The 144,179-nt window shown below is 38.9% G+C and overlaps 2 protein-coding genes and 1 pseudogene across 3 annotated transcripts; 1 reads left to right on the top strand and 2 right to left on the bottom strand.

The window, feature by feature from the left end:
• Positions 1–38,036: 38,036 nt before the first annotated feature.
• On the top strand, positions 38,037–127,435 carry A2M (alpha-2-macroglobulin). 2 transcript variants are annotated; one of them, XM_007503621.3, is made up of 36 exons: positions 38,037–38,511; positions 42,462–42,654; positions 47,718–47,877; positions 48,048–48,100; positions 49,391–49,411; positions 49,925–50,090; positions 55,861–55,945; positions 59,782–59,902; positions 61,927–62,041; positions 62,176–62,285; positions 63,864–64,031; positions 65,067–65,294; positions 65,452–65,515; positions 70,526–70,668; positions 71,138–71,287; positions 80,709–80,876; positions 81,997–82,093; positions 87,861–88,008; positions 90,855–91,083; positions 93,973–94,099; positions 96,174–96,295; positions 104,067–104,118; positions 105,157–105,240; positions 106,094–106,270; positions 106,517–106,592; positions 109,255–109,411; positions 110,489–110,563; positions 111,597–111,777; positions 113,283–113,509; positions 115,757–115,975; positions 116,127–116,254; positions 116,668–116,758; positions 117,106–117,174; positions 119,130–119,232; positions 126,864–126,905; positions 127,299–127,435. In XM_007503621.3, the coding sequence occupies exons 1-36, from the start codon at positions 38,435–38,437 to the stop codon at positions 127,319–127,321; spliced, it is 4,449 nt and encodes a 1,482-aa protein (XP_007503683.2). In that variant the 5' UTR covers positions 38,037–38,434; the 3' UTR covers positions 127,322–127,435. The 2 variants fall into 2 exon arrangements, with proteins under 2 accessions (XP_007503683.2, XP_007503682.2); XM_007503620.3 differs by having other exon boundaries at positions 87,849–88,008.
• On the bottom strand, positions 51,610–53,214 carry LOC130454273 (retinitis pigmentosa 9 protein homolog; annotated as a pseudogene).
• Positions 127,436–139,778: 12,343 nt separating the features above from the next.
• Positions 139,779–141,353, bottom strand: LOC100013663 (eukaryotic translation initiation factor 4B). Its single transcript, XM_016425462.2, is given in 6 exon segments — positions 139,779–140,276; positions 140,279–140,343; positions 140,345–140,395; positions 140,397–141,121; positions 141,124–141,207; positions 141,209–141,353. Coding segments are annotated over 6 exon segments (1,404 nt in total). The 5' UTR covers positions 141,275–141,353; the 3' UTR covers positions 139,779–139,863.
• Positions 141,354–144,179: the final 2,826 nt, after the last annotated feature.

Below are 144,179 nucleotides of genomic sequence, written 5' to 3'. Positions count from 1 at the left end.
AGGACCTAGCATAATCTCTTATATATTGTAAGTGCTTAATACATGCCTGTTGAATTGAACTGAATTAAATATGCAGTCTGCCAAAGCTATATGCATTGATTAAATGAGCTCTCTAAATTACCCATCCAGATAAGGGAATCGAGAAGTAGGAGGACAGAGTTGGGGAATAAGGAAAGGATCTGGGGAAATATGGATAGAATAAGAAATAAAAAGTAAGGGATAAGGGAGGGACTTTTGGAAAGGTGGGTCAATTTGGAACTAGGAAAGCAAGGGGAGAGGAGAAGGGAGGATTTTTGAGAAGGGGGTGAATAGGAGAGGTATTAGTCAAAGGAAATTAGACATCTGAGGAGGGATATGCCAGAAAGAAAGGAAGGGGAGGACACACTGTGAGGAGGAATGGAGTAAATGGAAATACACAGCTAGTAACTATGACATTGAGTGCAAATACAGTTTCTGGTGGTTCAACAATGGCTTAGAGAGTATAAGTCAGTGATGGTGAACCTTTTGGAGATGGAGTGCCAGACCCCACCTCCATAGCTAGTGGTGGGTATGCCCCTCTCTTACTCCACAAAGGGGAGGGAGAAAGGGCTCCCATTGGGCTGCTGGGTAGAGGGGCAGGTGAACTGAGGAATGTTCTCAGCAAGTGTAGAGAGGGGAAGGGGAATGGTCCAAATGCTCTACTCCTTTCCAGTTCTGTTCCTGTGCTGTCCACCTTACTCCCCCATTCACTCCCATTGAGCTGCTGGGCAGAGGGACAGGATGTGAAAAAATGTCATCAGGCACAGTGGAGAGGGGGAGGGGAGCAGTTCTTTTGGAGTCCCTCTACCTTTCTAGTAACAAACTCTGGGTGGGTAGGTGGGTGGGGTCATGTGCCCACAGAAAGTGCTCTGTGAGCCATCTTTGGCACCCGTACCATAGGCTTGTCACCACTGGTTTAAGTATTCTATAAAAGTGTTACCTTAACAGTTGTCATACTATGGAGATAGTTCTCATCCCTGAAGGGTTGTGGAACTAGAACAAAAGTTCCACTGGGTATGACCAAGCTGGGAAAGACTTATTTGAGAAAGAGTATGTTTTTGACAACAGATTGTGTCTGCTGCCTAAGGACCAATCTAGCCAAATATGGTCCTGGTAATATATGTTAAATGAGAACCAGATGGGCTAAAGTAATAAACTTAAATGCTAATAGGAACATGGAAAAACAGGCCTAATATTACATTGCTAGAGCATCTGTGAATTTTTTTTAAGACTAGATGGAATTATACATTAAGAGCTATAAAGCTGTTCATGCTCATAGACCTTGAGATCTCAATAGTAGGGGTAAGCCCTAAGGATATTTATTAATGAGAGGATAAAAAGCTGTGTACACATGAAAATATTCCTGGAAGCTTTGCTTATTATGATAAAATAACTGGAAAAAACAACTACAATGAACAGGAGAAATGGCTGAATAGATTGTAATATTTGAATTTAATGGATCATATTATGTTAAAAGAAATGATAAATATTGGAAATAGAAAGAAAATAAGGGAAATATATGAAGAGATGGAAACTGAGGAAAAGAAAATAAGAATAATATATGTCATGATTACATTAAAAAATTTGCAGCCACAAAATAAAGAAAAAAGTATATAAGTAAACAAATCCAAAGGGAATTCAAAAACAGAGGATGTTATCTTAGCACACATATATAATTTACATACTTTTAAACAAGTTGTAAACAATGTGAGTCTGATCTTGTACATAATCCTTTTTATGAATTTGCTTCCCCAATTGCTTTTTGGTGGTGATTTTAGTTAATTAAAAAAAAAAAGAAAATAGATTACCTATCCAAAAGTCCTCCTTAATAAAAGTAGATTATTTTTACAAAAATTTTACTCTAATAGGAAATAAGCATATGGATTGATAGTTATTGAAATACTCTTAGTTGGTAATAGATCTAACATTTTTTAAACCTTTGTTATCCTCTTCTTTTGTATACCTTGAGAATCAATTCCTCAGTACCTTTAAAAATTGATTCCCACATGAGTAATGTCATTTCCTATGCATGAAAATAAAATCAATTTTATTTTACTTCTAAAAATTATGTTCACTAATTCCAATGACATTTAACTCTCTTCTTAAGAAAGTATTCATGACAGACATAGGACGTTTCTGCATAGGCTGCAAACACTTCTTTAGCAGAAAATAAATTTAAAGGCAGAAGTTCTTTTTCTATATTTGCATTTTTGCCATCCAGCACAATGTCTTGTACATAGTAGGTGCTTAAGAAATGTTTGCTGAATTAATGGCATTGAATTCTTTCATTTCTTCCTGATAAATCATTTTCTCCTACATAGCTTTCATGGTCTTTCCCTAAGCTTACCTTTGCTTTGAAATAAAATATCAAAACATAAATTGATTTAATTGGAATATCTTATGAATTTCTTATAAATTCTCTGAATCTCATCCTATGAACAAAAGTTGGCACAAAAGTTTTCAATGACTTGTTTTTGATACTTATTTTTGTAAATGCTCATCAGCAACATTGCAACTATGTTGAACACTATTACTAAATTTCCCACTAAATAATGTTTATGCTTAAACTAATTCTGCCTCCTCCTTTATATGCCTCTTCAAGCTTCTCATGTGGTCTTTGTATCTCTAGTTCCTCCCCTAGCCAAGCCAGCCATGGAAAGGGCAAATTAAACTTTGGAGATAATTATACTAATTTGATCACATTTCGAGTCTTAGAGATATCCACTACATCTCTATTACCTATAGAATAAATATCAAAGTCCAGTGGTTGGCATTCAAAGACATCTATATTTTGTTTTAAACGACAGTCATCCTTCTTCCCCATTATATTACATTTACCCTATATTCTAATCAAATTGGATAAATATGATTTCTTTACTCTGAGACTTTGCTCCCTATAGCTGGAGTGTAGAACCAATATCTTTCATGCCTAACTATGGATGAAAAGTACCAAATCAACTGCTACTTTCTCATGATGCCTCTTTGGTTTTCCTAGCTAGAAGTGACCTCTTAGGGGCAGATAGGTGGCACATTGGATAGAGTGCCAGGTCTGAAGTTGGGAGGACCTGGGTTCAAATCCAGTCTTAGATACTTTCTATCTGTATGACCCTGGCTAAGTCACAACTCCAATTGGCTATCCCTTGCTACTCTTCTGCCTTAGAGATGTTACTAAAACAGAAAGTAAAAGTTTTTTAAAAAAAGAAATAATCTCTCACTCTATTTTTTTTAAACCCTTACTTTCTGTCTTAGAATCAATGCTGGATATTGGTTCCAAAGCAGAAGAGTGGTAAGGACTAGGCAAAGGGGTTAAGTGACTTGCCCAGGGTCACACAGTTAGGAAGTGTCTGAGGTCACATTTGAACCTAGGACCTCCTGTTTCTAGATGTGGCTCTTAATCCACTGAGTCATTCAGCTAAACCCTGTAATTATTTTCATTTATTTTAAACCCTTCCTTTCTGACTTCTAATCAATAATAAGTATTGGTGACAAGGCAGAAGAGCAGCAAGAGTTGGGCAACTGGGGTTAAGTGACTTGCCCAGGAATCTCTCCCTCTTTTAAAAACACAATGTTCATCTTTTCCAAATACAATATTCTAGAATTAATATACTTATCTGATGAAGGAAGTTGAACACCCATAACCAGTGAGGAATAAACACTAGTTTCTTGTTATAAAATCTCTAGTTTTTTATTTGGAGTCTTGTTTACAATTATAATGGTGTTAGATTTGTAATAATAGTTGGTACTGGTTGGTGTTTTCTTTGGTTTACTCATCTCACCAGTTTTAGTTACTGAATTGGGGCTTTGTGCAAGGGCCAGACTCTGCCCTCTGCTCTGCTTCTGAGTATGGTGGTTGGCTCTGCCCGTCCTCATCCTGAGTTACCTGAGTTCTCGTGTCCTTCTCCACCTCACAGGATTAGGCTGTCCTGGATCTTTGAGATCCAGCATTGATCTTCAATGCCCTCTCTGGTATTTCAGGACAGCTTCAGGGGCTCTGGAGCACCCCTGGCCTAGTCTGTGTTGGTTTGAATGCTTTGACATTGTGCTGGTCAGCACTGCCCCGGTTGTTGCTGCCTTCTGCTATTCCATGAGATTACAGGCACACAACCCTTGGCCATTATGACCACGCTGGGGCTTTCTCAGCTAGGCAGTTGGGTAGCAGAGTGGCTAGAGGGTTGGATTTAGAATCAAAAAGACCTGAGTTCAAACTTTCAGGCTATGTGAGTCAGGGAAAATCATTCAACTTCTGTCAGTCTTAGTTTGGTACCCCCCTAAAAAAAACAAACAAAGCCTAGAACCCATCTCACAGGGCTGTTGTGAGATTCCCAAAATTTCATTGCTTCTGAATGATATACTGTTTTCATGCCCTTATATTATTATTGTATTGGAACCAGCCATCCATGTCATGGAAAGCTCAGAAAAGGAGGAATTAAAAAAACAAAAACACAAAGATTGTCCTATGTGATGGGAAAGTTGGGTTGTGAAAGGGATACTTTACTTAAAAACTTTTACTAATACAATGACCAACTGGGATTCTGGAAGACCAGTGATAGAAAGGGAGGAGTGAGAAAAAATACAAGGCCCAGGAGAGAGGAGGCCTCAAATGCAGAAAGAAACATTTTTGGACCTGGCCAATTGGGAATTTGTCTTACTTGACTATTCCTATTTGGGTTTAGTTTATGTTTCCCCAAAGATTTAGGTGTTGGGAGAGAAAAAAGTACTTATCAAGTGAAAAAAATGTTTTTTGTACTAGAAAATTATTTGATTAAGTAAGAGAAAACTTGCTTTTCTGTAGGTATAGGAAGGAGGTGAAGATCCAAATATGGATTGCTAAATTGCTTCTGTAGCACCAAGTGAACCACACCACTTATATAATAAATTATCAGTTAAGAAAACTAGTGATAAAAAAAGAAAACTAATGATAGATTTCATGCTGAAATGTAGGCTATAATCTTTTTTTAAAACCTTACTTTCCATTTTAGAATCAATACAAAATATCAGTTCTAAGGCAGAAGGGCAGTAAGGGCTAGGCAATGGGGGTTAAGTGACTTGCCCAGGGTCACACAGCTAGGAAGTGTCTGAGGCCAGATTTGGACCTAGAACCTACCATCTTCAGGAGTAGTTTTCTATTCCTTGAGCCATCTAGTTGCCCTTTAGGCTATAATCTTGACACATACAACACATCACCTGTGGGAAGAGTGGATATGCCTAAAGAACATACATGAAGGGGTGAGAATGGCACATGGCTGGGGCATGTACGTGGAGAGGTGGTGGTTCATGTCTCTTTGCAGTGTTTCTCTTGTGGGCTGTTTCTCACTGATCTTATGTGATGGGCCCTCTCTGCCAAGTACAGAGTTAGGCATGTGGGTGTCATGTGTAGTTACTGCTGTTCTGTGGTTGCTGCTAGGAGCTATTCTCATCATTCCTGCAAGGCACAGTTCTGCTGAGCTCATAGTAGTGTGATGTTTTTTATCTGCTTCCCCTTGGTGACTTTGGATACAGAGAGGGATTAGCCCACTGTCCTCCTCCATAAGATACTGTCTCTTCCCTAGTGGAAGAGTAGGCTCTACTATTTATTTTTTTTAACCCTTACCTTCCATCTTGGAGACAATACTATGTATTGGCTCCAAGGCAAAAGAGTGGTAAGGGCTTGGTAATGGGGGTTAAGTGACTTGCCCAGGGTCACACAGCTGGGAAGTGTCTGAGGCCAGATTTGAACCTAGGACCTCCTGTCTCTAGACCTGATTCTCAATCCATTAAGCCACCCCGCTGCCCCCTCTACTATTTCTTATAACTGCTGCTCCCTTGGGAGGTGTGTAATATTTAAAATAGTATATGGCTTAAACTGTAATAATTAAAATAGTTGTGGGTCATAAATTGTAAGTAGTTAAAAGAGTTAAGGGCATAAACTGTTATAATTAAAATGGTTGATGTTGTAAACTGTAGTGAGTTAAAATGATGGAAGATATAAATTGTGATAAGATATGAGAGAGGGTGAGTAAATTTGACCACAGAAAATATTTGTTTCACTACAGTGTCTTGGTTTTTAAATCAAATATAAGGTGGTCGCCAGGGAATATATTCCCAAATTATGAATATGCCCAAGTCAACTGGGTTTTTTAGAGAATTTAATTAATAATACAATAAGTAATTAAAGGAAAGAGAGAAAAAGGAAATAAGTATGAAGGGCCTTAAGCCAACATGGCCTAGACCTGAGTCTTAAGAGAGAGAGATCAGTCAGTCTTTTATCACTCACCACAAGGTCTGTCTAAGCAAGGATTCTAGTGACAGCAGGCCAGCTCCATCTCAGCTGACTTCACCAGAGAGAGTTCCAGCCAGTGTCCTCCTCAAAGAGCCTTCCAGCCAGAGACTGTTCCAAAGGGCCTCTCTCCAGAGCCTCCAGAGGGATAGAGTCCCCTCAGAGGAGCTCCAGCGAGACCTCCTTAGAGATTGTCCTCCAAGAACTTCCCTTCTCCAGAACCTCTCTCAAGAGATTCTTCCCAAGTGATCCTCATCAGAGATCCTCCAAAAGGATTTCTTCCCAAGAGATTCTGCTTTTTCTTATATAGGGGTTTTTCTCCTATGTCACCTCCCCTAAGTCCTTACATCTACCAATCACTGTAGACATTTTCCAAAGGACTGCCCATCTGAATTCCTGCTAAATTGACTAATCTCCTCAGTAAATCTGAACCAGAGAAAATGCTGCTGTGTCGATTAATCCCCTCAGTAGGTCTGAACCAGAGAAAACACAGCTGAGTCGACTAATCTCATTAAGAGAAAACCTGCCCGACCTTTATAGGTACCTAGCATCCCATTGTATCAATTCTAAAAATAGGCATGGCTCAAAGAACTCCTTGCCTCATCATAAGCATGGGTCCAAGTACTTTCATTGTTTAGCAAGAAGTTTTCCCCCCTAAAGCAGTCTTAACTACCGGTGGAGTAGAGGTCCTCCCATTTCTGATCCTGGCGAGATCTCACATCAAAATGGGGAATGTTTCCAGTAGGGAATTTGTTCCAATGGAGGATTCCTCAATGTGGAAATTTTTAACATTCACAAATCTGAGAAATTTCAAGATTTACAGGTGGCTCCATACTGAGGAACACTCAGTGATTGGTCCCTGCTGGGAGCCTCCATATCACCGCAAAGCCTAATTCAGGCTATACTCATCCTCTAGGTTGATCCATTGTCAGGTCAGTTGTTTACTTTCTTTCCCAATGCCTTTCTCCATTTCTTCCACTATCAACTATTTTTTAGAAAATGTTTGTTTTCTGTAAGTTCCTAGAGAATACTGTCTTGTTTTCTCATATTTGTATACTATTATGGTAGAAATTACAGAAATATAAATGAATTTATGTATAGTTAAAAGTTGGTTTGAAGAGGCTAGCATGACCATATGCTAGAGAGATTCTGGAATGTGGAAGGATGGATTTTGAAGGAGCAACTACCAACCCTGCTCTTCTTGTTGAAGCTGAGAGAGGAAGGAGCTTTTCTCTGCTGATCCTGTTTCTACCAGCCTGTGAGTGTGAGAAGGGAAACCTTAGGATTTCATTAAGAGAACCTTTCCTCACTGGAAGGAACCATTCTGAAGAAGATCCTACAGATTCTCTAACCCTAACCCTAACCCTAACCCTAACCCTAACCCTGACAAAGAATATCGTGATCCAGAGGCTGTTGTTGGTGGGAGGGCTGAGGGTCAACTTCAGACCTAGTCCAACTGGGTTGAACTCCAACATCCAGAGTTTATCCTTTTATCTTGAAACCTGTTACATCCTGATAAACTGACCAGAGAGGATTTATAGTGTTAGGAAGAATAGAGAGGGCTTTTTGGGGTATTAGCCAGAAGCAGGGAGATTTTATAGGGAGCCTCAAGAAACAGAAGCATCCACTTCACAGTGGACTTAGAGGAAGTGGGAAGTGAGAGAATTAGTGATTAGGGCATTTTCAATACTAAGTCCTCCCTCCCTCCCTCTTATTTATCAATAAACCTGTTAGTTTTTACAACAGACTGCTTTATTGCACTAAAAGGGGACTGAGGTATCATCCATATACCTCAGTGTTTCACTATTTCAATCTACTATTTCAGTACCCAGCATTTAGTATAGTGCCTGGTACAGAATAAGGACTTAGTAAGTGACCTATTGATTTATCCATCAATTAGTCTATGCACCTAGCTATCTCTGTATTTATCTGGCTGTCCATCCATCTATCTGTCTGCCTAGCTTTCTATGTATCTATTTGTCTATCCATCTGTTCATCCATCTTCTGTCCATTAGCCATCAGTCCATCTATCTATCTATCTATCTATCTATCTATCTATCTATCTATCTATCTATCTATCTATCCATCCTTCCTTCTGTCCATCTATCCATCAATCTATCTATCCATCCAATCCATCTACCTATCTATCCATCTATTTGTTCATCCATCAATCCATCCATCAGTTCATTTATCTATATTTATGCATCCACCCATCTGTCCATCCATTCATCTGTCTACCTATCCATCTATCTGTCTGTCCATCCATCCATTCATTTATTTATCTATCCATCTATCAATCTAAACTCTATCAATCCATCATTCTATTGATCATTTATCATCTAGCTATCTATCCATCATCTATCAATCATTCTATCTATCATCTATTTATCTATCTATCCATCTATCAATCAATCTGTTTGTCTGTATATCTTTCCATCTATCCAGGAACAATCTTCAATTCTTTCAGTGAGGTCAGTAGGACCTCCTCATACCTAGTATCAGACTAGAAAAAATAGTCAGCTACTTCTCTCTCTCTTTAAGAAAGTTTTCTAGCTCCAATTGCCAAACCTTTTTTGTAATATAGAACATTCAGGGTACAACTAGGGGCAGGTAGATGGCTCAGTGGATACAGAGCCAGGCCCAGAGATGGGAGGTTCTGGGTTCAAATTTGACCTTAGGTTCTTCCTAAGAGTGTGACCCACACCAAGTCACTTGACATCAGTTACCTAGAGCTTACTGCTCTTCTGCCTTGGAACTGATCCTTAGTTTTGGTTCCGAAACAGAAGTTAAGGGTTTAAAAAATTATAGAATAGACAGCAACCTAAGCAGAGCCCTCAAATATTTCAGGCTCCTACATTTTAACTCATCGAAACTGGCCTTATTGTTCCTCATCTAATTAGTGCTCATCAAAGCCTGCTGTCAGGACAATTGGTGATGACTTAGAATGCAGTGGTTGACAAAGTTGGTCTTTGATGTCTGACCAAGCTCTACGTACTCTGTAGTCAACTGCTTCGGCTGCCTTTTTAGTCACTGGAACAAATTATTCTTATCTGCCCAGTGTGGAGGGCAAAGTCTTCACATGCTTGGGAGAGACATTTCTCTCTAACTCACTGACAAATTCAAGGCCTTTGGGTTACCCTTAACCTGGTTTAGCCCACCTGCCCAGATGGTTTTGCTGTAATGTGTCCACTGTGCAGGCTATAGCTTCCTGGGACCACAGGCGAGAGCTGGGTGAAAGGTGGACCCCAAAGGTGGATGAGCAGCCCTGAAAAAGGCAAGACCTCACACCAGAGACACTAGTCCTTTTTGCAAAGAAGGAGTAACAATAACAATTACAGCTAACAACAGCATTGACTTCCCTAAGCAAATGAAAGAGAGAAGCCAAGAACTGGAATCAGTCCCTTAGTCATCACAATCTTTCCTTACACATTCCTGCTCTTGTTATGTATAATGTGGCTCAAAATAAGCTTCTAGGCTTCAAGACCCACATTAGACAGTTTTCTCATGTTTTCCTTGGTGGACACAATGAGTTGCTGTTCACCAAGTAAGTTTCTTGTCACTCGTTTGAAAAAAGTGACCTTTTGACAACACAAAAATTTGCTCCTCACACTTACGTGGTGATGTGTGAATAATGCAAGCAGACCTTGAACAGTTGCCCAGTAACCTTTCTCTCTTGAGCAACAGGCTTATGGGTGTTCAGCAAAATGGTATTTACTTTATAGAGAAATAATTCTTGTGTGACTAGTTTAAATAAAAAATTATTGACCCAAAATCACAGCAGTGATAAAAATTGTAATCCTACAACCACCATTTCCACTCCTAGGGCATGGGAAAGGGAGAAATTCCCTCTCTACTCTTCTTGCTTCATATGGTGATGAACTCTGGACTGGGGTTGCAAGTCAAAGAGAGATAATAACTTTTTGGGGGGATGATGGATTTTTTAAAAAGACTGATGACAGTCAAATCATTACCAGTTTATTCCAAAATATTAGAGGAAAACAGACCCATACATTCTCAAATTTATGTACAAAAAGGTACAGATAAAAACAACAAGAAGTTGAGAATATCTTCTGGGAATATTGTAGCTGAAAAGAAGCCAACAAATTTGAGGACTGAAAATAATTTAAAACAAAATTTAGAACATAGATTAGAAATTAATTATCTAAAAAGACACTTTCTACAGTAATAAATAGTACAAAGCATGAAGTATTTATTCATGTTATGATTAATGTGAGTACTCCATCTATTGATACATATCCCAAGAAATCTGTGATCATCACATGCATTACGGTGTCTATGTCCTCCAAAAATATGTCACAGAAGGTTTACCTCTAACACGAGATATCTTCTTTTTGATGTTTTATTATTTCATGTGTAACTCTTAGAACTCAGACTGCCTATGATCAGTCCACTTATCTGATTCTACTTTTCCTATATAATATCTTTGTTATCTCTGGCAAGAGACTATAGCCTCCTTGTGTCCACCAGACATTTATTTCTTCATTGGGTTGCTCTACAAAACTTTTAGTAATGCAATCATCAAATCATCAAACCAAGGTAAAAAATGCCTACATATCATCTCAGCCCAAAATGTCTCTGTTTCCTAGTCATCTATAAGGCTTGGCACCTAAGGGCAAAACTAGTTTAGGAAATAAACCATTTCCACAACTTTCTAGAGAAGGATAGTGGAAAATAATAAATGTCTCTTAAAGCAAAGAATAGTGGGGTAAAAGTGCTAGATTTATCATCAGGAAGACTTTAGTTCAAAAACTAAATCTTGTACATTTATAGTGTGACCCAGGGAAAGTCACTTAATCTTGTTCAAACTCAGTTATGTCATCTATAAAATGGGAATAATAATAGCAACTAACCCCACAGGGTGGTTGTAAGGATCAAATGAGATGACATATGTATTTGTTGTTATTCAGTTGTGTCCAACTCTTTATAATTCTATAGACTAGGCCACAGCAATGCTATCCATGGGATTTTCTTGGTAAAGATATACAATTGGTTTGCCATTTCTTTTTCCAGTGGATTAAAGCAGAATTTGAGTGATTTGTCCAGGGTTATACAGCTAGTAAGTTTTTGAGTTTGGGTTTGAATTTAAGTCTTCTGACTCCAGGCCTAGGATCTACCAAGCTACTTTAGCATATGTATAGCACTTTGTTAACTTTAAGAGTGCTAATCAGTTGATCCTCAAATGTTATATAGAATCCACTTGTAAATCTATCTGGTTCTGATGCTTCTTCTTTTTTTTTTTTAAACCCTTACCTTCTGTCTTGGAATCAATACTATGTATTGGTTCCAAGGCAGAAGAGTGGTAAGGGCTAGGCAATGGGGGTCAAGTGACTTGCCCAGGGTCACACAGCTGGGAAGGGTCTGAGGTCAGGTTTGAACCCAGGACCTCCTGTCTCTGGACCTGATTCTCAATTTACTGAGCCACTCAGCTTCCCCCTCTGATGCTTATTTCTTAGGAAGTTCATTTATAGCCTGTCCAATTTATTTTTCTAAAATAGCTTCATTTAGATAATCTATTTCTTGCTCTGATATTCTAGACATTTTATTTTTTGGTAAGTATTCTTCCATTTTTCTTCCATTGTTAAATTTGTTATCATATAATTGAGCAAACTAATTCCTAATAATTGCTTTAATTTCATCTTTATTGGTAATATATTCACCCTTCTTATCTTTAATGTTAGAGAATTGATTTTCTTTTCTCTTTTGAATTATATTAACCAATGATTTATTAATTTTGTTGTTTTTTTTCAGGAAATCAACTGCTATTGATGGTGGAGATGTGAATTGATTCAACCATTCTGGATGGCAATTTGGAACTATTCCCAAAGGGTGCTAAAAGACTGTCTGCCCTTTGATCCAGTCATACCATTACTGGGTTTATATCCCAAAGAGATAATAAAAGAGACTTGTACAAAAATATTTATAGACACACTCTTTGTGGTGGCAAAAAATTGGAAAATGAGGGGATGCCTGCCACGAGCTCAGGGTCTACCTTGCTCACAGCTTCAGGGATTCCCAGCCCTGGTGTGGTGATGATGGAAATGAGTGATGAAAGACAGCTATATTTGTGTCAGCCTGGGGCCAAACTTTGTATAGAACTTGTAAAAATTAAATTATATTCTCTTATAATAAAATATTATATTTCATGAGGTTTATTAAGGATCATTATTAATGAAGGAATAAAAAAGGATACAAAATAAAAATCATGTGCCCATGGCTGGTTAGCCATTTCAGCCATTCCCACCTTACCACCGACACTGCTGATGCTACATCATGCAAGAAGAGAGGACATGGTAAGCGTTACTGCCAGTTAAATACCAATAACGTGATCTTGCCAACATGGAGTCACATGAGAGATTATAGGGAATTCTGGGAAATACCAAGAACTTCTGGGGAATGAAGTCTAAGCTTCAAAATCTCCATTTATACATCCCCCCTGAGACCCATGGAAGACTGGCCTCTCTAGTGGGTCTTGTAAACATACCAACTATGAAATTACAATAATTTGAGGATAAGAGGAAAAGGGAACAAAACCAATAATTGCTAGGTGCATTGACAAAAAGCCAGTTAGGGGGCAGTTCCCTTTGGCATAAGAGTATACATACAAAACAAATGCATTCAACCCCACACAGTTCAAATCACCACATCCCAAAGTTCACTCTGTATCTTCTGGTGCAGCGTGTGGTCTGTGGAGGCATCTTCATGATGCCTTCTCCAAACAGTTCACTTTTTGGATTTGGAGAGGTAGCATGTTTCTTAACCTAAAATTACTCTCAAAAGGAATTGACACTTTGCAATTTAAAATAATAATAATTATACATACACCCCTGAAGAGGGTGATTGAAAAACACAGGGATCACTTAGGGATGCATGGCTGAGTTGTGGGGTATATGAATCAATTGGAAAGAGAAACAAAAAATATTTTAAAAAATCCAAATAAAAAAATGATTTCTGGATGAAATATAGACTATCAAAGTCTCATGTGTAAAAATTCTAAGTAAAGGAAAAATAAATCTATAACAGGTCCTTGAATCAGGGTCCAATTAAAATGATTTAAGCAATTATGCATTTACCCAATCAGTAGCCAGGACTACAGAAAGTTGCCACATTATGAAAGATAGAATAGGGACTAGATTTTTAGGAGCTAGGTAGGAACCAAATTTGAGATATTTGAATTTGGGACAAGGAAGACCTGCTTTTAACACATGTTAAATAGCAGCAACCTTGAACCCCAAACAAGTTCAAGTTCTGTTGTCATGGCTCAAAATTTTTATCAATCCCATTGGGATTGGTTGGTCTCTTTGACCTTGTGCTCGATTGGCACTATGCAGTTTAGCTTTGTGCTTCTTTGGCACTGTGCAATGGCTTTTTTGTATTCTCTTGTACTGGAATCAGACAGAATCATTAAGCAAAGTCCCATAATTTTTTAAAATAATCAATGTCATCATTTTTATAGTCTAAAGCTTTTTGGGTATGCATTGACATTATAGCAAATATATTTTAAACTTATATTACTGTAAAATCAAAAAAGTTAAAGAAAATTTTCTCAACACTAGTAACATGTGCTTCAAATACAAAAAGGAGAGAAAATATAAAAAAAACTGAAATAGTATATTGCACATGCAAGAAAAAATAGTAATAAGAGTTTTGAAAAACAAAAAATATATAGCTTATAATCAATGACATACTGTGTCAGCTAAGGAAATGTAGAATACAAAGGTTTCTCACCAAAAAATGAGATCCATTTCTTTTTCAAACCTGGCCATGATCCACTGTGAGTACAAGCAAATGATTTTCACAAAGTAATATTTTTTTATAAAGAACAATAGTACAACATGTAATGCACATTCAAAAAGTATCAAAATCCCCAAAGTTATAATAGTCCATTTAATGACAATAGCAAACAAACCCACTATCATATTTTACATGAGCCTGCTATATGACATTTAAAGAAAAAAAAACTTAGAAGCTAAAGGATACTTGTCACAAGTTTTCAGGTGTAGTAATGTTTCAACCTTTGCTGAGATATATATGTATTTTTTAAATCTATTACTGTCATCATTACAAAAATGTGGCAGAGGAGTCTAGAAAAAACCAAACCTCTGTATTGTTGATGTTGGGTCTAAAAATGTCACCAAGAATCTAGAGATCATTCTGGTGAAAGGGTAAAGTGAGCTGAGGAGTTATAAATGAGAGGTGCTCCTCTTTTGGGAGCCATCCAGGGGTACCATGCCCTGGGATCAACTTCCCAACTCCTTTGGTATGTAAGGGGTAAATTTAGGAGTTTTGACCAATATATTATCCTTATGGTCCCCAGGGATTAATTCAAATCCCAATAAAAATCTCAAGTCAGTTTGGGAATTTTTATGGTGATTTTATTAATATAGAGGGAAGGAATTAAGAAGAAGAGAGAGGGAAAGGGGTATAAGACTTCTCCAGCCTGGCCTGAGCCAAGGGGAGTTCAGAGACCTTCCAGCCACGAGGCCTCCTCTGAGATGAGGGGCCTCCTAGAAGGATGGTGTTTTTAAGAAAGAAAGGTAAAGGGAAAAAGGAATCAGCCTAAGCTCTGAGAGAGCTCAGGGAAGCCGCCTCACCTGTACCATGCTACTAAACTTCTTCCAGTACTGTATCAAGGACGCTCACCACCAAACCCAACAATAGCTGCAGCCATGCCAAGATGCCCCCACTGCCCAAAGAGAGCCAGAGCCACCTCTCCATGAAAAGAGATTGGAGAGAGGAAGTGATGTGAAATATATAGACTGTTTTTTACATCATTTCCTGCATCTCACCTGTACCAATGGTAGCTTAAACTTGATTTAAGACAGCCCAGGTGGTCTGTCAGTTGTTTCTGATTTGTCATTTGCTAGCACATGTCTGTCACAGGCCATCCTTCTCAACTCTTAATCCTTAAGTATGGGTGTAGACATTCCTGTTTGTTAGACTAAGCAGGGTGAAGTAAATCTAAAATTCACAGGTATGAGACTGTAATGTCCCATTGGGAGGTGGGGATTATAATTGTACTTCACTTCAGCTACTAAAATGGACTTTATCTCCTGTTAGAGGCAGGCAAAATGATCAGAGTTGTTGAAAAAAATCTAAAAATCATGTCTAAAGACCTCTCAAAATCAATTTGAGATATTTAGCTCATTAAATTTTCCAAAGGTTGTTATACAATTGTAACCAGTTTGATGAAATCCATCCATTCTCTATGTAACAAGTTACAATACAAAGCCAAAATAGAAAAAAAAATGTTTTTATATGGACTTATTCAATAATATTTGTTCAGTATAGTTATAGGGGGAAAGCAACAGAATGTAACAGTATTTAAAACCCAGTACATTAAAATGATTCAGTGTAACAGAATAGTATCGAATACATTAATATATGAACTTAAAACCACAAAATTAAATCTTAAACAAAACAATCAGGAAAATACTAAAAGAATGCAGAGGCTTTTATAAAACATTGTAGTCTGAAAAGTCTTAAAAATTTCACCTACACTTCCTTTTTTTATCTATTGAGATTCCTTTTGTCAGTACTGTGGTATTTCCCATAGCGAGGGAGAACATGGGTTTTAGGAATCCCAAACTGGGCAAGACCAAATGGCAAAGGGTTGTTGTAGGGAGATGAATTTCTTCCTTGAATCTCAGGCAAGATAAGTAAAATGATCAGTGCACTCATGAAAAAACATCCTAAAGCTGGAAGCTGTTTGAAATAGGCAATGCAGTGCTCTCTCATAGAATACACTATGCTTATAATCAACTTCCTGCTTAGAAAAGTCTCTTCCTTCTCCTTGTCTCCCCCCTTGGCCTCCCCCACCATGTGGAGGCTAATTTTTGGTTAAGGAAAGAACACCCCAGTTTTTACCAGTTGGTTTGTGATTCCAAAGAAGATACAGGAGCAGCTACCAGCAGCCTGGGTCCTGGGGATGGGCCTGGGGTTGGATGAGCAATCTGGATCAGAGGCTAGAGATCAGGAATAGAGTTGCTGGGGCCTGAAGCTGGGTTTGGGGCTGAGGCTGGGTGAGTGATCTGGGTCAAGAAGGTCAGGAGTGTATGGCTGGAGGCAGGAGCGGGCAGCAGCAAGCTGCTGGGATTTAGCAGCAGGAGTGGCCTGAATCAGGAGAAGCCACATTGTGAGGGTGGGCGAAAAGCCTTGGCAGGAGAAATGTGGCTTAAAAAAAAATTATCTAGGCTATCTTAAAAAAAATTGAGAACTTCTTGTACGACCAGTGGTTGCCAAAATTCTAAAATTTAAATTATATCTCTAATAATAAAAATATTATATTTTATGAGGTTTATTAAGGCTCATTAGAAATTAAGGAATAAAGAGGATACAAAATAAAAACCATGTGCTCATGGCTGGTTAGACATTTCAGCCATCCCCACCTTGCCACCGACACTGCTGATGCTACATCATGCAAGAAGAGAGGATGTGGTAGGTGCTACTGCCAGTTAAATACCAATAATGTGATCTTGCCAACATAGAGACACAGGAGAGATCATAGGGAATTCTGGGAAATACCAAGGACTTCTGGGGAATGAAGTTTAAGGTTCAAAATCTCCATTTATACAAACTGCTTCTACTAGGCCCAGGTTTGGTTTATTTTTATACCCTAATGAATACATATTCAACATACATGTTCAAATGCAGGTAATTGAGTGACACATTAACTTTTGACAAATTGTTTGATTAACATTCTGTGATAATTTTATACACTTATATTGTTACTATTGATTCTTAACAAGACACACAAAGGTTTGTGCAAATGAGTTCATCACAGGTGGCATAACTAGAGGTCAGTTTTTCATTAACTTGTGAGGTGCTTGTCTTATGGACAATCAAAGAAAATCATTTGTTACTTTTAATAAGAATAGATAATCAATTAGAAGTTCTAGAGATAATCGACAATCATAGTAGTCAAGTTGAGAGATCAAAGGGGTATTAGAAACACAATTCAGATTTAATATTAGACTAATCATTTTTCCAAGTTTCGTTGGGGAGTTTCCAAGATGGGTTTTGGTTGGTAAATCGAGTCACTGAGGCATGATGTACTAAGGCATAGTGTACAAGCCTCTCCCCATCATGATTTATGTACTGACTTAGAAGAATTTGTTTCTGTGCATAGGAATAGGGGATTTCTGGGCACAGCTTTTGTTAGGAGTTATATGCCTAAGCAAGAGTTAACCCATGATAGTCTTTTGAGTTTGGTTTTGTGAGTATGATCTTTTGGTGGTATTCTGGGGGAATAATGTGTAAGTATTTGCTTTTATATTATTTTTCCTGAAGCCAAGGAGAGAACAATAATTATAGCAATTCTAGAAATAAGGGATGTTAGTGAGAGAAGTCACAGAGAGGGGGGCTGAGTGGTGTTTCCATCCTGCCAAGCAGCCACTTCTTCCTAGCCTCCAAATGTGACCATGTCAAGACATCATGGCTTGATGGCCCCCAGCAGATGCCCTTTGATTGTACAAAGAAAGGAGACTAGTAAATCCTACAAGCAACACTACAATTCTCCAGATCACACTAACAATGTAACAGGGAAGACCACTGTTACAAGTAAATTGAATGCTGAATACACAGACCCCACCATTAAAATGCCCAAAGTACAGGACAGATGCAAGCTGTTACAATTAAGTATCAAGGAGAGGGAGTAAAACGCAATGAAAGGAAAGCTAGTTTAAACATAAAAGCAAAAGAATTTTACCCACAAGATCACATCAATAACTCTATACCACTCAAGGATAACAGACTTGGGGAAGGGGTTAGCACTTGTCAATGCCAAGTCACCAAAGACAGGCTATCCCCTGAACCAGAAGCTGAAACAAAATCTGAAGAGATGGGTAAAAGAGCAAGAGATAAGCTATACAGACAGGCAATCTTTCAACAGCTTTGAAACAGTACCCTGGAAAAATCTAAATGCAAAAACCCTCTCTGACCCCATGCAGACAACTTGTCAACAGCACAGAGCTGTCTAAGGTCCTGAAAGGCAATTACCTTACATTACAGTGGAGACGGGAAGAATCAATGGGGGATGGATGATAATTTAACACAAGAGAAACCAGAAGCATTGCAAGATTATACAAACTCACAACACATTAAGGGGCAAGAAGAAACAAAAGATATTGGGGAAACTGCATTTAAACAACACGATAACAGATCCACAGGAAGACATAAATATACAAAAACCAGATTCATCAACATGTAACACAGAGTCCCATCTGGGGTGCCACTTGTAATAGAGGAGCATTTTCCAGGTGGTAAAGAATCAGATAAAGAGAATAGAGTGCTCTCCCACCTCAATACAAGGCAAAGGAAGTATCTCTATTGTTAAGGTTGACCCAGAAGGAGGAGGGTGAATCTGTTTGTTTTCCCCTTCAACCTTCCCTAATTATGGCCCCTCATCTAGCCTCTATCACTTTGTTACTATTCAGCAAGCCCCTCTTCCTAGGGGAAAAGAGGTCACTTTACTCCCAACTCAGTTTAAGATGTCCCTTACTCAGTCTTCAGCCTGTTAATACAAGATCACAAGTTTATTCTAATGGGATAATAAAACAAGGTGGAATGAGGAAAGGGGGGTAAGTTGAGGCAAAGGAAAAAGGAAAGAGGGGTCCCTAACTGTCTAAATTCTCCTTCCCCCTAAAGTTATGGATAACTTGGGCTCAATGTCCTCAAGTCCCAGAAAGAGTTCAGATGCTTAAACCTTGATTTCAGCCCTGCCCATCAAGAACTTCAATTCAAGTGTGGAGAATATGGAGATTCTTTTTATGGCCTTTTCTTTTTCTGTCTTCATCCACTTGTGGGGGTTTTGAGAGGATGGAAATCAGGATTTCAGGAAAGGAAGGTTTTCTTGGGATCAGTTCAGCCAAGACTAGACTTCTCCTCAGCTGTCTCAGAGCCAGAGAGAGAGAGAGTGTCTCAGATTCAGAGTCCCAACTACTTACTGCCTGGATTCCTTTCTTCCTTCAAGATTCCAAATCTCTCCAGCCCATCCCCTGCTGCTGCTGGAACCTTTGCTCTTTTCATTTCCACAAAATCTCTGTGATCTTTTGTAAACCTCTCCTCTTCCACAGGGAATGGTTGAACAAATTGTGGTGTATGTTGGTGATGGAATACTATTGTGCTAAAAGGAATAATGGACTGGAGGAATTCCATGTGAACTGGAACTACCTCCAGGAATTGATGCAGAGTAAAAGGAGCAGAACCAGGAGAACCTTATACACAGAGACTGATACACTGTGGCACAATCAAATATTATGGACTTCTTTACTGGCAGCAATGAAATAATCCAGGACAATTCTAAGGGACTTGTGAGAAAGAATGTTATTCACATCCAGAGAAAGAACTGTGGGAGTAGAAACACAGAAGAAACACAACTGCTTGATCACATGGTTTGATGGGGATATGACAGGGGATGTAGACTCTAAGCCATCACCCTAATGCAAATATTAACAATATAGAAATAGGTCTTGATCAATAATACATGTAAAACCCAGTGGAACTACTCATTGGCTGAGGGGGGGTGAGGGAAGAGGGGAGAGAAAGAACATGAATCATGTATAACCATGGAAAAATATTCTAAATTAATTAATTAAATAAAAAATTTCAATAAAAAAATCAACTGCTAGATTTTTTCATTCAATAGTTTTCTTACATTTAATTTTACTGACCTCACCTTTAACTTTTTGGATTCCTAATTTGGTGTTTAGTTTAGGATTTAAAATTTGTTCTTTTCCTAGTTTTTTTTTTTTAGTTTTATTTCCAATTCAGTGATCTTTACTTTCTCCATTTTATTAATATAGACATTTAGAGATACAAAATTTCCTCTAAGTATTGCTTCTGCTGTATCCCATGGGTTTTGGTATATTGTCTCATTATTTTCATTCTCTTTAAGGAAATTATTGTTGCTAAATATTTTTTTTACCCACACATATTTTAAGATTAAGCTATTACTCTCCAAATAGATTTTACTTTTTGCTTCCCTGGTCCTTTATTGTATATAATCTTTACTGTATTATGGCCTGAAAAGGGTGCATTTAATATTTCTTCCTTTCTATACTTGACTATAATGTGTTTGTTACTAATATATGGCCAATTTTGTAAAAGTATAAAAATGCCCTGTACCATTGAGAAAAAGTCATATTCTTTTCTGTTTCCATTCAATTCTTTTCAGATATCTATCACATTTCTCCTATCTAAGAGTCTATTCAACACCTTGACTTTTTTCTTATTTAGTTTTTGGTTAGATTTATCTAGTTCTGAGAGGGAAAAATTAAGGTCCCCTCACTATTATTGTTTTGTTATATATTTCCTTCTGTAACTCATTTTAGTTTTTTCTTTTATAATTGGATGCTATAACATTTGGTACATATAGGTTTAATATTAAAAATGTTTCATTATCTATGATACCTTTTGACATAATATAGTTTCCCTGTTTATCTCTTTTGATTATATCTATGTTAGTTTTATCTTTGTCAGAGATCACGACACCCCTTCTTTCTTTGTATCAGCTGAGGCATAGTATATTCTGCCCCAATTCCTTCATTTTTACTCTATGTGTGTCTCTCATTTTTAAGTGGGTTTCTTGAAAACAACTTATTTTCAGGTTTTGGTTTTTGATCCATTCTGCTATCAATCTTCATTTTATGGGTGAGTTCATCCTATTCACATTCAAAGACATAATTACTAGGTGTATTTTTCTCTTCATTCTGTCTTTACTCATGGCTTGAGCTTCTTTTTCTTCTATATCCCTCCTTAGATGTCCAATTTCTTCTGTCCACCACCTCTTTGATTCAAACTTCCTTCTTAGAAACCTTCCCTTTTCCCTCCCCTGGTCCTTCTAGTTCCAAATTGGCTCACCTTTCTAAAGGTCCCTCCCTTGCCCCTTCCCCCTTACCTTTTAGTTTCTATTCTATCTACCTTTCCAAAATTTCCTTTGTTATCTCCCTCAACTGTACCCTTTTACTTTTTATGAGTTCAGTTCTAAAAATCCCTCCTTTATCTTGTCCTGTGTCCCTTCCATATCCCCTCACCTTACTCCTCTATTTCTTAATATACTCTTTCTAGGTACCCCTCCATTTTCTTATCCCCTTGCACTTCTTTCTCTTTATCCTTTATCTTAGTCTCTTAGTCACTTAAGGAGGAAATCCCCTTCCTCTCCTGTTTCTCTATGCATTAAGTCAAATCTGCTGTTCTCTCATTAACCCAGAACTGATGAGAGTAGGGTTCTAATACTACCAGCGCTCCATCCCTTTTTTCCCTTGTCTGTTGAAGTTCTTCCACTCATTCCTCTTTTATATGAAATAATTGTTTCATTTTACCTTTTCCTAGTCTATTTTATTATTATTTTATTTCGTTCCATTATACTCAACTCGACCTCAATCTCTCTGTCTCTCTATGTCTCTCTCTCTCTCTCTTTCTCTCTCTCTCTCTGTCTCTCTGTCTCTCTCTCGCTCTCTCTGTCTCTTACTCTTTTAAAGTATCAAAGTAATTCTTTTTTAAAAAACTCTTGGGGGCAGCTGGGTAGCTCAGTGGATTAAGAGTCAGCCCTAGAGACAGGAGGTCCTAGGTTCAAATCTGGCCTCAGCCACTTCCCAGCTGTGTGACCCTGGGCAAGTCACTTGACCCCCATTGCCTAGCCCTTACCACTCTTCTGCCTTGGATCCAATACACAGTATTGACTCCAAGACAGAAGGTAAGGGTTTAAAAAAAAACAAAAAAAAACAAACAAAACTCTTACCTTCCATCTTGGAATCAATACTGTGTATTGGTTCCAAAGCAAAAGAGTGGCAAGGGCTAGGCAATGAGGGTTAAGTGACTTGCCCAGGGTCACACAGCTGGGAAGTGTCTGAGGCCAGATTTGAATCTAGGACCTTCCATCTTTAGGCCTGACTCTCAATCTACAGAGCTACCCAGTTGCCCCAGAATTTATTTTATTTTATTTAAAATTTTAAAAATATTTCCCCCTCTTTTTTTATTTAAAATATTTTCCCATGGTTACATGATTCATGATCCTTCCCCCATCCCACCAAAGCCAACAAGTAGTTCTACTGGCTTATACATGTATCATTGTTCAAAACCTATTTCCATGTTATTCCTATTTGCAATAGAGTGATCTTTTTAACATCAAAACCCTAACCACATCCCTATTGCACTTCATGATCAATCCGATGTTTTACTTCTGCACTTCTGTTCCCACAGCTCTTTCTCTGGATGTGGATAGTATCTTTCTCATAAGTCCCTCAGAATTGTCCTGGATCATTGCATTGCTGCTAGTAGAGAAGTCCATTACATTTGATTGTACCACGGTGTATTAATTTCTGTGTATAAGATTCCTCTGGTTCTGCTCCTTTCACTCTGCATCAATTCCTGGAGGTTTTTCCAATTCACATGGAATCCCTCCAGTTCACTATTCCTTTCAGCACAATAACTGGAATTTATTTTTCTTAATAAAATTTTAAAGTTCTGTTTTTAGTTCCAAATTCTCTTCCTCCCTCCCCACTTTTGCCACCTATTGAGAAGGCCAGAAAAGAATGACCATTACACCTGTAACATGGGACATCTGGGTGACTCAGTAGATTGAGAGCCTGGCCTAGAGATGAGAGGTCCTGAGTTCAAATTTGACCTCAGACACTTCCTATCTGTGCAAGTCATTGAACTCTAATTTTCTAGCCTTTACTTCTCTTTTTGCCTTCGAACCAATATTGATTCTAAGACAAAGGTAAGGGTTAAAAAAACAAAATAAAATATATTTCCATGTTGACCATATTCTGGGGGGGGGGACAAGAAAAAGAAAGAAGAAAAAAGATATGATTCATCCTCCAGAGAGCTATAAAACTGTATATACCCTTAGACCCAGCAATACCATTGCTGGTTCTATTTTCCAAGAAGATCAGGGAAAAAGGAAAAGGATCTACGTGTTCCAAAATATTTATGACAGCTCTCTTTGTGGTGACAAAGAACTGAAAATTAAGAAAATGTCTATCAATTGGGGATGGCTAAACAAATTGTGCATATGACTATGATAGAATACTACTATGCCATAAGAAATAATAAAATATTATGTGTGATATGATGAGGAGTGAGACAATGTGGGCCCATTCCAGGATGGTGGCAGGGGAAGAGGAGAGAAGGGAGTGAATGCAAGAGATGCAAAGGTGAAATTTGTAGGCCTTGGTAACTAATTGGATATGGGGGAATGAGAGCAAGTCTGGGTTACAAACGTGGGGGACTGGGAGGCTGCTGGTGCCCTCAATAGTAATAGGGAAGTTAGGGAACAGGGCAAGTTTCCAGGAAAAGGTAATAAGTTCATTTGTGGACATGTTGAGTTTAAGATATATCATAATATCTACTTCAGGTTGTGCAACAGGTAATGGGAGATGTGAGATTAGAAATCAGGAAAGAGGTTAGGATTAGACAAATAGATTTCAGAATCATCTGCTTAGAGATGATAGCTGAATTTTTGCGAGCTCATGTGATCACCAAGAAAATAGCATAGAAAGAGAGGAGAAGAGAACCCAAGACATTGTCTTGGGAACATCCACCATTTTTAGTAGGCATGACCTACAGATCCAGCAAAGGAGATTGAAGAGATGTGAGACAAGTAGAGGAAGAACCAGAAGAGGGCAGCATCATAAACACTTAGAGAGAAGAGTATCCAGGAGAAGACAGTGATCAACACTGTCAAAAGCTGCAGAGAATGTGTATGGAATGGAAGGGTTAGTCTACTGGAGGAGATGGGATGTGTATGTAAAGGCATTTGTCTTTTCAAGAAGGTCTATCTTTTTATTGAGACAGGAGTGAAGAAGGAGATGGTAGCATGAGAGCATCTGAATTTTATGAGATGAGGATGAATATAGAAGAGGGAACTCATATTGGATAGCTTAAATTTTTCCAATGAAATATAGGCATAGTTTTATTACAGTGGAGTAGATACTGAGTAGTGTATGGGGCAGAAATGTAAGGGGTTGCAGTGGAATTGTGCATCGGCTACAGGAGGGGGTAAGGAGAGGGGAGGGAAAGAACATGATTCTTGTAACCAAGGAAAAATATTCTAAATTGACTAAAAAAAAAAGCAACACCTTAAATATCTAAAAAAAAAAAGAAATAAATGTAAGGGGTTAGACTAGATTATTTAAGATTATGGTCACCAGGAATTTAATCAGTTCCAAATGATATTTTAGCAATTTATTGATAAAATATAGAAAGAGTAAAAGTAAGAAAATCAGAGAGAGTTTAGGGTAAGATATCTATCTGGCTCAACCCATGCAGGGCTAATTAGTCCTTAGCTGGAAGGGTCTCTACCTTGAGCCTGAGGGTCCAGGGAGGAATAAAGCAAGAGCTTGAGTCACAAGGCCTCTCTCAAGAGGGAGGCCTCTCCTGAGGCTAATCCCTTCAGAAAATCCAGGAAAGGAGTCAGCCTTTTTCACTCATCTACATGGTAGTTCATAGGGAGAGATTTAAGAACAGTTTTACCAAGTCCAAGGTCCCAGGTCCAGTAATCAGATTCTTCACCAGCCTCCAACTTGAACTGAGAACTCTGAAGAATGAAGAACTGCCTCACAAGAAGTTGTAATGAGGGAGGCTGGAAAATGGCCAAACTTGAGAAAACAGGAAGGCCTAACAAGTTGACCTGTCAGAACCGTAAATATACCAAATCCTAGCAGGAAGGCCTAATGAGCTGGTCAGCCTTGAGAAACTTGTCAGAACCATAAATATGCCAAACCGCCAGCTGCAGTAGGTACCAGATAAAGGCCAGGAGGACCCCAATAAATATATCAAGCAACAGGCCAGGAAGACCCCAATAATATAGAATTGTCAAAGTTCCAAGAATAGTAGGAAGCCGATAAGAGCCATACATGCAGGCAAAATTCCAAGGATGGTATATAGTAGATAAGGTGCCTACAGAAAAGTATAAAAAGCCCAGCCTGTCAGAAGCAACTCGGAACTCTGAGGATAGAGGTTCCCACTGATGTGCGTATCAGTTCAATAAATGGCTCCTCTCTGCCAGTTTGCATTGTTCATGGACTTCCATGGTGGTGGGTGAAATCCCGGACCTTAACAGTAACTCCTTTTAAAGATGCTTCTTTGTGTCACTTCATGTGCCTCCTCTACTTTTTACATGGACAAATTAAGTCTATAGTTCTGCTTAGGACTGCCCAGAGTATAGTCAGTGGTTTTTGATTCATCATCCACTTTCACACACATGGGTCACAGACCTCCCCCACTCAAGTGTGAATGGGGTGTATATGCTTCTGGTGATTAAATCTAAAAATGGGCAGGGAGGGGGCAGCTGGGTAGCTCAGTAGATTGAGAGTCAGGCCTAGATACGGGAGGTCCTAGGTTCAAATCTGACCTCAGACACTTCCCAGCTGTGTGACCCTGGGCAAGTCACTTAACCCCCATTGCCTAGCCCTTGCCACTCTTCTGCCTTGGAGCTAATACACAGTATTGACTCCAACATGGAAGGTAAGGGTTTAAAAAAAAATAAAAATAAAAATGGGCAGGGGAAGAGTTAATCCCATCTTCACAATAGTTACATCTAGACAATGATTTATTTAGCAATAGACACCATTGTGGAAACAAATTGGATCTAAAGGTCTTGGAAGTCAAGGACACAGAACCTTGGTTTCTACACAGTTAATATATAATTTTGAGAGATTGTAAAATGGAAAATAGTATTATAGAAATTGAGACAACTGATTTTTTATTGGTGGAGAGAATCAGGAGACACTGGGATGAGAGAGAGAGAGTTGGTTTGTGACATTCCATAAATTGGGTGGCCTTTGGGAGGAGAAGTAATCATGTGACTTCTCCAAAGTCAGAGTTAGAGCACTCAGAAGCAGCCGAAACTTCACTTCACATAATGGTAGATAAATGCAAAATAGAGTCACTAATGCTATTTTAATATAACAGTTTCCTATTTTCTTAATCAATTAAATAAAATTTTTAAAAAATTAAAAAAAGAAAAATAAAGATTCTCCTACTAGAGGTACATACAATATTGTACTTTCTAAAAAGAAATTACAATAATGTGGGGATAAGAGAGAAATAAAAGAGAAAGAGAGCAAAAACAATGATTGGTTGGTGCATTGACAAAAAACCAATTAGGGGGCAGTCTCCTTTGGCATAAGAGTTTACATTCCAAGTAAATGTGTTCAACCCCCTTCAGTTCAATTTTGTTATAAGGGATATTGACCCTTATTAATTACTGGTATTGGTATTACCAATAGTTGATACTGATATGGACCGGCTCTTGAGTTGATCTTAGGTTTTGCAGTTGAGAAAAAAATGTCTGCTTAAGCAGTTGAAGAAAAACTCCTGCTCAAGCCAGTTACATAAAGCCCTATTTATTATAGCTAATAAAAGTTGGTATAAAAGGGAAAGTAAAAGGAAAAATAGATATTGATAAGAAAATATTCCCTACAACTAATAAATTCTAAATAAGTCCCAAACCAAATCTTTCCCATGAAGGAAGTCTTCATGATCATTAAGAGTGATTCTACTTACTCTACACTATTTAACTAAACTCCCCAAATATCTGCCTTTCTATCCTAAATCTAAATTATAATTTTTATAAACAAAAATAGAATAAACCAGATTTCTTCTCTCAGCTCAGATTGTAACACAGACAGGCTGTCAAATTCTTTCACAGACACCTTCACTCAGCTTCGACAGTATCCTGCCACCTATTGGTGAGCAAACGGGAACTGTAGCTCTACTCTTGTCTGCTATGATGGTTTCAAGAAATAATATCACCAGATCTTCTCTCAACTCACAGAGCAGGCTCCCTGAACTACCTTCCTTATTCAGGACTGTTCAAAGAATGAGTTTGTTGGTCCAACTGTCCTTCCCAAGAACCTCTGGGGAATTCTTTTTTCCCATTATCCTCTTTGAAAATTCCACTCTGACTTAAAGGAATCCAGCTCACTCAGTCATCTATATTTATCTGCCTCTACCATAATCTATCCAAAATCTCTTATTGCTTACTTAATTACTAAATATTCCTTATAATTCACTACATCCCAAAGTTCATTCTGGATCTTCTGATGTAGTGTGTAGTTTCTGTAGACTTCTTTATGGTGCCTTCTCCAAACAGTTCACTTCTTGGTTCAGGGAGTTAGTGAATTTATTTTCCTGAAATTTCTCTCAAAAAAAAATTTAAATCCTGAATTTTATGAAAATAATATAATACCCCCATGAGAAGGGTGTTGACCAACACCTGGATCAACTCAGGATACATGATTGAGTTATGGGGTATATGAATCATTCTCAAAAGAAAAACCAAAAACAGAAAAAAAAACAAATAGAAGAAAAATTTTAAAAATTAAATTTTGGGAATAAAACTCAAACTCTATGTATATAAAAATTCTAAGAAAGCAAGAATAAGCCCATAACATGGCCTTGAATCAGGGCCCAATTAAAGTGATTTATGTCCCATAAGCCTGTAGGACAATTGTAACAATATAGCACTTACCCATTGATAGCCAGGACTACTGAAAATTGCCATACTATAAAGGGAGAAAAGGGACTAGATATTGAAGTAAAAGGGAAGTATGATTCCCTGGTCTGATTTTACCTTCCATCTCAGGGATAGGGGAGCCAAAATGACAGTCAAACTAAGGTACTTGTTGGAAATCTGGCACAGGAAAATCCTTCATCTGATGTTGTCAAACAGCCATTTCCTTGAACCTCAAAACAAGTCCTCTGTCTTGGTACAGATTCTCATCAATCCCATAGGTATTAGTTGGTCTCTTTGACCTTGTGCTTCTCAGCACTGTACAGTGTCTCTTTTGTGATCCCTTCTTTCTGAAATTAGATGCAATTATTATTAGTAACAGCCCCATGATATTTAACAATGGCAGGTTTCCATAGTTTAAAGCTTTTGGTTATGCATAGATATTAGGGTTAATGGATATTTTAAACTTATCATATTGCAAATAAAAAGAAAAACAATAATAAAATAAAAAAATAATAAAAATTCATAGTTCACATTCCCAGTTAGTGAGTGTCTGAGTGAAGATTTAAACTCAGGTCTTCCTGGCTCCAGGCTTGGAACTCTATCCACTGAGCTGCACATTTCATAAAATTTCAGTTGTAGATTGTAATTTCTAACACAAAGTAGGAAGTCTGCCTTAGTTCCTTTTTGGTGAGGTATAGGAGAGTATGACTCATGGGGAGGCATAAATAGTTTTCTCTGGGATATTATCTACCTCTTTCTAAGAGAGACTTTGCTTCCTGCTTGGAGTGGAGCTGGAGAAAGGATTATGAGATTGACCACTTTACTCCCCTTTAAAAGGAGATATTGGATTAGAATTATATCTATCAGCTTCTCTAAATATATTAAACCAGGGGAAATTATTTTGAGGAACAAACCTTAAAGAAGGGAGTGTAGCTTATGTCAAAAGGCTTGGTACTACACAAAAGATCTTCACAAATAATGAATAAACTCATTCATCCATGCAGATTAAAAACAGAAATCAGAGAAGCAAATGAGCTCTTTTATTGTGAGCAAGATATTTTAGCTCAATGGAGAATAGTCCCAATCTCAACTAAGATCAAATTCTCCTAAGTCTCTAGAGAGAAAAGTTGGAAATGAGGGGACACATGGAGGGACTATACACATCTGACTGGAGGGAGCATTGGTGGAATTGCTCCAGCTATTTCATGTGCTTCTGGTACAGTGTCCATGTTTCACAACCATACAGGAGCAAGCTGAAGACCACTGCGTTGTACACTTTGAGCTTCGTCGCAGTGCTTACACCGCTGTGTTGGAGGACTTTGGAGCGCAGCCGCCCGAGTGCCTGGCTGGCCTTTTGGATCCTGGCATTGATCTCATGGTCTAGGGACCCATCGTTGGTGATGGTGCTGCCCAGGTACTTGGAAGTGTTGACGTTAGAAAGCTGCGTGCCATCGATTGTAATGCACGGCTGGTTCGTTGGCCTCCCTGGTGCAGGTTGGAATAGCACCTCTGTTTTGCTGAGACTGATAGTCAGGCCAAACAGTTTTGTTGCAGTGGAGAACCTGTCCACAATGGTTTGGAGATGATTTTCTTGGTGGGCCATGAGAGCACAGTCATCTGCAAAGAGAGCTTCCAGGATGAGTCTCTCTGTTGTCTTTGTTTTTGCAGTCAGGCGGCAAAGGTCGAATAGTAAGCCATCGAGTCGGTATTTGATGTAGACACACAGGTCTAGATCCATCACAGCATGTCATAATACTTGGGTGAAGTTGTAAACCTTAAAATTTCTTAGACTTATGAATGGATGAATCAGTAGGAAAAAATTTCCTACTGATAGTAAGAACTCTATTGGAATGTGAAACCCCCGGGCATGGGAGGATCCTTCTCCTCCCTACCTAAGACTACTTTAGGACATAAACCTTTTGCTAAACAATGGAAAGGGCTTTGACCTATGCTTAAGCATAGAACAGGAAGTTCTTTGAGTCATGATTGATTTTAGAATTGATACAATAGAGATACTTGGAATGACAGAACCAGGTCTTGAAACTACAATCTCTACCCTACTCAGTCTAACAGGATTTAGGAAGGGCTGCGGCAAGGATCAAGATTTAATTATTTGAGAATATGACCTTCAACAGACATGTGCAAAGGGGCAGACCTCTGGGCGGTCCTGGGTTAAGCTAGAGCCACCATTGGCACAGGGAAGACATGGACAGTGATTGGTAGATGTGAGAACTGAGGGGAGGGAACTTAGATGGTTTCCTTAAAGATAGAGGGGGTCTGAGGACTAGGGGGGGTTCAAGAGGTTTTGCTCTGAGAGGTTGTGCTCTGAGAAGCTTGCTCTGAAGGAGGCTGAAGGTGGAGGCCCCTGAGACTGTTTCTCCATTTTGGTCACATGAGTGATAGGGACTGATCTCTTTTCTTTGCCTCAGCTATCTAAGGGCTTGGGCCTTTTGGCCCAGCCTAAACAGAGGGGGGTATTTAAGCCCTATTCCCTTCTCTCTCTCTCTCTCTCTCTCTCTCTCTCTCTCTCTCTCTCTCTCTCTCTCTCTCTCTCTCATACCTTTCTTCCTCCTGTTTGTAATTAAAAACTCCATAAAAGGTTGACTGCTGACTTGAGTTTTCATTTAGGAATTACATAGCTGAATTCCTTGGCGACCTTAAAATTAATATATATCAGTCTTTTAAAGTGATTTCCTTGTCCACAAAGTATAGGTTGAATAGTACCTGAGCAAGGACACAGCCTTGTTTCACGCCATTGGAGATGTTGAAGCGATCGGAAGTCTCTCCACCACATAGGACTTCCCCTGTCATGTCGACATGAAAGAGCTGGATCAGTTTGACGAATTTTGCTGGGCAACCGAGCTTGCTGAGGATCACCCACAATGTGTCCCTGTTCACTGTGTCGAACGCCTTTGTCAGGTCTATGAAGACAATGTAGAGACTCAGGTTCTGCTCAAGGCATTTTTCCTGCATTTGCCTCACCGTGAAGACCATGTCGATGGTGCTGCGATCTGGTCGGAAGCCACATTGTGATTCAGGCAGGTTCTGCTCTGAAACAGATGACAGGAGTCTGTTGAGTATAACACGGGCGAGGATCTTTCCAGCAGTGGAGAGTAGTGAGATGCCTCTGTAGTTGTCACAGGCTGCTCGTGAGCCTTTGTTCTTGTATAGGGCTACGATGGAGGCATCTCTGAGTTCTGGTGGCATGTCTTCCTCCATGGATACTCTCCAGCTTATCAGTGAATAATATTTTTCTGTGTTTTCCCAGTGCCCATAAATATTATGTTCTTCCTTTCTCCTTTGTTAAGAGTTTTTTTGTTTGTTTGTTTTTAGTTCATTAAAGTTTGGTAATTTTTGCATGGCTGTTTTTTTTAACCTTCCTGGCTATTAGAATTCTGGCAGGACAATAGTTTCCCTCTCCCTTTTTTCATTGTCTAAGTACTTATCACTTTGCCCTTCTTAGTTGTTTCAGTTCCTTTACTTTTCTAATGTTTCTTTTTTCTGCTGGGTGTGTCTTTGGAAGATTCTGTCCTGCTCTGGTTTTCTCAGGCACAATGTCTGAAAGTAATTGATTCTGCTAAAAGTTACTTTTTAAACCCTCTTTAAAGTGATGTTCAGTCTTTTAGGATAATTCATTCTTGGGTACAAAGCCTGTATCCTTTCCTTCCAATATATGGATATAATAATGTTTTAAAATTTGCTATTTTTGAAACATAATCCAGTGTTTAATTAATGTTCCTTTGTATGTGATTTCTCACTTTTGACTGTTTGAAAAATATATTTTTTTGACCTGGGATTTTTGGTATTTAGAGTATGTTTTTACCTGAGATTTCTCTTTGATGTGGACCTTCATGTTCTACCTATCTGTCCTGTGGTTCAGGTTTTTCTGGACAATTTTTTTGATAATTTCTTGAAATATTTGGTACTCAGGTTTTTTGTTTGTTTGTTTGTTTCATTGTATTAATTTTGGGTAATTTTCTGGGAGACTGATAATTCTTATATTATCTCTTCATGTTTTGTTTTCCAAGACAGTTGGTTTTTGTTGTAGATATCTCATATATTCTCTGTTTTTCCTGTCTCATATCTTTGTTCTGTTCTTTATTGGTGTTTTTGATTAAAGGGTCTATTTGTTTTTTAAGGCTTCCCAACTACTGTCCTAAATTATTTCATGCATTCCTTATATTTTTTCCAGATTTTTTAAGGCTTGCCAACCACTCAAATGGAAGCTTGCAGCCACTTCATATTCTTTTCTGGAAGTCGAAGGGCAACTAGTAGAACAGACTATGCATATAGTCTGCCTTCTCTCAAGAATTGTAGACTTTGAAAGCTATTATAAATTTAGAGATTATCTAGTCAATCCCTCTTTATGTTAATAATGAAAAATGAGCGCCAGAATGATTAAGTGAAATATCCAAGGTGATAAAATTAGTGGCAGGGGAGGTGCTACAACCTGTATCTTCTTCTGACTCCTCATCCAGTGCCCTTTCTAGTACACCAACCATTTTACTCCCACTTAAAATTGCTCAACACTTTGCAAACAATCCTCTTCTTAGAATCAGGTGTTATCATTTTTATGCTGGAAACATGTTATGAAAATTTTACTTTTATTAGGATTTTTGGAACATTTGTTTTAATTATTCAAATGCCTATTTTTACTCAAACACTCAGAAAATATACCTCCTAATAAAGTTGGATTGGGAGAGAACTTTAGGTCTTTTGGCAGATTTTGAAGGCCCTGATCACAAAAAGGTAAATACAATTGATTTTCATCTGTAACAGTGAAGATATTTCCGTACAATGCAATAGTTTGTTTAATTTACTGTGTTTGTTTTTACAAATCAAAACAAACGAAAGATCATAGTTTAGTTACACACCTCTCCGGATTTCAAGAGTCAAGAGATTTTTCACTTAAGGACTTTTGTTACTGACTGACATCCTCATAAATGATATATCTCTGTTAGATGTTTTTCCTGTTCTTAAAGAGAAACTGAACTGCTCTTATTCTTTATCAGATAAGAAACAGGAGGTGAACCTATACTGTTTTAAAATTAGAAGGGATTATTGGAGGCATTTAATCCAGTGCTGCCAAATTCAACCAGAAAAAGGATCATTAAACAATAACAATGATCTTGGCAGGCTGCATGTTGACTTAGAAAACCACATATTAATATTATTCATCTTTTATTGTATTTCCATTTATTTAATTAAATATTAACAATTACCTTTTAATATGGTATGGTTTGCACCCAGTGGCATGCAGCCTTCTAACCTTGATCTAGACCCATTTCTTCATTTTATAGATAAGATGAAGAGGCAGGGAAATACAGTGAATGGAAAGCCAGATTTGAAGTCAAGAAGACTTGTATTCAAGTCCTGCTTCTGGTGTGTATTGGCTGTGTGACCATAGATAAATCATTTAAACTCTTTGCCCTATATAAATCTTCAGCACTGTAATTTGAGGAAATTACTTAACAGTCTGATTAGATAGAGGGAGTTTCCTCACTGGGAGAAGGACAGAAAAAAGAAAGAGAAGAGAAGGAAGGAAAAGAGAAGGAAAGGAAAAATGAAAGAAAGGAAAGATAAGGAAGGAGAAGAAAGAGAAGGGAAGAAGGGTTTTGATGAGTCAGAAACTTTGGGGTCAAATACTTACTACCTATTTGAGAACTTGGACAAGTTGCTTAACCTTAGCAGACCTCAATTGTTTTCCAATCTATAAAATGAGAGGATTGGATTAGAAGTACTACCCCCCCCCCCTAATTTTTTTTTCTGTTTTCTAGAATAATGAATGGGTCATTAAACAAGGTTATCTTGGTTGCTACATCCTTCAAGAAATTTTTATAATTTGAACATATACATGGGAGACACCTTGTTGGAAGAAAGCCTTTAAAATGTTATGTCACTCTACTGAATTAAATGACATTTTTTTCACTTTAAACATTATTTTATTTGGTCATTTCCAAACATTATTCATTGGAAACAAAGATCATTTTCTTTTCCTCCCCCCCCTCCCCCCCCCCCCCCCCCCCCCGCCCTTCCCACCACCTCTCCCAAAGCCGACGCACAATTCCACTGAGTATCACATGTGTCCTTGATCCCAACCCATTTCCATGTTGTTGGTATCTGCATTAGAGTGTTCATTTACAGTCTCTCCTCAGTCATATCCCCTCCACCCCTGTAGTCAAGCAGTTGCTTTTCCTCGGTGTTTTTACTCCCACAGTTTATCCTCTGCTTGTGGATAGTGTTTTTTAGATCCCTGCAGAAAATGCCTTTTTTTTTAAGGGTAGCATTGTGTAAGGCCACTTTCCTAATTCTCCTTTTGTCAATCATATGATGATAAAGATGTGCTCTATTGTGAGCTATTATTTATGAAAACTGCCCTTTCTCTCCTTATATCTTCACCAAGAATGCCCTAGATGTATGTATAGATTATTCATTAGAATTTTATTTTATTTCATTTATTTATTTTTAAAACCCTTACCTTCCATCTTGGAGTCAATACTGTGTATTGGCTCCAAGGCAGAAGAGTGGTAAGGGCTAAGCAATAGGAGGTCAAGTGACTTGCCCAGGGTCACACAGCTGGGAAGTGTCTGAGGCCAGATTTGAACCTAGGACCTCATCTCTAGGCCTGGCTCTCAATCCACTGAGCTACCCAGCTGCCCCCTCATTAGAATTTTAAATAGATGGGAATGTAGAAAAATAAGATAGACATTTAAAAAAAGAAAGAAAAGTAAATATATGGGTTGATAATATTGAAGTTTTCTTTCTTTTTTTTTTTAATTAAAATTTGAAACTTCTCTCCATGCCTTAGAATTTTCCTCTCCTTTGGTTACCTTGAGAACTTCCAATATAAACCTCTATATCTACTTGGTTTTATCTAGTCTTTTTTTCCCCAACCTTCAGTGCCATTTTGACTTTAATTTGGTACAATAGAAAGAAGTATAACTTAGTCAAAGGAACTGAGTTCAGATATCAACTCTACTACTTACTCTGTGTGAGTAACTTGACCTTTCTCAACCTGTTCTTTCTTTTTCTTTTTTGTTTTTAATTTAACTTAATTTTTTTTCATTTTCAAACATTATTCATTGGAAACAAAGATCATTTTCTTTTCTTCCCCCCCACCTCCCACCACCCCTCCCATAGCCAACCCACGATTCCACTCAACCTGTTTTTTCATCTGGAAAATGAGAAGATTGGAATAGATGTCTTCTACTGTCCCTTCCAGTTCTCAATCTATGATCCTGAGATCCTGTATGCCAGATGTTGACAATACAAAGAAAAAAATAAAACAAAAGACAACCAGAATTGTGATGGGTGAATCTGAGTGTTCCATGGTTCTTGACAGTGAAAAAGAATATGCGTTACAAATGTTAACAGGTCTTTTCCTTTTTTTTAATCTGCTTTTTGTCTTCCTTTTGGCTTCCTCCTTCAATGCTTTGAGGGTACCTTGTTTGAGGCCCCTGTGATTATTAATACCAAGCAAAGAATAAAACAGGGAAATACCCAATCTTCAAAGCTGCTGGATTCTGTTATGGAGGAAATCAAGTATAGAATTCAAGTTGAAGAAGAAACTCCAGAGGTGGTAAAGTCTTCGTGACCTCCCCTTGGCTGGTTGACATTATGTCAATCACCTTTAAGAAATAGCAAAATTCCTTTAATGACCTCAAGAGTCCCCCTCAAACAAAGGTCTATCTCTTTTAAACAATGCCCTTCCTTAGGTTTTGTATGGGCAGCTGTGTCATAAGGCTTCCAAAGAATCAAAACTGAGAGTGACAGAAAGGCAATGGAAGCATCTGTTCCATGGGTGTGAGCAAGCTGCCACACATACCAAACAACAATTTATCCAGCAAGAACAGAGTAAAGAAAGAAAAAGAGAAGAAGGGCTGATCCCATAGCAAGAACTCCAACGATATCCTCAGAATGTCAAGAGAATGCAAAGAAGATGCCCAGCACGTTTGGGGGATGCTCTGTTGTAGATTAAAGGAAGAACATGTGAGTTCCCAGTGATAGGAAGGCACGGATAGGCACATTGGAGGGGATGTCTTTATCAGAAGAAGGGGAACTTTACTGAAGAATTCTATTTAAAATATGTTTGTGTTTGACTCTGGACAAGTTGCTTAGTCCTGTTTGCTTCGGCTTCTTCATCTATAAAATGAGCTGGAAGAGGAAATGGCAAGCCATTCTAGTATTATTGACAAAAAAACCCCAAATGAAGTCATGAAGAGTTGAACAGGACTGAAAATTACTGAACAACAAGAAGTGGGTGCCTGGATTTAGATGGCAATTGCTCAGTAATCTTTTTTTATATATACTTTTACATCAGGCCACTTTCTAATTAAAAATTAGGAATGAATATTCTTAATCAAAGAAGCAAGTATTTATGAATTCTCTTCTATGGACAGACCAGCTATTGTACCAGGTATTCTGGGAGTTGACAGAGAAGATCACTCTGAGATCATAAGAATTTATATAGATTTATGTCCTGTGAAATTTGGCTAATGGGAGGCAGGCTATGACTAGTTGAAATAACAGAACTGCTCACAGGATAGATTTGGTCACATCCAGTAACTGTGCTGGAGGATGATTAATATGTAACTAGCAGAAATGTTCTCCATAATCTATGCTCACAGAACACGTAGCCTTAAAGTCCTGTTATTTTGGGAAGAAAAGTGGTGAAATGAAGAATTCAGCTATTTCTTTAGACAGAATTTTTTAAAATGTAAAGGTTTATGGAGAAGGGAGAATTACTTTCAGTGCTTGCCAAACTGCATTTGTTCTTAGTCATATTGGATTCTTTGGGACCCCTATTTGGGATTTTCTTGGCACAGATCCTAGAGTGGTTTGTCATTTCTTTCTCTAGCTCATTTTCCAGATGAGGAAACTGAGGCAAAAAGTGATTTGCCCAGGGTAATCTAGCTAGTAAGTGTCTAAGGCTGGATTTAAACTTAAGAGGATGAGTCTTCCTGGCTTTACACCAGAACTCCATCCACTTCATTACCTAGCTGCAAAAAGAAAGTGGATATTTCCTCTAGAAAATTCATTTATAGTTGACTCACTGAATAATTCTTAACTGATTTGAAATGTAAAATATTTGCTTCATGCTTCTTGCCATATCTTTCCCGGGTTCTTGTCCTCCTTTTTCTTGCATTACTTCTTTTATGATTTGTCTCTTTCTGCTTTGGAATACTAAATAATCTCAAAGTTAGATAGACCCATTGTGACCCAGATTGTAGTGGACAAAGAATTGGATCAGAAGTCTGAAAGATCTGAGTTCAAATCCTGCCTCACACACCAACTAGTTTCTGACTCTGAGCACGTTACTTACCCTCTGTCTGCCTGAAGTTCCTCTTTATGTAAAATAAGGATAATAATTGCATCTACCACCCAGGGTTGCTGTGAGATATGCATAAAGTGCTTGGCAACTCTTCTATCTAACCTATAGAAAGGCTTGATAGTATAATAATCATATATTTAATAAACAATTATGCAATATTATTTAAAATGAATAATTATAAATTGTATAATAATTATTATAATGTCCTATAATACTATTCTATATAATAATATCATATCAATTACTCAACTGTGCTGAAACTTAAAGAAGACTTTCTGTTGTTCCTTAATTTGACCATTACAAATAATAATAATGTGTCTTCCATAGTTTAAAATCCCTCTACATACTCTATATCACTGATCTTGACCAGACCGTAAGCAGGGCTCTCATTTTATATTATATGCTTCCTAATTCACAGCTTCTTTTCCTGTTTTGTCTTTTCTTACTCCAAAGGAGAGACACTTGGTGAAAGGATATGGCTAGGTGTGTATGGGGGTGGGCATGGACAGAATTGAATTACAATCCACAGATTATTCAATGATCCTTAGGATCATAGGATTAGGACTTAAAAGACTTGGTGCAGATGGGAAAAGGAGGCTTTCTTTGATGTGGAAGGTGATAGGGGCAATTAGTTCCAGCTCTGGACAAAATTATAAAGTAATCCAATTTGTATTTGATACCCTCCTTCCTTCCTCTACCATAAATCACAACCCACATCCACCCCTGACCAATCTCCTCCCTAAACCTTGATCTCCACCAATTCACAAATAATCTTTATTGGGGATTAGATGAGAGATAACTACTATTCCTTTTGGGGTAGCCAGGTGGCACTGTGGAGAGAGTGCAGGATGTGGAGTCAGGACCACTCATCTTCCATACGGGTTGGGTGATCCTGGGCAAGTCTCAGTTCCTCATCTCTAAAATGAGCTGGAGAAGGAAAAGCAAACCAGTCGAGTCTCTGCCAAGAAACGTTTCTGACCCTGTGCTGGATAGAAAGGAAGATGTTTGAAGCAATGGCAGTGATCCCTCAAATCAAGCTCTGCCCAGTCGCTCTGTTAGGCATCAAGGAAGGGGGTTTAAAGTTTTCTAGTTAAACTGGGAAGCTGGCTTGATTTCAAATGGAGATGTTATCTCAGCAGCAGGCTCCCGAATTTACCAAAAATTAGCCTTGGCTGCAATGAGGCAATCCCAGAGAGCAATGACCTTTTGTAAGAGTCTAGGTTGTGTGGGCAGGGCTTCTTGTTTGCAGAATGCGGAGCATAAAACCCAGAGGATTTAGGAACAGTTCACAGTGCAAGGACCAGGAAACCAGTTAGTGTGACCTCCCAGTCTGCCTTTCTTCTCCAGCACAATGGGGAAAGATTGGCTGCTTCATGCAGGTCTTGTCCTGTGGCTCCTCACCTTGGTCACTGGGATCAATGGAGAACCGTAAGTTTTCCGAGAAAACTGGATATTAAAAAAAAAAAAAAAGGAGCTAGTTTGGAAGGGGAGCAGCAAGCCAGACCTTGCCCCTTGTCCCACCTTAAGCTTTTGCTTTCTTCCTAATGACCCATCCTTTTTGCTTTCTCGTTTTTTAAAGTTTTGTTTACTTATCTGGCCCCTCTCTACCTCTTTTCTTCTGTTTTGATCATCTGTTCTTCTCACAGTTTTGGAAATCATTTCCTTTAGCCAGGGCCAAACTTAGATGCAGGAAAAAATCTGGGGAGAGGCTTGGGGTGATTTACAAGCCAGGAAAGTTCACTGTCCCCCAATTCCTTCTTTAGTTACCTGTTATTCTGCTTTTAGAAATTCATTCCTTTGGATTTAAGAGATTGATTGCCCTTCCAAATGCATGTGTGTGGGTGTTTTTAAGCAAAAATTCCCTGCCCAAAAGATGATCACTTCTTAACACCTAATAGGACATGGTTTGGTTTGGTTTTGGTTTTTTAGCAGATTGCTTTTTTGGCACAATTGCTAAGATTGAAAAAGGCAGGAGATGGGAGTTTTGATGAGGGTAGATTGGGAAAGAGAGTTGGGGAAGCACTGCCTACTTTCTGGGGAATGGAAGGCTTGGGTGGAATGAGGTGGCTGGCAACATAAAGGATCAGATTGCTAGGAAGCGGAAGGTGGAAGGGCACTTTATTTGCTTATTTCACAGTTGGGTCAGTTTCACTGGACCTCCCGCCACTGTTGATTCCTGTTATTTCTCAGTCTCTGCCCTTTCAATTCTGCTTCTTCCTTTGTCCAGGCCCCAGGGTTTAGCCATAATCCTTTCTCCCAGTTGCTGCCACAACCCAGAATCTACTTTTTTTTTTCCTCTACAGTCAGGACAAACAAATTAAAATGCTGCCTCCCACTAATCCCCTAATCTTTTGCCTCTGTTGCTGCCAAAGGAGTTGCCACAGAAGTTGGAAAACAGCCAGTGTGGGGAAAATGGGAAAATTATGTGACATCTTAAAAGTATTACAATTTGAAATAATCCTGGATGTAGCTGCTTGTTACAATGTTAACATAATATGTCTGTCTTGTTTTGAAAGGTCTGGCTCTTCAGCTCCCCTCTCAGCTGTCCTTTCCAGAGAGTCTCCTCCACACTCCCAACTTCTGGGAAATAATGATGACTATTTTTAGGTGTCCCAAGAATTCTGCCTTTGGCCCTCACTATAACCAGGGAGAATGAGCAGAATCCCACATTCAGGCCACTGCAATTCCACATGGGCTTAAGGTGCCTGGGAAGACAAGGAGAAGATTTAGATTCTTTTTTTTTTTAATCTTTACCTTCCATCTTGGAGTCAATACTGTGTATTGGCTCCAAGGCAGAAGAGTGGTAAGGGCTAGGCAATGGAGGTTGTGACTTGCCCAGGATCACACAGCTGGGATGTGTCTGAGGTCAGATTTGAACCCAGGACCTCCAATCTCTAGGCCTGACTCAATACACTGAGCCACCCAGCTGCCCCTCATTTAGATTCTTTTAAAGAAATGAATAGCTAATATATAAGGCTTTAAGATTTGTAATGCTATTTATATGTATTATTTATATATTATACTTTTAATATGTATAAGAATATATTCCATCATATAACACACATAATTATTACATGCAACAACATGTACAATATACAAATAGTACACTAATGATACATATGATAATGTATCATGTAGTACATATACTATGTACAATATATGTATAATATACATTATACTTATAATATGAGATACATAGAATAATACATGTGATAATATAGAATATAATAATACATATAATAATATGCATTCTATAATATAATATGTATATCAATTATACTTATGAGATATAGAATATGCATAATACATATAATATGAATAATATTATAATAATGCATATGTGTATAACAGAATACACCTGATAATATATATAATAAAACAGGCATAAAATAATAATGCGTGTAATAATATATATACTTTAATGTGTATAATATAATAATACATGTAATAACATGTAATATAATAATATGTAATGTAATAATAATACATATCATATTATATTATATTAGAGACAAGATTCTGAACTCTGGAATTCCTAACTCGAAGACAGTTTAGATATAGTACTTTTAATTTATTTTTTCTTTTTTAAAATTTATTTATTTATTTGCCAATTACATGTAATAAATTTTCCAAAGTCATATGATCCAAATTATTGTCCTGCCTTCATTTCCTCCTCCTTCCAAGAGCTGGCAAGCAATTTGATCTGGATTTCATGTATTATCATGCAAAGCATATTTCCTAAATATGGTACTTTTAATTCATTGTCTAGTTAGTAGGCTATTCTATTTTTGACTTTGTTCAAAGTAATAATCTAATTAAAAAAAATGTAAAACCCTTACCTTCTGTTTTAGAATTGATACTAAACATCATTTCCAAGCCAGAAGAGTGGTAAGGGTTAGGCAATTGGAATTCAGTGACTTCTCTAGGGTCACAAAGCTAGAAAGTGTTTGACCCCAGATTTGAGCCCAGGACTCCCATGTCCAGGGAATAATATTGTTTGCTTTGCTTATCTTGCCACAGCATAACCCTCTTGAAAGCCTTGCTCTTAACCTTTGAAAACAGCTATTCCTCTTGCCAATGAAAAAGGATCAACAATCACTGCTTTTATATAACCTAAGGGAACTTGACAGAAATAGAAAATGTGTTCATGTTTTTTCTCTTCTCCTTCAATAATTTGAAGGGCATTTCTTCATAATACTCTAGTCCCAGCTTTGTCTTGGGGCAGCTATGTAAGCTGAGCCTAACTCTTCTAATCTGGAAAATGGGATCACACACAAATTTCCTCACATAATTGTGAGGAAGGCACTTTATAAACCTCAAAGTACTGCATGAATGCAAGTTGCTGTTATTACCCTATGATCTCATATGTACTATGACCCTGGGGCAAGTGCCCAAAATTATATAAAGAATTTTGGTATCATAAAAGGTTCAAATGCTTACATTCCCGAAAGTATCAGTAACACTGGGGCTACACGTAGCTTGTTTATACAATAGATATATTCCTGGGGAAGTTGTGTATGTTTTAAATTTTCAAATGTAAAATGTTATATGCATCATTTAACAACTGGCATCAGAACAATACTTCAACTGTTGTTGCATTCCACTCTTGTAGTATTGCTGTAAGATAAGAGGTTCAGATATAATCAAACCCATTTTGTTGATGAGGAAATTGGCAATGAGAGAGATTGTGACCTTTCTAGTGTCACACGATGAGTATAGAGTTGGACTGAACTAGATTTCTCTGACTCCTCGTCCAGAACAGGGAAGCTAGATAGCACAGTAGATAAGAACCCTGAGCCTGAAGACTCTTCTTCTTGAGTTCAAATCTAGCATCCAACACTTATTCGCTGTGTGACCCTGGGCAAATCATTTAACTCTGTTTGCCTCAGTTTCTTCATCTGTAAAATGAACTGAAGAAGGAAATGGCAAACCACTCCAGTATCTTTGCCAAGAAAACCCCAAATGGGGTCATGAAGCATCAGACACAACTAAAAAGTCAAGCACGTCAAGTATGCTCTTGTATTAAATAACTGCTTTCCTGGTTGCTAAGCTTCGTAAAGTAAAAAAAGAATAACAACTTAATTGACTTTTGTGTTCATATGAATATGATGGCTAATTCAGATGTCTCCTTAAGTGAAGTCTGTCTGTGAAACAGCAACACCCCTGAGGGCTCCTTCCCATGCATGATTATTCTCCTGACTTGGGGGAGAGAGAAGGAAAGCAACTCCTTCCAGGATGTCACAGCAGTAGACCCACTTCCTAGCTGTCGGTGGTAGCTGGGATGGTGCCGGAAACACAGTCATGGTGGCAACCCAGAGCAAAAGCACCCAGTAGATGCTCATTGAGTGACTGTCTGGTTGGGTTTCTTCTCTTTCTAGTCACTACATGGTGCTGGTCCCCTCCCTGCTTCAGACTGGGATCACTCAAAAAGCCTGTCTGTTTATGAACCACCTGAACGAGTCAGTGACTGCCAGTGCTACCTTGGAGTTCATCAGACCTGCTGCTAATGGCAGCACCATATTTACTCATCAGGTGAACACAAAAGATGCATTCCTCTGCCTTCCCTTCAAGGTGAGTACCGCTCATCTGAGCCTGTCTGATTGACTACAGCGCTCCTCACATTGACTTCTAAGATGGGCACCCATCCTTCTGGAGGGGCTGGATGCTCTCGTTTTCTTTAAACAGGGGGTACTTGAAGATAGCTGGGTAACTCAGTGGATGGAGAGCCAAGCCCAGAGATGGGAGGTCCTGGGTTCAAATATGGCCTCAGACACTTCCCAGCTGTGGGACCCTGGATGAGTCACTTGACCCCCATTGCCTAGCCCTTACCATTCTTCTGCCTTTGTAACCAATTTTATTGATTCTAAGATGGAAGGTAAGGGTCTTAAAAAAATAAAAAATAAATAAACAGGGGATACTTTAGAATCTGGGTCCCCCACAGTCCAGGCCTGGCTCTCTGTCCTCTATACCACCCTGCTCCCTCAAGGACCCATAGATTTTGATGTACAATATGCAATTGTGGCAGGTTTATATTGTGCATGAAACAAAAATTTAAAAAAATAGGCAAAATAACTCTTGCACTAAAACAGAGACAGTCACAACTGATTATACCACCCTACAAATGCCTCTTTCTTTATCTCTCTCTGACCCTCAGAAGAAAAAAGTTCCTGAGCTTTAAACCCTTACCTTCCATCTTGGAATCAATAGTGTATATAGGTTCCAAGGCAGAAGAGTGGTAAGAGCTAGGCAATGGAGGTTAAACAACTTGCTCAGGGTCACACAGCTGGGAGGTGTCTGAGGCCAGATTTGAACCTAGGACCTCCCCCGTCTCTAGGCCTGGCTCTCAATCCACTGAGCCACCCAGCTGCCCCCTAAACCCAAGTCTTATACAAAGAAATAGAAAGGAATGGTTTTCACTCCATCTCAGTCTCAGGAATAAAGAAATGCAGGAAGGGACACAGTTTCCCATTTTGTCTCTTCAAGTTCTAGGGAGGAATTTATTAGTCATTTGTAGTTCTTATAAACTCTTGGGTGATAACTGCTATATATCTACTCTTCCATGTTCCTGGTATTGCTTGCCTGATAGCAATCTGAATCTTGAATGGAAAGAAGTTGTCCTAAACCCAGATGATGTCTCTAATTCTGCCACATGCCTCTGACTCCAGTTCATCTTCTGTTGTAAAGTGATCTATCATTTAAACTCTGAGTCAGCAGACCCAGTGGGGGAAATCTCCTCCAGAATTTGCTCTGTCAAGGCTCCCCTCCCCATTTTGTGCTCAGTTCTCTGGCCTAGAGGGGTCTTTAATAGAGGCAGGCAAGCAGGCAGATGCTCAGACTACAGTGGGCATAGGAATCTTGAAATCCTTCTATGTGTCTGTGAGGAAGGGAGAAAAAGAGAGAGAAAAAGAAAGAGAGAGACAGAAGGGGAGAGGGGGAGAGAGAGAGAAGGGGGAGAAGGAGAGAAAGGGAGAGGGGGGAGAAGCGGAAGAGGGGGAGAGAGAGAGAGAGGACATGATAATAACATAGTATATATACTATATCAGAGAGCTTGCTGAATTTGGAGTCAGAAGACTTGGGCTTGGACTCCTCGTTATGATTTCTATGACCTTGGGAATTTCATTTAAACTTCCTGGGTTTGTTCCTTCACCTGAAAACAAAAGGACAATAATACATGACCGACAGGGTCCTTTGTGGCTTTAATCCATGCTTTTATGTTGAAATGCATACATACACAAACAGGCACCTCTCCACAAAGTCCTAGTCCAACAATTCTTCATGATAGGGAAGTGACTTTAAATTCTTGAAGGATGTTTCAGCAGAGCAAAACTTCTGAAAGGTTCCACTGTGCTGCCAAGACTTTGTTTCAGAAATAGAAAATATGTTTTCCAAAGATTAGTCTAAGTACAAAGATCGTCATTATGAGTTAACTTGTTCTATTGTGGGGTGGCTTATTTGGCTACTGCATTCTAGTCAGCAAGCATTTTTTTTAAAACCCATACTTTCCCTCTTAGAATCAATACTGTGTATTGGCTCCAAGGCAGAAGAGCGGTAAGGGCTAGGCAATGGGGGTCAAGTGACTTGTACAGGGTCCCACAGCTGGGAAGTGTCTGAGGGCAGATTTGAACCTCGGACCTCCCATCTCTAGGCCAGGCTCTCCATTTATTGAGCCACCTAGCTACCTTTTCACCAAACATTTATTAAGTGCCTGCTATATGGCAGGCATTGTGCTAAGCACCAGGGAATACAACTGAAAAAATGTTTTCATTCTCAAGGATCTCAGAGTCTCAAAGGAGGGAGAATTCAAACAATTATGCACAAATAACAATATTAATGATAACTACCATCTATATAAAGTTTGTTACGTGCCAGACACTGCAATAAGCACTTTACAAATATCTCATTTTATCTTCAAAGCTGCATGTAGGATAAACTGTAGATAATTGCAAAGAAAAGGCACCAGCATTAAAGGTGATCAAAACAGACTTCTTTTGGAAGGGGGGATTTTAGATAAGACTTGAAGGAAGTTAGGAGGCGGAGATGAGGATGGAGAGAATTCCAGGCATGGGGGGATACAGAGTGAAAATAATAGGAGCCAGGAAATGGAATGTCTGGTTCAAGGAACAAAAAAGGGGACCAGTGTTACCAGATCACCGTGTGTGTGTAAGTAGACTGAAAAGTAAGAGGGGATCCAATTTTGAAAGACTTTAAAAGCCAAAAAGGATTTTCTATTTAATCCTGGAGGTAATAGGAAGCCATTGGAGTTTATGGAATGGTGTGTGTGTGTGTGACATGGTCACACCTGTCCTTTAGAAAGATGAGTAGGAAAGCAGAGTGGAGAATGGGTTTGAGAGAGGAGAAAGTTGAGGCAGGGGGAACAATCAACAGACTATTGTAGCATTCCAAGCTCAAGGGGAGGAGGGTCTGTGTCATGATGGTGACAGCAGAAGAGGAAAGAACCCTGGAAATTAAGAAAACTACAAAATGGTCTGCAGGTGCAGTTTCCTTCCCTTCCTTTAGTGGAAAATGATGAAAAGTTAAAGAGTACTAAGAATTTTAGTTTTTAGGATATTTATTAATACTTATTTAACTATTGCTTCTGATTCAGTGAGATCCTTGCCCAGTGACCAATAAATCCAAAGACTGAAGAACTGAAATCAAAAGTAAATTAAAAGAACTGAACCATATTTATTTTCATATTTTTGTAATAATAAAAATAGAAGATAAAATAAATTTAGAGAAAAAGAAGGATAGCTCACAGGTTCTCTTTGAAGGAACAAAGAAAGGAGCCAAGTTAGTTGTACTCTGTCATTTCATGGAACATTTACTCATCTCCCTTTGAGGTGCTCATAATAACCATAAGAAGAAAGTTCAAGTGGAAAGAACAAAACATTCCAAACTAAACACTGGAATTACAGTGACAAAGCTTGGTCCCAAAGAAGAACTGTAAGCTGATCCAATCACTCTGGAAAGTATTTTTAAATTATGCCTAAAAAATGACTAAAATATTAATGTTGACCCAGAGATCTCATTGGTAGATATATACCCCAAGGAATTAAAAGATAGAAAGTAAGGTTTCAAATATACCAAAATATTCATAGCAGCACTTTTTTGAGTAATCAAGAAACTGGGTACAAAATAGGTAAGTAAATGCCTTATAGTTTGAGGAATCACTAAACACATAGTGGTATATGAATGTAATAGAATATTCTGCACTATAAAAAATGATGAGTATAAAGAATGTGGAGAAATATGGGAACAAAGTCTAGTCTAACATGAATATGAGTATAATATATATGTGTATAACATATATCCTCAATACATACACATATGTGTGTATGCATGTTTATACATGACAGTGATGGTGAACCTTTTAGAGATCGAGTGCCCAAACTGCAACCCTCATGCTACATGTAAGTCCCCTGCCTTACCTTAGACAAGGGAAGGAGGAAGCACTTCCATTGGGTTGCTGGGCAGAGGGGCAGGTGATGGGAGGAAAGTCCTCAGGCTCATGGAGAGAGGGAAGGGAGTAGCCCCATCCACATGTGTGCCATAGGTTCGCCAATAAGGATATATGATGTAGTTTGTGGATTGCAGGGATAGATATGATTTGGAATTCACATTTCAACTTTGCAAAAAAGTAGAAGGGCCATCCTTATACTAGCAGCAGTCTAGCTGGGGGTGAGAAGACAGGTAGGACCTAAAAACTTCGAGACAGGGCAATTTCTTCTATCTCTAAGATTAGAATTACATTTTTCTTCAGTCCTTCAAATATCTCTAGTCTGGCAGGTATGATAGGTTCAGAATGAAAGCCATTTCCCTGATTCCTCTCAAAAAGAAAGGTACCCTTTAATTTATATTGGCCAACTTGCTTCCTTTCTATCAAATGCTGGTCACACAAAAGATCATCATGAATAGCAAATATCAGTTAAACACATTTATCCAAGCAAAACCACAAACAGAAATTGGAGAAGTTCTACAGATTAGACTAGAACAAGGAATATATAACAGAAGGGGAATTCTTGGACTGGAAGGTGACTCACCTTAGTTAAACTAAGGAGAGAGGGAATGATCTCACTGAGGGGGTAAGTATGAGGGATATCATCTCATAAGTCTTCATAAAACAGGTTCTAAAAACCAACAGCCCTAATGGGTGCCAACTTCTTCACCTGTGTAAACAAATGCTGAATGGTAGGAAAACACTAGGTATTTGGGGAAGACTAATAGTCCAGTTTCTTGAATATAGCCAGGGTAGGGACTATAATGAGAGATGGATGTTGAAAAAGTCAGTCCATCAGTCAATCAACATTTATTAAGAGTAACAGAAAGCTGATGTGTCATAAAGGTAAGCACCATGTTTTGAAGTACTGGCCAAGAATGTTGGACTTTAATAGACAATAGAGAAATAGATAAGAGAAGTAAAAGTAGCAAGACAGACACATGCAGAAGGAAGGCATATGATAAATTAAGTCTTTTTACTCTCATCTCAATTTGTAAAAAAAAGAAGGAAAAAATATTCCATGCACCTTACCAATTTTCTTTAGTAAGACTGAAAGAGGAAGGAAGTTTATGTTGAGGGATGAGATCTCCAAAGTGAATAAGCAGCATAAATTATGAAAAATATTTGTATTTCCCAGATCCCAAGGTTATCTTCATCCTCAGAGGTGGCATTCTTCACTGTTCAAGTGATGGGTCCAACACAAACGTTCAATAAACGGAAGACAGTGCTGGTGAAGAACCCAAGGAGTTTGGTTTTTATGCAAACAGACAAACCCATCTACAAGCCAAAACAGCAAGGTATGGAGGCTGTGAGGGTCAGGGGCAACTTCAAAAAAGGGTGAGCCTCATCCCCATTATTTTCCTTCTGAAAAATTGCAGTTTTCTTTTCCCCATGGTCTTCTAGATCACTGTCCTGAGTGACTAGAATAGGGATTTGGAGTCTCATGGGTGATACTTCTTTGTTTCAGTTCGCTTTCGTATTGTTGCTGTGGATGAAAATTTTCACCCCCAGAATGAGACGGTAAGTCACCTTAACAGCCATGTCAAAACTGTCGTGGGATCCTAACAGTGAGGGGCATGTCTCTGGGGAGCTGAGAACAGTAGCACCGGCTTCCAGTCCCATCTCAGGATAAGATTTCCAATATGAAGCATTATAAGAGGGAAAAGAAGAAAAGGATATTCTTTTCCTTATTAAGCATCTACTATATAGATAACCCTTCATGGGAAACCTTCATGGGAAACAAAAGGGAAGTGGAGGCATAGAGGGGTAACAGTGTTGGATGTGGAATCAAAAGATGAGAGATTAGGACCATTAGCTCCATCACTCACTACCTGATTGATTTGAAACCAGTCATTTCATCTCCAAATGCCTCAGTTTCCTCATCCATAAAATGAGAGTCAAACTATATAAATACCAAAGACCTCTCTGGCTCTAAATCTATGATCCTGATTTATGGTTTTAGACCTCCTTGACATGCTTAGAATTAATTTTCTACAATGATTCACTTTTCTTTTGTTCATATTTTCCTGTTAATCTTCTATGGAACCAGATTGAGCAATTGGTTTGGCTAACCAAGTTTCCTTCTTTCAAGAGTAACATCTGATATTTTGGGTAGGCTGCAAGATAAATAAATCCTCTTGATGGGAGGCTGAGCATTGGATGAGGCCAGAAGGGGTATTTTTTGTCCACCTCCCTCATGAGTGGAGGTTGTGAGTCATTCTTTAGATTCAGTGATGAATGACTCTACTAGAGCCTGTCTCCAAGTTTGTAAAAGGACATCACATTGTGATGATTTTGATGAGGATTATAATCATTAACAATGTCAGAGAATCTCAATTTCTAAGTGAATGAAAATGTGTATTTTTGTGTAAATACATTATCATCATCACCACAGCTAACATTGTTATGGCACCTACCATGGGCATTTCGTACACTGTGTGAAATGCTTTACAAGTATTATTTCAATTGACCCTCAAAACAACCCTGAAGAGTTATATGCTAGTATTATCTACATTTTACAGATGAAGAAACTGAGGCAAACAGGGTTAAATGACTTGTCCAAGGCTACAGAGCTTGTAAATGGCTGAGGCTGAATTTTAACTCAGGTTGTCCTGACACCAGGTCCAGCGCTGCCTAGTAGCCCTATAAGCATCTGTATGTATACATACACCTAATAATAGTTCTGAGAAGCTTCTGTCCAGAATACGTTTTACTGCAAATATAACCATGTTCAGCTCTGTAGATTTGTCTGAATTTTCTGACTTAAGAAGCAATTTTAGACTCATATGTTTTTCCATTTTTTTCTTCCAGTTTCCACTGGTGTATGTCGAGGTGAGTAGAAAGAAGTGTTTCAAATCTTGGGGAATCAGTAAATACAGGGAACATGTTCATATGTAGGACCCTTCCTTGTCACTTCAGAGATAGGAGCTAGCAAGAGAAGCCTTCATCCCAAGGTTCTCGTAGATGCTAAACAATTACTCTACAGCAAATATCAATAATTTGGAAATAGGTCTTGATCAATGACACAAGTAAAACCCAGAGGAATTGTGCATCAGCTACAGGAAGGGGGGGAGGAGAGGAAAGAATTTGAGTCTTATAACCATGGAAAACTATTCTAAATTAATTAATTTAAATAAATTCATTTAATTAAAAAAAAAGAAAAAAAAGAGAAGCCTTCATCCCAAAGTTCTTCCTATTCCCAGAGCCTCAGTCTGTTGTAGCTCATTGCTTCCTTTTCCATCTTGGAAGAGAGCAATGCTAAAGACCCTTCAGACTACTTTGAGTCATCCAGGGGTCCTCACATTTCTCCTCTTTGTCCTATAGCTTTCTTGTTCCTTTTTATAGGACCCCCAAAGGAATCGTATCATGCAATGGCAGAATCTCAATTTAGAGAGAGGTCTCAAGCAGCAGTCCTTCACCCTCTCATCGGAACCCATCTATGGCTCCTACAAAGTGGTGGTAGAGAAGTCAGGAAGAAAGATATCACGCTTCTTTACTGTGGATGAATTTGGTATGGACCTCCAACTGGAAGGAAGGGCATTGGGAACTTGGGCTTTGATCTTAAGTCATTTAGATTCTCTCCATTTTTCATAGATTAGGGTGGGCTAGGAGGCAAACTTACTACATTTCATTCCAGCCAGAATCATCACTAGAGTGAGTTGTGTGAAAACGGTGATATTCCAGAGCAAAACATTCATTCAAGACCTATTTATTAAGCACTAGCTAGGAGAAGTACATAAATAATTAATTTATGGTCCCTATTTTTTTTTTATCCTCACCTTCCATCTTAGAATCACTACCATGTATTGGTTTCAAGGTAGAAGGATGGTAAGGGCTAGGCAATAGGGGTCAAATGACTTGCCCAGGGTCACACAGCTAGGAAGTGTCTGAGGCCCCATTTGAGTCCAGGACCTCCCATTTCTGGGCCTGGTTCTCAGTCCACTGAGCCACCCAGCTGCCTCCTCATAGTCCCTATTTTGAAGGAGCTTACAAACCCATCTATGAATTATCCTTAGCCTTCATCGACCTTTTCTGCTTCTGGTTTCTTTCCTTCAGTTGAAAGCCATTAGAGAAAATTGCACAACTGTCCTGTCTGGGTCTATGACAAATTTATGTCACCCAGTGTCAACTGAGCCTTCACTTCTGCCCTCCAATCTTTTTTATTATTCTTTACTCTGCTCTCTATCATATTCCCCCAGCAGCTGTTTTCAGCCTGCTCTTCTTTCCTCAAATCTCCTTCCCTTCCTTCTCATAGAGGACCTCACATCACCCTGAAAAATTTGGAGCCATTCAGTCCAAGCTTCCCTTCTGCCTCAATTTCACATTTCAAACCAACTCAATACAATAACTCCATGCATTCTCTTCTTTTGCTCCAGTCTTAGAGGATGAACTGATGCTTCTTTATTTTTTTTATCAGTTCACATTTTTATGGGGTTTTCTTTTGCTGTTGTTCTGAATTGGGGAGTAGATTGTACTGGGAAGGAAAGGAAGGATTTTCTGCTGACAAAAAATTTTTTTTCCTAAAAATCTTAGTGGATCAGTTACTTTGTGGAGCGCCAGATTCTACAACAAAATGATTACAATGGAGATAAGATATTTCATATAGCTGCCTCCTTTTCCATTTTTCCACCATTAGATTTTGCAAGTATACAGCAAGGATATTCACTTTTAAGTCAGAAATGATGGAGTTTTATTATTCATCACTCACTAGAATGCACTTGTAACTGCTGAGGATCTCAACTTCTCAAGTCATCCTTCTACCCCACTAACCCTCTGATCTTCTAGGGGAATCTCTCTTGGAAACACCTAGAACATTTTTGTATCTTAGGCTTGATTTTTTTTTTCAAAACTAATCACAAACGACAGTACACAGGAAGGAGGAGGATGAGAATCCAGCAGTGAGGCTGATAAGAAACTCACCATCATAGTGAATTCATCACTGTTGGCAGTGAGGGCAAAATGCCATGGGGGGATGCTAACTATGCAAGTTTTTTGGTTCCTTTTTCTCTGACAACGGACGCCCTTTTGTGGCTACTTCTTCTTTACCTCTGACATTCAGCTATGATTCTGGAGTGACAAGGTGGATTCAAAGGAAATGACTTTTTAGTCAGAGTCTGAACTCTCATTTGATTTCAATTTGCGCTTTTTTTCTTTTTCTTTCTCTTTTTCTTCTTTTTCCTTTTCTTATGTTTCTCTTTCTTTTTCTTTCTCTTTTTCTTCTTTTTCCTTTTCTTATGTTTCTCTTTCTCTTTCTTTCTCTTTTTCTTCTTTTTCCTTTTCTTATGTTTCTCTTTCTTTTTCTCTCTCTTATGCTTCTCCTTACATTCTGAAGAGCTGGAACTAGTGCCATCTTCATCTGAGGTAGAATCTTCTAGTAGCTGCTTTAACTGCTGTATCCTCCCATCCTTTCCATGCCGCTTATTCTCTCTTATGATGTCATACGTGGGATCTTCGTGTGCCACTCTGAATTGTTCTAATTTCTGATTGCCTTTGATAAAGAATGGGCATTCTTGTCACCTGTTCTGGGTCCATGCTGTTTACAGCGCCAGCATTGCATAACCGTGATTTCCTTCCCCAGGGGCATCCAGAGTCCTTTAGTCGGAGCATGAGCCAGAAATTCTCTGGCATGTTCATTGCCTGGTACATCTGGGATACAGCCTTCTGGCTTAGTCTCATCTTCCTTAATATGTGCAGGAGGAGGTTTTTCATAAAAGGACTTGAGGTGCTACAGCTGCTGCTGCTATTGCACGCTCCTGGCGCTGTTGCTGCTCTAGCTATGCAGCCTCTCAGGCCCGCTTGGGGCTGCGAAGGGAGGAGGAGCCTGATGCTTCTTTTAAAAATTATTTATTTTAATCCTTACTTTCCATCTTAGAATCAATACTGTATATTGGTTCCAAAGCAGAAGGGTGGTCAAGAATGAGGCATTTGGGGTTAAGTGACAGCTCTATGTATTCTCTTCTTTTGTTCCAGTATTGGAGGATAAGATACTTCTTTAAAAATTAGTTATTTATTTAAACCCTTATTTTCTTTTTTAGAATCAATACTGTATATTGGTTCTGAGGCAGAAGATGCTAAGGGCTAGGCTATGGGGGTTAAGTGACTTGCCCAGGGTCACACAGCTGAGAAGTGTCTGATGCCAGATTTTGAACCTAGGACCTTGCTGTCAATCCACTGAACCACCTAGCTACCCCTGAGATAATACATTTTAACAACTCCTCTACTTGTGCCCTCAATTGCCATCTTCTCTTATCTTCTCCATGAACTTGACCCTTTGATTGCTATCTTTCTTTTCGTCATTTTCAGTTTCTGTTGACTCTTTCCTTCTACGGCCTTAAAAATGCTTCCGGGGGCAGCTGGGTAGCTCAGTGGATTGAGAGCCAGGCCTAGAGATGGGAGGTCCTAGGTTCAAATTTGGCCTCAGACACTTCCCAGCTGTGTGACCCTGGGCAAGTCACTTGACTCCCATTGCCTAGCCCTTACCACTCTTCTGCCTTGGAGCCAATACACAGTATTGACTCCAAGATGGAAGGTAAGGGTTTAAAAAAAATGCTTCCACTTCATCCTTAAAAAAACTTTCACCTTACAGATCCTGTTAAGTTTTCCTCCTGTTCTATTTTCCTTTTTAGCTCTTCCATGGCTAGAGTCCTAGAAGAAGCTTCCTTCACACATTCCCCCACCCCATTCCCCCATTCTCATCTTTTGATTTTTACTTCTCAATTCCTTGCTTCTATCCCCACCTCCCAATTGTATTTTTTTAATGGTCAATGATATTCTCTTAAACACAATGATCTTTTCTTGATACTCCTCTTTCTTGGCTTTTGTGCTACATTTGACTAGGTTAACCACTTCTCCATGAATTTTCATAAAACTATGGTTTTTCCCATTTTTTGGTTTATTTTCTACCTTTCTGACCACTCCTTCTTAGACTCCATGGATGGATTGTAATCCATGTTTCACCCTCTGACTATGGTTATGCCTTAAGACTCTTACCTAGATTCTCTTCTTATCCTTCTCTGAACATTTTCTTTTAGTTGCCATTGCTTCTGCCATCATCTCTATGCAGATGACTCTCAGATCCATCTATCTAGCCCTATTCTGGTCCCTGAGTTCTAGACATACACAGCCATTGCCAACCGAGTACTTCCAAACAGACTTCCCCTCTCAAAGTGAACATACCCAAAAGAGAACTTGTTATCTCTCCTTTCCTGCCACAAGTCTACCTTTCTTCCTCAGTTCCTCATTTTGGTTAAGAGTGTCATTGCTCTTTCAGCCATCCAGGTTCACAACCTAGAAATGATACCCAACTTTTCATTCTCATTTGTATCTCCCATCCAATCAGTTGTTGTCTTACCAGTTCTACTTCTTCAACACGAATCTTTCCTTTGTTCTCTACTAAAACCACAAGCACGCCAATCTAAGCCCTTATCACTTCTTGTCTACGCTATTGTAATACTCTATAACTGTTCTCTTTGATCCAGTCTGCTCTATACACAGCTGCCAGATGGGTATTTTCAAAGCACAGTTATGATCATGTTACTTCCTTGCCCAAGAATCTCAAATGAATCCACATTGCTCTTGGGACAAAAAACAAATTGCTCTGCTTGGAATTTGAAGGCCTTTATAATCTGGTTCTAGCCTATTTTTTCTGACCTATTACATAATTCACTCTTTGTTCACTTTATAGTTCAGCCAAATTGGCTAATTTACCATTCTCTACATATGACATCACATCTCTCATCTTAACACCTTTGCACATGTCTCCCATGCCTGGAATGAATGTTCTGCCTCTTCATCTTTGCATTTGGAACCTTTAACTCTCTTCAAGGTTCAGCTTAAATGTCAACTCCCTCAAGAGGTATGTTCTGATTCCCTTGGTTATAAGTGCCCCCCATCTAAAATCACGTTCCACTTATTTATTTATAAAAAGTAATATCTATCCATAGAAGCGAAACTTCTTGAGGGTAGACTATGTCATTTTTGGTATTTGTATCCTTGAAGCTTAGCATGATATAGGGCACACAGTAGGTGCTTTAAAAAATGCTTTTTTCATAAACTCATTGATAGAAACACATTAAAAAGAAAATTTCCACTAGTTGGGGGGATTACTTTCTTACTTTCTAGCTGTATGACCGTGGGCAAGTCACTTTACTCTGTTGCCTCAGTTTGCTCATCTGGAAAATGAATTGGAAAAGGAAATGGCAAACTGCTCTATTATCTCTGTCAAGAAAACCCCAAATGGGGTCATGAAGAGTTGGACTCTATAGAAATGACTGAACAACATGCCATCACAATCACATACCACAGCTTGTTCAGCCATTTCCCAACTGATGAACATCAGTAAATGTCTTCATGAAAGAAGAGTCATTTGAGCTAGTCTTTGAAGGATGAGTTGGATTTCAACAGGTAGGGAATGGGACAAAGAGGAAGATTGTAATCCAGGTGTTAAAGTCATTCAGAAAGATGGGAAAGTTATTTGGAGGTCTGTTGAAGGCTGGAGCAAGGATGAATCACATCATCTCCAAGGAGGCTGAGGAGTGTGGGCTTCATTTAGAAGGCAATAAGGGATGGTCATCTAGATGGTACAGTGGATAGGGAGGTAGGCTTAGAGTCAGGAGGATCTGGGTTCAAATGTGGCTTCATACACTTTCAGCTGTGTGACGCTGGGCAAATCACTTATCCCTGTTTGCCTACCTCTTGCCATTCTTTCTAGAATTGTTACTAAAGTAGAAAGTAAGGGTTTTAGCAGGGGGGAAATGGCAATAGGGAGACTAAACAGTTTGGAGGAAGGACATGATCAGAACTGTGGAGCAGTTTGAAAAATGGATTAGGAAGGGCAGACCCTGGAAAATAAAGCGAAAATTAGGAGGGTTGGTTATGCATGGTTACTAAGAGTCATACACACCTGTTCTAGGGTGGGGAGAATGGAAATGCAAAGAAGGAGGCAGTTAATAAATAGGATTGATTAACTGGAAGAAGAATCAAAGAGAATGAAGTGGGGGCTCTAGGTACAAGTGACTCTGTGAACATACAAATTCTCCTGTCAGTAAAATTGTTTCATTTCCTGTTAGAGCTATGAAGATCTGGCCAGGCCATTTCATTAGTTAGATTTCTGATAGCTCAAGTTGACATCTGTGAATTAATTAGATACTTGAGGACATCGAATTGCCCTTTGAAAATGACTAAGATGTTATTGAAGGCACTTCTGCAGAGTTCAAACAAAGATGACAACTGGTTTGTAAAGAGTGTGTTAGATTGTCACGTTTTCCCCATTTTCTCAACAGTATTGCCCAAATTTGAGGTGCAGGTCAAGATGCCAAAAAAAATCATCATCACAGATGAAGACCTTACCGTATCAGTCTGTGGAAAGTGAGTAGATTATTTTTTCTTCTCCAGTTTGAACCTTAGTAAAAGGAAACTCTAATAGAATGGAAGTTATTTCATGGTTTCTCTAATACTAAGACATTGCTAAATGGATCCAAGCCTTTTCCTCTCCTGTAGATCATTTTTTGTACCATTTTTTCCATCTTCGTGCCATACTAGAAGTTGAATACCTTCTACTACAAAGCTGAGAGGTGATCTTAAAAAAATTTTTTTCCAATTACATGTAAAGCATTTTAAAGAAATTTGAGTTCCAAATTTTCTCCCTTCCTCCTTCTACTTCCTTCTCATTGAGAAGGCAACAATTTGATATAGGTAATACATGTGTATACAAAACATATGTCTATATGAGTCATGTGGTAGAAGAAAACAGATCTCCCCAACCCAAATAAATAAAAGTGTAGACTTCAATCTGCATTCAGACACCATCATCTCTCCCTCTGGAAGTGGGTAGAAATTTTCATCATCATCACCCTTCAGAATTGTCTTGGATCTCTGTATTGCTGAGAATAACTAAGTCATTGACAGTTGAGCATTGTACAATATTGCTGTTACTGTGAACTGTGAACACTGTGTACAGTGTTCTCCTGGTTCTTCTCATTTCACTTTGCATCAGTCCATATAAGTATTTCCAGGTTTTTCTTTATTTTTTCTATTTAGTTTTTTTACTTATTCAAAGATATTTTGTTTTCCCAATTAAATGTTATAATGATTTTCAACATGTTTTCTGGAATTATAAGATCCCTCTCTTCTGTCCCCCCCTTGGAGATGATAATCAATTTAATTTGAGTTATACATATATTAACATGCAAAGCATACTTCTGTATTGGTCATTGTTGTAAGAGAATACTCGTATAAAACCCAAACTCCAAAACTAAACTGTAAATAAACTTGATAAGATCTGGTTCTCTCTGGAGACCAGTCCAGGGGAGAAGGGAGAAGAGAGAGAAATCCTGCATGGATGAGAAATTGAGAGGGTCAAGGGGGTCGTGAATGGGGTCATAGATTCCATTTTATTGAGCATATATTTATACAGTTTGTACACTCTATGATCAAAGGGAAATGATATATTAAGGGCATACATCCTGGCTGCCAATTAGAATACACAGGCATCACCTGCATTGAGGAGTACATACACTTCATCAATAGCAATCTTCAAAGTCCTCTTTGGTCTGTCATCGCTAGAGAAATAAGGATTTCTTTAGAAGTACAAAAGCACTTGTCCCAGAGACAGAGCTCAAGGTTTGTGATAATAAGTTAACTGGTCAGGATGTTCTGAGCCCATTAAGGTGTTCTTTAGATAGTGATTTGTAGACCTGCAAGGTCAGACTGGTCCTTGACAGAGTCTTGAGGTAGATCTGCAAATGTGTCTTTTCTGGCTGCTTTTGCTTCAATGGGTCCAAAATGTCCTTATGCATTTGTCATAAACTAATGTGAAAGATAGTGTGCTTTGATCTGCATCTGACTCCAACAGTTCTTTCTCCGGAGGTGGAGAGCCTTCTTTGTCAAAAGTCCTTCAGAATTGTCCTGGATCATCGTATTGCTGCTAAAAGCTGAACCTATCACATTTGTCCATTCTACAATATTGCTGTTACTGTGTACACTGTTCTCCCAGATCTACTTAGTTTTCTCAGTATCAGTTCCTGCAGATCTTCCCAGCTTTTTCTGAAATCATCTCGCTTATCATTTCTTACAGCCCAGTAGCATTCCATCACCAACACATACTATAATTTTTTTCAGCCATTCCTCAATTTATGGACATCCCCTCAATTTTTAGTTTTTCGTCACCACAAAAAAGAGCTGCTACAAATATTATTGTATAAGTAGAGCATTTCCCCTTTTTTATGATCTTTTGTATACAGACCCAGTAGTTTTCCATGTTTTTCTGAAAGCATTCTGTTTGTCATTTCTTATAGCACAATAGTATTCTATCAAAAGGCAGCTAGATGTCTCAGTGGATAGAACGTTTGACTCTGAGTTAGGAAGTCTCATCTTCTTGAATTCAAATCTAACCTTAGATACTTGCAGGCTGTGTAACCCTAGACAAGTCACTTAATCCTGTTTGCCTCAGTTTCCTCAACTGTAAAAAGAATTGAAGAAGGAAATGGCAAGCTACTCCAGGAGCACTACCAGGAAAATCCCAAATGGGGTCACAAAGTGTTGGATACATCTGAAGCACAACATTCCATCACAATTATATATCACAACTTGTTCAGCAATTTCCCAATTAATGGGCATCCTTGAGGGGGGTCATCTTTTTTTTTTCCTTTTAAACATGATTTTATTTGGTCATTTTCAAACATTATTCATTGGAAAAAAAGGATCATTTTCTTTTCCTCCTCCCCCCCCAAGCCAACACGCGATTCCACTGTGCCCTTGATCCAAACCCATTTCATGTTGTTGGTATTTGCATTAGAGTGTTCATTTAGAGTCTCTCCTCAGTCATGTCCCTTGAGGGGGTAATCTTGATAGTGATAGCCACAAGAAATTGTTTCTTTTGAAGTACCAGGTAGGTCTCAACAAGTACCCTTTTAGTTCTGTCTTGATAATGGTCAGGGCATTCTCTGACCAGTTTAACTGACGACTTGCTATAGACATGATGGTCTTTGAAGAGAGAAGCCAGAGAGGAATCAATATGATGGAATTATGATTCTATGGTTAGGTATTGGGGAGACATCAATTGAAATAGGCTTGTGGAGAGTTAATGGACCAAAAATAGAATGCCTATCACTAAAAGCAAACCAAAGAAAAAATAGAGAAGAATCCAAAGAAAGCAAAGATGGAAGGACAGCAAAAAGGCTGGATTTCAGAGGGTCCAGTGGAATATATTTCTTTACTTAAAAAAAAAGAAGTAATTCATTAAAAATTTAACTTCTGACAAGAGCAAAACAAATGAGTATTTAGTACTAATTAAAATATTTAAAATAATCTTCAATAGGGGGCAGCTGGGTGGCTCAGTGGATTGAGAGTCAGGCCTAGAGATGGGAGGTCCTAGGTTCAAATCTGACCTCAGATACTTCCCAGCTATGTGACCCTGGGCAAGTCATTTAACCCCCATTGCTTAGCCCTTACCACTCTTCTGCCTTGGAGCCAATAAATAGTATTGATTCCAAGACAGAAGGTGAGGGATTTAAAAAAAATAAAATAATTTTCAATATTGTTATTAGAAAACAACTTACTAACTATATCCTCTTCCATCGTCTTTGTCCATTTACCTCTATATTTGTGTAGAATTCTTTCTTATAGAGATCAGAGATTTGATCAGATGGGTTCACTTGGTTGAACCCAAATTCTATTTAGTAGGAAACCTAAAGATTAAAAGATTTCCAGAGAACCTGATTAAGCTCACTCTGGCTGGCTAGGGATAGAAAGTAGATATACCTGAACAGTCTGCAGGGATCTAAAAAATACTACCCACAATCAGAGAATAAACTGTGGGAGTAAAAACAACGAGGAAAAGCAACCGCTTGACTACAGGGTTGGAGGGGATAAGACTGAGGAGAGACTCTAAATGAACACTATAATGCAAATTCCAACAACAGGGAAATGGGTTCGAGTCAAGAACACATGTGATAACCAGTGGAATCGTGCGTCGGCTATGGGAGAGGGAAAGGTGGGGGGGGGGGAGGGGAGGAAAAGAAAATGATCTTTGTTTCCAGTGAATAATGTATGGAAACGACCAAATAAAATAATGTTAAAAAAAAATAAAATAAATAAAAATAAAATTAAAAAAAGAAAGTAGATATAAACAAAAAAATTAGTCTAGGAAACCTCTGTTTCTATTACTAATGAATTTGTTTTCTGTGTTTTCTTTCTGGTTACAGATACACTTATGGGGAGCCTGTTTCAGGTCTGGCAACTGTGAAAGTGTGCAGGAAATACTCACAAAATTATGGCTGCTATGGCAAAGAGTCAGAGAGTATCTGTGAAGAATTCAGCAAGCAGGTAAGTGGAAGAAGATGTTTTTATTAGGAAACTAACAGGTTTAATTTAATTTAATAAGATAATAGTATAATAGATTTAGATCTGGAAAGGATCCAGACTCTAGTCTTGGAGGCCACCTAGTCTAACATGTCATTTTATAAATGAGGAAATGGTTTCAAAGGAATTCTTTGATTTGCCCAGCTAGTCACATAGTGCCTGAAGTAGGATTTGAACTCAGCTTTTCTTGATTCCAAGTTCCGCATTCTAGCCACTGTATCACCTAGCTTCCTTCCCAGAGATTATGTGGCATACTTGGGATGCAAAGACAAAAATGAAAGTTTATCTCTTTGAGGAAATCGAGAGGATTAGGACAAGTGATTCATTGTGGGAGTTGAGTGAACCACACTGACACCATCTTGTAATTCAATTCTGGAGCTAGCTCAGCTCCTTTCTTTTCATTTATGGGTATAGTCCAACTTCTGTCTTGTGAGACAAGTTATTCAATTGTGGGAACTGGGAGAAAACCTTATTGCATTGTTTGAACCTAGTCCTGCATGGCTGGAAAGTTGGACCATTCCTACCTGCTGTTTAGAGACCCTTAACTAAAGACCTAGGTTAAGCTGACCAGAAACTGGTCAGATCCAAAGACTGATGTAAGGAGCTTTCTCATAATTGTACATCTCAAGCAAACCCAAGCGTCTTATCTGAAAACCAGCCCCATACTGATCTAACCAGTTATTATTTCCATATTCCTTTGATTGTATGCAGACACTTGAGAAGAGTGGGACAGTGTTTTTTTCTGAATTCAGAGAATTGCACTCTCCCAAGTTGGAAGGCAGTTTGGAAAATCCCCAATATTTCCTCCAATTAGAAATCAGATGACCAATATTCTCAATATTTCCTTTTAATTAATCAGTCTTATGTCATTAATTGTTTTAAAAGTCTGCCTTCCCCTTTGTCCTAAGCTGCATAAGGCTGTTGATCTCCATTTGTTGGGCAGTTGACGTGCATTGTTTAATAAATTAAAATGCTCAGGAGATCAAACTTTTGTTTCCTTGGTCATTTCGTCTTTCACCTGCCACACCTTCAAGTCTACTGAGTGGATCCAAGGGCTTAATAAATGTCGATTAATTGAGGGGATGCAATATATGAACAAATAAGTAGATTAAAGGTAGTCTGTAAAGGAAGAGACAATAACAGGATATGTGTGCACGTGTTTGGGGACTGGGACAGGACTCATAAATCTTCAGAGTGGGAAAACTTCATGGAGAAGATAATAGCTGAAATGAACTTTGAAAGAAAAATTAAGATTCCGAGAAGTAGTGAGGAGGCAACATTCCAGGTCTGGGGAATAGCTTGTGTAAATGCACAGAGGCAAGAGAGAATTTGGGCAACAACTTTGTAGCCCAATTAGGGTAGGACTCAGAATGTTTGCAGAAGGTTTTAATCTCTGAACTGAGGAATTTATATTTTGTGTTAAAGACTCTATTTATTTTTTTTTAAATTTATTTGGTCAATTTCAAACATTATTCCTTGGTTATAAAAATCACATTCTATCCCTCCCTCCCCTCCACCCACCCTTCCTGCAGCATCACGCAATTTCATTGGGTATTACATGTGTCCTTGATCAGAACCTATTTCCATGCTGTTGATGTTTGCACTAGGATGTTCATTTAGAGTGTATTAAAGACTCTAGGGAGCTGCTGAAGACTTTTGAGCAGGGCCTTGGGCAAGCATTTTGGCAGCTTGGAAGGAAATGGATTGGAGAAGAGAGAGAGAGTGAAATTAAGGAGAACCATTAGTGGACTATTCCAGTAGCCCATTTGAAAAAGGCAGAAAGAGTATTATGAAAAATCCAATTGACTGTTAGCAGTAGTGAACTCCCTGTCGTTGGAAGAGGACAGTTTGAGCAGCCAGGCTAACCCAAAGTTTCTACTCAAGTTTATGATATACTACAGGTCCTATTAATTATCCATATCTGCTGGTTCCTTCTTAGTCTGACCCAATATGACATTTCAAAATCCTTATCTTTTCTTTACTTTCAGCTAGATGGTTCAGGTTGCACCTCCCAAAAATTAAAAACCAAGGTTTTCCAATTGAAGAAAGACGACTTACAGATGAGCCTTCAAACAACTGCCAAGATCACAGAGGATGGAACAGGTTCGTATGTCATATGAATGTGGGATATAAGTGATGACGATAAGGTGAAATTGCGGACATGTGGACACAGCATCCAGATTTTAAGAAAAAATTCTCTTCCAAGAGAGATCACATTTTGCTTCCTTCCCTTTTAGAAGTGGAATTGACTGGAACTGGATCCAGTGAAATCACAGATGTCATAAGCAAAGTCTCTTTTGTGAATGTGGATTCCCATTACAGGCATGGACTCCCTTTCTTTGGGCAGGTAGGGTATCTTCAGCACAGTAGATTTTGTAGGAACACCTAATAAATATGGAATATCTACAGCTTATGAGATTACTTGGTTAATCATCATTGCGATCATATTTCAAAGTCATTAGGCTAAGATTCTGGATTTGAGCTGCAGCTGTTCTACTAATTAATTACATGACTTTGGGAAAGTCTCTTAATAATCTCTTTGGATCTTAGTTTCCCCTTACAACTTGAAACATTGTATTTTTTTAATAAAAACCACCAAAAAAAGATTCCTTGAGTCCTTTCCCTTATAATTCTTATGTATGAAATCTTTTTTATTTTTGTTATATATATATATGTATATATATATATATATATAAATTTAAATTAAAACCCTTACCTTCTGTCTTAGAATCAATACTGAGTATTTGTTCCAAGGCAGAAGAGTGAGTGGTAAGGGCTAGGCAATGGGGGTCAAGTGACTTGCCCAGGGTCACTGGTCACTGAGCTGGGAAGTGTCTGAGGCCAGATTTAAACCCAGGACCTCCCATCTCTAGGCCTGGCTCTCAATCCACTAAGATACCCAGCTACCTCCTATTTTTATTATATTTTTAAAACCTTATCTTCTGTCTTATAATTGATGCTAAGTATGAGTTCTGAGGCAGAAGAGTGGTAAGGGATAGGCAATGGGGGTTAAGTGACTTTCCCAGGGTCATACAGCCAGGAAATGTGAAAGGTCAAATTTGAACCCAGGACTTCTCATTTCTAGTCTTGGCTTTCTATCCACTTTCTATCACCTAGTGCCCCCTTACCTATGAAATTTTAACAAAAATTTCAAAGTGTTAAAAACATCATAGCTTTTTCTCTTCTTTTTGCTGCTAGCCCAGCTGCTTTTGACAGCAGCTAGATAGATTTGGTAGAAAGTTCCTTCCTTCCAGTTCTGATATTTCCTATATAATCTTTCTCAACACTCCAATAAAAGTCACAGACTTACCGTCTAATGGACTTCCCATGGAGATCATAGAATATAAGTGGTTTTTGGCATGAAGTAATGGTGAATGTTATATTAGTCTGAACAGAGTGATTTTCATGTGTAAATTTTTTACATTGCTCTTTTTGAACAAATGCATTTTAAGGGCATGAAAAGCAAAAAAAGGCAGTGTCTTTGAATACTGCCATCTCTTTATTATCAGAACTGGTAAAACTCAACTGAAGACTTCTATAATGAGCTGTATAACATGGTTTAGGACTGGAGTAATTTTGATTCCAGATACATTAAGTGAAAATCACTTAATATGTTTCATTTCCCTAAATTTCACTGCCTAGGCTACATGATTTTCTCGTTAGACTCTAACTAGGATGAAGGGATTAATTCTGAATCCGTGTTTCAGAGTAGATCAGGAGAGTTTGACCTTGACAGGAAAGCAAGGATGAGGTGTGTTTGTCCTGGGCATAGGACTAATTTATTCTTAAAAGAGGACCAAGTCTATTCCTCAGGTGCACCCAGTGGATGGGAAAGATGCTCCCATCCCAAATGAGCATGTCTATATCACTCTAATGGTACCCAGTGGTCGCTATGCATAGGACTAATCCCAGGTTTATTCCTCAGGTGCTCCTAGTGGATGGGAAAGATGCTCCCATCCCAAATGAGGTTATCTACATCACTCTAATAGAATCTAATGGTGACTTTGTAAAAAACTATACCACTAACGACCAAGGCCTGGTCCAATTCTCTTTTGACACGGACAACTACACTTCTCCCTCCATCAGACTCCTGGTAAGTAAGAAAGATCTGTCCCTCTAACCAGAAATGAGGTTGGTCTAATGTCTCTTCTAGAGGGGGAAAGTATAGATAGGCTGGACTAATGGGATTTGGAGTCCCCTCTCCCCAAGCCCATCATCTGCTGGGGCAAGGAAATGACCCATTGTTTGGAATTGAAGAGAGACTAATATGAGCCTGTGGCTTTCCCCAGAAGTTCAGGGGCTCTACAAAGCTGCAGAAGCCATGGAAAGCTGAGCTGAGGTTGGTGGCTGGTGTAGCCTCTCTATTTTAGAGTAGTCTCTCTTCCTCTTTTTCACAAGTTCTCTTTTTAGTATCATCCTAGTCTCAAGCAATATTATATATTCTTGTCTCAGAAGATGATGGGGGGAAAAGCCTCCAATCCCATAAACCTATGCAGATCCAGACTCTTATTCTCCTGCCCTAGAGCTGCCATTATGTTAGCAATCACAGGGTCACCAAAATATGAATAATAGTAGGAAGTCTGGCATCTAGAATGGCAAACATCAGTGTATACTAATTTAATTAGTTATACTAGGTTATTTTCTACCTGTTAATGGACCTTTCATGAGAAACAAGAGCACTTTGTGGAAGACAGAACTAGATGGGGAAAAAATAATAAAATAGCTCTTGAGAAAAGTGGGATGTAGATTTACAAATAATACTCATTTTGGAGAAACCCTCTAAGCTTAAAAGGAGGCACCCTCATGTTAAGGAGTTAGTATTCGAAATTATAAATTCAACAATCATCTTGTTGAGAGTTAATGTTCCATTGGTTAAGCCCTGCAAAGTAGCAGAGTCATGAGCAAATGAAGACACCCTGGCTAGTGGCCCCTTCTTTTTGTCTCTAGAGTTAAGTAACCCTATATTATAGGGTGGCTTTAGGATAAGGGGCCTGTCCTCAAATTTTGACTTAGGGACATATCTCTAGCTACACCACAACTGGACAAGAGAGTAATCCTATTCGGTTGGTTGCTTTGGCTCTTAGTCACGGATAATCCAATACTGCCCCTTTGCCTTCTGTTTCCTTAGGCCAAACACAAAGATGAGATGCAATGCTTTGGATACATGTGGAGAAGAGCCCAATACAGGTCCACACAGCATACTGTGAAGCACGTTTTCTCCTTAAGTAAGAGCTACATCTACATTGAACCTATATTTGACACCTTGGCCTGTGGACAAAACCAGAATATTCAGGTCCACTACATCCTGAACCAACAGACCTTGAAGGAACTGGAGGAGCTCACCTTCTATTATCTGGTGAGAACGGAAACCAGAATGGACTGTTGCATTTCCCTTCATGTCCATCTTACTCCTTTGCTTTGACAGCTGGACCTCAACAACAAAGATGGTAGATGAGAGCCAGATTGAAAATAAGATAGGTGGAAATCAAAGAAAATGTTTTTTCTTTCTCTAGGTCATGGCCAAGGGATTTATTGTTCGATCAGGGACCCTTGTGCAGCCTGTAAAGCCCAGTAATGGTGAGTGCTCCCAGTCTGGTCTCTCCCAACCTCTTTGTAACCCCAAGCAGCCTTAGGGACATACATTTTCCCACCTAGAGAGAAGGCTCCCACCTCTCCAAATAGTGGAAATGCGCAAAGAAAAAAGCCATCTGCTCCTCAATGCCCCACTTCATTATGTTTCTTTCTTTTCTCTGATTTATTTTTTCGTGACTAGACATTTTCCTACAATGACAAATATCCAGAGTCTTCATCTCATTTTAGAATGAGGGTTTTTAGGCAGTGATGACAATTTTTACTGAGAGGAGAGAACAAAGTATATGCTTTAGCAGTCAGGAAATTGGGGTCTCCTTATGAATATACCCAGAACATGATTGAAATTATTGTTTATTCAATCAGAACTAAATAAACATGGCTTAGTGGATTGAATGTCAGGCCCAGAGACTGGGAGATAAGATGGAAAGTAAGGGTTTAAAAAAAGAAAGAAAAAAAAAGAACTTACATGACCAGCCAAGCATGAGTGAAGGTCTTTATCAATTGATACTAAAATGCTCATATATTTCCCTTCACTCCTACTTCTTTAGAGATAAAGAATGATGACAAATTAAAATTTCTAAATCTTATAAATGCTTGAAGTGACAACAACCAACAATTGAATACCATAGTTTTCTTTTTCTTTTTAATTTTACCTTCTTTCTTACAATCTATACTAAGCATTGGTCTCAAGGCAGAGGAGCAGTAAGAGCTAGGCAATGGGGATTAAGAGACTTGTCCAGGATCACACAGCTAGGAAGTGTCTAAGGCCAGATTTGAACCAGGGCCTACTGTTTCCAGGCCTGACTCTTCACTGAGCCACCTAGCTGTGAAAACCATAGTTTTCAATATTTGTAATTTTTGATAAAAAACAAAGTTATTTTCTGCTTCTCTTTGGTAACTTTTCATGTAGTTTAAAACTATAAAACTATAGTTAAAAACTATAAGAAAATACTTCTAGTTTCAAAAGTTTTGGTTTGTTCCAGGTTTAAAGCTTTAGGCCATGTAGGGGGAAGGCTAGAATTAGAACACAGTTTCGAATAGCCACTGTTTCCATTTCTGATCTTATAAATGCTTTATTGGCCCATTCCATTTTTGTTATTCTTCCAGACTTTTAATGTAGTATTACTTGCCTGGGAGTGATGACCATAATCATAATGATTAACATCAAGCTTGTGATCCCACAACATGTGTTATTATTGCTGAATGTCAGTAACAATTAGGCTCTGATGGATTAGGATTTTTAAATCACTAATGAAATTCCCTAAAGAGGACGATCTAACCCATAAACCAAGAGCTCCACTCAAGAAGACAAGATAGGGAAATAACAAATCCCTCTTTCTGGTCTCTAAAGAACGTAGCCTCCATGGTCCCTGATGTTCAGTGACAAGAACCTTTGCCAGGACCCATGAGGTGCCCAGACCGCTCATATTAAACAGTACTTTTGGACTCTCTAAGCATTGTCCTTTGGGAATTTCTCTCCTTGAGTAGGCAGTATTGAGAACTGATCTTGGAACCAGGAGAATTTAAGTTTTTCTCTGCCTTTGACAGGCTGGATGAGCCTAAGCCAGGCACAACCTCTTAGTGCCCTAGCTGGTTCTCTAAGGCTAAGAAGAACATTATAGGTAAATTTGCATTAGGCTATCTGCATTGGTAAAGGGGAAACCTCACTGGAGAATCCTCTTTACCCATAGAATCTCAGATTCAGTCCATCTCCTTATCAGAAAAAAATAAACCCCATTCCTCCTCTCAAACTAGAATTTCTGGTTGCTTTCTTGGTGACCCTGGAGAGTACTTGCTTTAAAATTCATTCCAACTAGAAAGCGAGAGCATGGTTAGAAGAAGCCCAATGTAGTGGGAAGAGTGTTCATCTTAGATGCAGAAAACCTGATTCTGAGTCTCCACTCCAACTCACTTTTGTGACTATAGGAAAGTTTCATAACCCCTGTGAGTCTCAGCGTCCTCATCTTTCATGATGGAGATAATAATTCCTGAACTAGGTCCCTCTAAGAAGTGATGTGAAGAAAGTTCTTGGCAAATTTCAAAGTTCTACATCAGAGTTCTTATTAGCAAAGGAGCACGTTCCCAATAGCAAAGTAATTTGTTGATGTTGTGCTGAATGCCCATGATAGGAGGACATGCAAGAAGAAAAGGGAGAGATGGGTAGCGAGGTGGTTCAATTTTTTAATTGTACACTCTTATGCCAAAGGGGACTGCCCCCTAATTGGCTTTTGTCAATGCGCCCAGCAAAACATTGGTTTGCTGTCCTTCTCTCTCCTCTATTTCCCCATATTTACAACTATTATAATTGTCCTCTTAGTGGAAAAAATTTGTATACACTTATAGTTAGAAATTTTTGGGGTGCAGTATGCTTATGTTTAGTGATCAATTGGGGAGACTAGTCTCCCAATCATCATCAGGGGGGATTGTGAATTTTAAAAGTCTCCATCTTGGTCTAGCACCCAAAAATTGTGCACACCCACCTACACGGGCATGCGCTAGTCAATGACAAATCAGAAATAACTAACTGCCCACCTGGGCTGTCCTAAGCCAAGCTAGAGCCAACCATTGGATTTGTGAGACACAGGAAGTGAGGTAGGGAACAACCTCTGGAATTCGCAGACTTCCTGTGGAGAGAGCGAGACGGGGGTTGGTGTTAGGAGCTTGGAGAGAGAGGACGCCCGCAGACAGCTTTCCTTCAGATCGGTCACGTGAGTTAAGGACTGATTCTTTCCACCTGGGCCTTTAGGCCTAAACTCCCTCTGCCTTGGTCAGAGGTTGAGTAGCCCCTTTTCCCTTTTCTCTTCTCTCCTTCTCTCCCTCTCCTTTTCCCTACTCCCGTTGTGATTAAACCTCCATAAACTCCATTCTGACTTGAGTGTTCATTTTAGGAATTTCATAAGTAAATTCCTTGGCGGCCATTGTTTAATATTACATAAATCCTGTAGCCACATTTTAGCCATTACAATATTATAACCCTCTCACAGAGGCCTAAATTTCCCCATTACAGAATAGAGACAATCCTGGAGACTAGAACTCCTGGGTTCAAATCTGGACACAAATACTTCTAGCTATGTGACCTTGGGCAAGTCACTTAACCCCAGTCTTCTAGTCCCTAGACCTTATTGTTTTTCTGCCTTGGAACCAACATCTAGTATTGATCCCAAGACAAAAGGTAAGAGTTTTTTAAATGAAGAAGAAAGGGGAGAACCACTCTTAGACTAGCTTCACTTTTATGTGATTTCCAATTCTTATATACCATCTCCCTGTTTCATGTGGTTACTCTAAGTACCTGGGTTGCCTTTGTTTGTTGGAATGGCCTTAACACAAGTTGGCATCTAGGTTGAAGGATAAAGAATGTGTCCCTTTCCTGGTGCTTTGGTGTTGTTCAGTCCTTTCAGTCATGTCCAAATTATCATGACCCCATTTGGGGTCTTCTTGGCAAAGATAATAGCATAGTTTGCCATTTTCTTCTGCAGATCATTTTAGAGATGAAGAAACTGAGGCAAATAAGATTAAGTGACTTGCCTGTGATCTCTTATCTAATAAGTGTCTGAGGCCAGATTTGAACTCAGGAAGATGAGTCTTTCTGATAGGCCTGATAGGTCCAGGGCTCTCCCCTAGCTGCTTCTACCTGGTGCTACTATTACCCAATTTTGAAAGTTTTTAAGGCAACTTCCCCAGCCTCTACTTAGGTTATCCTTTAATATACTAGTATTAACGTTTACTAAATGCTTATCCAATGGCCCGAAATAGAGAGAAATCTTAAATTTTATACAATGTGTTAAAGTTTCATCATTGGTTTAGAAATTATTGTAAAGTGCTAGATTTTCCCTCTCAACTCTCCCTAGTTTGAGGTCTGTATAAAAGTCACCTCCTCGCTCCCAATTGTGGCATGGAGGTGAGTGTAGGCTCTTGAAGCATATACAAAGAGGTATTTACTGGTAGAAACTCATGGCAGGAACTAAGCTAGAAAGGTGTTGAGAATGGACCAGTAGTTCATCACCAGGTTGGCCACAGAGTGATAAATTATTTTGGCAATAATGACTCTCTGAGATCAATTACTCAGTTATGGAGGAGCTGTGACCTGCTCTAGTAGAAGAAATACCTACACTGATTAAATCATGGCTCCTTGAAATACTGAAATACAACCTGAGGTTTCAGTGGAATAATGAATGAAGAGGGGTCTTCCCATGGCATGATGCAATAATAATAGATTACATTTATGTACATTTTTACAGTTTTTAATTATTTACATTCTCTAACGTGATACTCTGAGAACAGAGCTGTATTATAGATGAAAAACTAAGAGAGCAAATGACTTGCTAAATATCACACAGCAAGTAAGTGGCAGAATTCAATCTGGAACCCAGATTTTTCCAATGTCAAGTGACTTTCATCTATAACATTCCACCTCTAATAACAGCATTCTTTCTATTTCAATTTTAGGATACCTCAGGTTTAAAATAAGTTGAAAATGCTCAGGACCAGAAGCATATGAGTCCCCTTCTCTGAAATTAGAGCTCTGGATGGAGAACGTACCTCAATGATTTCATCTATTGACTACAATGACCATTGGCTAAACAATAGGCTAGGGCAGCTAGGTGGTACAGTGGATGGAGTACTGGGCCTGGAGTCAGGAAGACTCATCTTCCTAAATTCAAATCTAGTCCATTTCCTTCTCTGGATCATTTTCCAGATGAGGAAACTAAGGGAAACGGGGTTAAGTGAGTTGCCCAGAGTCACACACCCTTAGTTTCCTCATCTGGAAAATGATCCAGAGAAGGAAATGGCAAACCACTCCATTATATCTGCTTAAAAAAAAACAACAACCCAAATGGGGTCACAGAGTCCAACATAACTGAAAAACAACAAATCAATAAACTTCCTGATGTCCTAAAGATGAAGACATGTTGCCAAAGCTGCTGTGCCTCCCCAAATGACCAAGAACAGTCTCTTGATCTCTAATTATTTCTTTTTACTCTTTTTACTCAACAGTCAAAGGAACATTTTCTCTTAGTTTCCTTGTGGAAACAGCCATTGCTCCTATTGCCCGGGTTCTTGTCTATACTATTTTACCAAATGGGGAGATTATTGCTGATTCTAAGAAGTTTAACATTGAAACCTGTTTTGCCAACAAGGTGGGTGATTTATGTCATAGAAGAGTAAAAGCATGTATAAGAAGTATCCCACTCAACTCTGAAATCACAGATAACTTAGGTTCAAGGTGGACTGATAAGGGAAACATAGTTGAAACTCCCTTCCAATGTTTATTCTCCCAATACCCCAAATGACAGCCATGAATCAAATAGCAAAGTGTTTAATGGAAATGATTTTTTTTTAAATAGCAAAGTAAAAAAGAAAAAATATGCATTAGGATTATTCTCAGCTCCCATATATAAATGAATCTAATCTCTCAGAGGCTCATATGCCAATGGAGAATAAATAAATTCCATGAAAACTCAAACTGAGAAGGGAGGAAGGATTTGGGCCTCAGAGCCATCTGCCTTGCATCATGACTGGTATTTATTTGACTTGCATTTCAATATTGACTCCAGGAATGACTTGGCAGAAAAGCTACTTGATTAACCTCTGCCTTTTCCTTAACAGGTAAATTTAAGCTTTTCGCCACCAAAAAGCCTTCCATCCACGGTCACCCACCTGAAGGTAAAAGCCTCTCCTCAGTCCCTTTGTGCTCTGCGGGCAGTAGATGAGAGTATCCTTCTCCTGCATCCTGAAAAGGAACTTACTTCCAACTCGGTAAGTTCCAACTCAGCCTTGTTATCATAACGAAGTCATAATTATATATCAAGAAATAGGAAGTTCTCTCTTACTTCAGTTATTTTTGAGATTATGGGAATTATATACTACCACTTTAAAGGTACAGAGAATACCAAATTGATTCCAAACACCTGATTGGAATAAATTTTGCATAACCATAAGAATAGGAGAGGTGGTGTAGCACTGTAGAACAAGAGCTAATCAGAAAGACAGAAATAGGTTAACTAAGATGGGTTTAGAGGGAAAGATGATGAATGAGTTACATCTCAGACAAGAAGAATTGGAGATTCCTATGGGACCTCAAGATGGACATGTCAAAAAAAGGCAATTGGAGATGGAAAACTTGCATCCAAGGCAGAGATGAGAGTTGGATATGTAGGTATGGATGTCATTTGTATGGTTAAATCCACAGTTGCTGATGAGAGTCTCCTTTTTTCCCTAGTGAAAGAATTATCCTAGTGAAGGACCTCTGCTTAGTAAAAAAACAAACAAACATATCCATAGAGTATCCTATGAGATAGCTTCAAAAGTAAAACCTGCTTTTTAGCAGAGAATTGTGTGATCTTATAAGGAGACACTTCCCATTTCCATGAATAGTAATTACCAATACCTGGTTAACACAATCTTGAGTAATAGAAATCCTTGAGAAAATATAATATTCTTCCACGAAGAGAAGGATCTCCAAATCCTTTTTGATAGACACAAGTTTGATGGGTCAGAGGCAGCATAGAGTTGTGAAATGACAAGAGATTTTTAGTGAATTGTTGGTTGAGGAAAAGGAAAAAGAATGAGTTAATAGGATCACAAACAGCAGGAAAAGATCTCAGGGATCATCTAATCCAACTCCCTTATTTAAGGGTAAGGAAATGAAAGTCTACAGAGGTTAAATGACTTGCCTGAGGTTGCACAGATAGAAGGTATCATAGCTGAAATTCGAAACCTGATCTAGAGAACCTAAGACCTATTCTCCCTAACTTTACCACCACCCTTCAGCAGATAAGCTTGCTTCCTTTTTGACTAAGATAATTGAGACCCATTCTTTGCTCCTTCATCTCACCCTTCTTTAATACCTCAAAACCACTGTACATTTATGCCCAACTATCATTATTTCCTTTTATCTCAGAGTTTAAGGTTGTTTTTGCAAGGGGGGACCTTTCCATCCATTCCTTTGATTCTATTTCTTGTCTTCTTGTCCTTCATTGAAAAAGTAGCATCTAAGCTGAACCTTGATGAAAGGAAGGATTCTGGAAGACAAAGATAAGGAGGGAATATCTTCTAGCCACAGACAGAATCCACAAATCAAAGTTGAAAGAAGCATATGTTGAATTCCAGGAATAATTAGTATTCCATTTTGGTTGGAATGTACAGTGCATTAAAGGGAGTAATATAAAACAAGGCTATGAAGAAAGATTATAGATTGTGAAGGTTGTTAAGTACCAGGCTGAAGAGTTTGTATTTTTTGGAAGAGATAATAATAATAATAATTAGCAATTATATAGCACTTTAGTTTTTAAAAGCATTTTCCAAATTTTATTTCATTTTATCCTCACAACAATCCTGAAAGGTAGATGCTATTTTTGTCCTCTTTTTTTCATGTGAGAAGACTTATATGCAAAAGATAGAGCTTTCCTAGGCTTTCCTAGGGTCACACAGCTAGTAAATGTCTGAGACTGTAGGGTTTGAGAAAATCCTCCAAGAATGCAAGTAAGCAAAGGATCACCATTTATTTCTAGCACGCAACTGCACTACGGCTGCTCCAAAGAAGGAGCCACACTGGTTTGGCTAGGGGAACACTTTTTATAGTATAGGGGGCTAGCATGAAATGTTGAACAATAGGATGTCATGATTTGGCAGTTGCAGCTAGCTGAGGGATTCACAATACAGGGAGTGTCTGCTTAGCTACTGGAATGGTTATGCTGACTTGGGCAAGAGTTTACTCCTGGCCCCCAGAGGGAGGTTGTTCTGACCTCCTTTATTCCCCACTTCTTCTACTGTGCATGAGGAATCTTCCTCATGCAACCGTATCCTCATAAGGGGATTCAGTGGGAGTTATTTCTTCTGGCTTTTCCTCTTTACCATTATGGTAAGTAGAGGAAAAGAACTGTACTGAATTGTATTTAATCCTCATGACAAGCCCTTCTTGATTTCAAGGCTGGTCAAATTTGTCTTGTTATGGACATACACTTTGTATATCATATGCCCTTAACCTTTTTAGGTGGAAAATAATTCTCTCTATAGTACAAATGCACACATAATTTGTATCTGAATACATGTTCATCTCTAGATCACAAATTCCTTCCTATACATTTTGCACATTTTTAAACAATTCATATAACCTTAGTCAAAGAAATTCCCTCTTTTGCAAAATACCAAGTTCCTAGTACTTGTATTATTGAATCCCATGCCCAGATTAACCACTTTAACAACTGCTTGTGTGTCATATGATTTCTTGTTGCTAGTTCTGATAGCACATACATTAAAATAACATCTGATTTGAAAAATCCCAAGTTTAAACTCTAGAGTAAGTTCTTTTCAATAACATAACAACTTTTTCTGGATAACTTTTACATCTATAAAATAGCCAGTACAATTTCTGTCCTTATAGAATAAAACATTCCCTCTCTGTGTCAGGCTGGCTATCAATCACTTTTAGACAATTCTCAAATTCACTGAAACCATTATGCATTGCAAGATCTAACAAAACAAACTTCTAACCATGAGTTTTGTTGTGCTCAAGAAAATCTGGCTAACATTTCACATTTAATTGACAGTTACCACAATACATGAAATTACATTTGAACCATATCAAATTCATTAGCAATCTTCCCAAGTTGTATGCATCAACCCTTAGAATTAGTCTTAAGTGAAAAGTGCCTTTAACTGTGGTCTGTTCAGAATCAACCCTTCTCCTCCCTGTAGCAGAGGAGGGAGGCAGATCTGATCAGTGAACTGATAGCTTCCAGGTTGCCTGTTTTTCTTATCATCTCTGCCTAGATTTCTCAGCGGGTCCTTGCCTTAAAATCCAAGCAAAGAGTAAGGGGCTTCTATCCATATTATGCCCTCTTTCTTGTAAGGTATGTCCAATTGCCACCTGGTGTTAAAATTTAGGGTGTCAAAAAGCCAATTTCCTAAAATTTTTTTGATGGTGCTCAGCTATTTAACATGAGAGAAAACAGGTAAGACAAACAAACAAAAAACCCCAGAACCATCTGCCTGACCATTCAGACAGGAAGGGCTGTTGTGGAAGAAGGGGGGTTGTTCTCAGGGTTAGGGGAAATGGGCCTGCCTCCTCCCCTCATCAGATGTGCAGGAGGGGGGAAGGTGGTGGAGGCGCCTCTGGCTGCACAGCCACAGCTACAGCCACAGCCTCGTTAGCATTTGGAGGAAGGGAAGGGAGAAACCCAGAGATGTTCCAGATCCCTCCCCTGAGTCATCTGACACCGAGGGAGGCCATTCTAACTCACAAAAGGTTTGGAATTTTAACCCTTTTGATCTCCACAGAGAGACTGTGAGCCCTGACTTTAAAGTCGGGCCAATGAGCTAAAACTAGGGACAGGGGAGTAGAGAGAACCTGGACCATTTTTAGGGCTACAGAGATACAGATAACAAAAAGAACAAGACAAAGAGACAGACAGTAAGTTCTCCAGAGAAACAGGAAGAATATGAGGGTCTCTTATTTGTCTGCTCCCAATTGTATTGGTTTGACTGAGGAGGCCCAGTTTGCCAGTCTGGGTTAACCTAGAAATCTAGTTCCTACACATTTAAGAATCTCACAGCTGGGCTCCAAGCCCCAGGGGATTTTTAATCCCTCACAAACAAACTCCAAGCCCCAGGGGACTCCAACCCCTGTAATCAAGGTCCAACCTCCATACCCTAGTTCCAAACTAGGCAGAGGGACTCTAACTCCCTGTGTTCCAGGCAAAAGTTCCAAACAAGAATTCCTGGCTCCTCTGCATTCCGGGCAGAAATCCTCTGGGCAAAAAACAACAAACAAGAATTTCTGGCCTCCCCATATTCTGGGCAGAAATCCTCCGGGCAGAAAACAACAAACAAGAATTTCTTGTCCCCCCATATTCTGGGCAGAAATCTTCCGGGCAAAAATCAACAAAGAAAAATTTCTGGCCCCCTCATATTCTGGGCAGAAATTCTTGGTGCCACAGACAAAAATTCCTGGCAGATCACCAAATCACTTCCCAGCCTTTCCAGCCTGGCCCCTCATGGGACAAAGGAATCGTGTACTAAGCCAGTCCACACTCACACACAGGTGGAACCAGACCACTCAACAGAATTGGACTTGACAATAGGCCACCTTTGTATAAGCCCCAAAGGCGATGAGACTGGCCAGGCCATATGTCCTAATCCCGTGATCAGTTCCTCATAAGTCACAGTCACACAATGTTACCACCAACAGTCACACTAACCTGGTGTCCCTGTTCTGGTGGTCCACTCATGGAGGATTCCCAGCCAATGCACCAAATGTAGAGTTTGAGAAAATCCTCCAAGAATGGAGACATGGAGCCAATGCAAGTAAGCAAAGGATCACCATTTATTTCTAGCGCGCTACCTCGCTAGGGCTGCTCCAAAGAAGGAGCTATGCTGGCTTGGCTAGGGGAACACCTTTTATAGTATAGGGGGCTAGCATGAAATGTTGAACAATAGGATGTCGTGATTTGGCAGTTGCAGCTAGCTGAGGGGTTCACAATACAGGGAGTGTCTGCTTAGCTGCTGGAATGGTTATGCTGACTTGGGCAAGAGTTTACTCCTGGCCCCCAGAGGGAGGTTGTTCTGACTTCCTTCAAGACTAGATTTGAATTTAAGTCTTCCCTATTCCACATTCTGTACTCTATCTACACTGCCATTTGGTTGCTTCAAGTAACCACTAGGAAGCTAATAAAGCACTGAAGAGAGAACAAACTGGAATCATTCTCAGTGTCTTCTTATCTATTCACTCTTTCTTACTATCTATAAATACATTTAGATCCATCCTATATTTAAAATACAAACAAACTTCCTTTACTTTATTAGCCACTCAAATCCTATCCCCCACTCTCACCTCAATTTGGGATAAAATCCTGGGAAAGATTCATCTATGTTCTGCTTTGAGTTCTTCATTCCCCATTCACTTTTTAACTACTTGTAATATGGCTTCAAACTCAATATTATTCTATTGAAACTACTTTACCAAATGTTACCCTTAACCTCTTAATTTCTAAACCAAGTGGCCTTGACTTTTGAGTAGTATATAACACTATTGCCCAACTCTTTCTACTGTGTACTTTTGATGATCTTGGCTTCCATAACAGTACTCTCTCCTGGTTCTCCTCCTATCTGCTGACCTCTGTTCAATTTTCATCACAGGTTTACCGTCCTACTTTATTTCCTTAATGTAGATGTCGCTCAAAATTTTGTTGTCGGTCCTCTTTTCTCCTGTCTTCTCTGTACTCTCTCCCTTATTGATTATGAAGATGACTTCCAAATCTATATATCTAGCCCTATTATCTCTTTTGATGAACTTTAGTCCCATATATTCATCTATCCACAGGATACTGCTATTTTGGTGTCTTCCAAACTCAACTCATTGTCCAAAAGTAAACTCATCTTCTCTTCAAAAACTTCCTTTCTTCCAAACTTCTCTGTCATCTCCACCACAAAGGCTCAAAATCTTGGAATCATCTTTGACACATACCTCCTACTCACTTCTTACACCCAACCAAGTGCTGTGGGTTTGAACTTTCCACCATTTTTTGAATCCACCTCCTTCTCTTTATTCATGCTTCTCATCTTTGTTCAGTCCATCAACAAGTATTTATTAAGTGCCTTCCAGAGACTATCCCTAAGTCACAGATGTTACCTTGTCCCTGGATGACTCAGAAACTTCTGTGATTGTCCCCATAATTAAATACTACTCAGTCTGGTATTTAAGACCCTTCACAACCTGCTTCCAACATACCTTTATGGCCTTTTTTTACACAATTCCATTTTTCATAATCTGCAACAAAAATTCAACATATATAGAGATCATAATTGAACTCAGGGAAACTGTTGAGATCACCAAGTGAGATAGCATAGTAAGAGAAGAGAAGATGGCCTTGGCTAGATCCATTTTTAGTGGGTATGACTTAGAGGAATATCCAGCAAGGGAGACTCAGAAATGTAATAATTAAAATTAACTGAGGGGTGATGCTAAGCAAAGAGACATAATGGAGAGAGAAAGTCTCTTCCAACTGAAGGAATGGTCAGCGAGCTAGGAAAACTAGGAGAGAGCAGTATCATGAAAACCTCGATAAGAGAGGAGTATTTAGGAGAAAAAAGTTATCAATAGTATCAAAAGTTGTAAAGAGATCAAGAAGGAAGAAGATTGAGACAGAATGGTAACTTTGGAGAGGGCAATTTCTGTTGGATAATGAAGATGTAAAATACTGTGAGAGAAGAGGAAGGAGAGGCACCGATTATGGATGACCTCAAAAAGTTTAGCCATAAAGGGGAGAAAAAGAAAAATGATGATAGCCAGCAGGGATGGTACAATCAAGTGAGGATTAAAATTTTTTTTTAATTTAGTTTTCTCTGCAATTACATGTAAAAACAATTTCAAATGAGAATTTTCTAAGGATGGGGAGCCTAGGATGTTTGTATTCATCAGAGAGGAACCAGTAGATAAGAATAGGTTTAAGATATGAAAGAAATTGGAAATGGTAGTGATGATGAACTGATTGAAAAGATGAGAGGTTGTGGTATTAAAGGTGCATATAGAGGGGTTGACCTTGGCAAGAAGAAGGGCTACTTCTTTATCTGAGATAAGAACGAATGAGGAGAAAGTGGCAGAAGATGCCAGAATGATGTGAGATGAAGAAGAGGGGAGACTCACTGTGAATGGCCTCAATTTTTTTAAACCCTTACCTTCCATCTTGGAATCAAGACTATGTATTGGTTCCAAGGCAGAAGAGTGGAAAGGGCTAGGTAATGGGGGTCAAGTGATTTGCCCAGGGTCACACAGCTGGGAAGTGTCTGAGGCCAGATTTGAACCTAGGACTTCCAATCTATAGACCTGGCTCTTAATACACTGAGCTACCCAGCTGCCCCCGGAAGCATTTTTAAGGCCGTAGAAGGAAAGAGTCCCATTAGAAATCATCTTTTTTTTTTAAACTTTTACCTTCCGTCTTGGAGTCAATTCTGTGTATTGGCTCCAAGGCAGAAGAGTGGTAAGGGCTAGGCAATGGGGGTCAAGTGACTTGCCCAGGGTCACACAGCTAGGAAGTGTCTGAGGCCAGATTTGAACCCAGGATCTTCCATCTCTAGGCCTGATTCTCAATCCACTGAGCTACCCAGCTGCCCCCCCCCCCATTAGAAGTAATCTTTGAGGGTGACCTTTTTATTTTTTTTAAATGTTATTTAATTAGTCAATTTAGAACATTATTCCTTGGTTACAAGAATCCTATTCTTTCCCTCTCCTCCCCCCACCCCTTCCCATAGCCAACGCACAATTCCACTGGGTTTTACATGTGTCCTTGATCAGAACCTATTTCCATATTGTTGATGTTTGCACTAGGATGAGCATTCCTAATCATATCCCCCTTGACCCATGTACTCAAGCAGTTGTTTTTCTTCTGCGTTTCTGTTCTTTGTCTGGATGTGGATAGCATTCTTTCTCATAAGTCCCTCAGAATTGTCCCGATCATTGCATTGCTGCTAGTAGAGAACTCCATTACGTTCAATTGTACCACAGTGTGTCTATCTCTGTGTACAATGTTCTCCTGGTTCTGCTCCTCTTGCTCTGCATCACTTCCTGGAGGTCGTTCCAGTCTCCATGGAATTCCTCCACTTTATTATTCCTTTGGGCACAATAGTATTCCATCACCAACATATACCACAATTTGTTCAGCCATTTCCCAATTGGAGAGGAGAGTGACCTTTTTTAAACTGATTCTCAAATGCTGGTGATACAACAGATTTGGAGCTTGCATCCTACCATGCATTGAGCTTTCCTTGATAAATGAGAGGTTTCTTTTAAAGCCCAAGGAAAATGTGAACTAGGTAGTAAGGTGGATGATAGCCAGTGAGGAAATTTGGACCAGCAGTCCCAAGGAGCTCTATAGAGATAGAGATCCAGCTCTATAAGGAGCTCTGGAAATCATAGAAAATTAAAGTAAAAAACTCAACATTATATTGGAGAATGAGAAAGGAAAGTGAGAAAGGTACCATTCTTCAACATAACTGAGTAATTTGAGACTGTACTTGGGATATGACCCCATTAGAAATGACTTGTCAGCTGAAATACAGTTAAAAAAAATGACTCTCACTCTATACATTTTAGGTGAATTGGGGGAGGGATGCAGGTACCACTAGGTAAGTAAAGAACTAGATATTCCCTCATGGAGATTTTAGACTAGTAGAGGGATATGGCCCCTATTAAGTGAACTAAGCCCATGATGAGTGGCAATGGGGGATCCCAGGAGAATTTCTTTTTTAATATTGGGTGTGTATTTCCTTTGCATCACAATCCTTTTGTCTGATCCTTCTAGTCTATCATATCCCAGGCTTCTTTCAAGGCAAAGCAGTACTCCTATTAGCTTTTATTTTTCTTATGTCTTAGAATCAATACTGGTATTGATTCCAAGGCAGAAGTGTGGTCAGGCTTGAGCACTGGGGATTAGTCATTTGCCCATGGTCACACAGTCAGGAAATGTCTGTCTGAGGTCAGATTTGAACCTAGGACTTCCCATCTTTGGGCCTGGGTCTCAATCCACTGAGTCACCCAGGTGTCCCACCTCCTATTAGCTTTTACATGTCTTTCTGTGAATTCATACGAATGTAGTTGCATTGGTCCAAATAAAGAGTCCCTCTTCTATAGATGAATTCTTCATTAATCATGTTCTTTCAATAATTCACTATTTGGAAAGCTTTGCTCTACTCTGCATAGATAAAGGTTAGTTCAGAATTGCAGGTGTGTTTATGTTAATAAGACAGAGTGATATTTATGGAGGACTTTCTGATTTAGCAGTGTCTCTCTCCTTCCCTCCTTCTCTTTCTCTCTCTCTCTTCCTTCCTTTGTTCCTTTCTTTCTTTCTTTCTTTCTTCCTTCCTTCCTTCCTTTCTTTCTTTCTCTCTGACTCCTTCTCTTCCTTTCTTGATATTGGTTCTTAGATAGAAGAATGGCAAGGGTTAGCAAATGGAATTAAGTAACTTACCCAAGAAGTATCTGAGGTCAAATTTGAACCTAGGACCTTCCAGCTCCAGATCTGGCACTCTATCCACTGTGCCCTGTAGCTGTCCCCTATGATTGATCTTCATTATGGTGATTCTTCTAGATGAGTTGGAAGAGGAGAGTGGAGACTATCACTCCACCTGTCAATTATCAGAGAATAATAGGAAATGCTCTTCCCTTTTCTTTTTCTGCCTGTAGCTATATGAGCTGCTATCTGTGAAGGATCTTACTGGATTCCCTCAAGGTGTAAAAGGGCACGATGAGGATGCTGGAGAATGTGTCCATTTCAAGAATATCCTTATTGATGGAGTCAGCTATGCCCCTGTGATGAATAATGAAGAAGATGATACTTACAACTTCCTAAAAGTAAAATCCATTTTTTTCTGTTCACATATTTTGTTACAAATTTCTTTTTTTTCTTTTAATTTATTTTTCATGTTTTATTTAATTAATTAACTTAGAATATTTTTCCATGCTTACGATTCATATTCTTTCCTCCACTCCTCTCTCTCTACTCCCAGATCTGATGAGCAATTCCACTGGGTTTTACATGTATCATTGTTCAAAGTCTATTTCCATATTATTACTATTTGCAATAGAGTGATCATTTAAAGTCAACATCCCTAATCAAATTCCCATCAAACCATGTGATCAGTCATATGTTTTTCTTTTGCATTTCTGCTCCCACTGTTCTTTCTACAGATGTGAATAGCATTCTTTTTTATAAGTCTGGTTACAAATTTCTTAAAGCATCAGAGTTATTATGCAAGATATAAAAAACAAAATTTAAATAGTCTATTAGGAATATTCTAACATGTAACCTCATGTCTTTGCCCTATACTGTGTTTATTCCTGTAGCCATTCAAAACTATAATATGGAATTGATTGAATGATGTCAGTTCAACCATTCTTCCTGCTACTTAGATGGGGCTATATATAAGGCTCTGCCTTGACAAAGGGAGGGAATACTCCAAAAGGTTTTATCCCCTTGGTAATGATCATTTATTTATTCTAGCATTCTGAAGGGTCATTCTGTTTATTGAGGTCAAGTTGATTTTTGAATATATTTCTGCAAGATCTGGCCTGTTGAGTAACTCTACCCACTATCATGTGAAGGAATAATAACCTCCTTTGGTTCCTGGTGATATTTGCACCCTGATCCTGACCATGCCTGTTCTTCATGGGTAACCACTAGGCTCCCTGCTAGATCCACTCACTCCCCACAGACTTTTATGTGACTGTGAGGAGTCTGAAGGAGTTGGGGCTTGGACAGCCAAGTTGAACCACTGGTGGCTTCTTACTTGGCCCAAGAGCCAATATTTCCTCAAATTTCTGCCTGATATTAAAAGTTCTGAGGTTCCACCTTTATTGAACATTAAAGGGAATAAACACAAGGAAGAAACAGCTGTAAAAGTTACTACCAAAATTAATTTAATAGATATCAATTATGTTTGGGAATTGATGCATTTCTAACTCTTTTTTCCAGGAGATGGGCTTAAAGGTATTCACTAATGCAAAGGTCAAGAAGCCCCATTTGTGCTTATCCCATCCCCCAGTTGCTTACCTATCATATGATCGCCCAGGTAAAACAACACATGTATTCTTTGTTTTGAGTTGAAGAAAATTTGTTCTCAATCATGTAGAGTTATTTTTCTAATTTTGGTCCAAAAATATGATTAAGAGTGATTCTGAGGGGCAGCTGGGCAGCATAGTAGATAGAGAGACAGGCCTGGGTTCAAACTCAGACCTCAGACACTTCTTACCTATGTGACCCTGGGTAAGTCACTTAACCCCATTTGCCTATTCCTTGCTGCTCTTCCATCTTAGAACTGATATTACAACAGAACATAATGGTCCCAGACCATGAGGATCTCACATTTAAGTAGAAGACACAAGATAAACATACTTTAACAAGTAATAAAAGCAAATTTAGAAAAAATAGCTCAGATTTTTATTAGAAGACATAATAATGCCTTTAATTGATATAGTGCTTTATAGTTTATAAAACCTTATCCTAACAATGACCCTGAAAAGTAAGCCACACACACATGTATTATTGCTCTTACTTTATGGAGAATAGTCTCAAAGAAGCAAAAGCTAAGTGACTTTCCCATCATTATCCAACTTTAAGTGTCAGCCCACACACTTGAATTCAAGTCTTCTGACTACAAGGTCATTGCTTTTTTTTTTTTTAGCTATATCATGTTTCCTAATTATTAATTAATTAATTGTATTAGGGGCTTTAAAAGGGTTTTTTTAAATCACTTAAAACAGATATTTTGGCACAGTGCCATAATATTAATCTCCTCCCCCATCATTCACCACCATTTTCTTCCCAATATGCCCCAGAACCCTTACCCCACCACATAGAAGACTTCCTTTTTCTCTTGGGAAAAGAAGGAGGTGAAAATTACCACCTTCTACTATTTGTTGAATCATATTCACTTAGTATCAAGATGTAGAGCTTTTCAATTTATATGAAATTAATTTTGTCTTGTTCCATTTTAATGGTTTTATACCAACCATTAATGATCATGCAAACATGGAAACATGCAGGATAATTCCTAAGAAACCATTGAAAAAACTCTTATTTCCTCAATTACTTTGCTCTTTGTTTATCTTAAAAGGTCTGTCTCCTTCTCTTTGCTACTTTTGACCTACCAATGGTGGTAAGATCATAGGGACCCTTTAGGTACCATTAAAAAATGTGACCTCATTTTAAACATTCTCATTTTACAGATGAGGAAACAAGATCCAAAGAGATTACATGGTTTTGCCTAAGATCATGAAGGCATTAAGTGGAAGGGCTGGGTTTTGAACACGGGTCTTCTAGCTCTAGCTCTTTGCTATCCAGTTCTTCTCCAGTAGGATGGAGATAAAATAACTCAATTTGTCCACTCATTATCAACTCACAGGAATATGGAATATAAAATTCTGGTTTTTGTTTTTATTCATGCTCTAAAAGCTGGATGATCCCTTGTCAGGGATGTTTTCAAGGGAGTTCTTAGTCTGGGAGGAATTCAACTAGGTCTTCACAGAGGTCTTTTCCACTATTGAGATTCTCCATTATTTCCTGGAACCCTAAAGCTTTCTTTCCTCCTTGGGAATTAACAGGGCAAATTAGGAGCATGTAAGGGGTTATTTATGCAGATCCAACATCATAAGACCAAAGCTTTTTATCTAATTAGAACAAAATCTTTTTATCAGATTAGAATGACCCACTTTTTTTCACCTTCCTAATAATCTCCAGTTATCTACCTATACTTCTCTGGTTGCTGGGCTATCAGTCTTGATAGAAGAAAGGAGAAAAAAATTATTGAGCTAATAGAAGCAGATATAGGCATACAAGTCAGATAAATCCCTGGCATAAATATAGAAGATAAAATTGTATATAATTAAACTAATTATACAATTACATAATATAATTGGACAAATTATATAATTTCTATCACCTCATTAGACATATAATTTAACTAAGTATATAATTGGACTTTCTTAAACCGTTTCTCATTGTTACTGAATTCCCAGGTTGTGTGGAGGCAAATAACAGTTGGTAGAGTTGAGTGTCCAAAGGAAACAGGGAATAAAATTTCATGGAAAATTTCATGGTCATCTTGTATTGTTAAACTCAGGATGAGTATTTTTGGAAATATCACCAGGAAAATAAGTGTAACACATACACACATCTGTTGTGGATAATTAAGAAGTAGAAAAGTATTCCAAACATCTGTTAAGAACTTTTAAATTAAATTAACATAAATTTTGGTACACTTTGACTTCAGTGAAAAGATGGGCATAGTCTATGATGACCAAAAATATGTTGAAAAATATAGATCAGGAATAGGAAGGGACAAAAACTTGCCATGTGCCTGTGCATGGTGAATCCTTTGCTGGAGAAAAGAATCAGAAGGTCTGATACATGGCATGCAATCAGTACCATCACATAAAACAAATAAGATTGATAATATTTTAGCAGAGAGGGCACAATTCATTACTGGCATAGTAGTCATTCCTAAATCATGTATCTTGGACATGCTGTAGAGTGAGACCACAAACTTGTTAGTACAAAGATCAAAATGAGTAAAACATTAGAAGAAAGGATAAAAATAAAAAAAATTTATGGTACGTGATGAAAACAATTTCATCCTCACTTATTTTAAATGTTATTGATGTTTTAAAAATAGGATGGGGGGGGGTCAGCTGGGTGGCTCAGTGGATTGAGATCCAGGTCTAGAGATGGGAGGTCCTAGGTTCAAATCTGGCCTCATACACTTCCCAGTTGTGTGACCCTGGGTAAATCACTTGACCCCCATTACCTAGTCCTTATTGCTCTTCTTATTGGCTGATTGGCTTAATGGCTCCTTATTGGCTCCAAGACAAAAGGTAAGGGTTTTAAAAAAAAGTAGGATAGGGATGGACAAAAGGGATAGAGACATCGATTAAAATAATTTCATACAAAATGTTAACCTTTGTAAATCACTTATCATAACAAAGATACCAAATTAGACTGAAAGGCATTTTAATCGGTAAACTCTTGACTAACATGGTAATCAGAAAAATAGGGCAACCCATATTTGCACAGGTTTAGATTATAAACTGTTTGGAGGATCTTGCAGAGAAGAATAGAGAAAAATTTTGAATAGTATTTTTTCTCAGAAGCTAGAGAGGAGTTTCTTGTTCGGTTATTTCAATCATGCTCCAATTTTCATGACCCCATTTGGAGTTTTCTTGGCAGAGACACTACAATGATTTGCCATTTCCTTCTCCAGTTCATTTTATATACGAGGAACTGAAGCAAACAAGGCTAAGTGATTTGTCCAGGGTCACACAACCAAAGTGTCTGAGTCCAGACCTGAACCCAGGAAAACAAGTCTTCTTGACTTCAAGGCTGGCACTGTATCCACTATACTACCTAGCTGCCCTAGAAAGAAGTAGTGAAGGGCAACATCATTTTAAGGATTGACTGGTATAAGATTAAAGGAAAATCATTTGGGGGTATTTTAGGGTGAAAGTAGAAGGAAGATAATAAACAGTAAAAATGGGAAAGCTCTGCAAAGATTTTTTTGGCAAATAGTTTTCACCATCAAAGACAGTGGGATGATTATACTTGTACTCTTACATCAGAGATTTGCTTATTGAGGGGGTAGAAATAGCATGAGAAAGAACAAAGCTGGAAAAAACTGATGTATCAGAAAACAGTGCTAGAGGCAACATGATTGATTGGTACAGCATTGAGGGATTGATGCACCAGGAATCTGAAGAAGGGGAAAATATCAAAGGTGTGGAGGAAAAAAATCTCAGATCATATTACTATCTTCCATACTTTTTTTTTTTGGTAGGGACTCTCTTTAGTACTGTAGTCTCCCAGAAGATATTCTTTTTTTTTTTTTTTAACATTTTATTTGGTAATTTCCAAACATTATTCATTGGAGACAAAGATCATTTTCTTTTCCTCCCCCCTCTCCCTCCCACCACCTCTCCCATAGACGGCGCACAATTCCACTGGGTTTCACATGTGTTCTTGATTCGAACCCATTTCCATGTTGTTGGTATTTGCATTAGAGTGTTCATTTAGAGTCTCTCCTCAGTCTCCACCCCTGTAGTCAAGCAGTTGCTTTTCATTGGTGTTTTTACTCCCACAGTTTGTCCTCTGCTTGTGGATAGTGTTTTTTCTCCTAGATCCCTGCAGATTGTTCAGGGACACTGCATTGCCACTAATGGAGAAGTCCATTACATTCGATTGTACCACAGTGTATCAGTCTCTGTGTACAATGTTTTCCTGGTTCTGCTCCTTTCGCTCTGCATCACTTCCTGGAGGTTGTTCCAATCTCCATCTTCCATACTTTCTAAACAAAAGATGACTGAGGAATTATATCTCATCAATATAAATTGTTCTTTCTCTCTGATTACAGTAATAAAACATATCATTTATTATTATAATATAATTTAAATGTAATGAAACTTTTTCCTCTATACAAAATTTTAATCAGAATTATCTTCAGGCAAAACAAGGGCACCCTTGATGGGTATAATACTAGGAAAAGAAAGGCTTCCATGTCCAACATTCCCAAATTGTCTGAAAAGTGTAGAGAATAGAAAATTTTTATTAAAAAGGCAAAAATTGCATTTATTGTTCATTCAGTATTTTAAATCACATTTAGTTTGGCAAAGCATAATGCTTCTTTAATGATTTCTTAGAATAAGATGCTTTCCATACAAACATCAAAAATACACAAGAGGGGACAGTTATGATGAGGATGATGAGGTCAGGAATTCTGAGAGCAATGCCCATACAATCATACTTAGATTTCTCATTCTCAAAAACATCATCCTCCTGGACTCAAAGTTAAGACTGGGTTGGGGAGTGGGGCAGCTGGGTGACTCAGTGGATTGAGAGCCAGACCTTGGAAACAGTACACAGTATTGATTCTAAGATGGAAAGTAAAGGTTTATTAAAATATATATATTCAAGATTCTTATCTAGAGAGGTAGCCTTATTCAACTATTTCCTTTTTTTTTTAACTCTCGCCTTCTGTCTTAGAATTAATACTAAGTTTTGGTTCCAGGGCAGAAGAGCAGCAAGGATTAGACAATGGGAGTTAAGTGACTTGCCCAGGGTCACACAGCCAAGAAGTGTCTGAGGCCAGATTTGAACCCAGGACCTCCTGTCTTCAGACTTGGCTCTCTATTCACTAAACTACCTAGCTATCTTCCAATAATTAATATCAGAGAAAGCATTAAATAGGGAGAAATATGCTTGCTGAAAGTGTTTGCCAATATCATGAGATCCAAAGAATAGTTTTAATTAATGAGAGCATCCCTTTATATAGATTAGATTATAAATTTCTCTAATTGCTCTTCAAATTTCACTTCATATGTCATTAACTGCATGGAATCTTTATGACCCCACTAAGATCCTTCTCCTTCATACCCACATTCAAATCTGATCTCCACTGTTTCCTTCCTGTATGAGCTTGTCCAAGTCACTTCACTTGTATAGATCTCAGTTTCCTCATCTATAAAGTAAAGGAGTTGGGCTAAATGACTTCTAAAGTCCCTCCTGGCTCTAAATCTATAGTCCTGCGACCCGCTTTGTTCTGTATCTCTTATCATATATATGTGTTTTATATTCTACATTGTATCCCATTTTGGCATTTGTAAGAGAATTATCTGTGTTATATACGTTCCCTCTTATTAGGTCTTTGAAGAGAGATATTCCATTCAAATCTCAGAGGACCCACTCTTGTGCCTCACCCAACACTTAGCAGATATTATTCTTAGAAGGACATAGTATCCATTAAATGAATGCATACTTGACTAAAATATCTGTATTGGAAGTTCCTGTTGCAGGAGTAATAGCAGGAGGTGAGGGAGATTTTAGACACTCTGCAAGATACAGTGCAAATAATCGAATTGTGCAAGAACAACAGGACTCCTCCGTCGAGACTGTGAGAAAGCATTTCCCTGAGACCTGGATCTGGAACTTGGTAGTACCAGAGTAAGTGGTTTCTTTTTTACTATATTTCTTTCGGATGAAGAACTTGCATTGTTCTAGATTTCTAATTCATGGACAAATTTCCTCGGTTCCTGACCTTCCTCAGGACAAATCCAAGTTAAACACTTACAGATTCATTATCTACCTGCCTCCAAGATAAGCAATTCTGAATTAATTTAGTGCCTCAAACTCCCAGAAAAGAGATGTGAGGATCAGAACTGTGACTAGAGGAAGGAGCTCCAATTTAAAGGTCTCAAAGCCCTGGGAGTTCAGCAGTGTAGGAAAGCAAAACAAAATCTGTACTTAGTATCTTGTTAGCAAGAATCACTAGATAAAATAGGAAGTACCAGATGACATGTTTCATCTCTCCCTCTTTAAATCCAGTAAGCCACATCCCAGGTAAGACATTTCCAGCTTTAAGGGCAAGAGCTGTCTCTCTAACAAAGAAGGTATCCTAGCTCCTGCTCAGTTGCATGTGTTTTTAAAAGTCGGTTTCAAAGTACTTTGTTCATATCCTGGCTTACCAGTTACTATCTTGGCTGCATTTGTCTCATTTGTCCTGGGTGTAAAAATTGCTAGTAATGGCTCTACCAGCGAGTGATCATATCTGACCTAATTTTGCACCATTCCAAACAATTCAGGGGCTCTGCTATGACTGACAAGCTGAGAGCAAATATGGAATCAGCCTCATCAGGTTGCCCAACTATGCTGGTAACCTGGAGACATTTCTTTTATTTTTATTTATTCTTTAAATGAATTTATTTGGAATATTTTCCCATGGTTACATGATTCATGTTCTTTCCCTTTTCCCCTCTCTCCCCCCTCCCTGAGTTGACGAGCAATTCTCCTGGATATTACATGGATTATCACTCAAATCCTATTTCCATATTATTAATATTTGTAATAGAGTGATCCTTTAAAGTCAAAATCTCCCCTCATATACCCTTTGAACCATGTGATTGATCATACGTTTTTCTTCTAGATTTCTACTCCCACAGTTCTTTCTCTGGATGTGGATAGTGTTCTTTCTCCTAAGTCCCTCAGAATTGTCCTGGATCATTGCATTGCTGCTAGTAGAAAAGTCTATTACATTCAATTGTGCCATAATATATCTGTCTCTGTGTACAATGTTCTCCTGGTTTTGCCCCTTTCTCTCTGCATCAGTTCCTGGAGGTCTTTCCAGTTCATGTGGAATTCTTCCAGTTCATCATTTCTTTCAGCACAATAGTATTCCATCACCATCAGATATCACAATTTGTTCAGCCATTCCCCAATTGAAGGGCATCCCCTCATTTTCCAATTTTTTGCCACCACAAAGAGCACAGCTATAAATATTTTTGTACAAGTCTTTTTCCTTATTATCTCTTTGGGGGCACAAACCCAGTAGTGGTATGACTGGATCAAAGGGCAGGCATTGTTTTATTTTTTTAACTTTTTTTGTTCTGAATTAATTTATTTAGTCAATTTAGAACATTATCCCTTGGTTACAATAATCACATTATTTCCCTCCCTCCCCTCCACCCACCCTTCCCACAGCTGACATGCAATTTCATTCGGTACTACATGTGTCCTTGATCAGAACCTATTTCCATGTTGTTGGTGTTTGCATCAGAATGTTCATTTAGAGTCTACATCCCCAGCCATATCCCCTCCACCCATGTATTCAAGCATGTTTTTCTTCTGTGTTTCTACTCCCACAGTTTCCCCTCTTAATGTGGGTAGTATTCTTTCTCGTAGATCCCTCCAGGTTGTTCAGAATCACTGCATTGCCACTAATGGAGAAGTCCATTACATTCGATTGTACCACAGTTTATCAGTTCTCCTGCAGGCATTCTTTTAAAACCCTTTGACCATAGTTCCAAATTGCCCTCCAGAATGGTTGGATCAATTCATAACTCCACCAGCAGTGTATTAGTGTCCCAATTTTGCCACATCCCCTCCAACATTTATCACTTTCCCTTGCTGCCATATTGGTCAGTCTGCTAAGTGTGAGGTGATACCTCAGAGTTGTTTTGATTTGCATTTCTCTGATTATGAGAGATTTAGAACACTATTTCATGTCCTTATTGATAGTTTTGATTTATCTAAAAACTGCCCATTCATGTCCCTTGACCATTAGTCAATTGGTGAATGATTTGATTTTTTTGTAGAATTGACCTAGTTCCTTATAAATTTGAGAAATTAGATCCCAGAAGTTTTTGTTATAAATATTTTTTCCCAATTTGTTGCTTCCCTCCTAATTTTGTTTGCATTGGTTTTGTTTGTACAAAGCCTTTTTAATTTAGCATAGTCACAATTATTCATTTTACATTTTGTAATATTCTCTATTTCTTGCCTGGCCTGAAATTTTTCCCTTTCCCATAAATCTGACAGGTATACTATTCTATGTTCAACTAATTTACTTATAATTTCCCTATTTACACTTGTCATTTACCCATTCTGAACTGATCTTGGTATAGGGTGTGAGATGTTGATGTAAACCTAATCTCTCTCATACTGTTTTCTAATTTTCCCAGAAGTTTTTGTCAAATAGTGGGTTCTTGTCCCAAAAGCTGGGATCTTTGGGTTTATTGTGCAGTATCATACTGAGGTCATTTACCCCAGTTCTATTCCATTGATCCACCCTCCTTAGACATTTCTTTTCGCCGGACCATATTTTCCAGAGAAGAATTTAGGGATCATCATTAATCACAAAGTTAGATTTCCAGACGAAAAGACCAGACAATCAGGGTCAGAGTTAGCGTAGAAGGAATGAAATTAAATTTCCCTTGGCTTCCTACCTCAAATCCTGGTTCCCCAAACCTATTAATGAACTACTTCCCATTGTCTTCATTGCTCCCTCTCTCTAGTTCAACAGGTGAAATCGATGTGGCAATGAAGGTCCCTGATACCATCACTAAATGGAAGGCTGGAGCATTCTGCCTGTCAGACAACACGGGATTTGGCCTCTCCCCTCCAATCTCTCTCATAGCCTTCAAGCCTTTCTTTGTGTCTCTCACCCTACCCTATTCTGTGATTCGTGGAGAGGCTTTCACACTCAAGGCCACTGTCTTCAACTACCTGCCTCACTGTATCCGGGTAAGGGACTTCCCCTCATTAGGGCAAATGGAGAATGTGGAGGGAATGAATGGTAGCATGGACCAACCACTACATAATACTGGATCCCAGGACTTCCCACTTTCATATTGAGTCCTTCCCATTCCTACATTGTGATACTTCTTGCTCCAATGTGGTAGTCCATAGTCTATATAAGCATGTGTGACTTTGTCAGAGATATTCAAATCGTGAAGAGCAAGGCTATGTTTTGGGAAGCTTTCTAAATATCTCCTCGTATCCTGGCACTGACTCTCCACCCGGAGTCATAGTTTGCAATAACCCAAAAGACATTTTTCTTGAAGGAAACAAGAAACAAATCATATGCTCTTTTCATATAAGTTTTGCTTTTTTCCAATTATCTGTAATAACAATTTTTCACATTTCTTTTTTAAAATTTTGAGTTCCAAATTTTGTCCTTTCCTGAGATGGTAAGCAATTTGGTCTAGTTTATACATGTACAATCATGCAAAACATATTTCCACACTGGTCAAAAGTGTATGCTCTTTTTTTCCTCAATTATTTATTTATTTTTTCAGTTATATGTAGAAACAGTTTTTGACAATTGCTTTCTGACATTTTAGGATTCAGATTTTCTCCCTCTCTCCATTCTCCTCTCCCCCCGAGGCAATATATAATTTGATAGAATTTATACCAGTGTTTTCATGCAATGCACATTTTTATATTGCTCGTGCCATAACAGAAGACACATATCACAATACAATAAAAAACTCATGGAGGAAATAAAGGGGAAAATGGCATGAAAAGCATAAACTAATCTTAAATGAGCAAGTATTAAATCCCAAACTCTATCTAACTGTATAAATTTCTAGAATCCTCTATGCTCCCAAATAATTACTTAGCTAAGGCCTTTTTTTTTTCCCTTAAAACCCTTACCTTCCATCTTGGAATCAATACCGTGTATTGGCTCTAAGGCAGAAGAGTGGTAAGGGCTAGGTGATCACAGCTAGGAAGTGTCTGAGGCCAAATTTGAACCTAGGACCTCCCATCTCTAGGTCTGGCTCTCAATCCACTGAGCCACCCAGTTGCCCCCAGCTAAGGTCTTCTGATTGTGATTCACTGCTTGCTCTCTGCCTGTATCTCTTTGGTGTGTTCTTTTCTTGGCAATTTTATTGCTCCTTAATGTTTTTTTTTATTTTGTTTTTTAAACCTTACATTCCATCTTGGAATTAATACAATTATTGATTCCAAGGCAGATGATCAGTAAGGGCTAGTCAATGGGGCTTAGGTGACTTCCCTAAAGTCAAACAGATAGCAAGTGTCTGAAACCAGATTTTAACCTGGGGCCTATCTCCAGGCCTGGCTTTCTCTCCATTTTTTTTTAATTTGCCAAGAAAACCCCAAATGGAGTCAGGAAGAGTCAGACATTATTTAAACTACTGAACAACCACAGGTCTCTCTAAGAGCAGCTAGGTGGTACAGTAGAAAGAGTGCTGGGTCTAGAGTCAGAAAAATTCATCTTCCAGAATTCAAATCTAGCCTCAGACACTTACTAGCAGTGTGACCCTGGGCAAGTGACTTAACTCTATTTCCTTATATGTAAAAAGAGACAGAGAAGGAAATGGCAAACCACTCTAGGATCTTTGCCAAGAAAACCCCCAAAGGGGTCATGAAGAGTCAGATACCTTTGAAAATGGCTGCATGCAGAGTAGATAGAATATAGAGCTTATACCGAGATTGGGGAATGGTGGTAAAATCTGGAGTGTCAAAAGCAAAGCCAGTAGTAGAATGGAAGATGGAGGAGAACTTCCTCAAAATGGAAGTTCTGAGAAGAATTCTCCAATGGGACAAGGGGGCCACGAGAGCAGAAGAAAGTTCCAGGGTCTGAATACAGTTGAAACATGGTGGTGAAGTCCTAAAAGACGGATGAGGAACAAATTATTTATTTCAGTTATTTATTCCAATTATACTTTTTGCAATCCTATGAATTCTTTTTTTAAGAGTATAAGCATTCCTATTTATTTATATTGAGTTGAAATTTATTTAATTAATTAATTTTGAATGTTTTTCCATGGTTCCATGATTCATGTTCTTTCCATCCTCTCCTCTCACCCCCCTCCCATAGCCAATGAGCAATTCAACTGGGTTTAACATGAGTCATTGATCAAGACCTATTTCCATATTATTGATGTTTGCACTAGGATGATCATTTAGGGTCTACATCTTCAATTATGTCCCCATCAAACCATGTGATCAAGGAGATGTTTTTCTTCTGCATTTCTTTTCCCACAGTTCTTCGTCTGGATGTGGATAGCATTCTTTCTCATATGTTCCTCCAAATAGTTCTGGATCATTGCATTGCGGCTAGTAGAGAAGTTCATTACATTTGATTATACCACAGTGTATCAGTCTCTGTGTATAAGGTTCTCCTGGTTCTGCTCCTTTCACTTTGCATCACTTCCTAGAGGTCGTTCCAATTCACATGGAATCCCTCCAGTTCATTGTTTCTTTGAGCACAATAGTATTCTATCACCAACATATACCACAATTTGTTCAGCCATTCCCCAATTGAAGGGCATCCCCTCATTTTCCAATTTTTTACCACCACAAAGAGCGCAGCTATGAATATTCTTGTACAAGTTTTTTTCCTTATTATGTCTTTGGGGTGTAAACCCAGCAGTGGTATGGATAGATCAAAGGGCAGGCAGTCTTTTGAAGCCCTTTAGGCATAGTTCAAAATTGCTATACAGAATGGCTAATCTTATGAATTCTAAAGCCCAACAAATTTCTAAAGCTTGTATTCCTCCAACTCGAATCCCCATAATTCTTTTTCATTGACCATAAATCTGACTTTCCTTCTCTATTTTTAATGCTTTGATTTCCTCTGTTTGTCCACCCTACTATGGATGTTAGGTTAAAGTACAGCTGAAAGACTCTTCCACATTTGAGGCTGTTCCCAAAGAAAAAAATGGAGAGTCTCACTGCATATGTGGAAGTAATCATCAAACATTTTCATGGGCTGTGACTCCCAAATCATTAGGTAAGTGAGTCAACATCCCATCAGTCAATGAGCATTTATTAAGTACCTACCATATTCCAGGCATCCTGCTAAGCCCTGGGCATACAAAAAGAGGCAAAAGACAGTCTTTGCTCTCAAGGAGCTCACAGTCTAATGGGAGGACAACATGTAAGTGAATATATACAAACAAGTTATATCCAGGATAAACAGGAAATAATAGAGGAAAGGCACTAGAATTAAAAGAGGTTCGGGAAGCTTCCTTTAAAAGATGGGAATTTAGTTGAAATTTAGAGGAAGCTGGGGAAGTTGGTAGGTAGAGTTGAGGAGGAAGATATTCTAGGCATGAGAACCAGCCAGAGAAAATGTCTGAAGTTGAGAGATGGAGTATTTTGTTCACAGAACAGCTGGAATTCCATTGTCAACAGATCAAAGAGTACATGTTGGGGACTAAGATGTAAGAAGACTACAAAGGCAGGAAAGTACTGGGTTCAAAGAGCTTTGGATACCAAACAGAGGATTTTGTATTTGATTCTGCAGGCAAAATGGAGCCTCTGGAGTTTCTTGAGTAGAGGAATAACATAGTCAGACCTGCATTTTGGGAAAATCACTTTAGTAACTGAATGGAGAATGGATTGGAATGGGAAGAGATTTGAAGTGGGGAACCCCACCAGCAGGGTACTCTAATAACCTAAGTGTGAGGTGAGGACCTGCACAAGATGGGTGATAGTGTCAGAGGAGATTAGAGTATATATTTGAAAGATGTTACAAAGGTGAAATCATAGCCCTTTTCAGCTTCTAGATTTTGAGCCTGAGGGATTGGATTCAGCTGCCCTCTACAGTACTAGGAAAGTAGGAGATTGGGAGGATTTGTTCAGTTTTGTCAGACTCTTCATGGCCCCTTTGGGTCATGACCCCCCCCCCCTTTTTGGGCATGGATGGTACTGGAGTGGTTTGTCATTTCCTTTCCCAGTTTATTTTACAGATGAGGAAACTGAGGCAATGAGAGTTAAGGGTCTTGCCCAGGATCACCTAGCTAGTGTCTGTGGCCAGATTTGAACTCACAAAGCTGAGTCTTTTATGAGCCCAGGACCAGCATTTTCTTCATTGTGCCAACAAGGGAGGATTTAGGGAAATCTGTTTTGGACTTACTGAGTTTATGAGATATATCTGAAAAGCAGCTGGAGATTAGAGATCAATGGAGGGGTGGGAGTCAGAGAGGTAGATGTATAAATCAGCAGGCTTTGAGATGGTAATGAAATCTCCAGGCAAAGGAGATGTTTGTCTCTGGGTACTAGATCATAAGTATGTGGAGCCTCTTCTTTTGGTTCTCCCCTTCAATTACTCATTAGTGACACCATCTACATAACTGACTTTCCCCCCATCTTTTCATTCTTCTTGTCACGTTACACTGGGATTTAACATCCTCTGACCTCTGTTACTGATCACTTCAACTCCGGTTCCTCCCATATCATGGGATAAAGAGTAAATTTATACCCAAACTAATGATTTATCACTTAAGACCTCATTATGATAAGCCCCAAAGTTTTAAAAATCCCTAAATTTCAAATTTTACACAATTTCCTCTTTTTAAAAAAAGGAGCATTTGAAAGAAAATGCTTGGAATTGGTGATTGTATTTGGTCCCAAAGAAAAGCATGAGAAGGTCTTTCCTTCCACTTCTTTGCAGAGTCGTGGTGGGTCTATGAGTGTAGAATACCAAATAGACTATGGAAATGAAAGTTGTTACTATTTTTAGAGACAGAGGAGCTTACTGACAAGCATACTGGGCTTAGAGTCCAGAGGTTATTCCAGATCCAAGAATAATTAGCATAGACAAATCCTTTTATCACTCCTAGCCTCCTTTTTATTATCAGTAAAATGGGATTACAGTACTTGCATTTACCTACCTCACTGTGTCCTTGGAAGGAAAGTGCTTTGTAAACCTCATAGTGAGTTGTTGATAATAATAACAATAATAGTCATATAACTTGGGATCTTAGCAAGTCTAGAAAATGATCCCATGGCAGAGAACTGTGGGAATTAAGTGATACAGTTATAGTAATGTGTTCATCCCTATTTGTCTTTTTTTCCCTAAGGAAAAATGGCGTTCTCTACAAGTGCAGAAGCAGTGGAATCCCAGGAACTGTGTCATAATGAGAAGGCTATTGTTCCTGAGAGTGGAAAGAAGGATACAGTCATCAGAGATTTGTTAGTCGAGGTATGTCAATAGCATATTGCCATTGGTTATGTCATATTAGGGAAAGCATCAAGGTGACCACAAATCCCTGGCTAATGTACTTAGCCTTTAAATAAGAAGGGATAATGTTTGCAGCCACAACCCTGCCACTAATCGGCTTTAAGAACTTGGAGAAATTTGCAGCCTCTCTCTGGCTCATCTTTTCCATTCACTTGGTGGTCAAGTCTTGTCTATCACAATATCTTTGATATTCATTCGTTTTATTGTGTGTTAGGTACAGGAAATCTCCTTTCTCCTTTTTTATAACATTTCTAGAACAAGCTTCTATGATTGCCCATCTAGATTATTGCAATCGATTCCTAATAAGACTCTCTCCCAGATTAATCTTGGTATTATTTCTCTGAGCATATACCTTCAGTGGCTCTCTGTGGCTTGCTTGAATGAAGTTCATTCTCTGGTAATACTGAATATCTCAATTTTCCCAAGCTGCTAGCACCTCAAATTATAGGGTCCATTGCTTTCAGTTAACTCACTTTAAAAGATTCATGAAAACAGTCTCATATTCTCATTCCCCTCCTATTAGGGCCCGTGAAACTCTAAAGATTGGGATATTCCCTTCCAATAGTATTTCAAGGACAGAAGTTTAATAGACTGCACTCAATTCCATGCTGTAATTTATTTCCATAGTTTTCATTTCGTAAATGTTATATATAACTTGATATAGAATATTGGTTGTTTGAAACTGCTAACAGGCATTTTTCCAAAAAGTTTTTCATATTCTTCTTATCTCAATGATAACAAAAACTTTTCTCAAACCACTTTGTTCAAAATTCTAAACCCCAAGTACATCACCTGCCATTTTTACCCACCACTCGCAGTCAGTGCAAAAGGATCTACCTTTCTTTAAGGTTCTACTCCTCCTTTTCTATCTCTACTTACTTCAGCATCTCTCTTTGGGGTTTTCCCCCCAAAGTTCCCCAGGACTTGATCAAAACCCTACAAATTCAAAACTGTACCTTTCCTCTTATACCTTGACTTCTCACTTTGCTTTATTTTTGCTATTTTCTAAGTAGATCTCCTCTTATTTCCATTCCTATTCTACTCTAACCCTCCACTGAACAAATTTCTTTATTCAGTACCAATTAACTGCTTAACTTTTATCTCTCAAGTTGCATAGTCTGCTTAGGAGACTTTCCTACTAATTTACCCTAAACAATTAAATTCTGTTGAATCATTTCAAATGAGCTTCAGTTCTTCTTGTTGTCCAGTAAGTGAAATCACTTTTGATTAGAAAAATACCTTGATTGCCCTCCAGGAAGGAGAGAGAATGCTAGGCTTTACATGCTTAATCTTAACCCTAGATGTGCATCTCCTAAAATCCACTAAGATGTTTTAGCAGTTAAAAAAATCTTTAAACCATTATTTAGAAACTTACACACAGTAAATATATTGCTTTTCAGTTTCAAATTTTAATCTCTAATTAGTTTATAATGCCATAAATTTCTACAAATCAGGAAAAAAAATTTCCTTTCGTTTCTTGTCTATCTTTATGCTTTCAATCTCCAATCTGGCCAGGGTTGTAAAAGCAGAGAAAACGGAAGGTGCTCAAAATTTGCCTCCTTATCTCCCTTTGAATGTCTAACCAAAATGCCAACAAGAATAAGCCCTTGCTCAATATTATAGTTAGCTGGGAGACCTGTTTTAGATATGACATATCTTTGATCTTCCCCCCTTCTAAGGTCCCTTTCTGAGCTTTTTTTTATAGCAGTTTTAATGGGTGATTAGGTATTTCCCCTTCAAAATTCTCCAATAGGGGCCTTGTGCATGCTAAAGAATTTTTGAAGTGGAAACCCTGGTCAAATCCACCTTCCTGCCTGCCCAATACAATTTCTCTCATTAGCATTAGAGTCAGCCTAAGTGAATGAGGGTAAAACTAATGCCCATCTTTACCAGGATATAGGATGGCTACCAGCCAGTCACAGACCAAGTATCATGAGAGGGTTCAGAAAGACAGGAGAAAAAAGAAAAAGGAAGGAAAGGAGGAAAAGAGAAAAAGAGGGAGGCAGGAAGAAAGGAAGATAAGAAAAAAGGAAGGGAGGGAGGGAGGAAAGAAAGAAAGGAGGAAAAGAGGGAGGCAGGAAGAAAGGAAGATAAAAAAGGAAGAGAGGGAGGAAGGAAAGGAAGAAAGGAGGAAAAGAGGGAGGCAGGAAGAAAGGAAGATAAGAAAAAAGGAAGAGAGGGAGGAAGGAAAGGAAGAAAGAGGAAAAGAGGGAGGCAGGAAGAAAGGAAGATAAGAAAAAAAGGGAGGAAGGAAAGAAGGGCTCTATGAAAAGATTAGACCAATCTAATTTTAACCAGATTTCTTTAACCCATGTGTATGAGATGACATGGCTTAAAGAAATAGAGACCTTTTAAGTGAACAGAAGCAGTAATCTTTCTCATGAGGAGTCACGCCCTAATGGTGATGCCCAATACATGGGTGCAGATACAGACACTTTATAGATTCCTGACGCAAACCCCCACCCACTCTGTGGACTGGGGCTGAATTTACAATCTAGGTGTGAAAGACTACCCAATCAGAAAGCAAAAAGTCACATAGCCTGAGCACCTTCCCACCCCCTCACAGACAGAGTCTTGTCAGGAGTTCCACGGGGCAGGTGGACTTCAGGAGGGACTCTTCTGACTTCTAAAGGTCAGAGGAGATGAGAAGGCAGGATAGTCTAATGGTTTGCTTTCTTTGAGATAAGAGATCTCTCAACCCTGGGCCTATGGCAATAACAAAATGTCCTTGAGATGTTATTCTGAACTCCTAAACAGGTTTTCCTTCTCTAATGGAATCCCACCCTGAGAAGAACAAATTAATTCTTTTCTCTCCACACCATCCTTACCAAATCCTTCTGTGATCAAGTAAAGGAGATTATTTGTTTGAGGATTAGGGCAGCCTGGGCTAAGTGTAACTCCTCCAGAGCCTTTCCCTAGGTTAAGGCCAAACAGAGCCCCATAATTTTCTGGACACCCAGAATCCTCAGTCCTAATCTTCCTAATATGGGGTCTTCGCTGTGTCTGACCCGAATTCAAAGGGACTTGGGAAGTTCTTACTCTATACAATTTGATCCCTTGTTGATCAATCTGTTTTGTGCTAATCCTAAAATTAGAGACTTAGTTACTCAGCCTCTGTGGTCTTGGAAAGCTTTCAGGTTTACTCTGGAAGACCACCCGGGAAATCTCATTACTGTTCACCATCATTGTTAATCATGAGAATGAACCTAAATTCTGAAATAGTTTTAGAAAGAAATTTATTTGTTCTTTTGTAGAGGAGGAAAGAGGGAAGAAAGTTCCTTCCTCAGCCTCTGGGAGGTTTAGAATATATAGGGATTCTAAGAAGAATGCCCTCAGGAACTGCACATAGCGGTTAATCTGTTCCCTGGCACTATCCATTGAAAAGTAAGCCTACATATTCATGTTTTAGGAGACTTGGGTGGGATCCAAACATTTCCTGCAGCTATCTGGCTTTGCTGGGGCATCCCTGAAGTCAGTTAATTTCCAGCCATAACCAGCAAGGTCCAAACTATTAATAAATAAAGGTTTCCAAACAATATGATGAAATAATTCCCTTCAAAATCTTCCCTATTCTGCTAAATTGGTAGAGATTTTTAAATAATCAGATTTCAGATTAGTGGTACACGGGACATGTTGAGAGCTGGGTCTGGATTCAGGAAAAGCTAAGTTCAAACTCAGCCTCAAATAATTACTAGATGTGTGACTGAGCAAGTCACTTAACTTCTGTTTGCCTCAATTGCCTACTCCAGAAAATGGAGTTATTATTAATAGTGCCTATCTCCCAGGGTGGTTATAGGGATCAAATGAGATAACTGTAAAACACAGTGTCTGGCACTTAATAGGTGCTACATAGATGTTAGCAATTATTATTATTATCTATTACTTAACATATTTATTACATATTAAATATCTGTTACTTGTATATTATATACATAGTTGTGTCATATTATTCTATTAGATAAACTCTTTGAGCCCAGATAAAGGTGTGCTTTCTCTAAACGTATTATCCCCGTAGATCCCTGATTCATCCCCTACATAATACAATAGATATTTGACTAATATTTGTTTAATTGATATTTAATTAAATCAAGGTTTCTTTCTTTTTTTTTATTTGGTCATTTCCAAACATTATTCATTGGAAACAAAGATAATTTTCTTTTCTTGCCTCCCCACCCTCCCACCACCTCTCCCATAGCCCACACACGATTCCACTGGGTATCACATGTGTTCTTGATTCAAACCCATTTCCATGTTGTTGGTATTTGCATTAGGATGTTCATTCAGAGTCTCTCCTCAGTCATATCCCTTCAAACCTTATAGTCAAGCAGTTGCTTTTCATCAGTGTTTTTACTCCCACAGTTTATCCTCTGCTTGTGGATAGTGTTTTTTAGATCCCTACAGATTGTTCAGGGACACTGCATTGCCACTAATGGAGAAGTTCATTACATTTGATTGTACCACAATGTTTCAGTCTCTGTGTACAATGTTTTCCTGGTTCTGCTCCTTTCGCTCTGCATCACTTCCTGGAGGTTGTTCCAGTCCCCATGGAATTCCTCCACTTTATTATTACTTTGAGCACAATAGTATTCCATCACCAACATATACCACAATTTGTTCAGCCATTCCCCTATTGAAGGGCATCTCCTCATTTTCCAATTTTTTGCCACCACAAAGAGCACAGCTATGAATATTCTTGTACAAGTCTTTTTCCTTATTATCTCTTTGGGGTACAAGCCCAGCAGTGCTATGGCTGGATCAAAGGGGTAGACAGTCTTTTATTGCCCTTTGGGCTAAATCAAGGTTTCTTGAGGCATTGAGAAGTTAAATTTCATTTGGTAGAGGAATGAAGCAGAAAGTTCCTTCCCTAGTCACTGAGTTACATTATATAGGAATTTTAAGAAGAATATCCTCAGGAATAAAAGGAAGGGAGAGAGAATTGGATACAAGAAAAACTGAGGAGTAAGGACTTTATTTTCAGGGGGTGTTGAACAATTTTGCAGGGACTTGCATAGTACATGGTGTTTGTTTTTCTCCCATTGCCAAATTGCTTTGAAAGTTCAAAGTCAAGATCAGTTTCCCTCATATAAAGAATAAAAGAACTGATAGAACACTCTTCAAGTCTTAGTTATCCTCTAAAAAATGAAAGAAAGATTTTGAGATAAAAACTAAGAAGAAAAGGGGTCTTAAGAGATCTCCAAGCTTTAATTTCTTCATCTATAAACTGGGGATAATAAAAATCTATAGTACCTACCTCACAGGGTTGTTTTAAGGCTCAAATAAAATAATGGCTATAAAATTGTCCATTTTATCTTCTGTGGTCCTCTCTACCCTTTGTTTTTTTTTTTCATGAACTCTTCCCCATCCCAGAGCCAGAAGGCAATTTCTTCTTTGTCCCTCTAATTTATAACGTCACCCTTTATGTCTAAGTCATGGACCTTTTTATATGGTATGAGATGCTGGCACATACCCTGTTTCTGCCAGGATCCTTTTCACTTTTTCCCAGAAGTATTTGTCTCTGTCTCAGCTGGCTAGAATAATGAATCAAATATTATAAAATGAAATGTAGGGGGGGAAAATCATTTGCACAAGTACAAGACAGGAGAAGTTTTACCAATAAGAAATTCTTGTGGGAAAAAAGTCTGGGAATTTGGGAAGACTCCATGTTCAATGTCAACAGTTTGACAGGACAGCTTCCTTAGACTCCCCCCCAAAAAAACCCTTAAAAACTTAGACTGATTTAAAGGTGGACTAATGTCCAGCATGAAGGAGATAATAGTTCCACTATACTCTGTCTTGATCACACTAGGACTGGAATATTGTGTTCAATCTCCTCATCAAATTTTAGTAGGGGGGGGGGGAAGGGGAAGGGAGGAAAAGAAAACGATCTTTGTTTCCAGTGAATAATGTATGAAAACGACCAAATAAAATAATATTAAAAAAAAATTTTTAGTAGGAATACTGGCAAAAGGAATAGTGGCTCAAGGATGTTAGTTAAGATAGTAAAGGACCTAAAGACTATACCATATAAGGAAATGGAGATGTTTATCCTATAGATGGAATGACTATGGTGAAATATGAGAACCAATTTCACATATTTGAAAGGTTTATCTGAAGGGTTATTATGTTAAGCAGTGATGATTTATTCTGCTTGACTCCAGAGGGGAAAACCAGGAACAAACAGTAGAAAATGTATAGAGGTAATTTAGGTTTGACCAAGGGAAGGAAATTGCTAATAACTGTATTATTACAATTATTATTACAGAGTGGAATAGACTGCCTCAGGAGGTAATAAGGTTCTCCTTATTACCTAATGATCGTTAAATAATAATAATAGATCATTAATGATCATTAAATAATAATAATAGAGAGTACTTATGTTGCACTTTAAGGTTTGCAAATGTTTTACAAATATTATTTCATTTGATCCTTCCAACAGGGAGATAAGTGCTATTGTTATTCCCATTTTACAGGCTGAGAGAGGTAAAGTAACTTGCCTAGGTACATGTAATTCTTAATTGTCTAAAGTTGGATTTGAACTTACATATTCCTGATTCCAGGTCCTGCACTCTACCCATGCACCATCTTGCTGACTACCAAGTTAAAGACTGGTTAACTACTTTTTGGAGATGCTCTAGAAGGGATTGTTGGTTAGATATAGTTTGGACAGCTCTGAGCTCCCTTCCAACTCAGAAATTCTATAATTGTTTGTGGCTTAATAATCTCTAATGTTCCTTCCAACTTCAAAATGCCCTTTCTATTTTACCAGAACATGGCACAAAGGAAAAACCTAATAGGAGAGAAATTTCCTAATAATGAACAAACATCTTGTTTATAGCTTGCCTTTGTTATTATTTTTTCATGGATTAAATGTTGGCCCAGTTTTACTAAGAGCCTATTCATTTTCTTTGGCCTTTATCCATTACTTTCCCCTTTTTTCCTCCTTTTTCTTTTTTTCTCTCTCTTCTTTGATAAGAATGAACAAAAAAGTTAAGAGAATGGAATCTCCTTTGATATTACTTCCCAGAATGGAGGACCATTTAGTTGGTTAGCCAGTCAGTCAATAAGCATTTACTGACTGTGCCAAGCACTGAAGATACAGAGAAAGGCAGAGACAATCCCTGTTTTCAAAGAGGTCACAGTCCAAGTGGGGAGACAACATGAAAACCGTTATCTATAAACAAAATCTAGCCAAAATAAATTGGGTATAGTCTTGGATGGAAGTAACTAAAGTTAAGGAATGGGAAAGACTTCTTGTAAAAAAGCTGGACACTGTGACTTAGGCTGGTAAGCTGGGAAACAGAGATGAGGAGAGCGAGCATTCCAAGGATGTGGGGGAAGCCAGTGAAAATGCCTGAGTTAGGAGATTGAGCATCGTATCTGAGGACCAGCAAGGAGACCAGTATCCCTGGATTGCAGAGCATGTCAGGGTGGACTGGGCAGTGGAACATAAGGTGTAAGGAAACTAGAAAGATAGGAAATGGCCAGGTTATAGGGGGCTTTTTAAGCCAAACAGAGGATTTTCATATTTGATCCTTGAGGTAATAGGGAATCTCAAAAACCCACGTAGGCAGCTAACTAGTAACAAGGTGAGGGGCTAATAGGAGTAGTTGACCCAGCCCATAAGCTCAATAATAAGCAAAAGCCCTCAGTTGCACCTCGACTTTTCATTCTTTCTTCCCTTGAAATCTCAGACCCTTCTCATTTTTTGCATTCTTCTTTTCTCCTCTCAAAGCCTGAAGGGATTGAAAAAGAGGAGGCTTTCAACTCCATGCTTTGTCCAACAGGTAAGAGCCAATAGTAGACGATAGCTAATCTTTAAGAAGGGGTTGGGTCCCCAGTGGAATTGCATGTCAGCTACGGGAAGGGTGGGGAAAGGGAAGGGAGGGAAAGAATGGGATTCTTGTAACCAAGGAATAATGCTCTAAATTGACTAAATAAATAACTTATAATGAAAACTAACAAACAAAAAAGGGGTTGGGTCCAGGAGAAACTAAATTACAATGACCTTGAGAAATGGGAAAGGATTTGGTGGGACAATGTAAAAAGTCAACATCTCACTCAAGGGGTGACTTACCTAGGATCACACAGCTAGTAAGTCTCCGAGGCTACATTTGAACTCAAGATTAACCTTTTTTTTTTTTAAACTCTTACCTTCCATCTTGGAATTAATACTAACTATTAGTTCCAGTGCAGAAGAGTGGTAAGGGCTTGGCAAAGTGGGTTAAGTGATTTGCCCAGGATCACACAGCTAGGAGGTGTCTGAGACCAAATTTGGACCTAGGACCTTCCCATCTCTAGGCCTAGATTTCAATCCACGGATCCACTTAGCTGCCCCTTGAAGATAGTCTTGATTCCAGGGCAGCATCCTATTTACTGCATCAGCTAGCTACATAACAACAACAACAACAACTAGCATTTATATAGTTTTAAAGTTTGCAAAGCATCTTATACATATTACACTATCCTTTGCAACATTTCTGGGAGATAGATACCATTTTTATCCTCATTTTACAGATGAGAAAATTGAGGTAGACAGTTTAAGTGATTTGTCATGGTAATACCACTCAGTGTCTGAGGGAGGATTTGAATTCAGATTTTTGTCTCCAGTGTCCAATGCTTTTTTGACTATACCATCTAGCTGCCTCTGTCAATAGAATCATTGAATAATAGTGTCCTTCCAAGTTTTGTATTCTATAATTCTATCAATATTATTAAGACTTCTTATAAATGACTACTGTTCCAGCCTCTAGTCATAGTTCTCTTCAGGTATATATGCGAACAGGAAGCTTTCTTCCTCATATTTTATTTACTTCTTTTCCAAGATACTGAGCTGTCTGAAAAAATATCCCTGAAACTCCCACCAAGTGTTGTGGATGGATCAGCCAGAGCCTATTTCTCAGTTTTGGGTGAGTGACCCATCTCTTTCAACTCTATATTTAATTGATCATTCATGACCATCCTCCTTCATTTTTCTCTTGCTCATATGGTCTTTTCTCTCTGACCCTGTCCATGCAGCTATGTGGATTCAATGGTTTCTGACCAAAGACCTTTCGTGGAGATGGAGAGTAGGGAAGGGATTTTAGTGGGATCATTCCAGTATAGAGTGTGGGTGTGAAGTGGGGCTGGGGGAGAGGTGCCATAACAGCAAATAGAGTTCAGTAATCAGAAGTATGACCAAAGATGGCATTGGTACTCAAGGTTGCTGATTAGGGAGCTCAATATGCCTGTGAGAACTAAGGAAGTCTGAAGACTTATAGGGCCAAAACTACCAGCCAAATCAAATTTAAAGACAACTGCTAGACAACAAAGACTGAAGATTCAGGAATTCTATACCTCTTGAACAAAAAGGATGTTAGCTCAAGTAAGAATACCAATTTATCTCTCTTTCCATTCTCTTGGCAAGTTTCTATTTTTTTAAAATTACATATAGAATCATTTTTTGACAATTGTCTTCCACCATTTTAGAATTCAGATTTTTCCCTTTCCTTTTCTCGCCACCAAACACAATTATACCAGTGATTTCAAGCAATACATACTTTCTTTGTTAAGTTTTTAGGTCTGGTATAGCTTGCTCCCACATCACCTCACCTTCACTTTTTCTGAAGTTCTCCATGGAGAACTACCACTATCACTTACTCCATCATTCATGATGGACTGCTATACTCTCTTAACTTTCCCTAGACCCATTTCCTCTTCCTCACTACTTGTCTTTGATGCATACTGCTATTCAACGCTATTCTCATGCTGTTTATTTCACAGGTGACATCCTTGGATCCGCAATACAAGACACGCAAAATCTCCTCAAGATGCCCTATGGCTGTGGAGAGCAGAATATGGCCCTTTTTGCTCCCAACATTTATGTCCTGAATTATCTGAATGAAACACACCAGCTGACACCAGAGATCAAGGCCAAAGCAATTGGATTCCTCCAAAGTGGTAAGATAAGGAGAGGAAATTGTACCCCTGGTCTCAGCTATCACCTCCACAACTGTGTTTGAGTTAGCAATTTCCTGGAAATCATCTGGTGTCATGATAACCTTTCCTGAGAGATACTATCCAATAGAATTAGTTGTCACTATTCATATGCACTTTAATGCCCTCTCTGATCTCACCCATACTGACAAAGCTTGGGTTGACATAAAATATTTTTGATGATGGATCTGATATAACATCACATTTTAGGTTACCAGAGGCAGCTGAACTATAAGCACGCAGATGGCTCCTACAGCACCTTTCGCCATAACGAGGGTAATACCTGGTAAGTTATTTTAGTGTCCATTATCACTCCCAATTCCATGATAACTGAGTTTAGCCTTTGGGTGGGGGAAACATAGTTAGATTACGAGACCTATGAAAAAGATCCAATTTAATGAACTACAAGATCAACATGATTCAATAATGAAATATGGCAGCTAAAAAATATTAGGTGATTTCAGACTCTAGAAATATAATGTCCAGAATAAAACCAGTATAGTCCCTCCTCATTATTTTCTAGCTTTTGGACATCTGTTTAGTTTTGAACCCCCATGTTTTAGGAAGTACATTGATCCAAGCTGGAATATGTACAGAGGAGAGTGACCTCCTCTGATCACTAACATCAAAATCATGTCAGATAAGGATTGAGTAAAGGAAGTGGTATTGATTATCCAAAAGAAAAGGAGACTTGAGGTGGATTGGTGTAATAATCGATTTCAACTACTTGAAAGTTTGGCACGTAGAAGTGAGATGAGATAAGTTTTACATCACCCCAAATGGCAGAATTAGGCTAATGGGTAAAAGTTTCAGAGAAGCAGATTTCAAGCTGGTTATTAAGAAAAATTTCCTAACCACTATAATGATCCACAAATGAAATGGACTACCTGATAACGTAATGAATTCCCCATCAAGGGAGTTCTTTCATCAAAGCTTGAAGCATCACTGTGGAAAGTCTATTTAAGAGGATTCCTGCTCAGGTATCAAATATACTAGAAGGGCAGTGAGGTAGCTCAGTAGATAGCCAAACCTGAAGATAGAAGGTCCTGGGTTCAAATGTGACCTCAGATACTTTCTGCCTGTGTGATCCTGGGCAAGTCATTTAATCCTAATTGCCTAGCCTTTACCACTCTTCTGCCTTGGTATTGGTTCCAAGGCAGAAGATAAGGGTTTAAAAAGTAAATAAATAAAATTAAAAATAAAGTATATTATGGCCTAGGACCCCTTCCAACTGTGAAATTCTATGATTACTCTAATTTGGAAGGAAACTATGGCCCACAGTCTAAACCCAAGCTCAGAGTGACTTTTAAATTTTAAAATATTTTACTTAAGAATGTAAAAACCATTCTTAGCTCACCCTGAATGATTTGACCCTTGGGTCATAGTTTGAATCAGTGCCCTTGTTTGTCCATTATCTAGAAATGCTGGGAACAGAATCTAGAAAAGCAAAAATTATTACTTTCCAAGACCGTACCAATTTGTCTTAAGTAAAACAATTATTCTTGAACAAGACTGAAGAAGTATTAGACTTATTATGCTTGACCCAAAAGCATGGAGTTAGAACCAAAGGGCAGAAATGACAGAGCGAGAAGATTTCAATTTAATATGACACAACTTCTAATAACTAAAGCTGTCCAGAAATGGTATGATATACTCTGGTAGGTTTGATATACTCTGGTATAAGTATATACTCTGGTATAAGGTGATTTAAGGTGAGTTCTCTGCCATTAGAGGTTTTCAAGTGAAAAATGGATAAACGTTTGGAAGGGAGGGTCACCTTTGAGGATTTTCTACTTTAGGATTCTAACTAGGAAGTCAGAGAAAAGAATAAAATGCTAAGGGGTAACAGGTAGGCAGGGAAGGAGAAAGGAGCTTCAAATTTTTGAGGTAGATATTGAAAGAGATCAATCCATATGGCAAGATCTATAAATGAAAGGTTTCCTTTATCCTGGAAATACATGCAAAACATAAAATGGAATTGTCAAACTGGCAATGAAACTGACAGCAAAAATTTTCCTCAATAGCTTAGAAAAAAACAGAAGCTCAGACCTTTGTATTCCTAAGAAGGAGAAACAGGAAGCAAAAGTTGGGTTCACAGAATGAATCAGAGGGAAGAAGAGGCACAATCAGAACTGGAAAGCCCCTTTATTAGGAAGCCAAGTCAAACCAACAAGCCTAGTAGGCACCAGGCACTGTGCTAAGCACTGGGGAGTCAAAGGGATGGGGGAATCCTCCTTGCTCTCAAAGAGCTCACAGTCTAATGAGGGAGAGAATACGAAAACAATTGGGTACAAACAAGAGAATATATTACATGAGATAAATTTGGAGTAGTCTCAGGGGGAAGATGAAGGAAGACTGGGAAAGACTTCCTGCACAAATAGGATGCTGGGAATTGAAGAAGCCAAGAGGCAGATCTGAGAAGGGGGAAAAGCTTTGAGGGCAGTCAGTGAAACTCCTTCCTCTTCTCTTCCTCTCAGAAGCTTTTATCATCCTCCAAGACTTTATTCACTTTATCACTTCTTTTGTGAACTCCGCCTGATCCCCACCTTCACCTTCAGTTGTATGTGCCCTCTCATTATTCCAGTTGTCTATGCCCTAAATTTATCCCCTATTTATTTATCCGGGTACATGCTATATTCTTCAGTGGAATGAAAGTTCCTTTAGGGCAGAGACCATTACATTTGTCCTTGTATCCCAAGCACATCTCATACACAGTAGATCTTTCATCAAATTTTTAAATGGAATTGACGTTAATTGTAGCTTAATGGAGAAGGTATGGGAATAGAATGAAGAGGAAACTCCAACCCTAAATCCTGCTCTAAGCTCTACTAATGTCTGGTCCTCAAGGGCTTTATGGGATCAGTTGGAGTCCAAGCCTAGAAAGAAACTATGGAATCATCATCTCAAGACAAAGGCTTCAACTCTCTACTGTTTCTTTCCCTGGGCAGGCTTACCGCCTTTGTGCTCAAGTCCTTTGCACAGGCTCGGTCACACATCTTCATAGATGAAGCTCATATCCAGGCATCTCTCCTCTGGCTGTCACAGCAACAGAAAGAAAATGGCTGTTTCCGAAGCTCTGGGTCACTACTAAACAATGCTCTTAAGGTGATGTGTTCCCTGGAGCACAGGGGTAAATAGAAGATTTAAGTCCTAGCATGGATCATATCAATGATGACTGAAGTGGAGCAGCCAGGTGGCTCAGTGGATAGAGAGCAGGGCTAGAGATGAGAGGTCCTGGGTTCAAATTGGGTTTCAGACACTTCCTGACTGTGTGACCCTGGGCAAGTCACTTAGCTCCCATCACCTAGTCCTTACTACTTTTCTGTCTGGGAACCAATACACAGTTGTGATTCTAAGATGGAAGGTAAGGGTTAAAAAAAGATGATGGATGAAAGGAAGGAAAGAAGAAGGAAAGGAAAGAAGGAAGGAAGGTGAGAGGGAAAGAAGGAAGAAGGGAGTGAAGAAAGGAAGGAGGGAAGAATGGACGGAGGGAAGGAAGGAAGAAGGGAGGAAGGGAGGGATAGATGTAAGGAGTAAGGGATGCATAAAGGGAGGGAGGGAAAAAAGGAAGGAAGGAAGGGAATAGGGAAGGAAAGACAAAAGGAAGGTCATGGGACTTGTTGGGATGAGATGTGAGGAAGCTGTCCATAGTCAGCAAGGGTAGAGACAAGTCCTAGACATCATTCTCCTGGTCATTGTTGCTTTGTGTTTGTATCCACAATAATTAGCATAGTGCTTGGAACCCAAGTTCTAAACAAATGTTTTTTTTTTAAACTTTACCTTCTATTTTAGAATCAATACTGTGTATTGGTTCCAAGGCAGAAGAACAGTAAGGGATAGGCAATGGGAGTTAAGTGACTTGCCCAGGGACCTACAGCTAGGAAGTATCTGAGGTCAAATTTGAATCCAGTACCTCTCATCTCTAGACCTGTCTCTTAATTTATTGAGCCACCTAGCTACCCTCAATGAATACTTTTTCCATTCATTCATTCATTCATTCATTCATCACTCTTTATGAGGAAAAAGAATGGAGGTTTGTTGTGACACCGAGTCTGGTCAGGATATCTCCAGATGGCAAGAACTTCCATGGGGCAATAGGAGAGGAGGGGGTGACAATTAAGGTGAGAGAGGCATCTCCTGGGAAATCTGAATACTAAGCACTTACGTCTCTCTCCTTTTCAGGGTGGAGTAGAAGATGAATTCATGCTCTCTGCCTACATCACCATCGCTCTGCTGGAAGCGAATCTTGCAGTCACTGTACGTGCCCTCATCGTACCCAGTTACTTGTATAAAAATGAATGATCGGTATTATAGCGTCCCACCCTTTGAGGGCCAAACTATGAGCATTTGGGGTAGAATGCGGGCGCTAGAACATTTATGTGAACGGAGCCACAGGATGGGGGGGAAGGGGACTGGGTCAAGTTGACAGTGCCCATTGCATATATTTGCACAGCCTTGTAACCACCATTCATCCCCAAATGGACAACTGGTAGCTTTGCCCACAGAAAATGGATAAAGAAAGTTTTTTTAATTAAGCCCAAGGCATAAAGGAAAGTGCTAAAAACAAGTTGGTACTATGTAGGTTCATTTTAAAAAGGATTTAAGATTTTCACAAATGTACTCATTGGGGGGGGGGGGGCTCAGTGGATTGAGAGCCAAGCCTAGAGATGGGAGGTCCGGAGTTCAAATTTAGCCTCAGATATTTCCTAGCTGTGTGACCCTGAACAAGTCACTTAACCCTCATTGCTTAGCCCTTGTTATTCTTCTGCCTTGGAACCAAAACACATCATTGATTCTAAGACAGAAGGTGAAGGTTTTGGTTTTTTTTTTAAGTATTAATCCTTAACATATGGTATGTACCAAATTATCATTATCTTCATATTTCTCATCTTCTGTTACTAACTAGGTTTGACATTTTCCTATATGAACTAGTTACTAAATAATATTATTTGTGAAAGTCTTCAATTTGTTTTAGCCCTTACCTTCTGTCTTAAAATCAATATCTGTTCCAAAGCAGAAGAGTGGTAAAGGGTGAAGCCTTTGAGGTCAAGTGACTTGTCCAGGGTCACACAGCTAGGAAGTGTCAGATTAGAGGCCAGATTTCAACCAGGACCTCCTGTTTCCAGGTCCGGCTCTCTGTCCCCTAAGCCACGTAGCTAGCTGCCCCTGGTCAGTTCTTTCTCCAGTTGCCCTCAATATTCTGTGGCTTATATCCAGCTTCAGTCCTACTCCTCCTTTTTTTGTCCCAAGAGTAACCCGTATCTCAAAGACTCTCTTCATCTCCTGACAGCATTCTGTTGTTCGAAATGCACTTTTCTGCCTGGAAACAGGCTGGAACACACAGCAAAACGAAGTCCAAGGAAACAATGTCTACACCAAAGCCTTGTTGGCCTACGCCTTTGCCCTGGCGGGAAACGAGGCCAAAAGGAAAGAGCTGCTCGCGGCGTTGGACAGGGACGCCGTGAAGAAAGGTGAAAGCTCTCTGGGGGATTGTCCTAGTCATTCCTGATTTTTCTCCCGTGAATCCCCTCCTCCGGCGGGGAAGCAGAAGGAGCTCCTGGGCTGTGCTGGGTTCGGAGCCTCAGCCTCTCTTGGGGAGCTCTCCAAAGTCCAGGACTGCTTCATCGGCTCACCCATGACAGGCTCAGGGTCCTTCTTACCCCAAAGCCTTGCTTGTGGTCCCACCTCGTACAGGGGGAGGATGGGTGGGTGTCACCCAGCAGGGGAATCGGGCTCCTACCATCCCACACGCTGGGGCCATTTTATTTCATCTTGCCCAAAGGGGCGACTGCAATCAGGATGGGGAGCTCCGATGGAAAGCTTCCTCTGCCCATTCAGGTCCTCTCCTTCTCTGAAACTTATGATGCTGGGAGGTGCCTGGTGCGCCCAGTGGTTAAGTGACCTTCCCAGGGTCACACACTTGTACAATACTGGACTTGAACTCAGGACATTGAACACAGAGATCTAACAGAGATAGTATTAACAGTATCTTCAGCATGGCAGCTAGTTGGTGCAGTGGATAGAGCCCAGGTTTGAAGGTAGGAAGACTCATCCTTCTGAGTTCAAATCTAGCTGTATGATCCTGGACAAGTCACTTAACTCTGTTTGCCTCAGTTCCCTCATTTGTAAAAGGAGCTGGAGAAGGAACTGGAAAACCATTCCTATGTCTTTGCCAAAAAATTCTCAAATAGGGTCATAAAGAGTCAGATGAAACCGGAACGACAGAACAATGAAGCAGCACACATTCTTTACAAACTCTTCTGTTTGTTTGGAGTCAATACTGTGTATTGGCTCCAAGGCAGAAGAGTGGTAAGGGCTAGGCAATGGGGGTCAAGTGACTTGCCCAGGGTCACACAGCTGGGAAGTGTCTGAGGCCAGATTTGAACCTAGGACCTCCCATCTCTAGGACTGGCTCTCCATCCACTGAGCTACCCAGCTGCCCCCATAGCTTGCATTTATATAGCACTTTTTATGTGCCAGCCATTGTGCCAATTACTATATAAATAAAATTTATAAATTATATAAATAAAAATTAAATTTCATTTGATCCTCACAACAACCCTGGGAGGAAGGTACTAATATTACCCCTACTTGAAACTGAGGCACAGACGGAACGACTTGCCTAGGGTCAGACAGCCGATGAGTCTCTGAGGCCAGGATGGAGCTCGCTGAGGCGCCTGGTCCAGAGAGACCCATGATGCCTTGTAGTGGCACCACCTCACTGCCTGTGAGCGTTTTCTAGAGCCTTTCCAGAGGATCTTTCTTCTCTACATCTGCATTGGAAGAGAAAGTTCCTACACTGATGGACTTCTAGTCACAAAACAAAGAAGAGACCATCGATGAGAGCTGATTATTGCCGCTATAGCTAAAACCAGGCAGCAGTTCTGCGTCTGCTTTAATCAGATTGCCTAATTGTACGGGGGCTTCTTATTAAATACTAACAGGTACCGATTCCCTCTCTTTTCTTACCCTGAAGACAACTCGGTCCATTGGGAGCGCCCAGCGAGACCCCAGGCGCCAGCAGGAGTCTACTCCTATCACTCTCCGGCTCCCTCTGCTGAAGTGGAGATGACTTCCTACGTACTCCTTGCTTTCCTCACTGGTCGTCCTGCCCCATCTCCTGAGGATCTGATTGTGGCATCTAGCATTGTGAACTGGTTGGCCAAGCAGCAGAATGCGCATGGAGGATTCTCTTCTACTCAGGTGTGGGGCAGCCTTCAGTACTGCTACCCAATCAGGGAGCAAAGGCTAAGCAAGTGACCAGAAGAAGGGAAATGGTGGAAAGGAAATGAGAGAATTGTATTTTGGGAAGGAAACTAATTTCTTTGATTAAAGTCAGGGAGTGATAATCAGGTCCCACAGGGTGATCCACTTCCTATTCCATAATGCTAATAAGTGATCATTTCCTTATAACTTACTAAAACTATTCACCAGGATAATGGGGTCTTAGGATAGGTCTGTATTTTCAAGAATCCCAAGTGTAGTCTCCTCTAGGGAAATGAAATCATGGAAAATTTCAGGAGGGAAATTCCTCTTCCCCTCATGGAAGAACTAAGGAGTCTTAACCAAATTCTTTTTTAAAAATTAAATTAAATTTATTATTATTATTATTTTAAGCCCTTCTTAAAAGGGTTCCATCTTAAAAACTTCCATCTTAGAATCAATACTGTGCATTGGTTCCAAAGCAGAAGAGCGGTAAGGGCTAGGCAGTGGGGGTTAAGTGACTTGCCCAGGTCATATAGCTAGGAAGTGTCTGAGTCCAGATTTGAACTCAGGACCTCCTATCTCTAGGCCTGGCTTTCCATCCACTGAGCCACCCAGCTGTCCCCCTTAACCAAATTCTTCATGATAGTCCATACAATTGATCCCTCCAAGTCATTCTCTTTTTCTCAACCTTTCTTCTTCAAAATCTTTCAGCTTCTCTGAAGGTACCTCATTTATACTTTTTCTGTATTTTAGAGTGATATTCTTCACACTTTATAGTCACATTTCTTATACTTTTCCTATCCTCTCATCATAATTTTGAATTCTTTGTCTCCTTCTTCTTGGACATATTTTAACTACTGTGGCAAATAGGAGACTGTAAGAGTTTGGGTACAACCCAAGTATGTAGAGCAATTAGTGGCCAAGACCACACATAATTTTTTATATAATGCAGTGTCCGACACATAGTAGGTACTTAATAAACATTTTATGAGTGGTTGATTGGCATCAGTTAGTCAGTCAACAACCATTTATTATTTTTTTAACATTATTTCATTTGGTCATTTCCAAACATTATTCATTGGAGACAAAGATCATTTTCTTCCCCCCCACCTCACCACCTCTCCCATAGCCAACGTGCAATTCCACTGGGTATCACATGTGTCCTTGTTTTGAACCCATTTCCATGTTGTTGGCATTTGCACTAGATTGTTCATTCAGAGTCTCTCCTCAGTCATATCCCCTCCCCCCCTGCAGTCAAGCAGTTGCTTTTCTTCGGTGTTTTTACTCCCATAGTTTATCCTCTGCTTGTGGATAGTGTTTTTTAGATCCCTGCAGATTGTTCAGGGACATTGCATTGACACCAATGGAGAAGTCCATCACCTTCGATTGTACCACAGTGTGTCAGTAACAACCATTTATTATTATGCTTTTACTTTGTGGCAGGCATTGGGCTAAGCTCTGGAAATTCAAAGAAAGGTAAAAGCACTCTGTTTGTCCTCAAAGATCTCACATTCTAATAGGGAGACTCATGTAAATACATGAACATTCAAGAAACATCAAGTAGATGGAAGGTAATTTCAGAAGAAGGGTTCTAGTAGCTGGGAAGCTGGGAAAAGACCTGATAGAAAATAAGGTTTACTTGAATCTTGAAGGAAGCCAGAGAAACTTAGAGATGGAAGGGAGGAGGGTCCGCTGATGAAAAGGCACAAGGTGGTCCTCTTGCTCTTCCTTGAAAGTCTAAGGCAATTACAGTGTGTAGAGTTCCACATGGAGTGAAGGAGTAAGAATAGGAAGAGCTATAAATGCCAGGCAAAATATTGATCTCAGAGGCAAGAGGGAGCCATTGGGATTCATTGAGAATAAGGATGACATGGTCAGACTTACACTTTAGAAACATCACTTTGGCAGTGGAGAAGATGGATGGGAGTTGAGAGAGACTTGAGGCAGGCATATCAATTAGAAGGTTATCACGATAATATTCCAGGGAAGAACTGGTGACAGTGTGACCTAGGGTGATGGCTGTGTACATGGAGAGAAGGCATAATGTATGGGAGATGTAAAGGAAGAAATGGCGATATTTGGCAACTGTTGGGAAAGAGAGGAGAACCGAGAGGGAGAAATGAATTGTTGAGTTTGAGATGCCTATTATACATACAGTTAGAGATATCAAGTTGGTGAAGGGGGACTCTAGTTCAAGGAAGAGATATTTACCCAACTGGGGACTCCCACATTCATCTCTTCTAGGACACAGTGATTGCACTCCAAGCCATATCCCGATATGCAACACTCACTTACAGTAAACATGAAAAATCTGTCGAGGTGACCGTCCAGTCTTCTGGAGACTTTTCTCAAAAATTCCAAGTGGATTCTGCCAACCTCCTACTCCTACAGCAAATCTCCTTGCCAGAGGTCCCTGGAGAGTACACTGCAAGTGTGAAAGGGAAAGGATGTGTGTATCTTAAGGTGAGACTCCAAAGGGTAGAGTGGGAAGAGTCAACCTTACCTATGAGATGTGCTCCTTCCCCTTATGGAAAGTCTTAAGGAGAACTGATGGAAGAAGATAATAAAATAAATATCCTGGGAACACACCAAAACTGTTCTTAATATTCTACAGACATCTCTGAGGTACAACGTCCATATAAAGAAAGAGGAATCTCCATTTCATCTGCAAGTGCAGACCGTTCCCCCAACCTGTGATTCTGCAAAAGCCCATAAAACCTTCCAGATCTCATTTAATGTCAGGTAAAATCATCTGTCTTTACCTTTTGACTCAGAGAGAGGGAGCCCTCCACTACTTTGCTATGCCCTGGAGATCTAATGCAATGATCCTAGGAAAGGAAGCTCTTAGATTAAACCTATTGGAAGGACAGTGTATTCTCAAATGTGAATAGTGCAGATTGTGTAGAATGAGACTATATCGAATCCATTTTTGCCCCCATTTTGTACTGTGATCATTCACAGTCTTCAACTCAAATTATCTGAGAAGGGGAAGGGCTTTGTTTCTTTTCATAAGCTTTTAATAATCCAGAAAAGGAAGAGCTTGTTGTGCGAGGGTGGTTTGGGAAAGCTTTCAGAAGCAAGCAGAATTTAAATTAGACCCCAAAGGATGGAGAGATAACTGTAAGCCCTAATTCCTTTCTTCTATGCATCTGTAGTTATGAAGGAAATCGTCCTTCCTCCAACATGGCAATTATCGATGTGAAGATGGTGTCAGGTTTTATCCCTGAAAAATCATCCGTGAAGATGGTAGGTACATTTTGAGCACAGTAAACCTTAGATAGGAAGGTTATCCGTGGACTCATCCTAAAACTGCAACCTTATCCAAATCCATTGAAAATCATTCTGTATCTAAGGCCTGTGTTGCTTCTATTCTCAGGAAAATCAATTCAGTTCCCCCCAATATTACTTGAAAGAATTGCATATCTCACCTGTCCTCATCATACTCTTTTCACAGTAAAATCCCATTTGAGACCTCAATCCCTGGCTGGTTTGAGGAATCCAACTCTTCCTCTTTGCTTATTGCTCCTAGTGTCTCTAGGGATGTTATTTATTTAATAACATTTGTGATGTCTCCATTTTTCTATTTTTCTCAGCTTGTAAGATCCGGCTACCTGAGCAAGACAGAAGTGACCAGCAATCATGTCTTGCTCTATGCGGAAAAGGTGAGAGTCCCTCCTCACTCTTACTCAAGGATGGACAACCTCTTTCAATTGGAGAAATCAGATCTGTTCTGGTTTAATTTGAGAGTGACCTGCTATAACACCATGTGAAAACTGGAATATTTTCTCTTCTCTTTTGTAGCATTTCAAACTTCTCTGCAGTCTGCTGAGAATTAATTTATATCATATTTAGGATATGGCATTTTACTGTGATAGTTCTTCTTGGGGTACTCTTCCTAGAATGGCCAATGGCTTCTTCACTGTATGAATCATTTTAAGGAACTAAGTAAAGAGGGGCAGTAAAGCAAAGAGTTAGTCCATGACTTTGTTCCCCATCCTAAAGCATCCATACAAAAAAACCGAAAATATTCTCTTTGCCTAGATGTTTTATGTGACTTTAAAGTGAACGGACTACTTTCATAAACTAAACATAAAAGTCAGTGGCGTTCCTTTCTTGTCTCATTTTGTACAGTGCCAAATATCAGGTGATTGACCCATCTTCACTTTTCTGCCCCAAAGTTTGCTGCCCTGTGAACACAGCCAGGTTGCCAAGAATTTTATTGATCACCTCTGGGGGAATAAGAAAGAAACTGAAGGCAATACCTACCAGCACCATCTCCTCAGTCACTTAAACTGTGTGATCTGAAAGAAATCTCAACCTGTCAGGGTTTTATGTTCCTCATCTCTATAATTAGGTGACCTAATGGGGATTTCTAAGATTCTGAAGAGGCACTTGCTATCATGATAGGGTAAGCAAATACACATGAAGTGATTGATGGTTACTTCGCATGGACCAACCAATGAAACTTAATATATTATAGTTGGTTTTTTTAAAACCCTTGCCTTCCATCTTAAAATCAATACTGTGTATTGGTTCGAAGGCAGAGAATGGCAAGGGCTCTCAATGGGGATTAAGTGACTTGCCCAGGGTCACACATTTAGGAAGTATCTGAGGCCAGTTTTGAACCCAGGACCTCAATCCACTGAGCCACCCAGCTGCCCCCCAAACTTAATATATTATGAACTGAGTCCTGTTCTTATCCTCATAAGGTCATTATGAGGATCAAATGAGAAAACACATGTACAAGACCTTATAAACATTAATAAAGGACTACAGAAATACAAGCTATTATAAGCAGCTAAGTCATACAATATATGATAGGATGGTGGACTTGAAGTCAGGAAGACCTGAGTTCAAATCCTGTTTTTGATGCTTATTAGCTATGTGACTCTAGGAAGTGATTTAATTTTTTTACAGATTCAGTTTCCTAATCTGAAAAATTGGGGTAATCATGCCACCTATTTCCTAAAGTTGTTTCAAGGATCAGCTGAGATGTATAAAAGCACTTTGCAAACCATAAAGTTTATATATGTGAATGTATGTATATATATGTATATACTCATATGTAGGTATATATACAATATGTGTGTGTGTTTGTATATATAATCATTAGCTATTGTCATTCAGCCAATAGAAGATGGCTTGAGGACTTTCTCATGTATTGAAAAGGACATCCTACAAGGAATATAATAGTTTAGAGTTCTCTCCTCTCCCCCATTGTATCTCAATCATATGTGGGCTCATAGGTGGTTATTCAACTAGTTGGAAGTTCTCCTGTCAGCTAGCAATGGTCCCTAACTTGGTAAATCTCTTTGAAGAACAGGACTCAGTTTATAATATATTAAGTTTCAATGGTTGGCCCATGTGAAGTCTCTATCAATCTCTTCATGTGTATGGATTTGCTTATTCCAACATGATAGCAAATGCCTCTTCACAGAATCCCAGAATCTTAGAGATCCCCATTAGGTCTTCTGTGGTTCCATTTCTGCATTCCCGCTTTTGTCTATAAAACAAGTTAAGGCAACCAAAAAGATGAAGAATGAGGAAGGCTGATCTTGCCCAAAGCAGGGGAAAGAAGGTTCTGTAATTTGTTGCTTATACCTATTTTCCCTTCTAGTTGACCAATGAGACACTGTCCTTTTCCTTCGCTGTGACCCAAGATATTCCAGTAAGAGACCTGAAACCAGCTGTGGTGGAGATCTATGATTACTATGAACCGAGTGAGTATGACCTAAAAACACTAAGCAAACTAAACTTTCGACCTCTTTGACCCTCTTTGGTCACTCCTTTTTCTTTCTCTTTTTTTTCTTTTTGTCTATTGAATTAAATTTAAAAAAAATTTTTTTTCAAACAAAAATCTGTCCTCTGTCCCTGCCCCTCTCCCAACCCTCTCTCTTGAATTGAGAAGCAAGAAAAACAAAACCCCTATTACAAGAATATGGAGCCGAACAAAACAAATTTGCACATTAGCCACATCCTCCCCCACCCCCAAATAAGTCTCAGCCTCTACTCTGAGCTCTTAAGGAGCATGGACTATTCTCTATATCAATTTTATTCTCCATCGGTGGGTAGCATATTCCATTATGAGTCTTCTAAAATTGTGGTTGGTCATTGTGTTGATCAGATTTCTCAAGCCTTTCGAGTCTTACACTATTGTTTTCAGTGTTTAAATTGTTCTCCTGGCTCTTTCCACTACTTCTTGATTTCTTCTTGACTCATTTTTATTCTTCCTCTTCTGTGGGACCCCAATTTCCTGATAGTATTGGACACGAGGTTTCTAAGCTCTCTTCTTGCTTTAAGTTCTGGAGTCCTTTGATTGTACAAGAAATTTTAAAAGTCAGTATTCTGGTGCAAAAGACACTGGACTTGAGCCAGCATGCCTGAATTTGAAGCCAGACTTGGATACTTCCTAGTCCTGTGACTTTGAACAAGTCAATTGATTTTTCTGATGTAGCTTTCTCTGCTTTAAAATGATGATAATAGTGCAATCCCAACTCCATAGGGTTGTTCCACAAGGTTATTTGAAAGCAAAGAACTTTGTTCAGCTTAAAACAGTATAATGTTAAACAAAAGCTATAAATTCAACACATACTTGTATTTATCACTGGATTTAAAAAAGTATTCATTGAGTTTACTAAAAGTTATTGTAGCTTAAGAAGTTTTATAAGCACCAGTTATTGGTAGAAAACTGCATTTGCAAATAAAAGTAAATGTTTGCATTTTCCCCACAAAAAAAAATAAGGTTAAATTTTTATTACATTCCATGCCCTTAAGTCCTAACGATACTAGACCTCCAATACCAGACATACACATATGAGAAGTTGGACCAGATGGTTCAAATTTAGCCATGTGGCTCAATGGATAGAGAGCCAAGTCTGGAGATGGGAGGTTCTGGGTTCCAACCTGGCCTCAGACACTTCCTAGGTGTTTGACTCTCAGCAAATCATTTAACCATATTGCCTAACCCTTACTACTCTTCTGCCTTGGAACTGATACTGATTCTAAGACAGAAGGCTAGAGTTTTGTTTGTTTGTTTTTAATGCAAGATGGTTAAACTCAAAGATGTGGTACTGCTTGTAAGATGGGGTTCAGGGTGGTGGTGGGGTCTTTCCACAAGACAAGGGAGAGGGCAGAGAACTAGCCATAGGAAGAACTTCAAACTCTTCCCAGTGCCAGTGCTTGGCATATAGTTGGTATTTGATGTCTTTTAAATTGAAATAACAGTGTAGTCTTCCCATTCATCCAGGTTGGCAACGTAAGTATCATCCTTGACTCTTCCTTGTCCCCTACTCCTTATATCTAATAGGTAGACAAGTCTTATTGATTTCTTTTCCTTGGTAGCTCTCACATCAATTGCCTTTTCTTTACTGGCATGGCAATTACCCTAGTTAAAGCCCTCTCCCAATCTATCTTTCCAGACTGGCTTCACCTTACTCCTCCCTTTTGAAATGAAAGTCTATTAGAAATTCAAGGCTTCCTTAATCAACAAATGAAAGGCAAAGGCAAAAGATAAAGGCAAGAAAGGGAATCAGAGCAATACAAAGAAGAAATAATTCATCCGCAATCAAAAGGTGACTGTGGAGGTTTGAAAAGGGAAGAAATCTGGGGTCAGAAAGAGCCCTAAAGGAGAAGGTAGAAAATCTCTGGTTGTCTATAGCTATATTGTCACAAGACAAGGAAATTACAAGTTGGATCAAATGAGAACCTGGGGACTTTTAGACTAATAATATAATAAATATAATACTGTAATAAATAAATAAAATAATCCACTTTAGACTAATAATAAAATAAATAAATAATATAATAAATAATAAAAAAGAGTTACATAAAGTTACATACATGCTTCACTCTAGCTTCTTTGCAAAATCTGGAAAGTGTCAGGGCTGGATAAGATCCATAGTTATTGACTCAAATACTCCACTGTCTAGCAGTAGTTATTTATTTATTTTAAACCCTTGCCTTTGGTCTTGTGTACTGATTCCAAGGTGAAAGAGCAGTAAGGGCTGGGCAATTGGGATTAAGCAATTTGCCTAGGGTTTTATGGCTAGGAAGTGTCTGAGGCCACATTTGAACCCAGGGCCTCCCATCTCTAGGTCTGGCTCTCAATCCACTGAGCCACCCAGCTGCCCCCAGAGCATCAGTTATTAATAAAGACCTTCATCACCTTCCACTCAGATAAAAGCCCACCTTTCTATACAGAGAGCATCACATAGCTATTACCAAAAGATGCAAACACCAATGACCTTCCCTTCAAATATTAGCCACTTACATGAATTGGGTACTTTATCCAATGTCTTCACAGCTTAAATCATCAAAGAAAAAAATCTATAATCACTTATAAGAAATCATATATTGGTTTAGGAGCAAAAAGTTGCCCCAAAGTACCATATGAAGAACAATTTATTTTCAACTCAGCAATTATTAAGAAGCTTCTCCAAAATACCACAACATATATATCACCTTTGTTGACTGTTCCAAAGTCTTTGTTCTTAGCTTATTCATGTACATTTATTGCTCTTCAGTCCTGCCTGACTCTTCATGACCCCAATTGGGGATTTTTTGGCAAAGATACTGGAGTTGTTTGACATTTCCTTCTTTAGCTCATTTTACAGATGAGGAACTCTAAGGCAAACAGGATTAAATGACTTGCCCAAGTCAGTGTCCAAAGCCAGATTTAAACTCAGTAAGACCTGTCTTCCTGACTCCAGACTGGCATTCTATCCACTGTGCCACCTAACTGCCTCATTCTTATACTATATTTGCATAAAACATTGAACCAAGTATAATGAGAATTCTAGAGTATTTGTTGCTCACATGTGGAAAATTATCCTCTATTTAACCATGCCACCAACTCAGTAATGTCAAGAACAATTCATAAAAGATTTGCTACTTTTCTGGGAGACTTATTGAAATCCAGTACGGTTCTACATTGCTTTAAATCCATTCTCCTCTCTTCTAAGCGGAACTCTCTCTTCGCATTACAAAAAGTTGGACCAGACATCTCATTAACTATAGCCACGTGGTGAATATGGATGATATCACGCTTTAGGGTTCCACGAAATCCAAATGTCATTTGCACTCATTGACTGTAAAATTCTTAGCAGATACCAAGGGAAGATGGATTCTGAAGGTTTTGAGCTTAAGTCAAGAGGTCCCATTGAACCAGTGGATTGAGGACAGCCACCTCAGTCTTCTTTAGGCTATAACTGAATACAATGAGAAAATTCCTGGCATCTTAACATCAAAGTCGAATGGGAAGAACTCATGTAAAGTAATTAACACCTATGGAATACCAGGCTTAATGCACACTTTCAGAATTGTGAAATAGACCTTAATATATCTGGAAAGTGTCCTGACAAAAAGCCATACAAGAAAGGAAACCAGCACTTATTAAGGATTTATTGATACACGAGGCACTTTATAAATATGATCTCATTTGATACTCAGGGAGATAGGTGCTGTTATTATTCCTATTTTATAATTGAGGAAAGGGAGATAGACAAAGGTTAAGTGACTTGCTAGCTAATAAATGTTTGAGTCCGGATTTGAACTCCAATTTTCCTGAGTCTTCAGTCTCTCCCCTAAATTTTAATCTTTACAGTCTAAGCCCAGAACTCTATCCACTACTCCGCCTAGCTGCCTCAATATTAACAAAACATAAAGGGGGCAGTTAGGCGGCTCAGTGGATTTAGGGCTAAACTTTGAGTCATAGAATCCTAGGAGGTTCTGAGTTCAAATGTGACCTCAGACACTTCGTGGCTGTGTGATGCTGGGCAAGTGACTCTACCCTCCTTTCCTAGCCCTCACTGCTCTTCTGTCTTAGAACCAATATTGATTCTAAGATGAAGGGAAGGGTTAAAAAACAACAATAACAACACTGTAAGGCAGCTATAGACAGAGGAGCCCTTCCACATCAGAAAAGAGGAAGCAAGAGATGGGATATTCTTAGAGCATGATTCAGAGGCTCAAATGCTACAGAAATACTTTTGGAATTCAGTCAAAAATATGTTGAAGTAGAACAAATGTCTGAGTCATGCAGACTTGTTAGGAGAAATTGAGGGGTTTATTATGGCAATTCAGAATCAAGTCATGCTACCAGAAACTCCCGAAAGGTTATTTTGAAGGCGGCTGGACTTCGTGAGCAATGTAGACTAGCTTGCAGGGAAATAGAAGAGCCTGGGCCAAATTCCTAGCAAGGCCTGACCTGGAGGCTAAAATATTTCATCAGAAGCCCACAGTCGTTCATGGACTGACAGATGGCAAATCTCCACAGAACACATACAGTCAGACTTCTTGTGTCCTTGGGAACTCAACCTAAAAACAGCCCTAGAAACAGAACATTTTCAGACCAAACAGTTGCCCAGATTTAATACCAATCCAATAAAAATTTAAGAACACTATTTTAAAGAGATGTTGCCAAGGGGCAGCTAGGTGGGTCAGTGGATAGAGAGCCAGGCCCAAAGACAGGAAATCCTGGGTTCAAATCTAGCCTCAGATGCTTCCTAGCTGTGTGACTCTAGGGAAGTCACATAACCCCCATTGCCTAGCTTTTTACCATTCTTCTGCCTTGGAACCAATCCACAGTATTAATTCTAAGACTGAAGGTAGGTGTTTTAAAAACCCCAGATGTTGTCATTCCAAATATTCATAATCTCCTAGCTACTTGGAATAAAAAATGTTCAAAGGATATCTATCTGGCTGAGAGAAATCACAGGAAAATGATTTTTTGTTGAGAAAAATTGCATTTAATGATATCTGATGTTAGAATCACATGGTCAACATGTTCTCTATTGCCTTTTCCACCAGTGATGTTGTACCAGTAATAGTTCCAAGGATGCTTTCTGTGAGCCTAAGGGAGAAAAGCTTACATCTTAATATTTTTATTTGACCACCAAAAAATAGTTACGTTAGTTACCTACATGACAATTTGTTGAACCTAAAAAAAAAAACCCCTTACTTTAGTGACAACTCCAGGACAGAAGGGCAAGGGTTAGGCAAATTGGCTTAAATTAAGTAACTTGCCCAGGTCACATAGCTAGAAAGTGTCTGAGGCCAGATTTGAACCTAGGTCTTTCCAACTCCAGACCTGGCACTCTGGGCCACCTAGCTTTCCCCTGAATATTGAATGTAAAGGAAATATTGTAAATAGCAACTTGTCCCAAGGCCATTTCTACCTAGAAAAGATGAAAATGGGATCATAATAATGATGTTTTTTTAATTTGTGAAGATTAAATTTAGGTCTTCCCTGATTGTGAAAATGAAGTTAATTAACTCTCCCCTGATTATGAAGATTAAATTGTAACCCCTGCCCATTTTTAGATTTAATCACCAAAGGGGTAAACACCTCATTAATACTTGAATGGGGGAGGTTTGTGACCCAAGTGTATAATAGTGGGTGATGAATCAGAATCAACTTTAGACTATGATTTGTTCGCATAAAAAGTGGAGGAAGACACAGGAAGTGACGCAAAAGAAGCGTCTTTAAACGGGAGTTACAACTTCCTGAAGGCAGTTCTACTGGCAGTTCTTCATTCTTTGGAGTGGAAGCTTGTGGAGAATTTGCTGGCTGGACCCAAGACTGTTCTAAAATATCTTCCTTTAGACTGACACGTGGTGAGTGAAAAGCTGACTCTAAACTGCTGGATTTTCTGAAAAAAACAAAAAACAAAAAAACAAAAAAAACAAGCCTCAGGAGAGACTTACCTCTTGAGAGAGACTTCCCCAGGTCCTCGGCTTTGCCAAGGCCTAAGGACTAACTCTCCCTGCCCAGGTTGAGTCAGAGGCTGGGAGTAAATTACTTAGTGCTTAAGCTAGACATCTTACCCTACTCTCTCTGATTTTCTTACTTCACTCTTTCTATATTTTGTAAATAAATTGTAAATAAATCTCTTTGGAATTAATATAAATTCTTGGAGACCCTATATTTAAATATAATCCAGTCCAACCTTTTTATAATTTCCCCCTTTTCCCCTTTACAAATTGAAATGTAAGGCCTACTCCTGCCTTCAAGGAGCTTATAATCTAGACTGAATATAAGACATATTCACATGAAAAAGTAATTAACAAATTTAGACAGTAAATCCCACATCTTTATTTCTAGAACATCCAGGACAAAGGCCATCTAGCTGCTGCTTGAATATGTAGAGTGACAGAGAAGTCATTATCTACTAAGTCAGCTTGTTTCATTTTTGTACAGTGCTAATATTTGGGATTTTTTTTTCTAAGCCATGATTGTTGGCTCAATCATGTCCAACTCTTCATGACCCCATTTTTGGTTTTTCTTGGTAAAGATAATATAGTGGTTTGCCATTTCCTTCTCCAGATCATTTTTCAAATGAGGAAACTGAGGCAAGTAGGATTAAGTGACTTGCCCAGGGTCATCCAGGTAGTAAGTATCTAAGCCTGGTTTTGAACTCAGATTTTCTTGATTCTAGGCTCATTATTCTATCCACTGCACCCCCTAGCTGCCCCAAATCTGCCCACCTATAATTTCCACCCATTAGTTATTATTTCTGCCTTTGAAGGTGATATAGAACATAGTGTCTAAATCCTGTCTGAGCCCTAAGAGACCTTTCTCTCTCCTTGGATTTCCCATTATCTCTGACTTTGGGGTGCCAAGTTTGCCTGATCGTGGGCTTGTACAACCCCAATCTGTGTCCACTTCAATACTAATGCCCCAGATCTAAGCATTCACTCAAAGAGTCAGTCTAATCCTGCCTACCCTTACTATTGCAGTGATAATTCCTAGGATATATTCTAATTAATTCTAGCTGAATTTAGTTCAACCTAGGCACAAGTCATTTAGTACCATTTACTAAACACTTACTGTTTGCCAAGTGGCAGGTAGATGGCACAGTGGGTAGAGTGCCTCATCTTTCTGACTTCAAGCGTGGCCTCAGATCGTTATTAGCTGTGTGTCCCTGGGAAAGTCGCTTAAACCTCTTTGCCTCAGTTTCACTTATGAAATGAGCCAGAGCAGAGAAGGAAACAGCAAACCATTCTAGTATCTTTGCCAAGAAAATCCCAAAAATGGGATCATGAAGCATCAGACACAACTGAAAAATGACCGGACAACATTTTCCAGGCACATAAAAGAAAGCTGAAAAGTGAAGGTGAGGCAAAGAATGGAATATTTATGTGGGACCATTGTAGAGAAAGTCCAGATAATCAGGGGTGCTAAGAGAAAGAAAGACATCTCTTCTTTGTGGATGCAGACCATATCCATTTTTAATACTCATCTCAGAATCTGTCTCCTCTTCCAAGGCTTCCCTGATGCCCCTAATTGGAAGAAAATGGCCTTCCTCTCTGTAAGGTCTCTACTTTTTCTAACCTTTATCTTTGTTTCTTTCAGATGAAAAGGCTTTTGCTGAGTACCAAGCTCCCTGCAGCACAGGTAAGAAACTCAAGTATAAGTCCTCACACGTTTGTAGTTTATGCTCTCAGTCTCTAGGTTTTGGGGTTTTTTTATCCTGTCTCCTTTAACATTTACATTTCCTTCATAAACCACTGACCAGTCATTGCACATGCATAGGTGCAGCTGATGGAGAGAGGGCCCCTAACTCTGATGGGCATCTCTGATGACAGTTATTTATGCACCCCTGCTCCCCCCCCCCCTCCACCAAGCTGCCTGGCTAGTAGGTGATTGATTGATATCTTTGTGGAGTTGTTGAATCACGCTTCCCTCCATAGCCTGCTAAAGACATTCCCAGCCTCTCCCACTGGAGAAGTTGCCTGATTCCTCTGAAACCTCAAGTGAGGCTTTCTTATTTCTCTCTTCTCCTCACAGATTCAAACCACGGAAATGCTTAAGATCCATGTGTAAGCACAAGACTCAGAAGCTTTGGGTTTCCCAACCCAGAAAAGATGGTTTCTTTCACCAAAAAGAAATAAAATCTTGTTGAATAAATGTGTGCTCAGAGTCAATATCTGCAATTGGTCTTATTCTTTCCTTCATTTGTGCACCAACAATTTATTAAGAACTAACTGTAAGTCCAGGGGCAGCTAGGTGATAGTGGATAGAGTGCCAGGTCCTGAGTCAGGAAGACCTGAGTTCAAATCCAGCCTCTGACACTTATTAGTTGGGTGATCCTGGGCAATTCACTTAACCCTGTTTGCCTCAGTTTCCTCATCTATAAAATGAGAAAGAAATGGCAAACCACTCCAGTATCTTTGCTAAGAAAATCCTAAATGGGGATCACAGAGAGTTTAGGTACAACTGAAAAGCCTGAACTGTGAGGGATATCATAATAGAGGTAACAATATTCCCTGCCTTTGGGGAAAGGTTAAAATGATTAGGCAATTAGGTGAAGCAATGACTAGATCTCTGAGCCTGGAGTCAGTAAGACCTGAATTTAAATTCTACCTCTCTCAGACATTTACTAGCTGTGTGACCCTGGACATGTCCCTTAACCTCCATTGCCTAGCCCTTACCATTCTTCTACCTTGGAACCAATGCACAGTATTGATTTTAAGGTGGAAGGTAAGGGTTTAAAAAAAAGAACTCAAGAAACTTAGCTATATTAGTACAAGAGTGGAGAATGCTAGATAGCAAGCAATATGTTGAAAAAGGCATGGGGCTTTAGTGACTGTACAATGTGATATGACAAAACAAACAAACAGTCAATCAATCATTATGCTCCAGTAAGAGAGAGAGTGTGTCCAGGACTAGGAAGGGAATCTCTCTCTAGTCTGCCCTGGTGAGACCACATCTGAGGTACTGTGATCAGCTATAAATCTTGAAATCTCTCAGACTTGTGAATGTTAAAAATTTCCCCATCAGGGAATTCTTAATTGGAACAAATTCCCTACTGAGAAACATTCCCCATTTTGATGTGAGAACTCGCCAGGATCAGAAATGGGAGGACCCCTACTCTACCTGTACTTAAGACTGCTTTAGGAGAGAAAACTCCTTGCTAAACAATGAAAGTACTTGGACCCATGCTTATAAGGCAAGGAGTTCTTTGAGCCAGGCCTGTTTTTAGAATTGATACAATGGGATGCTAGGTACCTAAAAGGGTCGGGCAAGTTTTCTCTTGATGAGATTAGTTGACTCAGCTGTGTTTTCTCTAGTTCAGACTTACTGAGGAGATTGGTCGACACAGCAGCATTTTTTCTGATTCAGACTTACTGAGGAGATTGGTCAACACAGCAGCATTTTTTCTGATTCAGACTTACTGAGGAGATTGGCCAACTTAGCAGGAATTTAGGTGGGCAGTCCTTTGGAAAGCGTCTACAGTGATTGGTAGATGTAGGGACTTAGGGGAGGTGACATGGGAGAAAAACCCCTATATAAGAAAAAGCAGAATCTCTTGAGGGGATATCCTTTTGGAGAAATCCTTTTGGAGGATCTCTGATGAGGATCACTTGGGAAGAATCTCTTGAGAGAGGATCTGGAGAAGGGAAGCTCTTGGAGTACAAACTCTAAGGAGGTCTCACTGGAGCTCTCTCTGGTGAAGTCAGCTGAGATGGAGCTGGCCTGGTGTCACTAGAATCCTTGTTTAGGCAGACCTTGTGGTGAGTGTTAAAAGACTGACTGACTGATTCTCTCTCTTAAGACTCAGGTCTAGGCCATATTGGCTTGAGGCCCTTCATAATTATTCCTTTCCTACTCTTTCTCTCTTTCTCTAATTCCTCATTATATTATTAATTAAAAATCTCTATAAAACCCAGTTGACTTGGGTATTTGAATAATTGGGACTATTTCCCTGGCAACCACCTTATATTTGATTTAAAAACCAAGACACTATAGTGAAACATATTTTCTGCGGTCAAATTTACTCACCCTCTCTTATATCTATCACAAATTATATCTTCCACTATTTTAATCACTACAGTTTAAGACCTCAACCATTTTAAATATCACACAGCTCTGCTCACTACCATTCCCTTCAAGAAGGGAATCAAAAGATGTTGGCTGGAACGAGTACCTAGTAATTCCCACCCTCCCTCTCACAACTCCCCCACAAAAAGGAAGAAAGCTGGCTACGTTTGAATGGATTCAAAGCACTTGATGAACATCTAGAGATGGGAAGGAGATTAGGAAAGTGCATGACCTCACCATGTCTTCTTGGGATAGATTGAAGAAAATGGGAATTTTTAGCTTAGTGAAGAGGAAACAAGAAATTGGAACTGCCTTCAAGTATTCAAAGGGCCATCACTTGGAAGAGGAGTTAGACTTGTTCTGTTTAGTCTTGTGAGAGGAGGACAAGGATCAATGGTTTGAAGTTTCAAAAAGGAAAACAGACTTAGTATAAATAAAATTTTCCAACAATCAGAGCTATCCGAAAGTAGAATGGGCCATTATGGAAGATGATGAGCTCTCCCTTACTAGATAAATTCAAGCAAAGATTACTGAATCATTTGTTGGGTATACTGTGAGGTTTCTTACTCAGGACTGCAGGCTCCTTCTGAGGCCTCTTTCAGATACAAGATACTGTGATTCTAGGGCTCTTTTAATACTAGGATCATGAATAATTTCTTTACTCAATCATTAATCGATCAATAACTATTCATCAAGAGTCTGTTATGTGTCAAGTATGCTGGGCACTGGGAAGCAACTTCAAGAAGGGGATTGTACCCAATAACGTATTATTCCTCCCATCCCTTCCAAAAAACCCTTATTGTTAAAATAGACATAGAACAAACACATATATCTCCATGTAGTTGTTTCAGAATCAGTTGTTTGAAACAAAGGTCCAAGTAGACGTTATATTAGGATGAAGGGCAGGTAATAATTATTGATATTTATAGTATGCTTTAAAAGTCTGTAAGTACTTTAAGTTAAAATATTTAGACCAGAACCTCCACAAAGCTCCAGCCCCACATGGGCTGGTTCAATCTCAGGTTCTGATAAAAAAAATAATAATTTTCCCCTCAGCCAGATATATTGGTATTTCAACTTTGGGAAATATTCAAATAAATCTCATGTCTAGATTTCTAAAAATATAAGTAATTATGGTTTTCAGTTCCCGTAGAAGCATGAAAAGTACTAGAAATATGTGTTGAGTATAGGGTACTTTTTATTCCCTTCTTTCCTCAGACAATGTTGTTCAGTTACTTTTCAGTCGTGTCCAATTTTTTGTGACCCCATTTGGGGTTTACTTGGCAAAGACACTGCCATTTTCTCTTCTCCAGCTTATTTTACAAATGAGAAAGTCGGGGCAAACAGAGTTAAGTAACTTGCCCAGAGTCACACAGCTAGTATGTGTCTGAGGTCATATTTGAACTAATTTCCCTGAGTCTGCCTGACTCCATGCCTGGCACTCTATCCACTGTGCCAGCTAACAGTTGCCCATAGAAAATACAGAAGACAAATAACAGAAGCCCATGAGAACAGAAAACACATTCACAGAAGTAAATGAGTCTCCTCAGAAGGGAATTGAGTTTTTCTTCCAGACACCAATATGGTCTCTGCCCACACTTATAATGCCATCTGCAATTTAGACTATCCCTCCCCTTCAAAGGCAAATAAACTTTGAAGCTACAAGGGAGGCTTCCCATTGAATCGGTACTCCCAAATAACTCTTGGTAGTGGGAAAATGGGGAGCCACAAAACATAGATATTCCACTCTTTCATAAAGGTCTTTAGACCATTACTAATCTTTTGACTGAAGGAACCAAATGAAGGAATATCAAGAGAATTTCTAGTTCCACAATAAACATAAACCCATCAAAATGAGTTCCACAATTTTAGAATATAATTAACAATAACCCTAAAGAAATGACATGGAGAGATTCCTGTAAAGAAGATGGAAATGGAGTACAAATCAATAGCTGTTTTAGGTCCAGTAGGCCCTTCCATGCAGCCAATAGGAATGTCGGAGTTTTTAGTTAAGGAAGCAGAACACCTGTAGGTGATGTTGAGATTTACAATGTGACCACCATGTTTTTCATGACTTCAAATGTATAATTGATATCATAGTTTTTATTCTCAATGGGTGGAGAATAACTGTAGGGGGGCGAAAATTTGGAACTCAAAAAAATTTTAAATGAACGTGAAAATAAGCAAATAAAGCACCCTGTAACTATACCTGTGTAACTAAGGTGGAGAAAAAGTATAGATTATGAGACTTAAGGAGACAGAGTAATTGGGAGGTTGGGGGGAAGCACTGATAGGAATGAGCAAAGGAATACTTCTTTGCTCACCATGAAGAAGTTATAGGTGGGAAAGTTAGGGCCAAGAGACCTCAAAAGACTTGTGTCTTTAGGACCCACCTACCATTTACATTCTAGGGGGATCCTGTGTCACATTCTAATGCCAGCTGTTCTGGCCACCATAGAAATAGAAAAAACATTGTCCATTCTGTGTTCCAGGCTTTATGGACCAGATCTGAAGGTCAGGAATTCAATTTATAAAGGCATGTCTCAGTGTGAAAATTAAGGACATCCAATCCTATTAACAACTGAGAGTCACCTCCTCGATCCTTCAGTATGATTCCCTGGGGTCTTCTTTTTCTGGTTAAAGACAAGTCAAAAAACTGTTACGTGTTTAAAAATGCAGTAATGATGGCATATAATAATGAGTACCTGACATATATGTAAATTCCCCTTAGTTATTGACTCTCCCTTATATATATATCTTTATATAGAAATGCAAAAATATACAAATATCTTAATATAATGTTAGATCTGACATGTTATAGAAATTATTTCCTGTAAAATGATACATGATTATTCTTCATCAGCAACTTCCATTCATGTCCTCCCTTATATCTCCATAGGGATTACATCTATCCAAAGTAATTTTCTGATTAAAAAAAAGCACTCATGAGAAAATATAAAAGAACAGCTTAATATATATATATACACATATATATATATGTACATGGGTATATTTATTCCAACTATAAACACAGCATTAAAATAATTTTAACTTGAACTTGAACAAGTACAAGTATACAAAAAAAGGTTCAAAGCATGAAAAGAAGAAATTTTATTATTCAATACTTCAAGTTCTAGGGCAGCTAGGTGGCTTAGAGATTAGAGAGCTTGGCCTGGAAAAAAGAGGTCCTCGGTTCAAATTTGACCTCAGACACCTTCTAGCCATATGACCCTGGGCAAGTCATTTAATCCCAACTGCCTAGCCCTTACTGCTCTTCTGCCTTGAAACCAATACTTAGTATTTTCAGAATCAAAATTCTAAGATCAAAGGTAAGCATTCTTTAAAAATATTTTAAATGCCTAAAAATAACAGCATAAATGGAAACTTTGACCAGAATAATAATGATAATTTAAAAAATCTAACTGGAATAATCAATGAGATCTCTCTGGAATGTATCTAAATAATATTCTCAGACTTCTAATCTCTATTCTTTTTTTTTTTAACCCTTACCTTCTGTCTTGGAATCAATATTGTATATTGGTTCCAAAGCAGAAGAGTGGTAAGGGCTAGGCAAAGGGGGTGAAGTGACTTGCTCAGGGTCACACAGCTAGGAAGTGTCTGAGGCCAAATTTGAACCTTGGACCTCCCATCTCTAGGCCTGGCTCTCAATCCACTGAGCTACCTAGCTGCCCCTCTAAGCTATATTCTAACAGAAAGATTTTCATAGCTAATTTTTAATCCCCTGAAAATAGTGACTGACAAAATAGCTACAGCATCATTCTGCATAGTGACATTGTTGTATCACTATTTATATATATACTAGTAGGGGCTTTTCTTCCATCTTCCACTATCACAAGTAATTATTAAACAGCAGACAATCGAGGTGGGGAAAGTACTTTTTTTTTTTTTCAAATATATAAGGTTCCAATTTGCTAGATATTCAGGAAACTTTTAGCTTAAATATTAGAGATGAAAAAATTCAGTGCATAGCAGCCCAAAAATATTTGATTAGATGCATAAATATATGAAAAGAAACTTTAGTGAAGGGCTTTGTTAATTTTCAGTAAAAACTATTTTGTTTAGAAGTTTAGAAGAAGTGTTCTTCTCCTTTCTTCCCCCTCCTCCACAATGGGAGGAAGGGTGGCAGCAGGTACTACTTCCTTTAAAAATATTTCATTTCTTCTTGCCAGATATTTTCTTACATTCATCTTATTATATATTTTCTTATATTCATCTTTGCCTTCCCTGATGCCGTATAGAGTCTTTTGATGTAGTTAAGCTAACAGAAAATCTTTCTTAGATTTTGCAAGCAAACAGCATTTTCAAGTACTGCAAGCAACAATCCAATTTTAACAGAAGTATTCCCAAGGTGGAATAACTCTGAAAATTGAGATCAGTATCAAAGTATTCAGAATGAAGATAGCAAGGTACTTATTATACACTAATGTGATACAGGGAGAACTGTAACTAAGAATAACACATGTTAAATATGTATTAATCACCTAGGAGTTTTGCTGGGAGTTAGAGATACAAAGATAAAATTTAAAACAGAACTTGCCCTCAAGAAGCTGGTGTTTTATAGAGAGGGTTAACAAAGTGAATACAGATAAATACTAAGCATCTGCAACATAATTTCATTGGGATGGGGTCAGGGTGTATCATTAACAATTCTTATATTCTCCAGCTCAGCCTCTTGCCACCAAATAAATGCTAATTACACAAAAGACCCTCCGGAATAGTAAATAATGAGTAAATCCACTTAACTAAGCAAAATAGCAAACAGATATTGGAGAAATTCTAGAGATTGTAATATACTAGAGAATGTCCCAAGTAAATGAACTCTTTAGCTGAGAGCAAAAGAGATCTCAGCTCAAATCAGGAGAGATAATGTTTTCACCTTGAGGGAGTGTATTCTCAGAAGTCTCTAAAGTTGCAAGTCTTGATGGTAAGGGATTGAAGGGGCCTGGATTCTCAACTGTGTCTATAGTTCTACCAAATAAAAGTTTGTGTACTCTTTCTGTCCATTTCTAGCTTTCTGTGTCTGTCTTTCTCTTTCTCTACTCAGTCTCTCTATTTCTGTCTGTCTCTGTCTCTCTTTCTCTGTCTCTATGTCTTGGCCTTGGTCTCTGTCTCTATTGCTCTCTTCTTTTATTCCCTGGAAGTCCTCTCTCCAAATCTGTCTGGAGCCACTTGAAAAAAGTCACTCATACCATGACATAGCATTGACTTCATCATTCTCTCAGCCAAGCAGGATTGTTTCTCCTTCTGAATTTAAACCACATAGCTCAGTTCTGTCTCTACTTCTTCCCCTTAGTAGGAGTAGATGTTACAAAAAAACTAAAAACAATACCTGCCCTCAAAGAGTTCATGCTCTAATTAGGAATTAATCTGTCCTCTTGATAGGCATATACAGTATGTTATAATGGAAAAACATTCACCTTAAGATTCAAATGATTTGGGCTTTTAAATTGCCTCTTACTGCCAATTATTTTTTAACATTGCCTTATATTGCCAATTATTAATTATCCTACCTTTGACAAATTACTATTTACCTTCATTTCCCTCATCTGTAAATTGAGACCATTATACTTCACAATCATTGAGTTACCTTCTCTTTTTAACATCTTATATGTTAATAAGGGAGCTATCCAACCTGAAGGAAGAGTTTCATGGGCTGAGGGTGCTTCTATATATTGTGAATTCCAGGAATGAAATGATTTACAGGATAAAGAGTTTTCTGGGAAATGATGATGGTTGTAGCCTGGTGAGAAATGAAGGCAGACAAGCAGGAAAATGTTGGTGTCACTATGTTAAAATTTATACAAATTTCTTTTAAAAAACCAAATATAGTGGAATGATCACTGAATGTGGAATCAAAGAAAGATTCCCAATTTCAAATCTTGGCTTTACGACCTTAAAAGAAGTAAATTGAGTTACTGGGCTTCACTATAGCTCAGTTTTGTCATTTGTAAAATGTGGGGATTAGATAGCTGATCTCTAAGGTCTCTTTCAGTTATAAGACAATGAATGAGCCTATTAAACAATTTGGGTAAAACTACAAGTCAATACCTGCACATGTGCTAAATTAATGCTTGTTCAAAGAATAAGTTGATTCTAACTTCCAAATGGTTTCTCTCTTATCTACAGATAAATTAAACTCAATTCTATCTAGCAAATAATTAAAGTGGATCATTTGTATTTTGTTGTACAATGAATTCTTGTTCTATTTACTCCAAAGAGCCAGGGAATAGGATGTTCTGGTAAACTGGATATTTTGGTTAGCTAAGAATTGTTACCTATAGATAAAAGTTCTTAGGAAATGTACTGTTTATCAAGCTTACCTACTGAATGAAAAACAATTTATTTCAATGATGATAAATCATCACAATTTAAAAGTGTTCTACTGGTAATTTAAGTAATTGTAAGTTTAGAAACAAAAGAGAGACCTTTAAATTTTTGTTTAAGCTTGATTTTTTTTTGTTTTTTGGTTTTTTTTTACATTTAAAAAAATCCTTACCTTAAGTATCAGTTGCAAGGCAGAAGAGCAGTAAGGGATAGGCTGTTGGGGTTAAATGAGTTCCCCGGGGTCATACAGCTATGTGATGATATAAGTAATACATATCATTGTCTCAGTATCTTAGCAAATCATTTAACCTGTGGCCTACATAGTGATAAGCCTCTCTGAATTTTGCTAGCCTAAACCTCAGGCAACCAACACAGTATGTTAATCAATGAATAAACCTTTATTAACTGCCTACTTCATACAGGAGCTGATGGCTTAGTGGATACAGCACTAGACCTAAAGACAGCGAGACTTCAGTTCAAATCCAGCTGAAGATACTTCCTAGCTGTGTGACCACTCTATTAACTCTATTTGGCTCAGTTACTTCATCTGTAAAATGAGTTGGCAAAGGAAATGGTAACCTAGTCCAGTATCTTTGCCAGGAAAACTCCAAGTAGGGTCATGAAGAGTCAATCATGACCAAAAAGACTGAACAACAACAAATGTAAAAGGTGAATTGGAAAGATACTAGAGGTAGACTGACTAGCTAGGGTGCTGTTAATATAACTCGGGGGAAACATGATGAGAACCCAAACTAGGATGATAGTAGTGTGAATAGGAAAAAACTAGGAAGGATAGGAAAAATTCAAGGTATAATTACCAAGGCTTAGCAATTGATTGGGTGGATGGGTGTGAGGGAGAATAAAGAATCAAAGATGACAAAAAGTCTGGGTAGAGGAGGGTAGTAGAGAACAACAGAAATAAGGAATTTGAGAGGATGAGCAGAGTAATTGGGGAAAATGATGGGTTCAGCTTGGGACATGTTGGACTTGAGGCACTGATGGGACTTCCAGGTGGAAACATTCAACATGAACTTGGGTTGACAGTGACCTATTTCTCCTCAAACTTTTCTAAAGAACTTTATTCAGGTGTCTCTTTTGCCCCATTTCATACCCTGCCTTCAACCAATCTTATTTGTTTATATCTATTTTATATCCTCCTGTAGATTGTCAGCCTCTTGCCGTTCCTATCTTTGTAAAGCCAGTGGTGAGAACAAGGCTCTTCACCTAATAGATACTTCGAGGTTTTTTTTAATTGAATTAACATTTCCAAAGAATAAGACTCTAAAAGCACATATTTCATATGCCTAATTTAATCTTCATTTGATTGCTCAGGAGGTTATTCTGTACCTTGCAGCAGTACCTTGGAGTAATCACCATGAACATCAGATTTTTTTTTCCTTTTACAATCATCATTTATCCTCTCAGGGGAAGATAAAAAGCTACACACTGGTTTAGGCCACTGTAAAAAGGAATTCTTTATTCCTTTTTTAATTTAACAGAGGACCTGGAGGTCCTCTTACCATAGAGATGTGTAGAGATTAACCAGCCCACAGTGACAGGAAGTAGAAACCATAGAGACAGAAAGGAGAAACCAGAGACAGGAAGTGAGGTAGGAAAAAGTGATAAAAGAGGCCAGTATGAGTTAGTCAGTTGGTCAGTTACTGACAGGGCTGGTAGTTGCAGAGAGACCATCTTGCTATTGGGTGTGGGTTAAGTTGGTGGTTGGTGTTTAGTTGCTGGTATATAAAGGTGGGCCTGAGCTTACTGAGAGGACTTTTTGGCTTTAGCCTTTAGAGGGCATTTTGGCTTTTGGTTTGGGTGGTTAGTTTGTTTTTTTTTTCCCTTTCTTGAACTTTTTGGAAGGTGGCTTGTCTTTGTTGACAGACCTAATTGGGGTTGGATTAAACACTGTTTGGATTGGTTTTGACTGGGATGGATGGGGTTGAAACTTTGTAGAGTGGTTGTTATTAGGAAATTTTTTTCTCTTCCTCTTTCTTATATTTTTCTCCTTTACTATATTCATTTTACTATATTCTTTTACTATCTCTATCTTAATTAAACTAAAAATTTTAATTTATTAAAAGTTGCTCTCTTATTTTGTCAAAACTCCTAATTTAACCCTTATACCACATAATAAATCTGAATATTCATGTGGGATGCCAGCAGAGAAGGACAACTCCTAAAAAAAATAATCATCAAAAGGAATGAAGAAAATGGCTGGGAAAGGCTCTTTCCCAGTGGAATAGCTCTTGTTAATCCATTCCTTAGTCACCTCCCAAGATCACCTCTTCCAGTTTGCTGGTGCTCACAAGGGATGAAGGAAGCTGGTGCTGGCACAGACCAGGGTGAGGAACAAGGATTAGCAAGTGGGAGCAATAGGCAGTTCTTTTTTATTTTTATTTTTTTAATTAATTAATTAAGAATATTTTTCCATGGTTACATGATTCATATTCTTTCCCTCCCCTCCCCCAGCTTATAGCCAATGAGCAATTCCACTGGAATTTACATGATCATTGATCAAGACCTATTTCTATATTATTAATATTTGCAATAGAGTGATTGCTTAGAGTCTACATCTCCAAATATATCTCCATTGAATCATGTGATCAAGCAATTGTTTTCCTTCTGTGTTCCTACTCCCACAGTTCTTTCTCTGGTTGTGGATAGCATTCTTTCTCATAAGTCCCTTAGAACTGTCCTGGGCCATTGCATTGCTGCTAGTAGAGAAGTCCATTATGTTCGATTGTATCATAACATATCCATTTCTGTGTACTATGTTCTCCTAGTTCTGCTTTTTTCACTCTGCATCACTTCCTGGAAGTCATTCCAGTTTACATGGAATTCCTCCAGTTCATTATTCCTTTTAACACAATAGTAATCCACCACGAACAGATTCCACAATTTGTTCAGCCATTCCCCAATTGAAGGGCATCCCCTCATTTTCCAATTTGTTGCTACCACAAAGCATGTGGCTATAAATATTTTTGTACAAGTCTTTTCCCTTATTATCACTTTGTGGTATGAACCCAGCAGTGGTATGTCTAGATCAGAGGGAAGGTTGTCTTTTAAAGCCCTTTGAGCATAGTTACAAATTGAATAATGTTATAAGGGAAATGAAGGTTTGAAAGAAAAGAGGCATGAGAACAACAGGGAAAGATTCTGGAATGTTGTAAGGAGGGTTATAACAACAGGCAATTCTTTTGCTTGAGAAAAGCAATTCAGTTCCTCACCTGACAGCTTCCTGGTATCTAAGGCCTAAGAAATGACCTGTCATAAACACAAGATGTTAGTTGGAAAACTGCATATGAGGGTAGGAGGGAAGTATCTACACTTTAACTGTACTTAAGGCCTGAAATTCCCAAGATTCAGGATTGCAACAGATTATGGATGAATATAGAAGTTTCCGCTGCTCCCATACCTCCTAGGCTCCAAGAAATAATTGCTCATCTGTTTCTTGGAGGTTCTAATGTCTCACTGTTGTTTGGACCAAAAGGATTCACATTACCCTCAGATCCAGATTTCCCTTCCCACTGCATCTGGTCACCAAATAGTATGTCTTGGCCCCTCTACGCCAACTCCCAACCACCCCTTTGAGGGGTAAAACTGGATGACACTTCCCTCTGTTACTGACCCCCAATAACTTGGGATAAATGAGAGGAGGGGCTGACAGTCTCCTTGAGACTAAAATAACCTCAGAGACTAGTTATCCTACCTTCAAGGATAGAAGTTTTATTCTAATGTTTCAGAATTTATATATGTCATAATAAAGATAGTAAGAGTTAAAAGGGAGAAAACCTGCCTCCTTCCTTGTATCTGTTCTATTGTCCAACCAGTTTTCAGAAACTAATTCATTAATATTATTAATGTTTCTGCTAACAGGAGGACCTTAGACACTAATCATACATGCAGTTATATGGTGCTGCTAAAATACATCAAAACTTTTCCTTTTAAAAAGCTGTAAGTCTCTCTCTGGCTATACTAGTTGGAAATTCTCCAGTTATTTTAGTACTTTAAAGGCCACAGCAGCATGCAAGAGAATTTTTTGTTTTCCTAAAAAAATAAAAAAAGTTAAGAAAGGTCTCCAGGAGATGGTGAGTTTTATTTGTCTTGTCTGGATAGAGATTTGATTTGCTCTCAAATGTTGCAGGTTGGCAAGAGACAGGGAGAAAGCCCAAGACGTGGAGGTTTATTCAGTGTAGTCTTCGCTCTTATTTTCATCTTTACCATCCACAGAGAGAGCTGCATACTTGCTTGTAGAACAGAATTTAGAGGCTGGATTTTGTTCAGGTTTCTTTGGCTCAGCTGCAGGGCTGGAGTCTTGACCTTTTCTGCCATCTTTCCTCTCAGACTCTTTCCAGTGGTGTTTGTTTCCTCCATCCACTGGACCAAGGTTGGAGTTCCCACTTTGGTCTTTCAACATGGTCTCCCCATCTACCTTATTCTCATCTTTCATTGATTTATTATGTGATCCTTCCCCAGACTGCTGGGATGGAGTTACCTTTCCACCACCACTTGTAGGAGACTGTTCCTCTGAACACTCTGAGCTCTGAGATCGGGCAAGAGGATTGGAACTTCTTTTTATCTAAGTGTTTTCCTTCAGTGGGGTTCAGGCATCACCTGTAAGGGAAGTTGATCTGATTTAGAAGGCTTGGAAGTTGGAGACTGAGTCCTCTTCCTTATTGAATATTTCATTTTCTAGAGATTTCTCATTCTCCCTCCATCCTGCCAGATGTAACAGTATTCCTGGTCTGTGAAGACTCACTTCTCGTCCTTGATCATTCCCAAGTTTCCTCACTTTGCCAACTTGGGTGTATCTCCCGGGGCAGTCTATCTAGTTTTGGCTCCCCCACTTGCGGCTGCAGTTTCTCTTGCTCCTTCTATAGTTGTTCCTCTACCTCTTGTTCCCTAGCAACTGTATCCACTAGCTTTGCTCCTCCGAAGATGGAGGCAGCTCGGCTAGACTGGAAAGTGCTAGCTGATGAATCTTCATCCTTGGGGGTACTCCTGGGTTTCAGATTCAGTTTGGGTCTCTGGGGAGAACCTCTGTCTTCCAGCCTAAAATCATCCTGACTGTAATCGTCTCTTGAGTTCCATAAACCATCATCTCATTTATCATATCTATCTTCATAGCAATTTCCTCAACCTCTGTAATCATCATTTCCACAGTCCCCACTACTGAATGCTCTTCTGCCACTGCCAATCCTGGAATCAAAGCCTCTATCATAGTTTCTGCTGCCCCTGTCATAACAGCAACCCCAGCCTCCAGATCTATTCATATCCCCCAGTAGACCATCACAGCACTTGTCTGAATCATAAAGATCACAAAACTTGTCTCCAAAGCTATCATCACCCCTTCGAGGAGGGTAGTCATCAAAGCTGTCTGTGGCAGGGAGAGCCCTCCAGTCTCTGTCAGTCCTATCAGAATACCAATTTCGATCCCATCACAGCCAAAAGAATTATCGTCTAGATCTTTACCTTGTGTTTGATCAGCAACATCAACTTGTATTCTTTCGTTGCCTACAGACTCTTTCTTCATTCAATCTCAAGGTGTTGAGCAGGGAGTCCAAGTTCTTTATTCCTTGATTTCTAATGATCATCAATCTCTTAAATATGTGATATTTTTATTATTGAGATTTAATTTTACTTTTACAGAGATGAAAGATGAGGCAAAGAAAATGAAAGGTAACCTTCAAAGAAAATCAAACCAAAAGGAGAAGGATGACCAAAAAGCCAGGGATGAAATTCAGTCTTTAAAAAATAGAATACAACAACGAGAATCAAGCAACTTCACAAGGCAGCAGAAAACTATAAAGCAAAATCAAAAGAATGAAAAAATTGAGGAAAATATGAAACACCTCATCCACAAAACAAAAGATTTAGAAAACAGTTCCAGGAAAGACAACTTAAGATTTATTGGCCTACTGGAAGACCATGACAAAAGAAAAAGGCTGGGCATCATTCTACAGGAAATAATCCAAGAAAACTGCCCTGACATTCTAGAGCAAGAGAGAAAAGTGGAGATTGAAAGAATCCACAGATCACCTCCTGTACTTAATACCCAATTGACAACACCCAGGAATGTTATAGCCAAATTCAAGAACTACCAGACCAAGGAAAAAATATTACAAGCTGCTAAGAAGTCATTCAGATACCATGGAATTACAGTCAAGATAACACAGGATCTGGCTGCATCTACACTGAAGGACCAAAAGGCATAGAATATGATATTCCAGAAAGCAAGGGAACTAGGTCTACAACCAAGAATCAACTACCCAGAAAAACTGACTATATTCTTGCTGGGGAAAGTATGGTCATTCAATTTGTCTTAGAATCCAAATAGTTGAACTTGTATCATACCCTAGAGTCAATATTGGGACATTAAAGTTCCCTGAGCAGTGGGGTAACTTTGTCATACCATGCCCCAAGGAAATTCACTCTGACATCTGTGGGAAAAGGGTAAGAGTAGAGAGGGGAGAGACCTGAAGCAGAAAAATGCTTACCAACATCCAGCTCAAAGTATTTTGAAATATCTCATAATTATCTCTTTTTTTAAATGGGCCTTTTTAGCCCAAATAACCTTTAAGAATTCTTGTGTTACTTCCATTAGGGTACTGATCAAAACTAGTCATGGATAGAATCTCTTAAATTAAGATTGAAAAAATCCATAGATCTCCTCTTGTACTTAAAATAAAGCTTGGGACTGGAAGTAAAGAGGTGGGACCCTTCATGTCCTTGCCTAATATCCCCTATCTACAGGAAATATGTAAGGACAGGAAGTCAGTGGGCTCCTAGGAAATGTGGTTCTTTTTTTAGGGTAACAGATAGTCAATTATACATCTCCTTTGTCTCATTTTCAAGCTGATTAATTTTGGCTTTCAAGACACTATTTTCTGTTTCCAGATTATTTCTTTTGCTTTTAAGTTCTTTTCCCAGTTGTCTTCAGCCTCTCTTAATTGTTTTTTGAATTGTATTTTGAGTTCTTCCAAAGCCTGTGTCCAATTCACTGGAGTTTCTGTGTTTTTGCTTGGTGTTCCTTGATCCTCCTCTTTGTTCATTGCCTGGATAGAAGCTGATAGTTGTAATTTCTGTTTTCTTTTTCTGTTGTTTACTCATATTTCCCCTTTTTCCCCCCTCTGTAGTTGCCTGTAGTTTTGCTCCTCTCATTTTGTGCTGGATCTGTGAGTTTGGGCTGTTCTGCTGTTAGGTCAGGTAGTTTGATCTTCCCCAGCTGAAAGCAGAAGCTGAGAAGGAGCTGGACTTCCTGCCCTGTGGTCAAGGTTGTTGCCTGTAGTTTATTGCTGCTTTTGCCCCTTGGAGCTCAGTCAGTGAGGCTCTCAGATGAGTCTGTGAGGGAGGAGTGTTGGAGCTTGAGCTTCTCTGCCTTCTGAAGGCTTCTTATCTGCCCTTATTGATGAGATTCAGATAGGGCGGAGGAGTTGATCTGCAAATCTGGCTGTGCCCTGAGGCCAAAACCTCCAGAAGAGGTGTGTGTGGGGGGCAAGATGAAGCATTTAAGCTGAGACTAGGCTGCCTGCTCTGTGCTTCTCCTCCAGTTGCCTCTACGCTCCCCGTGTTCTATACCCTGAGCCTGGCACAGCTTTGCCGGTAAGGTTCTCCCGCCAGACTAGTGCCCTTGCTGGCCCAGAGATTCTAGCCACCACTGGAGGTTCAGCACTGTAGGTGGAGGAGGGATCCTGAGGCTTTCCTTTTTCCTTCCCCTTAAACCTGTATGTTCTAGAGTTCAGGCTTTTTGGGAGGCATGACTTTTAAGTTGGGTCCAGTAGGAGGGTTCCCTAGCTCTGTCCTGTTGTTCAATTTGGTTTTCAGTCCCCTGGAAGTGCTATGTTTTTGATTGGTGAGGAAGGGTTTACGAAGGTCTGAATTTTTGTTGTCTCTAAGCCATCATCTTGACTGGAAGATTCACTTATACAAATTGAAATCCAGTCTCTATTTCCAGGTTTAGTATACTGTGAAGATTGGATTTAGCTATTTCCTGTTTGTAACAATGAAAATACTTAGTTTAACAAAATCAAGAATGTCTTGGGAACTCTAAATTACTCCACCCTACTTAGACAGTACTTTAGGGGAAGATAAAGTTGTAATCTCCTGATTGAACAATGAAGGTACTTAGTTCTCACCTTATAGTGAAGCTAGATCTTTAAGCTAAGTCTATTTTTAGATCTTAATACAAAAAAGTGTTAAGTAACTATAAAGGTTAAATTAATCACAAAAAGGTAAAGTAACTCACAAAAGGTGAACTTAACAGAGAAGTGTTCAGTAACTCTAAAAATATAATCAAATCAAAGAAAATGAGAACTAAAAGTATGGGCAGTCCTGGAGAAAAGCCTTTGATATGATTGGTAGATGTGAAAATTTAGAGGAGGAGACACAAGGGTGAAAGGTCTATATATTTGGGATTTTTGCTCCCTCCGGCACTTTATTGGTGGTGGAGAATTAGCTGAGAGCCATGTGCTGAGCCTTCTGGCACCTTAGCATGGCTAC

This window comes from Monodelphis domestica, chromosome 5, assembly GCF_027887165.1.
Source record: "Monodelphis domestica isolate mMonDom1 chromosome 5, mMonDom1.pri, whole genome shotgun sequence".
NCBI classification, from domain to species: domain Eukaryota; kingdom Metazoa; phylum Chordata; class Mammalia; order Didelphimorphia; family Didelphidae; genus Monodelphis; species Monodelphis domestica.
Note: the sequence above shows the minus strand (reverse complement) of the source record. Positions and strands in the feature narration are given on the sequence as shown.

Coding starts and splice junctions, on each gene's coding strand:
- A2M (XM_007503620.3), top strand. CDS start 38,435: ATGGGGAAAGATTGGCTGCTTCATGCAGGTCTTGTCCTGTGGCTCCTC. Junction 49,412..49,924: donor TTCCACTGGTGTATGTCGAG/GTGAGTAGAAAG, acceptor TCCTTTTTATAG/GACCCCCAAAGGAATCGTAT. Junction 106,593..109,254: donor CATAACGAGGGTAATACCTG/GTAAGTTATTTT, acceptor TTCCCTGGGCAG/GCTTACCGCCTTTGTGCTCA.